General features: G+C 42.8%; 3 protein-coding genes across 21 annotated transcripts; 1 reads left to right on the top strand and 2 right to left on the bottom strand.

The window, feature by feature from the left end:
- Window positions 1–25,454: 25,454 nt before the first annotated feature.
- Window positions 25,455–47,808, bottom strand: LOC130362096 (uncharacterized). 3 transcript variants are annotated; one of them, XM_056566070.1, is made up of 10 exons: window positions 46,317–47,808; window positions 39,401–39,506; window positions 38,651–38,719; window positions 37,250–37,336; window positions 36,573–36,658; window positions 34,151–34,672; window positions 29,126–29,180; window positions 28,899–29,051; window positions 27,055–27,156; window positions 25,455–26,018 (listed from the first exon to the last, which is right to left on the bottom strand). In XM_056566070.1, the coding sequence occupies exons 3-10, from the start codon at window positions 38,711–38,713 to the stop codon at window positions 25,866–25,868; spliced, it is 1,221 nt and encodes a 406-aa protein (XP_056422045.1). In that variant the 5' UTR covers window positions 38,714–38,719; window positions 39,401–39,506; window positions 46,317–47,808; the 3' UTR covers window positions 25,455–25,865. The 3 variants fall into 3 exon arrangements, with proteins under 3 accessions (XP_056422045.1, XP_056422044.1, XP_056422046.1); XM_056566069.1 differs by lacking the exon at window positions 46,317–47,808 and having other exon boundaries at window positions 39,401–40,174; XM_056566071.1 differs by lacking the exons at window positions 28,899–29,051; window positions 46,317–47,808 and having other exon boundaries at window positions 39,401–40,169.
- A 10,502-nt stretch (window positions 47,809–58,310) lies between these two features.
- On the bottom strand, window positions 58,311–62,720 carry SMIM8 (small integral membrane protein 8). Of its 4 annotated transcripts, none has more exons than XM_056566062.1 (4): window positions 62,611–62,720; window positions 61,525–61,570; window positions 59,397–59,590; window positions 58,311–58,636 (listed from the first exon to the last, which is right to left on the bottom strand). In XM_056566062.1, exons 3-4 carry the CDS (start codon window positions 59,553–59,555, stop codon window positions 58,478–58,480), a joined length of 318 nt encoding a protein of 105 aa, XP_056422037.1. In that variant the 5' UTR covers window positions 59,556–59,590; window positions 61,525–61,570; window positions 62,611–62,720; the 3' UTR covers window positions 58,311–58,477. The 4 variants fall into 4 exon arrangements, with proteins under 4 accessions (XP_056422037.1, XP_056422038.1, XP_056422039.1 ...); XM_056566063.1 differs by having other exon boundaries at window positions 62,537–62,628; XM_056566064.1 differs by lacking the exon at window positions 62,611–62,720 and adding an exon at window positions 62,422–62,513.
- GJB7 (gap junction protein beta 7) lies at window positions 62,685–129,371 on the top strand. 14 transcript variants are annotated; one of them, XM_056566047.1, is made up of 7 exons: window positions 62,726–62,855; window positions 65,666–65,795; window positions 78,678–78,781; window positions 89,327–89,363; window positions 91,963–92,079; window positions 100,898–101,065; window positions 128,014–129,371. In XM_056566047.1, the coding sequence occupies exon 7, from the start codon at window positions 128,034–128,036 to the stop codon at window positions 128,790–128,792; it is 759 nt and encodes a 252-aa protein (XP_056422022.1). In that variant the 5' UTR covers window positions 62,726–62,855; window positions 65,666–65,795; window positions 78,678–78,781; window positions 89,327–89,363; window positions 91,963–92,079; window positions 100,898–101,065; window positions 128,014–128,033; the 3' UTR covers window positions 128,793–129,371. The 14 variants fall into 14 exon arrangements, with proteins under 14 accessions (XP_056422026.1, XP_056422024.1, XP_056422022.1 ...); XM_056566046.1 differs by lacking the exon at window positions 91,963–92,079; XM_056566056.1 differs by lacking the exon at window positions 100,898–101,065.
- The last annotated feature ends 14,808 nt before the right edge of the window (window positions 129,372–144,179 follow it).

Below are 144,179 nucleotides of genomic sequence, written 5' to 3'. Positions count from 1 at the left end.
CCCTTCTTATTCCTGGTTACATGCATGGCTCACATCTCATTCCTAGTCACATGAATGGCTTACCTTCTTATTCCTGGTTACATGCATGGCTCACATCTCATTCCTAGTCACATGAATGGCTTCCCTTCTTATTCCTGGTTACATGCATGGCTCTCTATGTCATTCCTAGTTACATGAATGGCTTCCCTTCTTATTCCTGGTTACATGCATGACTCTCTATGTCATTCCTAGTCACATGAATGGCTTCCCTTCTTATTCCTGGTTACATGCATGGCTCACATCTCATTCCTAGTCACATGAATGGCTTCCCTTCTTATTCCTGGTTACATGCATGGCTCTCTATGTCATTCCTAGTCACATGAATGGCTTCCCTTCTTATTCCTGGTTACATGCATGGCTCACATCTCATTCCTAGTCACATGAATGGCTTCCCTTCTTATTCCTGGTTACATGCGTGGCTCACATCTCATTCCTAGTCACATGAATGGCTTCCCTTCTTATTCCTGGTTACATGCATGGCTCACATCTCATTCCTAGTGACATGAATGGCTTCCCTTCTTATTCCTGGCTACATGCATGGCTCACATCTCATTCCTAGTCACATGAATGGCTTCCCTTCTTATTCCTGGTTACATGCATGGCTCTCTATGTCATTCCTAGTCACATGAATGGCTTCCCTTCTTATTCCTGGTTACATGCATGGCTCACATCTCATTCCTAGTGACATGAATGGATTCCCTTCTTATTCCTGGTTACATGCATGGCTCTCTATCTCATTCCTAATCACATGAATGGCTTCCCTTCTTATTCCTGGTTACAAGCATGGCTCACATCTCATTCCTAGTCACATGAATGGCTTCCCTTCTTATTCCTGGTTACATGCATGGCTCACATCTCATTGCTAGTCACATGAATGGCTTCCCTTCTTATTCCTGATTACATGCATGGCTCTCTATCTCATTCCTAGTCACATGAATGGCTTACCTTCTTATTCCTGGTTACATGCATGGCTCACATCTCATTCCTAGTCACATGAATGGCTTCCCTTCTTATTCCTGGTTACATGCATGGCTCTCTATCTCATTCCTAGTCACATGAATGGCTTCCCTTCTTATTCCTGGTTACATGCATGGCTCTCTATGTCATTCCTAGTCACATGAATGGCTTCCCTTCTTATTCCTGGTTACATGCATGGCTCTCTATCTCATTCCTAGTCACATGAATGGCTTCCCTTCTTATTCCTGATTACATGCATGGCTCACATCTCATTCCTAGTCACATGAATGGCTTCCCTTCTTATTCCTGGTTACATGCATGGCTCTCTATGTCATTCCTAGTCACATGAATGGCTTCCCTTCTTATTCCTGGTTACATGCATGGCTCTCTATGTCATTCCTAGTAACATGAATGGCTTCCCTTCTTATTCCTGGTTACATGCATGGCTCACATCTCATTCCTAGTCACATTAATGGCTTCCCTTCTTATTCCTGGTTACATGCATGGCTCTCTATCTCATTGCTAGTCACATGAATGGCTTCCCTTCTTATTCCTGGTTACATGCATGGCTCTCTGTCATTCCTAGTCACATGAATGGCTTCCCTTCTTATTCCTGGTTACATGCATGGCTCTCTATCTCATTCCTTGTCACATGAATGGCTTCCCTTCTTATTCCTGGTTACATGCATGGCTCACATCTCATTCCTAGTCACATGAATGGCTTACCTTCTTATTCCTGGTTACATGCATGGCTCACATCTCATTCCTAGTCACATGAATGGCTTCCCTTCTTATTCCTGGTTACATGCATGGCTCACATCTCATTCCTAGTCACATGAATGGCTTCCCTTCTTATTCCTGGTTACATGCATGGCTCTCTATTTCATTCCTAGTCACATGAATGGCTTACCTTCTTATTCCTGGTTACATGCATGGCTCACATCTCATTCCTAGTCACATGAATGGCTTCCCTTCTTATTCCTGGTTACATGCATGGCTCACATCTCATTCCTAGTCACATGAATGGCTTCCCTTCTTATTCCTGGTTACATGCATGGCTCTCTATGTCATTCCTAGTCACATGAATGGCTTCCCTTCTTATTCCTGGTTACATGCATGGCTCTCTATGTCATTCCTAGTCACATGAATGGCTTCCCTTCTTATTCCTGGTTACATGCATGGCTCTCTATCTCATTCCTAGTCACATGAATGGCTTCCCTTCTTATTCCTGATTACATGCATGGCTCACATCTCATTCCTAGTCACATGAATGGCTTCCCTTCTTATTCCTGGTTACATGCATGGCTCTCTATGTCATTCCTAGTCACATGAATGGCTTCCCTTCTTATTCCTGGTTACATGCATGGCTCTCTATGTCATTCCTAGTAACATGAATGGCTTCCCTTCTTATTCCTGGTTACATGCATGGCTCACATCTCATTCCTAGTCACATTAATGGCTTCCCTTCTTATTCCTGGTTACATGCATGGCTCTCTATCTCATTGCTAGTCACATGAATGGCTTCCCTTCTTATTCCTGGTTACATGCATGGCTCTCTGTCATTCCTAGTCACATGAATGGCTTCCCTTCTTATTCCTGGTTACATGCATGGCTCTCTATCTCATTCCTTGTCACATGAATGGCTTCCCTTCTTATTCCTGGTTACATGCATGGCTCACATCTCATTCCTAGTCACATGAATGGCTTACCTTCTTATTCCTGGTTACATGCATGGCTCACATCTCATTCCTAGTCACATGAATGGCTTCCCTTCTTATTCCTGGTTACATGCATGGCTCACATCTCATTCCTAGTCACATGAATGGCTTCCCTTCTTATTCCTGGTTACATGCATGGCTCTCTATTTCATTCCTAGTCACATGAATGGCTTACCTTCTTATTCCTGGTTACATGCATGGCTCACATCTCATTCCTAGTCACATGAATGGCTTCCCTTCTTATTCCTGGTTACATGCATGGCTCACATCTCATTCCTAGTCACATGAATGGCTTCCCTTCTTATTCCTGGTTACATGCATGGCTCTCTATGTCATTCCTAGTCACATGAATGGCTTCCCTTCTTATTCCTGGTTACATGCATGGCTCACATCTCATTCCTAGTCACATGAATGGCTTCCCTTCTTATTCCTGGTTACATGCATGGCTCTCTATGTCATTCCTAGTTACATGAATGGCTTCCCTTCTTATTCCTGGTTACATGCATGGCTCTCTATGTCATTCCTAGTCACATGAATGGCTTCCCTTCTTATTCCTGGTTACATGCATGGCTCACATCTCATTCCTAGTCACATGAATGGCTTCCCTTCTTATTCCTGGTTACATGCATGGCTCACATCTCATTCCTAGTCACATGAATGGCTTCCCTTCTTATTCCTGGTTACATGCATGGCTCACATCTCATTCCTAGTCACATGAATGGCTTCCCTTCTTATTCCTGGTTACATGCGTGGCTCACATCTCATTCCTAGTCACATGAATGGCTTCCCTTCTTATTCCTGGTTACATGCATGGCTCACATCTCATTCCTAGTGACATGAATGGCTTCCCTTCTTATTCCTGGCTACATGCATGGCTCACATCTCATTCCTAGTCACATGAATGGCTTACCTTCTTATTCCTGGTTACATGCATGGCTCACATCTCATTCCTAGTCACATGAATGGCTTCCCTTCTTATTCCTGGTTACATGCATGGCTCACATCTCATTCCTAGTCACGTTAATGGCTTCCCTTCTTATTCCTGGTTACATGCATGGCTCTCTATCTCATTCCTAGTCACATGAATGGCTTACCTTCTTATTCCTGGTTACATGCATGGCTCACATCTCATTCCTAGTCACATGAATGGCTTCCCTTCTTATTCCTGGTTACATGCATGGCTCACATCTCATTCCTAGTCACATGAATGGCTTCCCTTCTTATTCCTGGTTACATGCATGGCTCTCTATGTCATTCCTAGTCACATGAATGGCTTCCCTTCTTATTCCTGGTTACATGCATGGCTCACATCTCATTCCTAGTCACATGAATGGCTTCCCTTCTTATTCCTGGTTACATGCATGGCTCTCTATGTCATTCCTAGTCACATGAATGGCTTCCCTTCTTATTCCTGGTTACATGCATGGCTCTCTATCTCATTCCTAGTCACATGAATGGCTTCCCTTCTTATTCCTGGTTACATGCATGGCTCTCTATGTCATTCCTAGTCACATGAATGGCTTCCCTTCTTATTCCTGGTTACATGCATGGCTCTCTATCTCATTCCTAGTCACATGAATGGCTTCCCTGCTTATTCCTGGTTACATGCATGGCTCACATCTCATTCCTAGTCACATGAATGGCTTCCCTTCTTATTCCTGGTTACATGCATGGCTCTCTATGTCATTCCTAGTCACATGAATGGCTTCCCTTCTTATTCCTGGTTACATGCATGGCTCTCTATGTCATTCCTAGTCACATGAATGGCTTCCCTTCTTATTCCTGGTTACATGCATGGCTCACATCTCATTCCTAGTCACATTAATGGCTTCCCTTCTTATTCCTGGTTACATGCATGGCTCTCTATCTCATTCCTAGTCACATTAATGGCTTCCCTTCTTATTCCTGGTTACATGCATGGCTCTCTATCTCATTGCTAGTCACATGAATGGCTTCCCTTCTTATTCCTGGTTACATGCATGGCTCTCTATGTCATTCCTAGTCACATGAATGGCTTCCCTTCTTATTCCTGGTTACATGCATGGCTCTCTATCTCATTCCTAGTCACATGAATGGCTTCCCTTCTTATTCCTGGTTACATGCATGGCTCACATCTCATTCCTAGTCACATGAATGGCTTCCCTTCTTATTCCTGGTTACATGCATGGCACTCTATGTCATTCCTAGTCACATGAATGGCTTCCCTTCTTATTCCTGGTTACATGCATGGCTCATATCTCATTCCTAGTCACATGAATGGCTTCCCTTCTTATTCCTGGTTACATGCATGGCTCTCTATCTCATTCCTAGTCACATGAATGGCTTCCCTTCTTATTCCTGGTTACATGCATGGCTCTCTATCTCATTCCTAGTCACATGAATGGCTTCCCTTCTTATTCCTGGTTACATGCATGGCTCACATCTCATTCCTAGTCACATGAATGGCTTCCCTTCTTATTCCTGGTTACATGCATGGCTCACATCTCATTCCTAGTCACATGAATGGCTTCCCTTCTTATTCCTGGTTACATGCATGGCTCTCTATGTCATTCCTAGTTACATGAATGGCTTCCCTTCTTATTCCTGGTTACATGCATGACTCTCTATGTCATTCCTAGTCACATGAATGGCTTCCCTTCTTATTCCTGGTTACATGCATGGCTCACATCTCATTCCTAGTCACATGAATGGCTTCCCTTCTTATTCCTGGTTACATGCATGGCTCTCTATGTCATTCCTAGTCACATGAATGGCTTCCCTTCTTATTCCTGGTTACATGCATGGCTCACATCTCATTCCTAGTCACATGAATGGCTTCCCTTCTTATTCCTGGTTACATGCGTGGCTCACATCTCATTCCTAGTCACATGAATGGCTTCCCTTCTTATTCCTGGTTACATGCATGGCTCACATCTCATTCCTAGTGACATGAATGGCTTCCCTTCTTATTCCTGGCTACATGCATGGCTCACATCTCATTCCTAGTCACATGAATGGCTTACCTTCTTATTCCTGGTTACATGCATGGCTCACATCTCATTCCTAGTCACATGAATGGCTTCCCTTCTTATTCCTGGTTACATGCATGGCTCACATCTCATTCCTAGTCACGTTAATGGCTTCCCTTCTTATTCCTGGTTACATGCATGGCTCTCTATCTCATTCCTAGTCACATGAATGGCTTACCTTCTTATTCCTGGTTACATGCATGGCTCACATCTCATTCCTAGTCACATGAATGGCTTCCCTTCTTATTCCTGGTTACATGCATGGCTCACATCTCATTCCTAGTCACATGAATGGCTTCCCTTCTTATTCCTGGTTACATGCATGGCTCTCTATGTCATTCCTAGTCACATGAATGGCTTCCCTTCTTATTCCTGGTTACATGCATGGCTCACATCTCATTCCTAGTCACATGAATGGCTTCCCTTCTTATTCCTGGTTACATGCATGGCTCTCTATGTCATTCCTAGTCACATGAATGGCTTCCCTTCTTATTCCTGGTTACATGCATGGCTCTCTATCTCATTCCTAGTCACATGAATGGCTTCCCTTCTTATTCCTGGTTACATGCATGGCTCTCTATGTCATTCCTAGTCACATGAATGGCTTCCCTTCTTATTCCTGGTTACATGCATGGCTCTCTATCTCATTCCTAGTCACATGAATGGCTTCCCTGCTTATTCCTGGTTACATGCATGGCTCACATCTCATTCCTAGTCACATGAATGGCTTCCCTTCTTATTCCTGGTTACATGCATGGCTCTCTATGTCATTCCTAGTCACATGAATGGCTTCCCTTCTTATTCCTGGTTACATGCATGGCTCTCTATGTCATTCCTAGTCACATGAATGGCTTCCCTTCTTATTCCTGGTTACATGCATGGCTCACATCTCATTCCTAGTCACATTAATGGCTTCCCTTCTTATTCCTGGTTACATGCATGGCTCTCTATCTCATTCCTAGTCACATTAATGGCTTCCCTTCTTATTCCTGGTTACATGCATGGCTCTCTATCTCATTGCTAGTCACATGAATGGCTTCCCTTCTTATTCCTGGTTACATGCATGGCTCTCTATGTCATTCCTAGTCACATGAATGGCTTCCCTTCTTATTCCTGGTTACATGCATGGCTCTCTATCTCATTCCTAGTCACATGAATGGCTTCCCTTCTTATTCCTGGTTACATGCATGGCTCACATCTCATTCCTAGTCACATGAATGGCTTCCCTTCTTATTCCTGGTTACATGCATGGCTCTCTATGTCATTCCTAGTCACATGAATGGCTTCCCTTCTTATTCCTGGTTACATGCATGGCTCTCTATCTCATTCCTAGTCACATGAATGGCTTCCCTTCTTATTCCTGGTTACATGCATGGCTCACATCTCATTCCTAGTCACATGAATGGCTTACCTTCTTATTCCTGGTTACATGCATGGCTCACATCTCATTCCTAGTCACATGAATGGCTTCCCTTCTTATTCCTGGTTACATGCATGGCTCACATCTCATTCCTAGTCACATGAATGGCTTCCCTTCTTATTCCTGGTTACATGCATGGCTCTCTATCTCATTCCTAGTCACATGAATGGCTTCCCTTCTTATTCCTGGTTACATGCATGGCTCACATCTCATTCCTAGTCACATGAATGGCTTCCCTTCTTATTCCTGGTTACATGCATGTCTCACATCTCATTCCTAGTCACATGAATGGATTCCCTTCTTATTCCTGGTTACATGCATGGCTCTCTATCTCATTCCTAGTCACATGAATGGCTTCCCTTCTTATTCCTGGTTACATGCATGGCTCACATCTCATTCCTAGTGACATGAATGGCTTCCCTTCTTATTCCTGGCTACATGCATGGCTCACATCTCATTCCTAGTCACATGAATGGCTTACCTTCTTATTCCTGGTTACATGCATGGCTCACATCTCATTCCTAGTCACATGAATGGCTTCCCTTCTTATTCCTGGTTACATGCATGGCTCACATCTTATTCCTAGTCACGTTAATGGCTTCCCTTCTTATTCCTGGTTACATGCATGGCTCTCTATCTCATTCCTAGTCACATGAATGGCTTACCTTCTTATTCCTGGTTGCATGCATGGCTCACATCTCATTCCTAGTCACATGAATGGCTTCCCTTCTTATTCCTGGTTACATGCATGGCTCACATCTCATTCCTAGTCACATGAATGGCTTCCCTTCTTATTCCTGGTTACATGCATGGCTCTCTATGTCATTCCTAGTCACATGAATGGCTTCCCTTCTTATTCCTGGTTACATGCATGGCTCACATCTCATTCCTAGTCACATGAATGGCTTCCCTTCTTATTCCTGGTTACATGCATGGCTCTCTATGTCATTCCTAGTCACATGAATTGTCACGATCCCGGCTGGTAGGAGGTGGATCCTCTGTGCCAGAGAGGGATTGGCGAGGACCGCGCTAGTGGACCGGTTCTAAGTCACTACTGGTTTTCACCAGAGCCCGCCGCAAAGCGGGATGGTCTTGCTGCGGCGGTAGTGACCAGGTCGTATCCACTAGCGGCTCAACCTCTCTGACTGCTGAAGATAGGCGAGGTACAAGGGAGTAGACAAAGGCAAGGTCGGACGTAGCAGAAGGTCGGGGCAGGCAGCAAGGATCGTAGTCAGGGGCAACGGCAGGAGGTCTGGAACACGGGCTAGGAACAAACAAGGGAACGCTTTCACTAGGCACAAGGGCAACAAGATCCGGCAAGGGAGTGCAGGGGAAGTGAGGTATAAGTAGGGAGTGCACAGGTGGAAACTAATTAAGCTAATTGGGAAGATTGGGCCAGGCACCATCATTGGTGCACTGGCCCTTTAAATCGCAGAGACCCGGTGCGCGCGCGCCCTAGGGAGCGGGGCCGCGCGCGCCGGGACAGGACCGACGGAGAGCGAGTCAGGTACGGGGACCGGGGTGCGCATCGCGAGCGGGCGCCACCCGCATCGCGAATCGCATCCCGGCTGGAGGCGGGACCGCAGCGCACCCGGTCAGTGGATCTGACCGGGGCGCTGCAACAACGAGGATGAGGCGAGCGCTCCGGGGAGGAACGGGGACCCGGAGCGCTCGGCGTAACAGTACCCCCCCCCCCCTTGGGTCTCCCCCTCTTCTTGGGGCCAAAGAACCTGAGGAAAAAAAACTCAATTTTTTCGTGATGAGGTCCGATGCACATTAGGAGGGGTTCCGTGCGGTAACGCACGAGACAGTCCAATTTTTCATTGTAAACACAATTGATGTAGAGGGGTCTGGCGAGACTGGTCACAGGGACGTTGAACCTGTTGATAAGAGAGGCCAAAAAAAAATTTCCTGCAGATCCGGAATCCAAGAAGGCCATAGTAGAGAAGGTAGAGGCAGATATCCGCACAGGCACAGTAAGGCGTGGAGAAGCAGAGTTGACATCAAGAACTGTGTCACCTTTGTGCGGAGTCAGCGTACGTCTTTCCAGGCGGGGAGAACGGATAGGACAATCCTTCAGGAAGTGTTCGGTACCGGCATAGTACAGGCAAAGATTCTCCATGCGGCGTCGTGTCCTCTCTTGAGGTGTCAAGCGAGACCGGTCAACTTGCATAGCCTCCACGGCGGGAGGCACAGGAACGGTTTGCAGAGGACCAGAGGAGAGAGGAGCCGGGGAGAAAAAACGCCTCGTGCGAACAAAGTCCATATCCAGGCGGAGCTCCAGACGCCATCCGGAAAAACGCATGTCAATGCGAGTGGCAAGATGAATGAGTTCATGTAGGTTAGCAGGAGTCTCTCGTGCGGCCAGAACATCTTTAATGTTGCTGGATAGGCCTTTTTTAAAGGTCGCGCAGAGAGCCTCACTATTCCAGGACAACTCGGAAGCAAGAGCACGGAACTGAATGGCGTACTCGCCAACGGAAGAAACACCCTGGGCCAGGTTCAGCAGGGCAGTCTCGGCAGAAGAAGCTCGGGCAGGCTCCTCGAAGACACCACGGACCTCAGCGAAGAAGGACTGGACTGTGGCTGTGGCAGGATCATTGCGGTCCCAGAGTGGTGTGGCCCCAGACAAGGCCTTTCCAGAAAGGAGACCACGGCAGAGTCTAGAGTCCTCATCAAATTTGTCCGGCAGGGACAAGCAGGGGTTAGGAGCGGCCGGTTGCTGCGGAGGAGTTGCAGGAGCCGGCGGAGGAAATGGTTGTTGCAGTTGCAGCTGCTGTAACTGTGACTTCAGTTGCTGTGTCACGGTGGACAAGTATGCCAGCTGGTGATTTTGTTGGGTGATCATCGTGGAAATGTCGGCAAGACTTGACAGCGGCACCTCAGCGGAATCCATGGCCGGACGCTGCGGAGGAGTTGCAGGAGACGGCGGAGGAGATGGTTGTTGCAGTTGCAGCTGCTGTGTCAGTGGCAGCAGCTGCTGTAACTGTGACTTCAGTTGCTGTTTCACGGAGGACAAGTATGCCAGCTGGTGATTTTGTTGGGTGATCATCGTGAAAATGTCGGCAAGACTTGACAGCGGCACCTCAGCGGAATCCATGGCCGGATCTACTGTCACGATCCCGGCTGGTAGGAGGTGGATCCTCTGTGCCAGAGAGGGATTGGCGAGGACCGCGCTAGTGGACCGGTTCTAAGTCACTACTGGTTTTCACCAGAGCCCGCCGCAAAGCGGGATGGTCTTGCTGCGGCGGTAGTGACCAGGTCGTATCCACTAGCAACGGCTCAACCTCTCTGACTGCTGAAGATAGGCGAGGTACAAGGGAGTAGACAAAGGCAAGGTCGGACGTAGCAGAAGGTCGGGGCAGGCAGCAAGGATCGTAGTCAGGGGCAACGGCAGGAGGTCTGGAACACGGGCTAGGAACAAACAAGGGAACGCTTTCACTAGGCACAAGGGCAACAAGATCCGGCAAGGGAGTGCAGGGGAAGTGAGGTATAAGTAGGGAGTGCACAGGTGGAAACTAATTAAGCTAATTGGGAAGATTGGGCCAGGCACCATCATTGGTGCACTGGCCCTTTAAATCGCAGAGACCCGGCGCGCGCGCGCCCTAGGGAGCGGGGCCGCGCGCGCCGGGACAGGACCGACGGAGAGCGAGTCAGGTACGGGGACCGGGGTGCGCATCGCGAGCGGGCGCCACCCGCATCGCGAATCGCATCCCGGCTGGAGGCGGGACCGCAGCGCACCCGGTCAGTGGATCTGACCGGGGCGCTGCAACAACGAGGATGAGGCGAGCGCTCCGGGGAGGAACGGGGACCCGGAGCGCTCGGCGTAACATGAATGGCTTCCCTTCTTATTCCTGGTTACATGCATGGCTCTCTATCTCATTCATAGTCACATGAATGGCTTCCCTTCTTATTCCTGGTTACATGCATGGCTCTCTATGTCATTCCTAGTCACATGAATGGCTTCCCTTCTTATTCCTGGTTACATGCATGGCTCTCTATCTCATTCCTAGTCACATGAATGGCTTCCCTTCTTATTCCTGGTTACATGCATGGCTCACATCTCATTCCTAGTCACATGAATGGCTTCCCTTCTTATTCCTGGTTACATGCATGGCTCTCTATGTCATTCCTAGTCACATGAATGGCTTCCCTTCTTATTCCTGGTTACATGCATGGCTCTCTATGTCATTCCTAGTCACATGAATGGCTTCCCTTCTTATTCCTGGTTACATGCATGGCTCACATCTCATTCCTAGTCACATTAATGGCTTCCCTTCTTATTCCTGGTTACATGCATGGCTCTCTATCTCATTCCTAGTCACATTAATGGCTTCCCTTCTTATTCCTGGTTACATGCATGGCTCTCTATCTCATTGCTAGTCACATGAATGGCTTCCCTTCTTATTCCTGGTTACATGCATGGCTCTCTATGTCATTCCTAGTCACATGAATGGCTTCCCTTCTTATTCCTGGTTACATGCATGGCTCTCTATCTCATTCCTAGTCACATGAATGGCTTCCCTTCTTATTCCTGGTTACATGCATGGCTCACATCCCATTCCTAGTCACATGAATGGCTTCCCTTCTTATTCCTGGTTACATGCATGGCACTCTATGTCATTCCTAGTCACATGAATGGCTTCCCTTCTTATTCCTGGTTACATGCATGGCTCATATCTCATTCCTAGTCACATGAATGGCTTCCCTTCTTATTCCTGGTTACATGCATGGCTCTCTATCTCATTCCTAGTCACATGAATGGCTTCCCTTCTTATTCCTGGTTACATGCATGGCTCTCTATCTCATTCCTAGTCACATGAATGGCTTCCCTTCTTATTCCTGGTTACATGCATGGCTCACATCTCATTCCTAGTCACATGAATGGCTTACCTTCTTATTCCTGGTTACATGCATGGCTCACATCTCATTCCTAGTCACATGAATGGCTTCCCTTCTTATTCCTGGTTACATGCATGGCTCACATCTCATTCCTAGTCACATGAATGGCTTCCCTTTTTATTCCTGGTTACATGCATGGCTCTCTATCTCATTCCTAGTCACATGAATGGCTTACCTTCTTATTCCTGGTTACATGCATGGCTCTCTATCTCATTCCTAGTCACATGAATGGCTTCCCTTCTTATTCCTGGTTACATGCATGGCTCACATCTCATTCCTAGACCCCAGCATGGTTTCCGATCCCAATCCTGGTCTCCCCACTTCTTCCTGGTTTCCAACATTTATAGCTTCCCCCCTCCCAGTGCATAATGATGAAGGCTGCTATCTCCGTGTCTCTGACAGTCTCCCTTAGTTTAGGTTCACACGTCAGAATTTCCGTGCAGAATTCTGCAGAAGAATCCTGCACAAATCTGAAACTATTGCGGACGTTCTGTGGACCAATTTAAATCAATGGTAGCGTAACTCGCAGCAGGATTCCCGCAGCGGGAAACCCGCTGCTAGTAATAGCATGTGAACGCACCCTTAGGCTGGAATTCCACTTGTTTTTTTGGGGAAAAAAGCCAAGAAAAATGCCAATTCTGCCGCATGGCGTTTTTTCAGGCAGTTTTTATTCTCTTTTGGACTTTAGTGATCTAAAAAAGTTAGGGAGATACCTTTTTTAATAAAATTTCGTAGGGTACCATTAAAATAAAATGTAAAAAAATTGTATTTAACAAAATTTTTCTTTTTTATAACAACATTTTTGTTAATTTTTAAACAGGGATCAATTTACGTGGGCAGGCAGAGCAATAAAAATGTAGCCGACAATAATAAAAATGTAGTGTGCGTGTTATTTTCCCTTTGTTTTTTTCCTTCTTTTTTTTTTAGGTGGTACTACTACTCCCAGCATGGAACACACTGTTCCATGATGGGAGTAGTAGTTCCTGTATTAATTGACAGATCGCCCAGATTCCGTTGCGATCCTTCTGTATAATTTATAGATGCAGCTGGCCGCTGTTCTATGGTCCCCTGCACTGCCGTATATATACACCCATTCATATTTCCTGCAAAGATCTGTGATTGGCCAGATGGTTCCAGCCAAAGAAGAGCGGCCGGTCGCATCTATACATTATACAGGAGGATCACAGCGGGTGTCAGGAGTGACACTCACTGCGATTTGTCTATTAATGCTGGTACTACAGCTCCCAACATGGAGCAGAGTGTGCTCCATGATGGGAGTAGTAGTACCTGCAGTTAAGGACAGATCACAGCAGGTGTCACTCCTGACATCTGATGCGATTGTCCATAATATAGCAGAGATGCGAAGTGGCTCTATACAGCGCTCACATCTCTGCACTATACTCCGGCTAGTGATGCAACCATCCAGCCAATCACCACTCTGGGCGGAAAATATGAATGAGTGATGTTTTATTCACATCACTGGCCGGAGTACAGAGCAGAGATGTGAGCGCTGTATAGAGCCACTTCACATCTCTGCTGTATTATGGACGATCGCATTGGGTGTCACGACTGACACTCAGGACTATATCTCTATTAGTACAGGTACTACTACTCCCATCATGGAACAGTCTGTTCCTTGCTGGGAGTAGTAGTACTACAAAAAAAAATGAGAAAAAAAAAAGTGAAACACACATACACACTTTATTCAAAATGAATTAAAAGTTCATTATAAAAAATAAAAATTTCTATAAATAAATTTTTTCCCATCCCCATTGCATCCTTCTTTTTTTTTTTTTGGTACCCAACACATTATGAAAAAAACGCCAAAGGGGCCAAAATGCAATTTCAACTCAAATGCAAAAACGCCAGAAAATAACGTCAGACGCAGGAAATTGCACTGGCATTGTTTCTGGCGTTTTTTTCAGTGAAAAATGTTTTTCAGGTTTTTTTGGGGGAAAAACACTATAAAATGGCATGGATGCCACATGGCTTTTTTGTGTGAAATAGATGCTGTGGCCAGATGTTAGCTGGGTGTCAGTATGGAAATATAAAACTCCATACCTACATGTTTTTTATGGTGTTTTTCTCTGTTCATTGGTGTTTTTTGGGTCAGTGACAGTTTTTCTGAAACTTTGCAGAGGAGATTTATGAAACCTTGTGTAAAGGATCAGCGAAGCAGTTGCCCATATGCAACCAATTAGATTTCAGTTTTTGTTCAAAGGCCTTTTAAAAATGAAATCTGGAATGTGATTGGTTGCTATGGACAACTGCTCCACTGTTTCTTTGCACAAGTTTTGATAAATCTACCCCGTATGCCCCAGCTGTGGCATTTTTCCTCCCATTGACCACTACAGGTAAAAATAAAACAGGTAACAATTTGTAATTTATGATCAAAGAATCACATGGCTTGTAATGAAAAAATGCGTGTGAAAAATGATCACAAAAACACATATACACTATTTGGGGTGTGGAATACCACAAATGCATCATGGAGGAAGAAAGTGACATTTTTGCATTTGTTTCAGGCCAAATAAATGCACTTTAGATATACTTTTAAATACAATAAAAAGTATATCTAAAAGGAAGCCTATGCCTCAGATATGATACCCACTCCCTACCTCTTCAAAAAAAATTCATGTTACAGTTTGGTTTTTACATTATGGGTCTATTAACATCTTCATTATGCTGTGATTATTAAATGCAGCATATTTAAAGCTGCAGATTTCAATGGTAACTGCAGCTTGTAATATGCAGCATCAAATATGCGTAGGAGACTGTACATGTGAAGATACCCTAAAGCAGCTGATATTTCAATAGCACATATTTTCCAGAAAATTTATGTTAGCCCTAATTGTCATTTCTAGCATTAAATATTATAGATCCTGATCAGTTTATACAATTAGCGCAGATGCCTGCGGTGTAAATTTATAGGAGGCCTTAGACCAGATTCATGTTTGCTATGTGGCTTCTCCTTAGGTCTCTTCTTTAAAGGGGTACTCCGGTGAAAACCTTTTTTTCTTTTAAATCAACTGGTGGCAGAAAGTTAAACATATTTGTAAATTACTTCTATTAAAAAATCTTAATCCTTCCAGTACTTATTAGCTGCTGAATGCTACAGAGGAAATCCCTTTGTTTTTGGAACACTGATGACATCACGAGCACAGTGCTCTCTGCTGACATCTCTGTCCATTTTAGCAACCATGCATAGCAGATGTAAGGAAGGGCAGCATGGTGGCTCAGTGGTTGGCACTGCTGCCTTGCAGTGCTGTGGATTTGGGTTCAAATCCCACTAAGGACAACAATAAATAAAGCATTATTATTATAATAACGTCAGCAGAGAGAACTGTGTTCGTGATGTAATCAGAGAGCATTCCAAAAAGAAAATAATTTCCTCTGTAGTATTCAGCAGCTAATAAGTACAGGGAGGATTAAGATTTTTTAATAGAAGTAATTTACAAATATGTTTAACTTTCTGCCACCAGTTGATTTAAAAGAAAAAAGGTTTTCACCGGAGTACCCCTTTAATGGAAATATTTCTGCTCATCAAAGCAAAGACAGAAAAGGTAAAGAGTATATAACACCCGCAGTGCATGAGCCTGGCCATAGAGGGGGCACTGCAGTTGTCATGCTCCAACTAAGCCCCGCCCACTGTAGGGAAGATGGGAAAGTGACCATTGGAAATATGAGGTATTTATAGACCCTCCTGTACAGATCTCACCCCCAATTACTACTGGTCTCTATAGGGAGAGGTGGATCACCAATGTAATATCATGTGACCAGAAGGGAGGGGGGAGAGTTTATACAGTTACACATACATCAGTGGTACAGTTCACAATCTACACAGACCACCCATGTCATATCATATCTGCTATTGGCTCCTATACAAGTAAAGTGCATGCTGGAGATTACCTGGTTTATATTATGTGCACTAAAAATTGTGCTAATTCCATATTGGATACCTAATTCTAACTCAGGGGAAAAACTGATTAGTCCATGTCTTCTGGGGGCTGGTTCATAGCCAGCTTGCTCCTCCTCTTGATCCTCCCTCCAAAACTCGCTACTTGATCCCACACTTTAAAAGGTAGGTAAAATAATTTTCCATGACCAATAATACTAATATACAATGAGAAAATTTATACCACTACACAATAACTGGATAATACCACTATAGTGTGCTGAATAAAAACACTATACACAGACCAGTATACTATATGTGATTATATACAGGACCATATAACTGTAGATACCAGCTGTACAGAGATCTGTATCCAATATAAGTGATTATATACAGGAGCACATGGTGGTAGATATCAGCTGTACACAGGATCTGTATACCATATAAGTGATTACAGTAACATCTAGGGACTCACAATTACGTCCTTTTACTGATCGGTGGTGTCCGCTTTATTCTCCGTCTGAATCAGACCACCATGTCGATCTCTTAACATCTGCATGTTATACTCTGCATTTTTCCAGTGCCCTCCCCTCCTTTTCACAAGCTACCCATCTATAGGCCCACAAATTGTAATAATTCCCTCCTTGGTGTTGTGTACAGTAAAAAGACAAGTAGGTAGGTAACCAGGTAAATAGGTAACTAGGTAGGTAGATCAGGAAGCCAGATATGTAGGTACACAACTAGCCAGCCAGGTAGGTAGGTGGATAGCTAGGTAGTTAGGCAGCCATCTATGAAGGCCAGGTATATACATAGTTAGTTAGCAAGATATGTAGGAAGGTAGGTTGATAGTGTGATAGCCCAAGGGGTGTAGGGTATGGGGAGTGTAGCTGTGCGGGTATTAAAGGGTGCTTGTTAACCCTTGCTGTTTGTGACACCAGGATGAGGGCTCCTCTATAAAGCTTTTCCTACCGCCGCCCTTCCCAGGAACGATAGGGAGGTAGATGATGATAGGTTTGAGGTAGATAATAATAATGGATTTTGTCCACAACCGGAAAGCTTCTTTAAACTGCGTTAACTTTACTGAAGATTTTCTGTACACTTCATTAACATAACAGTCTCTTATCAAAACAACAGCTTCCTTTGGAGATTGACAATGGTTGGGACTTTAGCTTTAGAAGTCTTTTAGTCTATTGCGCTGTTCCACTGGATTTAGGGGAATTAGTTGCGGTCCAGTAGTCACGCTAGCATTAGCAGGAATTAGAGTAAAACTCATGATTTTTGGTTCTGCTGCGTCCGTAGGTTTTGAGGCCTAGCTTGTCTTTGAAAGTTGCGTAGCACACAGTCCTGTTAGTCCAGCATCCACGAGAGCAGCAACCCAAGAGAGCGATAATTGGACGCAGCTCCCTTATATGGGCAGGGGCTGGACTAATGCTAATTGGTCCAAACGGATGTCAATCACCATTACAGAGATTTGTGGGTAACACGTGACCCAAGGACCTCCTAAAGGTCCTGCAACATACCATAGAGGTTACTAGCATGGTCACATGACCGAAGGTCCTGCGACGCTGAACAAGGTAAGTACTATACATTTCTATAAAATATAGATATAATTATTAATATATACATTTATTAAAATTACAGTTAGACTTAAGGAGTGGCGACTAGGGGCTGTCCCACCTGAGGAACCCTACCTGAACTTAGTTACTCTGACTATGGGGACCTCTGCACTAGGTACTGGATGCAATACGGTACCGGGACACCACAATAGCCAGGTATGTAAGTAGTTAGGCATTCAGGTATAAAAAGTTACGTAGCCAGGTAGTTAGCCAGCAGCCCCCTCCACCCAGTAGCCGATCCAGAGTCTAGTCTCGGGAGGGGCACTATCAGTATTTTCTGTTAGCGGACAGAAAATAAAGGTGTCGATTACGGAAGTTACAGTTAGGTAGTGCCCCCCAGGTAGGTAGTCATGCCCACTGTAGGTAAATCCCCCAGATAGCTGCCCCCTGTATGAAAACCCCATATGTAGGTAGCCCTCCTATTAGTTTGGTAGTTTGTTCCCATATTAGCTAGGCAGGAACATAGTAAATAGTCTCCCCGAACCACAGTAGGTGTAGGCAGCAGAGCTTCCATTGGGTATAGGCAGCAGAGTGATGCACATCACCCACATTATTCTCTAAATTCCATACTGTCTGTACAATACTATTGTGGGAAAGGTGAGATTAATATAACTGATGCTGTGATCAAACCTGCTGTAGACTAATGGTCTCCAATCTGCGGCTTCCCAGCTGCTGTGAAACTACAACTCCAAGAATAGCAAGTTGGAGACCACTGCTCCAGACTACAGTCAGGATATAGAGGTGGAATCACACAGGCTTTATACTGCCACACCTGTAAACTATCGCTGACTATTCTATATTTTCCACAAGCGCCATCACCAGGAAGGACTCCAGCATCTTTATCCTTTCTTCATGTCAGATTTTTTTTTAAATCATTTAGGGAATCTTTGTAGCATTAAAATAAAAATTAATTTCTAATATACAAAGATGACAAAGAAATGTGTCAGTTTTTAATGAACGTTCAAGAGAATAGATAAAATTGGGAGAATGGCGATCACAGGTCCACATTGGAATCAGCCTTAGAAGAAATGTGCCATCCTGTCAGGTTCTACAGAAGACATAGGGGGAGATTTATCATTGCTTTTAGAGCATTTTATTTTTATCTATGTTTTGGCGCAGTTCAGGTGCAAGCAGCATATTGACAGTTTTACTCTTTTTGCCCATGCAAAAGTCGCTATTTTGTGCGCAAAGATACTTTAGGCGCAAGGCTACGCCACCTATCAGTAGGCGTGAGAATCCCTTCTACCTTCCACAATTCAACCTTTAACCTCTTGTGGGTGACAGCGTCCCACTCTTCTATGACACACGCTCAGGAGCTGAGTGTGGGTCATAGCTGGGCGGTCCTGACGGCTATCTGCTAACAGAACCCATCTCTAATGCCTGACATCACCGATCATGGTGATGCCCAGCTTTAACCCCTTAAACACTGCAATCAAATCTGATTGTAGCTTCTAAGATGCAAGTAAAAAATGTTCCGGCAGCTCTGTAACAGTAAGTAAAAACACCTAACGTGCCAAATTCAGGAACCAGGAAAGTGTCTTTCCTATCTAACAGACATCTACAGAAAGTGTATGTGGTAGAGCTTTTCCCACCACAGCAGAGCTGCGCAAAATTCATTATCCTGCTGCACCTTCTTGATAAATAAGATGCACGCTAGTCAAGCCCACCACCCAAATAAACATGGCAAAATAGCTCTACCATAGACATTCTTTGATAAATCTGGGCCATAAAACTAAAAAGGGAAACAGCAGGTTAGGGCATCCTAAACTGCTGATAGAAGCTAATAGGTCAGTTATGGTCATTATAGTACCTTTATTATGACACTATGGTGCATTGTTTATCCGTTATACAGTCATGGCCATAAATGTTGGCACCCTGAAATTTTTCTAGAAAATGAAGTATTTCTCACCGAAAAAGGATTGCCTTAACACATGTTTTGTTATACACATTTATTCCCTGTGTGTGTATTGGAACTAAGCCAAAAGAGCGAGTAAAAAAATAAAAATTGGACATAATGTCACACCAAACTCCAAAAAAAGAGCTGGACAAAATTGGTACCCTTTCAAAATTGTGGATAAGATTGTTTCAAGTATGTGATGCTACTTTAAAAACTCACCTGGGTCAAGTAAAAAAGGTAAGGGCAATATAAAAAAAATCACACCTGAAAAGATAAAAAGGAGAGAAGTTCACTTATTGTGTGTCTGTGTGTGCACCACACTAAGCATGGACAACAGAAAGAAGAGTACTGTCTGAGGACTTGAGAACCAAAATTGTGGGAAAAAATATATAACAATCTCAAGGTTACAAGTCCATCTCCAGAGATCTAGATTTGTCTTTGTCCACAGTGCACAACATTAATCAACAAGTTTGCAACCCATGGCACTGTAGCTAATCTCCCTGGGTGTGGACGGAAGAGAAAAATTGATGAAGTGTCACAGGATAGTCCGGATGGTGGATAAGCAGCCCCAAACAAGTTCCAAAGATATTCAAGCTCTCCTGCAGGCTCAGGGAGCATCAGTGTCAGCGCAAACTATCCGTCGATATTTTAATGAAATATGCTGACTGACATAAAAAAAAGAAAGACTACATTTTGCCAAAATGAACTTGAGTAAGCCAAAATCCTTCTGGGAAAACATCTTGTGGACAGATGAGACCGAGATAGAGCTTTTTGGTGAAGCACATCATTCTACTGTTTACCGAAAACAGAACAAGGCCTACAAAGAAAAGAACACAGTACCTACAGTGAAATATGGTGGAGGTTCAATAATTTTTTGGGGTTGTTTTGCTGCCTCTGGCACTGGGTGCCTTGAATGTGTGCAAGGCATCATGAAATCTGGGCAGGGTCGGATCCAGAGTCGAGTCTCGGGAGGGGCACTATTAGAGTATTTTATGTTGGCGGACAGAAAATAAGATTACGGAACTTACAATATTATTAAATGTATCATACAGTCCTAACCTTGTTTAAGACTCTTAGGCCGTGCTCAAATGTCAGAATAATAATCAAATATACCAATTGCCACAGAATGGAAAAGTGCTAAAGAAATTTTTACCATTTAAAACTACAGCTCCCAGTATGACCTAAGCAGTGGTAAGGGGATGCTGGGAGTTGTTGTTTCACCCATCATAACTGCAGAACTTACAAGTAACTCCAGCTCTGATGGGACATAGTGAGGAGAATACAGAATGACATCAGTGATTACAGATGACCTCTTCTCTATAGTGAGAATACACAATGATATCAGTGACTACAGGTGACGTCTCCTCTATAGTGAGGAGAATACACAATGATATCAGTGATTACAGGTCACGTCTCCTCTATAGTGAGGAGAATACACAGTGATATCAGTGACTACAGGTGACGTCTTTGTGTATTCTCCTCACTATAGAGAAGACGTCACCTGTAATCACTGATATCATTGTGTATTCTCCTCACTATAGAGATCAGTGATTACAGGTGACGTCTTCTCTATAGTGAGGAGAATACACAAATGATATCAGTGATTACAGGTGACGTCTTCTCTATAGTGAGGAGAATACACGATATCAGTGATTACAGGTAACGTCTTCTCTATAGTCTTTCCTTATCTAATTCAGCTGGTACATACCGCCAGGATTTGTTCCAGCTAAATCATCTCTCTGCAGAACTTGATGCCCAGACGTCTCCTCACTATGTCAGCGCATTCTGATCCTCTATATGAAAACAATAATTATTATAATACTGCCAAACACTGTATTCTTTGAATATAATACTGGCACACACCCTCTGAATAGGAGCATTATATGTGAGGGGCACAGCACAGAGGGCATTATATGTGAGGGGCGCATGATGGGGGCATTATATATGAGGGGCGCATGATGGGGAATTATATATGAGGGGTGCATGATGGGGAATTATGTATGAGGGGCACAGCACGGGGCAATATATGTGAGGGGCACAGGGGGCATTATAAGTGGGGCACAGAACAGGGGGCATCATATAATGCCCCCCTGTGCTGTGCCCAACACATATAAGTTATATGTGCGGCACAGCACAGGGGGCATTATATGTGAGGGGCACAGGACAGGGGGGCATCATATCATATAATGCCCCCCCTGTGCTGTGCCCCATACATATAATGCCCCCTGTGCTGTGCCCAACACAATTTATATGTGTGGCACAGCACAGGGGGCATTATGTGAGGGGCACAGCACAGGGGACATTATATGTGAAGGGCACAGGACAGGGGGCCCCCCTGTCATGTGCTCTTCACATATAATGCCCCCTGTGCTTTGCCCTGCAGACCCTCATTAAATATTGACTTTTCTCTGACCCCCCCCCCTCCTAACAGTGGCTCATATCCTGTTTCCCTAATCCCCTGGACCCTGAGCATACCCTTATTTACAGTATGCAGGCCGCAGGGGCGGGGACGGGTCCTCCAGGTGCCGGCACGATGATGTGACGTCATCGTGCCGGCCTTTAGTGGATCTCGTCCCCGCAGCTCGCACACTGTGTACTCACAGCGTGTGTGTAAGGTTAATGAATGGTGGAGCCGGAGCTTACAGCATCAGCTCCACCATGCTAGGGAGCGGGGGGCAGCAATCTGGATCCGCCACTGAATCTGGGAGGATTACCAAATTGATTTTGGGTTGCACTCTACAGCCCAATTTCAGAAAGCTGGGTTTGCTTCCGAGATCTTGGGTCTTCCAGCAACACAGACAATGACCCCAAACCAGTCATAAATCCCATTGAACACCTGTGGAGAGATCTTAAATTTGCTGGTTGGAAAAGGCACCCTTCCAATAAGAGACCTGGAGCAGTTTGCAAAGGAAGAGTGGTCAACAACAAAAAAGAAAAACACCTTACTCTAAAGAGTAAGTGGAAGTGCACTTTCTGCGCTATAGCACCGATAATGTATACAAATCAGTGCACACAAATAAAAATGAATATTAATCAATCAATAAACTTTATTGGTCTCACAAAGTAGAAACATACATAGAAAAATACAGAATGCATAAAATGGAAGGCACTGGATCACTATAGACAGGTAGGAATAGGTCTGTAAATGGTATAAATGTATCAAAAAGAAATACAAGAATTATCGCATGCCTCTCATGGGCATCAGACACCAAGGTCACAAATACGGATAAGCAGTTATCCGAAATTATCAGAATAAAAGGAACGGAACCACATGCCCAAAAAACTATCAAGAATGCCAGACCTTACCTACCAACCCCAACGATGGTTTCGCTTCAAAGAATGCTTCCTCAGGGGATGTGACACCCCGAGGAAGCATTCTTTGAAGCGAAACGATTGTTGCGGTTGGTAAGGTCTGGCATTCTTGATAGCTTTTCGGGCATGTGGTTCCGTTCCTTTTATTCTGAGTTTCAGATAACGGCTTATCCATATTTGTGACCTTTGTGTCTGATGCCCATGAGAGACATGCGATAATTCTTGTATTTCTTTTTGATACATTTATATCATTTACAGACCTATTCCTACCTATAGTGATCCAGTGCCTTCCATTTTATGTATTCTGTATTTTTCTATGTATGTTTATTTTGTGAGACCTAATAAAGTTTAATGATTTATGAATATTCATTTGTTTGTGTGCACTGATTTGTATACATTATCGGTGTTATAAAGGAAGAGTGGTCCAACATTCCGGCTGAGAGGTGTAAGAAGCTTATTGATGGTTATAGGAAGTAACTGATTTTAGTTATTTTTCCCAAAGGGTGGCCAACCAAATATTAAGGTAAGTGTGCAAATAATTTTGTCCAGACCATTTATGGAGTTCGGTGGGACATTATATCTAATTTCTGTGAGAAAAACTGTTTTCTAGAAAAATTTCAGGGGTGTCAAGTTACGGCCATGACTCTTTGATATCCAAATTAGGCTGTTTGGTGCACAAAGGGCATTCCTTAACCCCTTGATGGAGGCAGGCACCTGCCTTCTCATGGATACTGAGCCACTCCTTGGTAGTGGCCTCATTTTAGGTCACTGCAAGTATTCATGTTGAAGGGTAAGGCAAAGCCCGAGAGCTATAATAGAGCTGGAATGTAGAGAATTGTGAACCCACATCAGTCCAGTCAGTGGCAACCCTCATTTTTAATCTTCAAGCTGACATTTTCAGGGCTTTAGAAGGAAATGTGAACTTGTGTGATCTTTTATATGATGCATGCCATCTGCTTACATCTGACGAGGCCTCTGCAAAATGTCCCATTTCAATTGCATATCATTTTACCAAAGGTGCAATTTAGACACTGCCTTGACACATTATGCTGAAGACCATTCCCTTTCTCTGATCTGAAAAGTCAGAAGATAATCTGTTTTCATCTATGGAATTGTAAACAGGGTTGTCCAACCATTAGAATAGATAAATATGCAATTTATATAGTTTCTCATTGTACTACTTTAAAATGTTTAAAAAATTTTTACAAATCTAGTATGACTAAAATTGTCCTTTTGACCCACTATAAAAAGTAAAAAATTCCCCCAACATGTACGGAGCTGTATGACTGCTAATTTTTTCCACTGAACTGTAGTTTTTACAAGTACCATTTTTCGCTATTGATAAAAATTTCTTTTTAAATATGTGGGGGGGAAAAAAAAAAAAAAAAAAAAATTATTTTTACTGTGAGGGATGAAAACATTTTGTTTGGTAAATTTTTTTTATATGCAATCATTCTATTGCACTCACTGTATAATGCTATGCCTATTGCATAGCATTATACAGAGAGATTGGTAGTCCACTGATACAGCCTGCATCAGTAATCAAGGATTCAGAGGCAGGTAAGGAGACCCTCCACCATTTTAGCTCATCAGAGCCCCCCCACTACTATGTTGCTGGCGTCCAATGCTTCCCCTGCGTTAGCCAGCGTTTATGATTTAATTCTTTAGATGCCGCAATCAAATTTGAGTAGTGCTCATTTGCTTAAAGTAGCTGCCCACTTAAAATTCCCTTTTCACATAGTTGTCGGTTCCCAAGAGCCTATTGTGTGAATACTAGAGGTGCACCGAAATGGAAATTTCAGAACCGAAAAAAAAAAAAAAAAAAAAAAAAAAAAATTATAAAAATAAAAATGTCCGGTCCGGGACCGGGGGAGCGGTGACCGGAACACTGAACAAGATGAGGCGGTCACTTACCAGGCCCCGGCCGGCGTGCGTTCTCCTGCGACGATCCTGCGTCTGTATGGTTGTACGCACGGGACGTCAGTGACGTCCCGTGCGTATGACCATAGAGGCGGAGAAGCGAAGGACCGAAGGAGGATCGCAGGAGGACGCCGGGGAATGGTGAGTGACTGGCGGACATCCTTATGTCCTGAAAAGATTTTTCGGGACACAGGGATGTCCGGGATAGGAATACTTCTTATGTGCCCGGGCCGGCTCCCGTGTGTGGCTGCCGGCGGGGGCCGACCAGAGCATATAAAACCCAATACTGTATACTAAAAACCAGGGGGCCCCCAGCTGTTGTGAAACTACAACTCCCAGCATGCCCGGACAGACTTTGCCGGTCCGGGCATGCTGGGAGTTGTAGTTTCACAACAGCTGGAGGCCCCCTGGTTTTTAGTATACAGTATTGGGTTTTATATGCTCTGGTCGGCCCCCGCCTGCAGCCACACACGGGAGCCGGCCCGGGCACATAAAAAGAAGTATTCCTATCCCGGAGAGCGCGCCCCCCCCCCCCTGCACCCCCCACGAGTGCCTCTGCCACTGGCAGCGTTTGCAACTGGTGCTGTGGGCGGGCAGGGGAGGTGGTCATTATCGGCACATTTTTTTTGTTGTTTCGGCATTTCCCCGAAACAGCTATTTTCGGCTGCCGATATTACGGTGCATCCCTAGTGAATACCCTTATTGGAGAAAAGATAAGTCTCCAGTACATAAAACATTTGATAAGTTTATTAAAAACTATAGCATCAAGATACAGACTGTACATAAATATGTTTAAATTGTGAAACGTGATCATGCATTATAAAGAAATATTCAAATTGTGACAAGTTATATCATAGTGAAGAGTAAATATTCACAGTAAGTGCAGAAAATCGTGATAATTGTGGCAATTCAACTTCTATATTACAAACCTAGTGCATGTAAAAATTGGAGAAAAAAAATATATATAAAACAGTGAAAAAAGACAAACAGGTGATGTGATACCTTTCTGTATCTCTCGCTGGCTTACAGATATAGATTTAAGTTAAAATCCTAAAAAGTACATTACATTCACAATCAGAGCAGTGACAATACAGTGCCATGTTGAAGGGGTGGCAGTTTGTAGCATTTAAGCGGCAGAATCTCTGATGGTGGCGTCACCAATAGTCTTTGCAGGGGTCCAGTCAGCTGGAGTCATTCGCAAATAGGACAGAAGGCAAAAAAGAATCAGGTACATCATCAGGTGCTGCTACACCACCCCTCTGGATAGAGGCTCGGGTTTTCTGTACATATGGGGTAGAGGACACGGGATGCTCTCCGAGAAGCTTTGTTGTATGCTATCGAATGACAAGAGGTGGGACCAAAATAAATGCTTCATTTTACTTGAAATTGCAATAAAAATAAAATAAAATAAAAAGTGTATTAACTAGCATTAGGCAACACATAAATTAAGCAAGTTATACATTAGTCACTACGATAGACAGTTTTCTGTGATGGCTGCACCATGTAATATTTTAAAATATCAACTATGTAGTGCTAGTTGTATCCCAAGACTGCATGCAGTTTGTCGCACTTCATAGTCTCCATGTAGTCCACGCCTAATGCAATACTAAAAAGGGGTTGTTTTTGAAATGGGGCAGATGACTTACAAATTCAGAAAGGCAAGTTTTTCTCTAAAGACCAGTCACATGACTCAGTGGTGCAGGATCCAGGCACATCAGATCCAGTGTATTTAAAGATGAGCAAACTTATAGTAAATTAGATTCGTCACAAACTTCTCGGCTCGGCAGTTGACTTATTCTGCATAAATTAGTTCAGCTTTCAGGTGCTCCGGTGGGCTGGAAAAGGTGGATACAGTCCTAGGAAAGAGTCTCCCAGGAATGTATCCACCTTTTCCAGCCCACGGGAGCACCTGAAAGCTGAACTAATTTATGCAGGAAAAGTCATCAACTGCCGAGCCGAGAAGTTTGTGACGAATCTAATTTACTGCAAGTTCACTCATCTCTAATAGAAATCTTAGTATAAGAAGAATAAAAAGGTACAGTCCATTTTTACATCTAAACAGCTTGATAAATCAGACAATCCCTTTAATTATAACAGGATCTATCCGGCAGGGCTACTGATCAGATAGCAGTATGCCAGTCTTTTTCTCCATCATGTAGTGCTACAGAAAGTCTCATTGTAACTATTGAGTGCCACCATTGTCGACCCCCAAGTTCAAGAATTGTAGTCTGCTATAAATGGGATACACCTGGTAGTTTCTAGATTAGAGGCACCATGTAGCACTTGAAATACATCTAGGTAGTACGGCATGGCAGAGGTTTATATGCAGGTGAAAACTTGTATTTGCCACTAAAAGTATACAACATTTACCTTGGGAGAATAAGTGTCTTCAGCAACATCACATAGAGGATAGAAGTCAGCGCCTAGAAGGGCCTCCACATCTTCCTGAGCCAGAAGCACCAGTTCTTCCTCCTGTGTAAAAAGGTTTCATAAAACAGGATTTGTCAGCGGGAAAAGTTGATTACAACAAGTCAACACGGTAGTACAATGTTTAATAAAGACACTTTTTTTTACTTACAAAGTACTATTAACACATGCCATGCCTCTATCATTTGGTAATTATTCTTTATAAAAGGAATTAGAAAATAGAGCTGAGATTCTCTTTTAACCTTTTAAGAGTTGCAGATGGTAAAAAAAGCAAATTGTATCTTCCTGGAGCAGATTGTGGTTTCCAAAATGTATAAGATCTCCTTTATTAGCCAAGTGTCCTATTAAAAATCTGTCTGGAAACTCCATGTTGTTGCTTTGAATTATAGACTCTGCTCCTGACCATCTGCAGCAGTAGTGACTGCTCCATCTACAGTGCTTACAGGGGAGGGGGACTGTGTCACATCTCATTTCATAGCTGTATGATTTTTTACTTTCTTGGAGAGAAAAAAAAAAAAAAAAAAAAAAAAAAAAAAAGGGGGGGGGGGGAGCTATGCATAAGCACCCTTTCATTGCATCATGGGGCTCTGATTTGGTATAGGGAAGATTCTTCTCAGTCAACCACTTAGTCACATTAGTCCTTATTGACCGTGGCATTTAGTGGCAAAGGGGTTAGTAATCTCTTCTATTGCAACAGGAGCCTGGCTATACACGACAAAGCTACAAATAGCACAAGGACAGCTACCATGCCCACAATGACTTATATTAAAAAATCTTTACCCTTCCAGTACTTTTTAGCAGCTGTATTCTACAGAGGAAATTTTCTTTAATTTCTTTTTGGTGTTGTCCACAGTGCTCTCTGCTGACACATGATGTCTGTATCAGGAACTGTCCAGAGCAGGAGAAAATCCCCATAGCAAACCTATGCTGCTCTGGATGGTTCATGACACGGGCATCAGGTGTCAGCAGAGAGCCCTGTGGACAAGAAAAGAAATTCAGAAAGAATTTCCTCTGTAGCATACAGCTGCTAAAAAAAGTACTGGAAGGGTAAAGATTTTTTTTTTATAGAAGTCATTTAAAAATCTGTTTAACTTTCTGGCACCAGCTCATTTAAAATAAGTAGTTTTCCACCGGAGTACCCCTTTAATGTCTAGCACATCTGAATTTTACAGATATCACTTTCTGCCTTTTTCACAGGGGGTCCAGGAGCCACACCATTTACCACCAAGAGTTATGCAGCCATTGACCACCACATTGTGCTGGCAACCTAGAATTCATTAAGTCTGATCAAATTCAAGTTGGTCATCAGATAAAGACTGTCAGCACAGAAGCAGGAACAGTCTCCTAATGGTAATATTCAGTGTACAGGACTAGTGACTTCACCCAAGATAAATACCAGAAGTTTCAGAACAATTCCAATGTCTTTTTATTTTAAAAATTACTTAATCTCTGATAAATCTGGGCCACTGTCTTGATTTTTATTTTATTTTGTATCTGCCCTATAACAACGAACAGCAGCAACCATTGGTTGTTATGGACAAAACCAGACTGTTAGTCTCAGATTAACAAACCTGGGCCTTTTTTTTTTTTTTTTTTTTTTTTTTAGCCCTCAACACTAGTGAGGCTACTGCTACATACCTTGTAGTGCCACAGCTGTAGACTATTGGAACATACATGTCAGATTTTAGTTAGATTGACAGGCAAGACAAATTAGGCTACTTTCACACTATGAAAGTGGTTCCATTACAAACGGACCTTGACCGCCCGTTATTGTAATGTAGCCTTACTGGAGTCAACTGGTAAAGGAGGATCCCATTCACTTGAATGCGATTTCTCTGAAGTCCGTTATAACTCCAGTTATTGCAGCCGAAGATAGCAGGAGAAGGAGGCTGCGCGTGCACAAATTTTTCTCCCACTATCTTCCTAATGGCGGACGTCACCTAAAGGGCACAAACTGTAGTGTGAAAGGAGCCTTACTATAAGAGATACTTTAGAAATAAACTTGCTACTGTACCACAAGTGTAAATAAGTCTTCGATGTTTGGAAAGTCTTGCTCTTTAGTTTCCCACCTAGATATCAAATTACAAAAAAAAAAAAAAAAAAAAAAAAAAAAAAAAAAAAAAAAGGTATTAGTTAAAAAAAAACAATAAATTAATATTTCATGCATTTGTAGAGAAACAAAATAAAATGTGTAGGTGAGCAGCCTTACAATTCACCTAATTTTGGGAGGGGTACCATCCTCTGCTTAGTAATATTTGCTGTACTGCAGAGTTTGCCTGGTGCTGCTGTATCAGGAGAATACACTTGCCAGCAGTAGTAATATTACATTTTTTCCCAGTGCTGGTTAACATACAGTACAGCTTAATTTGCTCATGTTGCTGATTGAGTACTATTTAGTCTGTGTTGCATACAGCTTAGGCTGCTTTCACACTATAGAATTGTCCGTTTTAAAAATCCGTTTTAGTGACCTGTTAGCAAAACCATTAAAAACGGACGTTAAACAGCCGTTACAAAACCCTTCATAATCTATGGTATGTTTACATTACCCAATGACAAAATTATTAGCCAATACCTACCATTGAATCCCCCTATTGTTTACACAAAGGCGGCTAATTTGGGGATACAAATAGCCCCCACAATAACCCCCCCCCCTCCCGAATAAAGGGTCGTCTAACTGGCTGCAATCGAACGGCTTCCACAGATGTGGCACATGTGTAGGTTGCAGAACCGCCAAATTTCCAGGAAAGACTTTGGAAGTAACCTCTACATCTAATGGCTATATCCATAAAATAAAAGAATGTCTAACTTGTAACAGTAAAAGTGTCATATATATCTCATAGAATGCAATTGTGGTAAGCAATACATAGGTCGGACTAAACGTCAATTGAAAATCAGAATATCTGAACACATTTATAATATCAAAAAAGGCAATAAATCCCATCCATTATCACTTCATTTTTCTGAATCACACAATAATAACCCCTCTGAATTGTCTTTTGTGGCATTACAGTTAGTTAGAAAATGTTGGAGAGGTAGTGATCTCATTTCTCGTCTATCTAGGGCAGAAGCAAGGAAGATCTTCGAATTCGACTCTCTAGTCCCTAAAGGACTCAATGCAGAGATGGAACTTTTTGGATTTCTTTGACACGCCCGCTGGGTCCTTTTCCATGACCCGTCATTGTCTGGTCGTTTATTGACACAATGACGCGCCCTGGTGGGAACCCCGCGTGCGATCTACATATATACTATTATCCTTGACTGTGTCTTTTATTGTCAAAACTGTGAGATTGTTACATTCTGCCTGAGTACCATGTCATATTTTAGTATATATTTTAATATAGTTTTTTCACCATGTCCTATCACACATCTGTTTGTCTGTTTTCTTCTTTCTATCTTTTTCTCTTTTTCACTTTTTATATATTAATTTTACTTCTTCACAGTTTAGTGTTTTATTACTCATCCATCTATTTATTACTCATCCATCTATTGATTGATCAAATTTAGTGTAATTTATACCTGTGATGCTTTATACACAATTTTCTCGATATGATTTTATAATTAATATATATATATATATATATATATATATATATATATATATATATATATATATATATATATATATATACACATACACACATCTATGTATATTTATGTATATGCACCCATGTGTGCACATTCACCTATCAATTTAACATCTTTATATTCTTATTTTTGTCTATATTAAATATATATATATTTTTTTTTTTTTATATATTTATATTTATTTATTTGTACACAACTACACTAGATGAGTGATATAACTTATGCACATTTTATATCTCTGTATTATCCATATATCATCTGCCAGATCCGATTCCATGTTTTCCATATGTTCTTCTATTTATTGGTTAGTGACATCATCGCTTTTTTCTTATATAAGCCTGCCTCATATGTACTGGCCTTCTTAACCTAATCAGGCTACTGAGGAATGCGATATTAAGTCGTGAAACGCGTTTAGCCTTGTCTTACATCCATTTGCCATCCCTATCTCAAATTTGGCTTGACACCTGTGTCAGCCGATACTACCTGGACAGCGCTGTAGGACCCGGACTAGTGGACCACTGTGAATTAACGCGCCATTCACACGCCACGAGGACGCCGGGCAGCGGCTGCCGTTTTCTCCATAGACCGGCCACTAAGCTGTGCGAAGCACGATACTCCCACCTGGCTACGATCTATTACCCAGCGGCTTACATTATCGTAATCGGGATCACCACATCGTCCCAACCACGGCACGATAAGTACCTCTTTACCCATACCAGGGCAGTGATCGATCCGGTCCGTGCAGGCACTGGGCTCCCACAGTCCCCGGAGACTGCAACTTTGGAGATATACAGCCACCGATCATCACGGTGAACATAAGCATAAGGTACTGTGCCTGATCTCACATAAGCAACTGTATCTTGCTATCAATATTGTTATTTCTACAAACATTTGTTGTGGGACACAAGTAGATAACAGCGAGCAATTACAATGAAACATTGAAACATTTATCACAGCTCAAGGTGACTGTATTTTATATAGGAGTATCATTGGAGCACACAGTCTCTCCGATCACCGGATTTTTCATTTAATATTGTTGCTATTCACATCATTTTTTCGGCTACAAAGGACTATTTTTGTAATTTGAGATAGTTGGCATTTTTTTATTATTTTATTGGTATATTTTTATCGCATACCTGAGCAAGGGCCCTGCCCAGGCATCAGTTTTATTTTTAATAAATGCATATGATTGTTTAAGTATTATCATTTTCTGCAGGCTTATTCATTATTTTTTTGTTTTTTAACAAATTATTAATATTCACATTTTTTTCTATTTATCACTTTGATTTCATTCTTTTTTCTTCGATACTGTGCACTTTTATTTATTTTTTATTTTTCCTCATTTATCTATCATTTTCTTCTCCCCTTTCTCTTTTTCATTTTTTTTATTTTTTATTTTTTTATTTTTTTTATTTTTTATTTTTTACTGTTGTCTTTATTTTTATTTCACATATCATTGTACATTTTTTATTCGTAACCACTAATTTTCCCCTTTTTTATTCTTTCCCCTTTTTTCACTACTTCTTGAGGACTGGTTATATAATTCTCTCTTATTATATTTCTTTTTGATGTTTACATTACCCGTTTTAACCTGTCCCAGCCCGTTACTAATGGACGTTATTTTATGACAGCAAAAATAGTGCATGCACCATTTCTCCCATCACAAAAGAACGTCATTAATAACAGGCCATGACTGGTTAAAACGGATAATGTAAAAATCCCATAGACTATAATGGGATTTTGTAACGGACGATTTTAAGGGTTTTCATAACGGAACATGACAACGGGTCTTTAAAAACGGATGAATCTATATAGTGTGAAAGGCCCCTTTCACACTACAGGTATCATGCTGTAAAAAAAAAAAAAAAAAAAAAAAAAAAAAAAAAAAAAAAAAAAATTACTACTCCTGGCAAGTCCTGAAAACGGCAGTCAAGAAATCCCATTCATGTCAATGGGATTTTTTGACCATCCTTTTGCATCAGGTATGTCTGTTCATACTTATGTCTTGCACAAGAGATGGTGCATGCACTAATTTTCGGTCCAGCAAAAATGGGGGGGGGAAATATAAAAAATGGCCGTTAAAATTTATCAGTTAAGTCTATGGGAAACTTTAAAGAAAAAAAAAAAAAAGAAAAAAAGAAAAAAAATTAAAAGTATGCATCTGGTAACAAACATCATCAGTAACACCAGTACTTTTTAGGGGCTGTATACTAAAGAGAAATCAAAAAAAGAAATGCATTTCCTCTGATGTCATGACCACAGTGTTCTCTGCTGACCATTTTAGGAACTGTCCAGAGCAGGAGAAAATCCCCATAACATATGCTGCTCTGGACAGTTCCTAAAATGGACAGCAGAGCACTGTGGTCATGACATCAGAGAAAATGCATTTCTTTTCTGGATTTCTCTTTAGTATACAGCCCCTAAAAAGTACTGGAAGGATTCCATATTATTTTTTTTTTTTAAATAGAAGTTATATACAAGTCTGTTTAACTTTCTGGCACCAGTTGATTTAAACAAAAAAAAAAATAATTTTCATGGGAGTACCCCTTTAACCTCTTAAGGACCAAGGACGTACCGGTACGTCCCGAGTCCTTTCCCTTTCTAGAACGTTGGGCCACAGCATGGCCGGGACCCGTAGCTAATAGCGCGGTGCCGTGCGCTATTAACCCTTTAGATGCGGCGTTCAAAGTTGAATGCCGCGTCTAAAGTGAAAGTAAAAACAATGCCGGTTAGCTCAGGTAGCTGTTCGGGATCGCCACGGCAAAATTGCAGCATCCCGAACAGCTTACAAGACAGCCGGAGGATCCCTACCTGCCTCCATGCATGAGCAGTCAAGAGGCAGAATCATGGATTACTGGTTTCCTACGAGAAACCATTGATCAATGTAAAAGATCAGTGTGTACAGTGTTACAGCCCCCTATGGGAGCTATCACATTGCAAAAAAAATAAAAATAAAAAAAAAATTCCATCAGGAGTACCCCCTTTAAGGGCTGGTTCACATCATGTTTTCCACAATACGGGACTGCATACGGCAGGGGAGAGCTAAAAACTAGCGCTCCCGTATGCAATTCATTTCAATGATCCAACCGGAGTGAAATGTTCGGTCGGCTCATTTTCCCCCCGTATGCGCTTTTACAATCGTACCTAAAACAGTGGTTGACCAGTTTTAGGTACAGCCATCACGCTCCCTCCCATAGACTTTACATTGAGTGGATGGGGCGAGACGTCACGGACTTCCGTTCTGGTGGTCAGGACCCAGACCCTCCAGAGCAGTAACAGGTGGGTGCCGCATGCTATATTGCGGGGGTCACCCGCGATCAGACATCTTATCCCCTATCCTTTGGATAGGGGATAAGATGTCTAGGGGTGGAGTACCCCTTTAAAGCTACAGTGCAGTTTCAGTAACATTTAATTTAACAGCTATTCATTAATACCTCGAGTAGGGCATACTCACGATTTTGTATGTGCACACTCCATAGGGCTTCTGGATAAATGTAGATCATAGCTGTCCCAAATAATACTCTCTTTAGCTTCCGCTTCATGATGAAGTAAACTATAGAGGAAGTCCCTCTCAGAGTTGTCCACAGTGTGTAGTAGGTCTTCAGTGGTCTGGACAGCACATGTATTTAGATTACTCTCTTGTCTTTTTGTCTCTCTGCTTACCCCAGGGCTGGTGTTTAGGAAGGAAAGTTCTTTACCACCACAGAAGGTTAAGTAATCTTGGGTAGACCATGTAGCAGCACATGGTGGAGCTTGCATATCCATAGTCAAGGGAAATTCCAACCAAAGGTTATCAGGGCCAACCAGATAGTAGAAAGACTCAGCTTTGCCCCATTTCTTTATGGAATTAGAATCTGATGTACCACACAAATGTTCTGGTATGGGCAAATACATAGTTTCCAACTCATTCAGTGTAGCGATGCAGGCTGTGTCCTCCATCGATGGCTCTTGGTTTGGCACAGCTTGATCAGTGATCCTGAAGTAACAAAGCCACAATATAAATATATAGGGGGGAGATTTATCAAAACCTGTCCAGAGGTAGTTGCCAAGTTGCCCATAGCAACCAATCAGATCACTTTTCATTTTGCAGAGGCCTTGTTAAAAAAGGAAAAGGAGCGATCCGATTGGTTGCTATGGGAAACTCAGCAACTTTTCTTCTGGACAGGTTTTGATAAATCTCACCCATAACAATTCCAAAGGATTTGGATGCACAACAGAGTTTTTACTGCCAGTTTAGGTACACAGTGGAAGCAGATTAGGCTGTGATCATAAGGGGCACTACGGTTTTAGGTCCGGTCAGGAAACCACATACGGGTCAAAACTGAGCCGACCGGAGTCACTGTTTGACTCCGGTCGGATCATTAAAGTAAATGGAGTCACTGGCTGATCGGGCCGGGGTACGGGAGCACCCGGTTTGCCCCTCCCCCCTGCCGGATCGGCACCCGTATGTACAAAACGTGGTGTGACTGCACCCTAAGAAACAATTTTCAAACATGTCACACAGACATCTTAAGAGTCTTGGTTGGTTGATTTCCAACTCTTCACTACCCAGCTCTACCTAGTGATCAATTGGGTCCAAATATCCAGAACAATCAATGTCAATATGAGTATTTAACCATATACTTTAGTATAAGCAGAGTTTTTCAGCACAATTTTTCGTCCTGAAAACACCCCCTTGGCTTCTACTCAAGTGAACTCTCCACCTGTCATTCCCTTCTCAATGGTCTTCAACCTGCAGACCTCCAGATGTTTCAAAACTACAACTCCCAGCAGGCCCGGACATCATCGGCTGTTCGGGCATGCTGGGAGTTGTAGTTTTGAAACATATGGAGGTCAGCAGGTTTAAGACCACTGCGGCCTTAGTCATCATCCAGAACCCCCCCCCCCCCTTTTTAGTTTTCTGCTCACCTCCCCTCGGTGGGAAGGATGAGCTGGCCATCTATGCTGCAGGGACCGTCCGGTGGGGAGGGTTAGTCGTTCTGGGCCTTCCATCTTCACCGGGAGGCCCTCTTCTCCACTCCAGGCCAGCCCCGGCCTAATGACGTTGCCTTGACGACGCACAGGGATGTCCGTGTGCAGCAGACATACCTCCCCATGAATGTCCCTGTGAGTCATTGTCAAGGCAATGTCACTAGTCCGGGGCCGGCCCGGGGAAGAGGTCCTACCAGTGAAGATTGAAAGCCCAGAACGACTAACCCTCCCCACCGGATGGTCCCTGCAGCATAGATGGCCCGGACCAGATCACCCTTCCTTCCCACCAAGGGGAGTAGAAAACTAAAAAAGGGGGGGGGGGGGGGTCTGGATGATGGCGAAGGCAGCAGTGGACTTCAACCTTTGGACCTCCAGATGTTTCAAAACTACAACATCTGGGAGGTCCGCAGGTTGATTGACAGGCGGTGATGAAGAAGGGGGTCTGGATGATGACAACAGGGGGTGAGAATGACAGTGTGATGATGACAGGGGTCTGGATGATGTATTTCCCACCCTAGGCTTTTAGTCGAGTCAATAACTTTTCCTGGGTTTTTTGGGGTGAAATTAGGGACTTTGGCTTATACCGTATAGTATATACGGTAGGTCAGATACCACAAGATATGTGAGAACATATCCCTAGACAAAGTTAGTAGATCCCTCCCAGTGTTTCTTCAGTTTTCATTAGGGTGGGGAAGTTAGCAAAACCTGTGCATAGCAACTGAACGACAATGAAAGTCAAGGTTTTGATAAGTCTCCCCCAGGACGTTACAGTTCAGTTTTAGTTTCTTTTAATACCCATCAATTCTTGTGATCCTAGTTTATGATACACAGTTAAGGCCCAAGTGTTCACTGTTCTGTCTATATCAGCCTAGAGATTTTCAGATACATAATTTGATTAGACATACCGATCTGGGAGCCAACTATCAGCATTCTCTACAGTTTGTCCTGTGTCAGGAGAAGCATTATAGAAGTAGTCAAAGTCATCCATACTCTAAAAGACAAAATGCAAGAGTGAAACCACACCACCTCCAACTTCACCAAACATTTCCTCTGTAGTGTGCATTCATTCAGCAACTGCATAACTACACCCCCTTTATTTTTTGGGTTGGGAGAGGTCCCAGAAGTAGGAGCCTCACTGATCATAATGCGATAGAATACTGTAGGGATAGGTGGCTTTCCATCTTATAGGACAGTGCTCTCCAACCTGCGGACCTCCAGATGTTGCAATGCTACAACTCCGAGCATGCACGGACAGCCGTTGGCTGTCAGTGCATGCTGGGAGTTGTAGTTTTGCAACATCTGGAGGTCCACAGGTTGGAGACCACTGTTATAGGACGATGACCTATCAGGTAGTATAGGTGTCCCACAGCAGGATTCATTTTGCCATGGTATTCTTGTTTCTACTAAGCACACAGGTTTCTTTTCTGAGCTTGTGTCCCTATTGGGAGTCGGAGTCCAGGATGCTGGATTACTGCAGTTTGTATCTCTCTGCAGGAAAAGTCACGTTTCAGAATACTGTACTAGATTTTTTTTTTTTAGCTAAGCAAATATACAATTCTATTTTTTTTTTCTGCAATCTTACCCAATCCTGGTAAAGATAACCTGAAGAGGAATAAGGTGGAGCATCAATGTAACTGAAGAGCTCAATTGCAGTGTTCAGTAGGACACACTATATTTAGAAGTGGGGGGAAAAAAAGAAAGTTTTAAAAGCGCAAAATACAAGATAAAAGTACTCACAACTTACTAGTTATGGATAAAGACAGTGTTTCCACACATCACATTTAGAGATGGGTGAATTTACAGTAAATTCGATTTGTCATGAACTGCTCGGCAGTTGACGACTTTTCCTGCATAAATTAGTTCAGCCTTCAGGTGCTCCGGTGGGCTGGAAAAGGTGGATACAGTCCTAGGAAAGAGTCTCCTAGGACTGTATCCACCTTTTCCAGCCCACGGGAGCACCTGAAAGCTGAACTCATTTATGCAGGAAAAGTCATCAACTGCCGAGCCGAGAAGTTCATGACGAATCGAATTTACTGTAAATTCGCTCATCTCTAATCACAATACTTCACTGGTTCTGGCATGATCATTGCATATTGAAGTTTCTCATTTATGAATTTTTTTAATGTTAATGATTTTTTATTGATCCTGTCTGAGCCAGAAGTGTGCGCAATGTTCTCTCCCACGTTACCAGAATGGACTCATTATGTAAGTCTATGGAACGCTCCTGCTAAGGCTGGGTTCACATCACGTTTTCCGCATACGGCAGGGGAGAGCTAAAACCTCGCGCTCCCGTATGTAATTAATTTCAATGAGCCGACTGCAGTGAAACGTTCGGTCGGCTCATTTTTTGCGCCGTATGCACTTTTTCCCCGGACCTAAAAAACTGGTCAACCATGGTTTTAGGTCTGGTTGTAAAAGCGCATACGGCGCAAAAATGAGCCGACCGAACATTTCACTGCAGTCGGCTCATTGAAATGAAATGCATACGGAGCGCATAGAAAGGCAAATGGGAGCGCAAGTTTTTAGCTCCCCCCTGCCGTATGCGCTCCTCTATGGGAGAAAACATGATGTGAACCCAGCCTTAACACACAGGACACAGAGCTTGTTATACTCCAGGGACATGTTAAAAAGGTTTTTCTAATGACAGGTATTTTTTTTTTTTTTTGGATTAAATAAATGCAGCAGAGAACTGATGTAGTTAGATTTTACATGCTCCATTCCTATGTTAAGACAGGCACAGCATGCTGCCATTTTCAAAAGTTGCCAAAGAGCCAAAACTAAGTGCAGTGTTGGCACATTTTATTTTATATATATTACACACACACAATAATTTTATTTATATATATATATATATATATATATATATATATATATATATATATATATATATATATATATATGTATATAAAAAAAAATTTTTTTTTTTTTTTTTTTTTTTTTTTAAAGACAGATTTCCCACCAATAGTACATAGAACTACATTACCTTTAAGAGCTGGTTTGATGAAAGACCAATCTTCTTTGCTAAATATTCTATGATGCACCCCATTGTTACCTAAACAGATTGTACAAGTTCCAATATATTAAACTGCATCTCTAGTAGGATTACTACAATATGTCTAATACAACAAAACCAGTTAACCTCAACATCCCAGTCACTTTCGCTATATCCAAAAAAGGACAACCTATGGAAATAAACATACAGGAGAGTTACGTGTCCCCTTGTCACAGAGGGAACCTTTAGTACCAGGTAGCTTTTCTAACAAAATCGAAAACAAGGCCTAGCACTTGGATTGCAATGCAACCTCCATGTCTCATCCACACACACACACACACACACACACACACACACACACACACACCACAACACAACAGGTGCAACCTTTTCACTCACTGCACAAAAATTGTAACAATTTACCACAAAAATATATGTTAAAACCAATGATAAATTCCCCTAAGATGTGAATTAAGCCTGGGCTTCATTGAGAACCACAACCACAGCTCATTCAGGCAAAATACATTTTCCGGTTCACACATACAGGATCCTGTGCAGATTTGATGCGCAGGATTTGTAACTGCAGATTAGAAGCTGTGCTCAGTCATTTAGGTTACATTGAAATCTGCAGCAGAAAATCCTGCGCATCAAATCTGTGTATGTGTAAACATACCCTTACAGTGCATTTACCTGCATTATTGCGGTCTATTTAACATATATGAACAGCATAAACCGCTTTACCTTCTAAGGCCACAACCTGTGCCCCTTGTTTCCCAGGAGCTGTGCAATGAGAATTCGTACGTGCTAAGCACCTTTCAATCCCAGATAAGGATCACGAGCCAGGTGTCTGCAGTTAGAAAACAAGTGTGAGCCTGGGGCTATACATAGGAATCTTGTGAGCGTTTCTGATTTTAACTATTCAGTGACAGCATGGAGCTTACTTTATGGGCGGTAGTTATCAATTTTCGATGTGGAAAGCGTTATTTTTTTTTTTTGTGGCGTTTTTGGTATCTTTGACCAAAGTTATCATTTTAGAGCACATCCTTTATTAACGTTGACGCAAAAAAAAAAAAAAAAATCTTCTAGTCACAGCTTTTTTTTCTAAATGTGGTCTGGGCTTACTTTGGTTTGCGACTTTTGAAAGCCTTTTGCGACTTTTAGTAAAGTTGCATACAGTTAATTTGTTATCACTGCACTTTGCTGATTAAATAATTAACTAAAACAGATGACTTTGGATATTGATCTATCTTGTTTGTCACACAAAAAAAGTGGAAAAAGTTAATGCGCAAAAGCAACAAAAGTAAAAAAAAAAAAAAAAAAAACCTAGTCCAAACAGCTTGATAAATTCCCCCCTATATGGCTAGGACTCCACTGAGATTTTTGCCCTGCAATTTTTTTTACATAAAAATGCCAGAAAAACTGCCACAGTTTTTCCCTGCGTTTTGACGTTTTTTTCTGGCATTTTTGTTGCGTTTTTACCTTTGTGTGGAATTTGCCTTTTTTGGACCCTTTGGCGTTTTTTTTTTTACAAAATAGTTGGGTACCAAGAAAAGTAAATAAAAAAAAAAAAAAAAAAAAAGGATGCAGTAGGGATGTAAAAATGTATTTAACTAAATGTTTATTTTTTATAAATACATTTATTAAAATAGTGTGTGTGTGTTTAACTTTTTTTTCTCTTTTTTTTTTACATGTTTTATGTAGTACTACTACTCCCAGCATGGAACACACTGTTCCATGCTGGGAGTAGTAGTACCTGTACTATAGACCTTTCGCTCCGGGTGTCAGTCCTGACACCTGATGCGATCGTCCATAATATAGCAGAGATGCGAGCGGCTCTATACAGCCCTCACATCTCTGCACTATACTCCGGCCAGTGATGTGAATAAACATCATTCATATTTTCCGCCCAGAGCTGTGATTGGCCGGATGGTTGCAGCCAATCACAACTCTGAGGAAAAGATGAATGAATGAGTGGCCGAAGTACAGAGCAGAGATGTGAGCGCTGTATACAGCCGGTCTGCATCTCTGCTCTAGACAGGACGTTCGCAGCGGGTGTCAGTAGTGATACCCGCTGTGATCTGTTCTTTAACTGCAGGTACTACTACTCCTAACACTCTGCTCCATGCTGGGAGCTGTAGTATCTGCATTAATAGACAGATCGCAGTGAGTGTAATTTCTGACACATGATGCAGCCTGTCTATTAATGCAGGTACTACAGCTCCCAGCATTGAGCAGAGTGGGCTCCATGTTGGGAGTAGTAGTACTTGTAGTTAAGGAAAGATCACAGCGGGTATCACTACTGACATCCGCTGTGATCCTCCTGTATAATGCTCTTCTATGGTCCCCTGCACTTACGTATATACACATATTCCTATTTCCCACCGAGAACTGTGATTGGCTGGAACCATCTGGCCAATCACAGCTCTCTGCGGGAAATATGAATAGGTGTCTATATACGTCAGTGCAGGGGACCATAGAAGAGCGGGCAGCCGCATCTATAAATTATACAGGAGGATCGCAATGGGCGATCTGTCAATTAGTACAGGTACTACTACTCCCATCATGGAACAGTGTGTTCCATGCTGGGAGTAGTAGTACTACCTTAAAAAATGTAAAACACACACACTACATTTTTATTATTGTCGGCTACATTTTTAGTGTTTACCCACCCACATAAATTGATCCCTGTTTAAAAATTATTAAACATTTCGTAATAAAAAAGATACATTTTGTTAGATAAATTTTTTCCATCACTACTGCATCTTTTTTATTATTATTTTTTAATGGTACCCTATGCAATTTTAATAAAAAAGGTATCTCCATCACTTTTTTGGATCGCTAAAGTCCAAAAAAGAATAAAAAACACCTGCAAAAAAGCAAAATTTAAAACCAACATGGCGTTTTTATTGGCGTTTTTGCTCTCCCATAGACTTCTATGGGAGGAAAACGCCACGATTTCAGGGGAAAAAACGCCAAACTAGGTTTTGAAAATCCAGCCTCTGAGCCCGAAATTGATGAGAAACGCCAAAAGGATAAAAAAAAGTGGATCTAGCATTTTGCAGTTTACTATTGACTTGCAGCTAACATCTGGATGCTGTGTGCGGGAAAATTGGCGTTTTTTACGCCGTTTTTGAAAAAAAAAAAACTCTGTGGAATTCCAGCCTATCTCTGGACTGCAGCTGTCACTTAGGCTAGGTACACACTGTGGGGGACATGTATTATTGCCTTTAGACTAGTTTTCACGTCTAAAAATTTTGCGCAATTGCGCTTTTTTTGCATTTGTACTGTGTTTTTTTGGGTGGAGGATTTTCTAAAGTTGTCACCTGCTTTGTGTACCATACACCACTTTATCCAGTGGACTCGTATGTATAACTTGCACCAAAAAAATGTGGCAGTTTTTTTTTTTTTTTGCACAGTTGTGCTTTTTTTTTGCAAAAAATCAGTGGTAGCAAAGACACCTAGAAAAGTGTCGGACGCTGGACGATGCAGAAGCCAGCCCTCAGCACTGCAATACTACAATTACGCCCATCATGGGACAGAATCTGTCCCATGATGGGAGTAGTTGTAGTACCGCAGTGCTGAGGGACGGCTCTTTCACATCCCCCGGCTGCGAGACTCTATTGGGACTGTTAGGACTACTATTCCCATCATGGACAGACTCCGTCCATGATGGGAGTTATAGTCCAGGGGCTGAGGTTCAGATCGCATCAGGTCATTCTCCAGAGATTTGCTGCGATCCGCATTTACTAACTTAAAGAGCCAGCGGCACATGCGGCTTCACTGCGCTGCCGCCGGCTCCTGTATACACTGTCATAATTCATAATCCCCGCCGCCAGAACACGGGAGCTCTGATAAGTGAATAGCTATACACCAATCAGAGCTCCCATGTTCTGGCGGCGGGGATTATGAATTATGACAGCTGTATACAGGAGCCGGCGGTAGCGCAGTGAAGCCGCATGTGCCGCCGGCTTTTTAAGTTAATAAATGCGGATCCCAACGGGTCTCTGGAGAATGACCTGCTGTGATCTGCACCTCAGCCCCTGGACTATAACTCCCATCATGGACGGAATCTGTTAATACATTTTTGGAAAACTTGCTTTTATCGCTTTCCAGTCAAAATGTCGCACGAAAAATCGCGTAGTCGCAGTTGCGACAATTCTGCGACAATTATAGTAAAGAAAACCTGACTAAACCCGTTGATAAATGTCCATATATAAGGCTGCATTCACACCATGCAGGTATTTATTAACTGAGACAGTCGCAACAGGGTTAAAAATTGACTAAATTTACTCCAGCTCAAACATGGAGCAGAAAAAGCTACTACCAAAGTAAAAAAGGAAAAATTGCTTCTTTATTGGGGATATCATATGTAGCGACTAATGTAGAGAAGGGAACAACACCACCCTCGCCTAATACATTCTGCACATGTGTAAGCCCCTTCCTGGTCCAAGTGTGAAAGTCAATGTCAGCTAAGTAGGTCCCTATAGCGTCTAGAGGGATATCATTACACCTAGGCGGGATCAGGGACAAGCAAAGATCAGTTTTGCTCCACAGTCTAACCGCTGCTGCCACAGTAGAGTAAGTAGAGGAGGGAGCGAAGGTAGGGTTAAATCGTAAAGACCATAGAAAGTGAGACAAGGAAGGGGAGGTTAGGAGCTCTGCTTCAATGTCAACCCAGTGAGGTGGGTCCAATTGCCACCACCACTTCTTAAGCTGGTCTAAAATCACGGCCTGGTAATAGGCTCGCAAGTTGGGGACCCCCATGCCACCCCGGTCAATGGGCTGGTACATAAGAGCAGCCCCAACCCTAGAACGCTTGTTTGCCCAAATGAAACCTAATAGTAACTTTTGGAGTTGGGTTATATATGTTGCAGGAATGATTACTGGGAGATTCCTAAAAAAATAGAGTATCTTGGGCAACAGCATCATTTTAGCCGCAGCTATTCGCCCTGCCCACAAGATAGGCAACTTAGAATAATTTTCCACTTCCTTGCAGAGCTGAGTTCTAAGCGTGGTAAAATTTACCCCTACCAAACGGTCAGGTTGTGAGGTCAGGACAACGCCAAGGTACGGGATCTGTCCCTCTGCCCACGTAAAGGGAAATCTATGCTTGAGGGCGCATTCCATTGCCTTGGGGACATTCAGGGCCAAAACGCTAGATTTAGAGGTATTAATCTTGTAGTAGCTCACTGCACTGAATTCCTTTATTATAGCCATTACTTCTGGAAGGGATGTCTGAGGGCGGGAGAGACATATAATGACGTCGTCGGCAAACAACCCAATACGGTGTTCAACACCACCTATTCGTATACCTTCTACCACCGACGACGTCCTTATAGGCTGAGCAAAGGGTTCCATCACCAAGGTAAATATGACAGGGGAAAGGGGGCAGCCCTGTCTGGTCCCATTACTCAAAAGGAAGGCCTTTGAAAGGGCTCCAGAGATAAATACTCTGGCTGAGGGATCAGAGTATAGGGCCATAATAGCATCTCTAAAGTGAGAGGGGATTTGAAATTTGCAGAGTACCGCTCTGAGATACTCCCAATGAACCCGATCGAACGCCTTCTCTGCATCCAATGATAGGAGCAGAGAAGGCGTCCGGTCGGAGTGGGCTCTGGCAATCAGATCCAGGAGGCGTCTAGTGCCGTCCAGGGCCTGGCGACCCCGTACAAAGCCCACTTGGTCCTTCGCAACTAGTGTTGGTAAAAAGAGATTAAGCCGTGAGGCCAATAGCATAGCATACAATTTAATGTCACTATTTAACAAAGAAATAGGCCGATAGCTGGTGGTATCATCGATAGGTTTGCCAGCCTTGGGTATAGTAACCACCAGCGCCTACAACATCTCTCTAGGGGGCTGGCCAAGGTCCGCTATAGAGTTAAAAGTCCGCACTAGGAATGGAGCAACTAAGGGTCCAAATTTTTTATAAAAATCGTTGGAAATACCGTCGGGCCCCGGAGATTTGTGTAATTTAAGGGCACGGATACAGGTAAGCACCTCCTCCACAGTAAAAGCCCTATCTAGCTCCTTCGCCTGTTCTAGAGTTAAAGAAGGAAGAGACATAGAAGAAAGAAAGGAAGAGATAGCGGCAGCAGACGGCTGATGTGTAGCAGTATCCGTATTCAGATTATAAAGGTGCTCGTAATATCTAGCAAAACAGTTGGCTATACCCTGGGGGTCTGACACCTTCGCACCAGAGCTATCAGTCATGTATGATATCCTAGCCTTCGCAGTCCGTCTCTTAAGTTGTTTAGCAAGGAGAGCACTAGACTTATTGCCCTGCCAATAGTAGGACATTTTTAATCTGCGAAGGGCAAGTTCATAGGTATGGAGTGAAAGGGAGTGAAGCTGAGCATTCAACTGCGAAAGCTCCTCTGCACGATCCCGAGAGTATGAAGCTTTGTTTAGACGATGGAGCTCAGCTATCCTCTGTCGTAAATCTAGCGTCTGAGACAACCGTTGTTTCCTCTCGTGAGCTGTCTGGCTGATGAAATGTCCCCTGATCGTGGCCTTAAAGGCACACCACAACATTGGGTCACTGAAAGTACGCCGAGACCATGGAAGACGTGGCATCCGCATACTCCGGGTGGTTCAGGATCATGGCATTGAGCCTCCACACAGATATTGGGTGTTGAAGGTATCTCTCCCTAATAGTAATGCTTAAGGGTGAATGGTCAGACCATTCAATTGGTAGAATTTTGGCGTGATCTATCAGGGGCAGAAGAGACCTGGAGGTGAGGGCATAATCGATGCGGGAGTATGTGTGATGGGCTTTAGAGTAAAAGGTAAAATCCCTTTCAGTGGGGTGAAGCACCCTCCACGCATCATGTAGATCATACTGAGATGCAAGAGAGAAGAAGCCTGTGGGCTCCCGTCTCAGAATGGGGGAGGTAGAGTCAACATGAGGCCACATAGCTAGATTAAAATCCCCCATGAAAATTATGTGTCCCAAAGCTAGTCCCTCTACCTTCCTAAACAGTGATGAAGAAACACACATTGTCGACTATTGGGAGCGTACAGAGCCACTAACGTGTATTGGACGTTATTAAGCAGACACACCAGAATAAGGTACTATCCACCCCTGTCTACCTCCACTCTTTGTACAGAGAACGCAACCGTATCCCTGATGGCTACAGAAACCCCCTTTTTCTTATGTAAAGCATGGGAGTGAAATATGTGGGGATAGTTCTTGTTCTTCAGTCTCCCCGCATCACTCTCATTTAAATGTGTCTCCTGCACACACATCCCGTCTGCATGCAGACGCCTAGCCTCTATCCAGAGAAGTGATCGCTTGAAGGGGGAATTAAGACCATTAGCATTTAGGGACACTATATTAATAACCATAATAAGATAACAGTATATGCATTAGACCACCCCTCGCAAAGGCACGTTACACAAAGGAAGGCTGCAATAGTGCACATATTAACAGGTGTAAACACGCAATGTATACCAGACCAGACAGGACAACAAAAACAATAACACACATTAAACAAGACAAACCAGAAACAACAAATAGTTAAGAGCAGAAAGGCCATGTGGTAAGCCTAAGATGGGGACAAATAGGTGGAGAAAGTCCGCAGCCAGGCCTATACAGTTAGTTACCAAACATAGTACCCTAGTAGTGAAAGAAAAACATAATGGGCACAAGTAGGACTACCGTCTCGGTCCAGCAAAACCAGTTGAAGCTCTAATGACTTTTTCGCTTCCTGTTGGTGACCAAGTGCCATTCCTCTGTAACTCCCGGGAGAGGAGATGCTCCGGTGGAACGGGGAGAGGAGGTCAGTGTAAGTAAATTCCATTCCGCGCATAAGCGGTTAAGTTCCTCCGGCGAAGAGACCACCATCTTACCCCCGTTGCGTGTGACGATCATTTTAACAGGATATCCCCATTTGTAGGGGATGCCATTATCACGTAGAACTTTAGCTCCTGCACCAAGCTCACGTCTTCTGGCTAAGGTAGCCGCTGACAAATCAGTATACAGTTGCGACTCCGCAAATCGGTCAGGCAGGGAGGAGGCCACCCGAGCGAGCCTCATGCAGCAATTTCTCTTTAATGTGAAAGAAATGCATTCTGAGGATCACATCTCTAGGGACCGTAGCCGGGAGCGCCTTGGGCTTGGGCAGTCTATGAACCCTATCCATCAGCAAATCCATAGAGGAAGCTTGGGGCAGAAGAAGCGCAAAGAAGTCTGTAAGGTAAGCATTGAGATCCTCAGTTTTAACTGATTCGGGTACGCCGTGCACCCGCAAATTATTGCGGCGAGACCGGTCCTCCATATCCGCAATCTTGAGTTTCAACGCCGCGACCTCATCTTCTAGAGAGTTAGCCACATCCACCACCTCATTGTGGGACGAGGTGAGCTCAGCCATCTTGTTCTCTATATGTGAAGTGCGAGTTCCCAGCGAGGAGATCTCAGACTGAATACTAGAGACCGCACTTTGGATATCTGCGTGCAGAGAACTTCGCAGCTCAGCTAGCAGTCCCCTCATTATTGACTCAGTGAGTGGTGATTGGGAGGAGAGCCCAGTCTCCGTCTCATGGCGGGCTCCAGAGCACTGAGGCGCAGGGGTAGCTGGAGGATAGCGTACCTGAGAGGGCCCAGATGTAACTGAGGGTCCGCCAGAGCCGGTCAGTAGCTTCTGAGTCGTCGAGCCGCTCTTCTCACTGTCTGCTCTGGGTGAGGAGGATGCCGGAGAAGCGCTGCCTGTAGCCGGGGATGCAGAGCCGTTGGAGGAAGGCGCCCCGGACAGCTGCACAGGAGATGCAGCTGCGCCATCTTGAGCGGCCTCCGCCGCCGGAAAGAACGCGGTGAGCTTCATAGGGCTTTTATTCTTTCCTCTGTTGCGGGTCATCACCATGTAGGCAGTATGCTCCCCGATCGGAACCAGGGGTTTCTAGGGCAAGAACCAGGGTACCAACGCTGCGTAGCCGCTATCAGGCCCAGTGGTTAGCGGAGCACACGAACTATGCGACCGCCACCATGCGCTGCTAGACACGCCCCCCTGAGCAGAAAGTTTTATAAGAAAGCGCCAGTCCTTCTGGCCCTGAGGCCTTCTCTGTTTGTATATCTTGACAGCGCTTCATAGTTCTAGTGCTAAGATTGGTTCTTTCAGGGTAGAAATAAAGAGGGAGATATATAAAAACCTGTCCAGAGGAAAAGTAGCTGAGTTGCCAATAGCAACCAATCAGATCGCTTCTTTCATTTTCCAGAGGCCTTTTCAGAAATGAAAGTAGCAATCTGATTCGTTGCTATGGGCAACTCAGTAACTTTTCCTCTGGACAGATTTTGATAAATTTCCCTCAAAGTCTGGAGAGAGGAGACTCTTGAGTGTTGAAGATAAACATCCATAAAGAAGTAGTATGCTGCAATGTCTTCTGGAGTGTCAGGCTGGAGGAAGTGATAGAGATTCTAAAGGGGTACTCCGGCTCTCCCCATAAATAGAGCGTGTTGACCCCCACATGAAGCGTGAGAGCCAAAGATAGCCAAACGTCTCTCCTATAGAGACATATGGAGTAGGAGTGACGGCCGCCGCTTTGTGTGGGGGTCGACACATCCCAATCCTGGAGAGAGCCGGGGCCCAGTACAGGAGATCACAGAGGGGGAGGTCCCAGCAGTCAGATCCCCCACCATCTAAAACTAAGTTTTTGTGCATGACATATCTCCTTTAAAAGGGTACTCCGGTAGAAAACAATTATTTTAAAATCAATCGGCTCCAGAATGTTAAACAGATTTGTAAATTACTTTTATTAAAAAATCTTAATCCTTCCGGTACTTATCAGCTGCTGTATACTACAGAGGAAGTTGAGTTGTTCTTTTCTGTCTGACAACAGTGCTCTCTGCTGACACCTGTCCAGAGTAGGAGAAAATCCCCATAGCAAACATATCCTGCTCTGGACAGTTCCTGACATGGACAGAGGTGTCAGCAGAGAGCACTGTGGTCAGACAGAAAAGACCAACTCAACTTCCTCTGTAGTATAAAGCAGTTGATAAGTACTGGAAGGATTGGGATTTCCAATCTATTTAACTTTCTGGAGCCCTATATATATGAAAAGCTAACCTTAGGGCCTGTATTATAGATGGGGTGAAAGACCAGGCCTTCTGGAGTCTAAGGCTCCATTCACACGGCAAAATGTCCGATTGGAATCCAGAAAAAATGAGTCTGTTGCAGTAGACTCCGACTGTCTTCAATCGGATTCTGTTGCACCACCCACACAGCAAGATTTTCACGGCAGAAAATTCCAATTCCGAACTCTGCAGAAAGAATTGACAAGTCAATTCTTTCTGTGGAATCTGCTTGTTAATGCATTGCCCTTCATAGACAATGTCATGATCTTGAATAATTCTCTCAGGCAGCACAGCTCCTTTTTAGCTGACTGGGCCAATAACAATGTATGGGCCTTGTCATTATTTATTATAGTAATAATAGAGACCAATTGATGCTCCATTACTTCTTCAGTCTAGAGCCAATTTCAATGAAAGGACCCCTGGTGTAGCATTTATGTGGTTTATAAATGGTAAGGGGCTAGAACTGGAGTTAGGGTAGGTCCACACTGCATTTAGACTCTTTCAAGAAAACAACTGGAATATACAGTAGTGTGTCATGGTAAGGTCTTGCAGTGGTCATGGATTTATCAACTGCAACTTAGGCTGGAATTCCACTTGTTTTTTTTTGGGGGGGGGGGGGGGGGAAACGCCAAGAAAAAGCCAATTCTGCCGCATGCCATTTTTTCGGCCAAAAAACGCTGCAGCCAGATGTTAGCTGTAAATCAATGAGAAATAGCAATATTCTTATTCCCCTTGCTGTTTTTCACTTTGGCTGGCTTTTTTTTTTTGATCCTTTTGGCGTTTTTTCACTCTTTTTTGGCGTTTTTCAGATTGTTGGTGTTTGCCACTGGCGATTTTTTTAGTCAAAATCGCCAGTGGCAAACACCAACAATCTGAAAAACGCCAAAAAAGAGTGAAAAAACACCAAAAGGTGTTTTTCATTTTTTTTTTTGGACTTTAGCGATCCAAAAAAGTGATGGAGATACCTTTTTTTAATAACATTTCGTAGGGTACCATAAAAAATAAAAATAAAAAAGATACAGTAGTGAAGGAAAAAATTGTATCTAACGAAATGCATCTTTTTTATAACAAAATTTTTAGTTCTTTTTAATAAAAATGTAGTGTGTGTGTGTGTGTGTGTGTGTGTGCACTTTTTTTCTTAATTTTTTTAGGTAGTACTACTACTCCCAGCATGGAACACACTGTTCCATGATGGGTGTAGTAGTACCTGTACTAATTGACAGATCGCTTTTGCGATCCTCCTGTATAATGTATAGATGCAGTCGCTCTTCTATGGTCCCCTGCACTGCCGTATATATACACATATTCATATTTCCCGCAGAGAGTTGTGATTGGTCAAATCGTTCCAGCCAATCACAGCTCTCTGTGAGAAATAGGCAATGGGTGTATATACGGCCGTGCAGGGGACCATAGAAGAGCGGCCGCCGCATCTATAAATTATACAGGAGGATCACAGCAGGTGTCAGTAGTGACATCCGCTGTGATCTTTCCTTAACTGCATGTACTACTACTCCCAACATGGAGTACACTCTGCTTCATGCTGGGAGCTGTAGTACCTGCATTAATAGACAGATCACAGCGGGTGTCAGAAGTTACACTCGCTGCGATGGGTCTATTAATGCAAGTACTACAGCTTCCAGCATGGAGCAGAGTGTGCTCCATGTTGGGAGTAGTAGTACTTGCAGGTAAGAACAGATCACAGCGGGTATCCCTACTGACATCTGCTGTGATCTTCCTGTCTATTGCAGAGATGCAGAGCGGCTGTATACAGCGCCCGCATCTCTGCTCTGTATTGCGGCCACTCATTCATATTTCCAGCTGAGAGCTGTGATTGGCTGCAACCATCCAGCCAATCCCCACCCTGGGTGGAGAATATGAATGAGTGATGTTCTATTCACATCACTGGCTCTATTCACATCATCAATACAGAGCAGAGATGCGCACGCTGTATAGAGCCGCTCTGCATCTCTGCTATATTATGGACGATCGCATCGGGTGTCAGGACTGACACCCGGAGCGATTTCTCTATAGTACAGGTACTACTACTCCAATCATGGAACAGTGTGGGAGTAGTAGTACTACCTAAAAAAAAATAAAAAATAGAGAAAAAAAGTTAAACACACACTTTATTAAAAAATATTAAAAATGTTGTTATAAAATATATACATTTTGTTTAATAAAAAAATTTCCATCACTGCTGCATCCTTTTTTAATTGTTTGGTACCCAACAAATTTTGGGTACCAAAAAAAAAAAAAAAACTGCCAAGGTGCAATTTCCACACAAATGAAAAAACGCCAGACGCAGGAAATTGCACTGGTGTGTTTTCAGGCGTTTTTTCATTCATTTTTTTCTACCCAAAAAACGCAGCACAAAAAACCAAATGGAATCCTAGCCTTATGGTGTAGAAAAGTCTCAAATTTTTGGTGCAGTGGGATAAAAAGTCACAACATTTTGCACAATAAGTAAACCATAGAAAATAGTGTATGAAAGTGAAATTTCAGGAAATGTGTAACTGCACAAAATGTTTCAAATTCTCTGTGACCACTGAATAAATTTGCCACACCTACACATTAGCAGCACACAAAATAAAAGGTGTACAAAAATGGTTTACCTACTCCAACAATGATAAATACCCCCCGTAACCCTCTCCAAAAAGTCCACATCTCGGAACCCACATTCCAGGATGGCAGGCTGGTTAAAGTCAGGGAGACACGCTTAAAGAAGATGTCCAGCAGTAAGAAATTTATAAATGTCTAATTGCGGGGGGTTCAACTGCTGGGACCCCCGCGATCTTCGTACGGGGCCCTGGCTCTGCTCCTGTATGTGAGGTTGCACACCCAGCATGTCAGCTGGTCGAAAAACGCCCCCCCCTCTATTCATTTCTATAGGAGAGATGCGAACACACGAATGCTGTCTCCGCCTCTCCCATAGAGATAAATGGAGGGGGCGTAATTCAACCAGCTGACATGCTGGCTACGAAGCTCACTCTAGCAGAGCAGAGCCGGGGCCCCATATGGGAGATTGCAGGGGGTCCCAGCAGTCGTTCCTCCCACGATCAGATATTCATCCCCTATGCGCAGGTCATCTTCTTTAACCCCATAAAGGACAAACCCCATTTTGGCCTTAAGGACAAAGCCAGTTGAATTTTTGCATTTTTGTTTTTTCCTCCTTGCCTTCTCGAATTCATAACTTTTTATTTTTTCATCCACAGACCCATACGAAGGCTTGTTTTTTTGTGTGACCAATTGTACTTTGTAATGACACTTTATTTTACCTTAAAATATATGGTGTAACCAAAAAAGATATTTTGTGAGAAAATTGAAAAGAAAAACGCTATTTTTAAAATTTTGGAGGGTTTTGTTTTTACGCAGTGCACTTTACAGTAAAAAATGGCATGTTATTTATTCTGTGGGCCAGTATGATTAAAATGGTACCCACGTGTACATGCTTTACTATTATTGTACTACTTTAACCCCTTAAGGACCAAGCCCATTTTCACCTTAAGGACCAGGCCAATTTTATTTTTGCGTTTTCGTTTTTTCCTCCTCGCCTTCTAAAATCCATAATTTTTATATTTCCTTCTACAGACCCATATAAGGGCTTGTTTTTTGCGTGTCCAATTGTACTTTGTAATGAAACCTCTCATTTTACCATAAAATGTACAGCAAACCCCCAAAAATATTGTTAACATTTTGGAGGGTATCGTTTTCACACTGTAGACTTTACGGTAAAAATGACATGTGTTCATTATTCTGTGGGTGAATATGATTAAAATGATACCCATGGCTAGATACTTCTATATTTTTGTACCGCTTAAAAAAAAATCTAAAACATTTTGTACAAAATCAGTAATCTAAAATCCCCCTATTTTGACCACCTATACCTTTTTCATATATAGGGCGGTATGAGTGCTAATTTTTTTGTGCCGTCATCTGTTCTTTTTATGGATACCGCATTTGAATATATAAAACGTTTATATAATTTTTTTTGGAATAAAATGTGACAAAAAAGCTGCATTTTTGGACTTATTTTTTTTTTCATGCTTACGCCGTTCACCGTACAGGATCATTAACATAATATTTTGATAGTTCGGACATTTACACATGCGGCAATAGCAAATATGTTTACAAAAAATTTTTTTATGCTTTTTGGAGGTAAAATGGGAATAACGGACAATTTTCATTTTTATTGGGAGGAGGGGATTTTCCACTTTTTTTTACTTTTTATTTTTACACTTTTTATGTCCCCATAGGGCACTATCTATAGCAATAATTTGATTGCTAATACTGATCAGTGCTCTGCATAGGACACAGCACTGATCAGTATTATCGGTCATCTTCTGCTCTGGTCTGCTCGATCTCAGACCAGAGCAGGAGATGCAGGGAGACAGACTGAGGCAGGTGAGGGGACCTTCGTGCGCCATTACAGATGATCGGATGGCCGCGGCAGCGCTGCGGGCGATCCGATCATCTATTTTAACATGCGCATTGCCACTGATCACAGCATCTGAGGGGTTAATAGCGGACATCCACATGATCGCAGATGTCGGCCATTACCGGCGGGTCCCCAGCTGCTGATAGCAGCCGGAACCTGTGGTGTATGACGTGAGCACCACTCCGATGATCGCGGTCATACACCGGACGTAAATGTACGTCCTGGTGTGCGAAGTACCGCTAAACCCGGACGTACATTTACGTCCGTGGTCGTTAAAGGGTTAAAAAAAATCTACCTTTTTAACAAAATTTTTATGTTTTAAATCAAATTATTCTGACCTAACTCTCAAATGTTTCCATATACCAGGATGTAAGAGGGCTAATTTTTTGTGCTGTGATCTGTAGTTTTATCAGTACCACTTTTGCGTATGTGTGAATTTTTGATCATTTTTTATTTCATTTTTCTGTGATGTGGCCAAAAAGAAGCAATTTCTGATTTTTATTTCTTTTAACGCCATTCACCGTACGGGACAATTAACATGATATTTTATAGTTCAGACATTAACGCATGGGGCAATAACAAACATGTTTATTAATATTTTTTACACTTTTTAGTAAAATGGGGAAAAGGATCTATTAAAATTTTTTTGGGGGAGGGGCTTTTTCAAATAAAAATAAAAAATTCACATTTATTTTACACTTTTTATTGATTTATATCAATCATTAGATTGCCAATATTGTTCAGTGCTATGCATAGGCACTGATCAGTATTATTGTATTTTTATCTACTTTTCTGGTCTGCTGGAAGGCAGACCAGAAAAGAAGACGCCAGATCAAGGGCTCAGGGAGCAGCCGCAATGTCTGGAGAGCTGCGCATCCGCATGACTCTTGCTCCCTCTGTGTCGGCTTGTAGCAGCGGATTGTTGCTGGCACACGGGCACAGCTGGAGGCATACTTTAGGGACAGGAAGTAACGTATCTGCAGAGTCAAATACGCAGGCGATGCGCTTCCCTTAAGGTCCAGTGTTCAGAGGCTTTTCAGTATATACTGAGTGCTGGTGCCATTTATGTGAATGTTTGTTGTGATCTTATATCCTATTTATGACAATAAAGATCATTCTGTTTTATCCAATTTTGTTGTAAGTGTACATCTTTCTCTGGTCAAAAAGGAAAATTTATAGTATTGTGTTTACATAAGTATCCAGGCCCTTTAGGCTATGTTTATTTCTGCACAGAATTCTGCTTGAAAACTCTGCAGTAAATTCCGCAGAAATGAATTGGCCATTAACTTTAATGAAATTCCTGCAGCAGAAATTCTGCTATGTGAATGGGACAGCGGAATCCCATTGAAGTGTATTAGCTATGAATTCATGCAGAATTTTCATGTGGAATTCCATGCAGAAATTCTGCCATGTGAACATAATTGAAGCAACTTTGGCAATTACATCCTCCTTTTTTCTGCACTCTTCTCTCCAGATTCTTCTAAAGGGAATGTGCCATCAGAAAATTACCTATTGTTTAAGTCACATTTTTATATTAACCATATTTTTAAAGAATTTTTGGTGAGGTTTATAACTTTACATGTTGCTATCTATATTTTATAATAATCCTGAAATCTTGCAGTTCCCATTCTGGCCACTAGGTCTAAAACTAAGCTGAGACTACCTGTTCCCTACAGATCATTTTCCCGTAATGCCTTTCTTCTCAAGAGCACAGTGAAAGGTGACCGAGAACACTGAATCCACCACAATTTAAAGCAGAGCTCTGTATCCTAAAGGGAAACTGTCATCAGTGTCACCTGCCTTAACCTTTAGCATGGGTGACACTGATGATAATGATATGACCATAAAGAGAAGATGCACTCACCACATCTTGTTGAAGGTTTTCTGTTTATTGCAGTGCAAAAACACATAAGACCGTTGCAGCCCGTGATGGGAGTTAGTGCAGGACGCTGTGGACGTCTAAAGGTGTAACAGCTGTTTCACCCGCACATGCAGGCTTTGTCAGACCATCGTGGACTGATGAAGCCCGCACGCGTGGGTGAAACAGCTGTCACACCTTTAGATGTCTGCAGCGTCCTGCACTAACTCCCATCACTGGCTGCAATGGTCCAGTATGGACATATTCTTACATTGCGTTAAGTCTGGAATTGTGTACGAGGCCCGGTCAGAGTACAGCGCAAGAGGGGGCTATTTTATTTGCTACACCAGCTGTACTAAGCATAGCTATATCCACCTTGCATCACTGATGATAATGATACTTTACCTACCCCTGATCTATGGTCCCATTCGTCTGTTATTTTCTTTAATCTGGCGGAAGGCTTGGTGCAAGGCAGGAGCACTGTGACGTCAGCGCGCTCCTACCTTGCACCAAGCCTGCCACCAGATTAAAGACGATAACAAACAAGACCATAGTTTAGGGATACAGGAGTAGGTAAGTATGGTTTTTATCAGTGTCACCCGCACTAACTGTCTGTACCAACAGGTTAATGTGGGTGACCGTGATGACAGATTCCCTTTAAGCTGTCAGGAAGGATGGAGACCATCAGTGAATAGCCATTTTCAGGTTTCTTCAGAAAAATTTAGTTCAGGTTGGGCCACCATTTAATAAATTTGGCACAACTACACATTACCACCACACAAATGAAAGGTGTAGTAAAATCATTTGCCTACACAACCCTTGATAAATTCTAATTGGTTGCTCCGGGCAACTGCTTGACTTTTCCTCTGCACCGATTTTGATAAATCTTCCCATGATCTCTATAGCTCAGCCACAGTGACCATCAGGTTCTTAATCACCTCTCTTACCATGTCCCTTCTCCCCTGATTACGAAGTTTAGTGGGGCAGCCAGCTCTAGGGAGCATCCTGGTTGTTCCAAACTTTTTCCACTTAAGAATTATAGAGGCTGATATGCTCTTAGGAATTTTTTTTGTACCCCTCTCAAGATCTGTGGCTTCACACAATGCTATTGGCCCGATGCCGCAATAACAGAGGCTGTGGAGGAGTGAGGAAGGTAAGTAGAGGATTTTCAGACTGCCTAGACATGTCTTAAAAGAGTAGTCTAGTGAAAAATAACTTATCCAAGGATAGAGGATAAGTTATAAATCGCGGGGGATCTGAGCGCTGGGACCCCCCGCGATCTACTGCACAGGGTTCCGTCAGTTTACGGAAGCTGATGTCCGACCCCAGCAGGAAGCCCCTCCATGTATCTCTATGGGGTACACAGAGGGGCATGTCGGCCGGCGCTCCGTGCGGAGGTCGGCACGCCCCTTCCAGCCGACTGCCGGGACCCCGTAAAAGGAGATTGGAGATGAAAAAAAAGTCGCACATGATAAATTCGTGACCACTGCAGGATATCAACTGAAATCATGACTTGGTATGTTCCTTTTAAAAATAACCTTCTATAGCAAAAGTCACAATGAAAAGTCTCAAAACAGCATCTAAAAGACTGTGCGACAAATGTACACCACAAAACCAAACTTAACTTCCCCCCATTGTTCCAATATGATCGGGGGGGTCAATTATATCCCCCATATTCTAGTCAAGTCTACTAAATGAAGGGCTGAGTCCAGAAAAGTAATTTACTTACTTAAAGGTGGTTGTCCAGAATAAGAAAAATACAGCTGCTTTATCCCACAAACATGTTTTTTGTTTTTTATAATTATTATTAGTAGTAGCATATGTGCTCAAGGCGAAGTTGAATAAGACCAAATTTTCCCAGCCTCCTTTCTCAAACTGGTTCTGAAAGCAGCATTGTATAATCATACATTACAAACACTAGAGCCAAATGGATTAAATGCAGAAACATTATGAAATATCACATTTTTCTGTACAATTATTTCTTATAAATATATACCAATTTTATAACATTTTGATCTGTTATTTTATTTTCCTGAACAAAGTACAGGTCACACGGTCCTAAAATGCTGCAAATGTTCCAGTGGTAGTCTGCAGCATCAAATTACTGTGGATTTTCACTAATCCATTTTGAATAAAAAAAATAAAAATAAAAAATAAAAAGTAATAATTTTTATACTTAGTATAAAGCTCCCACTGACCTCATTATTCCCTAGGACTTCCCATTTTCAATAGGGGAACCATTTTATGCCTTTCATGAAAAATAACAGCTCACTGCATTTCCAGGGTACGTCTTTTAATGCTCCCAACAGCAGAATATGTCCAAAATTATCGGGCTACTCCTGATCCCATGACTTGCTGGCAGACTATCACGATCATGAGAAAGAGTTGCTGGAAGTCCCATAGACTTGTATGAGTCTCCAACTGAGTCTCCAGATCACGACAGCCTGCCAGCAAGTCACAGAAGAGGCCCAACATAGTGGGGATAATTAGAAGGTAACATATTGCTCAAGTATGTATCAATACTAGAGATGAGCGAACTTCCAGTAAATTCGATTCGTCACGAACTTCTCAGCTCGGCAGTTGATGCCTTATCCTGCATAAATTAGTTCAGCTTTCCGGTGCTCCAGTGGGCTGGAAAAGGTGGATACAGTCCTAGGAAAGAGTCTCCTAGGACTGTATCCACCTTTTCCAGCTCACGGGAGCACCTGAAAGCTGAACTAATTTATGCAGGAAAAGTCACAACTGCCGAGCTGAGAAGTTCGTGACGAATCAAATTTACTGGAAGTTCGCTCATCTCTAATCAATACCTATAAGTCCATTTACACATATATAACCTCAATTAGCCCTCTATTTCTGAGGTATACAATAAAGAAACCTGCAGAGGTGTAAACTGGTTATACTGTGGCACAGACTGGCATATTGAGGTTATACCAACTCTACAATTGTTAAATGTCTGACCTCCACCGATCCTGATAATAAAGGGATTACAGCACTGGTAAAGTACCGTCTGTCTCCCTTCTAAGTTTTACGCACGAACTACCAAGTGTCGCTAGACCAATTCAAAAGAATAAGGCCATAATACAGTTTCATGCACAGTATGGGGCCAGGGCACTGATGTACACAGAAAAAATAGAACAAAGATCACTGCTACAGTAGCAATGCATCCCCTCCATTCTCAGTAGACATTTGCGAGGTCAGAGCCCCACCAACCATATCCAAGCCACGGGCTGTCACTTTGTATTACAGGAAGTCCTAATCAGAATCCACAGTAGGGAATACAGAGCCCAAAGCCTTCACTGGGTATTATTTTATCTTTTTCATGCACGTCACACATTCCCTGTATCACAGATCTGGAATTTGTTTATAAATATTGTTTCTCTTATTTTACAGCCTCATTTTTTGCTATTGATGGCCAACTCTAAAGTTTGTCCAGAGGGAGCACAATGGACTCTTAGTAAGTCAGTCCCACTTTGATGTTTTTCTTCTAGTGTATCTGTTTCCTTCACTGTCAACTGCTTCATAGACATCTCTCTTATTTTCCTCTGTTGCATGTAAATAGGCAATATAGGCAACACACATTGTAATGGAGAAGAGTCCAAATGCCATAACAGGCTTGTTCTGAAAAAAAAAAAAAAACAATAAAAAACAGACAGGTTAGTATTTTCCTGTAATAGCATATACAGATTATTGTTGCTTGTACTATTGATTCATGGAAAGCTGTTTATTTTGTAACGGCTGTGCATAGTACTACACCTCAGTCCATTCACTTTCATAGCAACAATGAACTGCTAAACCAGGCACAGCCACTATAAAATAAAAGGGGAGGTGTTAGTCCAGCCCCCATCATTCCACTAATTTGCCAAATGTCAGATCCCCACCAATGTGATACTGATATTTACCAAGTAATGAAGCAATTTGCTTGTCATAACTAATTTACACAGTGAACAGTTTACATTTCATGACATGCTATAATGGTGAGTGGCAGCTGCAGGCACAGACTGGCCAAGGCAATTATATACCATACTTACTGGCCAGTGATCTAACAGGCATTTCCTTATACCGGCTACTTGTATTTTTTTTTAAAGGTGTACTCCGCCCCTAGACATCTTATCCCCTATCCAAAGGATAGGGGATAAGATGTCTGATCGCGGGGATCTCGCCTCTGGGGACCCCCGCGTCACCCCTGTACAGGAGCGATCAGCAGCCTGGAGCTCTGTTTGTGATGAGACATATTATCCCCTATCCTTTGGAGAGGGGATAAGATGTCTAGAAGCGGAGTACCCCTTTAAGGGGTATTCCTGGCAAAACTTTCTAATTAAATTAAGGACAGGGGTTTTAAGTAGGGGGAAAAAAAATTATATATATATATATTTCTTACAGGTTTGATAAACAACTCAGGGTTAACAGCTCGAAATAGGCTGGTTGTCTGCACCCCTCTAAATCCAGGTGTCCGATATTCCTTCTCTTTTGGGGCGTTACTTTTTATACCAGAAGGCTCAGAAGATGGTGGTGGTGGTGATGATGAGGACGACGACATCTTCACGGTTACGTGGAATATGCTTAACTTGCCGTCTGATACACACACCAAGAAAACATGGAAATAAACCAATAGATCAGACAAAGAACTAAAGAATTTAGTAATACAATATGGACAAAAGTCTTATAAAGCCGAATAAGCCATTTCTTTTGCTCAGCACCAAAAATCTCAAATAATGGGGCTTTGGCTACGAAACAATGTGGATAAATATAAATAAAATATAAAAAAAATGCCCGTCCCCGTATTACATTGTAAAATATGAAAATTGTCAGAGCTGGGTCCTGTCCCATCGCCTTCCCCAGCAGGCAGCTAAAACTGGGAGTACAGGTTATACACATGAGTACACATTACTTATTCTACTGCTCAACCAGAATGACCATGGAGTTTCCCTCGCTATTGTTAGAAGACGCTATAGAGTACACACCTAAGGGTATGGTAACAGCAAGAGAAAAACTGGAGTGATTTTCCCACAGCAACCAATCACAGCTCAGCTTTCACTTTACCAGAGCTCGTTAGCTGAGCTGTGATTGGTTGCTGTGGGAAAATAACTACAGTTTTTCTCTCACACAGTTTGATAAATCTGGGCCGATGTGTCATTTTGTGCGCATGGTCTGACATGACAGGCTGAATCCTCTTCCCTTTAACCTCTGCAGCAATGTCTTTGTCATGAAGTGCCTAGCTGGACTTCCAGTGACCAAATAGTGTGAGAGAAATACATTTAAGTAGGGATGCCCAATACCATTTTTTTTAAGACCAAGTATAAGTACCGATACTTCAATTCTAGTACTCACCAATACCAAGTATGAGTACTTATATTTTAAAGGGAATCTAAAAGCAGGATGACGCGGTTTCTGGCGCTGCTTACTGTGCTGATATGTGGGTCCTTGTTGTGTACAATGGAGGCGGCTGCTGTAATATGAGCCAAGATTTCTCTCTTCTCCATTGGGCAGAACAGGGAATTTGCATTGGCGGCGAGAACGATGACTGATGATCACATGGTGAGCAGCGGCAGAAACCGGGTCACCTGCACTATCTACCCATAAATTCAAGTTAATGTAAGTGACTCTGCTGTAAGATTGCCTTTAATAGTAGGTAGTATCCCCTTGCAGACATTTGCAGCCCCCCCCTGTAGAACGCGGCCCCCCCTTGTAGACAGCCCCCCCCTGTAGAAATTAGTAGCAGCCCCCTTGCAGACAACAGCCCCCCCCCCCCCTTTACACCACAGGGCCCCCCTGTAGACGTTAGTAGCAGCCCTCCTGTAGACCGCAGCCCCCCCCCCCCCCCCCTTGTAGACAGCTCACCTGCGACTTTCCTCTGACGGGTGCTACCGCTCCGCTGCCCCGTTCTCCCGTCCTCATCATGGCGTCCTATGGAGGAGCATGTGACATACACGTCACTCTGCTTCCTCTGTAGCGTTACGCTGGGCACAGTGGAGGAGGTGAAGTGACGTGTGTGTCACATGCTCCTCCATGGAACGTCATGATGCGGATGGGGATGGAAGAACGGGACAGCAGGTATCGGATTTGATATTGATAAGTCCCCAATACCATGGAAATGGCTAGTATCGGCCCGGATACCGATACTAGTATCAGTACATCCCTAAATTTAAGACATCTGCTCCTCATTCACACGAGAGACCTTGTAACACTAACGGGTCACAACATCGAGGAGGGATGACTAATTAGGCCCAATTTGGACATTTCCACTTAGGGTGCGTTCACACTGCAGAATCTCCGCGAGCAGAGATTCCGTCTGGCGGCCGCCACCAAAAATACTTCAGCGCTAGGGCCACTGAGCCGTCACCATTGACTGTTGTGCAGTGCTCGTGGAATCCGCGCAAAGAATGAACATGTTCTTTCTTTGCACTTAACAATTTGTGCGCCACTGAAATTCTGGAGACCCATTCACACTAATGTTAAGTTCACAGTGGAATTCCGTAGCGTGAACGCACACTTAGGGGTGTACTCACTTTTGTTGCCAAGGATTAGACATTCATTGTTGTGTGTTGAGTTATTCTGAAAGGACACAACATTAAACACTGTTATACAGAATGTGCACTGACTACATTGTAGCAGAGTGTCATTTCTTCAGTGTTGTCACATGAAAAGATAGAATAAAATATTTACAACTCTGCCCTATACAAAAACAAGAGAGCCATAATATGGGCCCTAAGGCTAAGGTCATGTTAATACACTGCATAAAAGTTAGGTGGTGAAACCAGCCCGAAAACCTTGATACTCTAGGTGCAGATTCTGTAACAAGTACTCAATGTCTCCCTAAGGGTGGGAGTAGATGTAAAACTAGCACAGAGGTTATCCAGGATTAGAAAAACAGAGCTGATTTCTTCACAAAACAGCACCACACCTGTCCTCAGGTTGTGTGTGGTATTGCAGTTCAGTTGAAGTGAAAGGAGCCAAGTTGTTATTTCACACACAACCTGAGGACAGGTATGGTGCTGTTTTTGAAACAGCTCTGATTTCTATTCACACGTGATGTATCCTACGAAGAATGTGAAGCTGCAATCAGTGTTCCCCAACCGATGTGCCTCCAGCTGTTGTAGAAAGCGGCAGTGACGCATTGTGCTGGGTTTGTACACACCAGTCCTATGGACTACCCCCACTAAACTGGAGGCCACAATGGGGTCACCTCCCCTCACACCTTATTACTATCTCCATCAGTGGTCTTCAACCTGCGGACCTCCAGATGTTGCAAAACTACAACTCCCAGCATGCCCGGACAGCCGTTGGCTGTCCGGGCATGCTGGGAGTTGTAGTTTTGCAACATCTGGAGGTCCGCAGGTTGAAGACCACTGATCTAAATTATACAGCAATAATAATAAACCACGTGTTCATAGAACTTCACAGACAAGTCACTTCTCCTATTCCACAAGCAGCCCATATAGCTGCTACCCCGTCGCTCTTCCCCAACCCGCAGCTGTCACACAACTACAACTCCCATAACACCCCGAGAGCCGCAGCAACCGAGTAAGTTGTAGTCTGGCTACAGCGCCGCAGGTCGGGTGCACTGCCATATATGTGCGCGCCAACACATACACCTTATAGCCAGGTCTCCCGGAGGTCACCCGTCACGTGCCCACACTGCCACTCAGCCCTCCTGTACACGCCGAGGTCATGCTGCGCGACACCGGAAGTTAGGGAACCGAGAAAACGTCCAAAAGTATGCAGCGACATCTAGTGGCTGGAGCATAAACAGCTCCTCACTCTGGATTCGTCAGAGCAGGATAGGGAAAGGAAGGGCATCAGGTCAGAGGTCAAAAAGTAGAAAAACATCACATGGCCAGTAGGTGGCACTGAAGCTCCGCCATAAAATTAGTTTAATCCCTTCAGGACGCATCCCATTCTAATTTTTGCGCCTCCTTTTTTTTTCCTCCTTGCCTTCTAAGAGCCATAACTCCCCCCCCCCCCACCTGCATTTTTGACACTTAGTTTTATCATATTTTATTTTGGCAGGGGGCATTTGTACAGTAAAACTGACATCTGCACTTTCTATCTGTACCACTTTTTAGATGGAACTTTTTGGTCACTTTTTATTTTTTTCTGACCTATAATATGGCCAATAATGAGCAATTTTCACTTTCTCTGTGCGGGAATATGAACTCCTATTTTAATTGTTTGGACAATTTCGCACAGTGCAATACCAAATATGTTTATGTTTTCAACTTTTTAATTTGTAAAATAGAAAATGGTGATTTCAAGGGGAACTCTGGTACATAAGTTCTTACCACTTATCCACAGGAGTGATCTCCCGCCCAGCAACCTGGCTCTCATGCACTGAGCGACCTCTGCTCTATGCACGGATTACTGTTGACCAGCACACGGAGCATTGGCCGACTCTCCTCCTCCATGTATCTGTATGGGAGAGATACAGTGCTAGTGTATCTTCCGCTTTCCCATAGAGATACATGGAGGGAGCAGGTCGTCCATTGCTTTGCGCGGTGGTCAACAGTAATCCGTGCATCCGTGGTTCCAGGCAAGAGTTCCCCTTAAAATTTTCATTAGGGGAGAACATACACTTACATGCTGTTATAAATGATGAAAATGAAAGACCTTTTTTTAATATGGTTGAATATTTAAAGGGGTTATCCAGGAAAAATGTGTATATATATATATATATATATATATATATATATATATATCAACTGGCTCCAGAAGGTTAAACAGATTTGTAAATTACTTCTATTAAAAAATCGTAATCCTTTCAGTACTTATGAGCTTCTGAAGTTAAGGTTGCTCTTTTCTGTCTAAGTGCTCTCTGATGACACGTGTCTCGGGAACCGCCCAGTTTAGAAGGGTTTGCTATGGGGATTTGCTTCTAAACTGGGCAGTTCCCGAGACACGTGTCATCAGAGAGCACTTAGACAGAAAAGAACAAGCTTAACTTCAGAAGCTCATAAGTACTGAAAGGATTAAGATTTTTTAATAGAAGTAATTTACAAGTCTGTTTAACTTTCTGGAGCCAGTTGATATATAAAAAAAAGTTTTTTCCTGGATAACCCCTTTAATAAAGAAACCGGCTCCTGAAAATCCCACCACTAGGGGTTGCCATACCTACTGGGACACTAACCAGTCCTACAGAAGCAGGCTTGTAAATGAGTTATAGACGACTCATGGACAAGGCGTAGATAAAAGATGACTCGTGGACAAGGCTGAGTTAAGAGATGACTCATGGACAAGGCGTAGATAAGAGATGACTCATGGACAAGGCTGAGTTAAGAGATGACTCGTGGACAAGGCTGAGTTAAGAGATGACTCATGGACAAGGCGTAGATAAGAGATGACTCATGGACAAGGCTGAGTTAAGAGATGACTCATGGACAAGGCGTAGATAAAAGATGACTCGTGGACAAGGCTGAGTTAAGAGATGACTCATGGACAAGGCGTAGATAAGAGATGACTCATGGACAAGGCTGAGTTAAGAGATGACTCATGGACAAGGCGTAGATAAAAGATGACTCGTGGACAAGGCTGAGTTAAGAGATGACTCATGGACAAGGCGTAGATAAGAGATGACTCGTGGACAAGGCTGAGTTAAGAGATGACTCATGGACAAGGCGTAGATAAGAGATGACTCATGGACAAGGCTGAGTTAAGAGATGACTCATGGACAAGGCGTAGATAAGAGATGACTCATGGACAAGGCTGAGTTAAGAGATGACTCATGGACAAGGCGTAGATAAGAGATGACTCATGGACAAGGCTGAGTTAAGAGATGACTCATGGACAAGGCGTAGATAAAAGATGACTCGTGGACAAGGCTGAGTTAAGAGATGACTCATGGACAAGGCGTACATAAAAGATGACTCGTGGACAAGGCTGAGTTAAGAGATGACTCATGGACGAGGCGTAGATAAGAGATGACTCATGGACAAGGCTGAGTTAAGAGATGACTCATGGACAAGGCGTAGATAAAAGATGACTCGTGGACAAGGCTGAGTTAAGAGATGACTCATGGACAAGGCGTAGATAAGAGATGACTCATGGACAAGGCTGAGTTAAGAGATGACTCATGGACAAGGCGTAGATAAAAGATGACTCGTGGACAAGGCTGAGTTAAGAGATGACTCATGGACGAGGCGTAGATAAGAGATGACTCGTGGACAAGGCTGAGTTAAGAGATGACTCATGGACAAGGCTGCATGAGCAGACGCACCAATCACTTCCCACCACAAGGTAGGGATATGTCCCCTTCCCCTAAGAGGATTTCTAAGGCTAGGTTCACAGGTTCTCCCGGCTCACTATTCTCCCGCTGCTAAATGGACCATACTAACAAAGGGATGCCATTTTTTAATCCGTTTGCCTCCTTGATTGGTTGCTCAGACATCTTTTGAGCATGCTCAGAAATAATAACGGATCAAAAACAGATTGAAAAAAAAAACCGCATACAAAGGGATGACATTACAGACTCATCCGTTGGCCATAGACTTCACTGTTAAATTTCATTTATCCTTTTCTAATCTTTTATTTTTAACAGAGAAAAAAAATACTGCATGCAACGTCTTTTCTCCTCTAAAAATAACGGAATAGGGACCAAACAAGTGCAAACGGGTGACAAATTATTTATTTATTTATTTATTTATTTATTTCTGACAGGTACACTCTATAGGGACAGCAGAATGGAAAGTTTGTGTAGAAAGTGGGGAATAGGGAAAGGGTGTGCTGGAAGAAAATCTGTGCGCCCTGCAGCTTTGTGAAGAGACGTGCTGTGCAGCTGGAAATTGTGGTACTTTTTCACTGGATGTAATTTGTTTTATATAGATCAGGATCCTGAAGCTGTGACACCTGTCTTTATAAATATTAATATATCACATTAAGGTTTTCCGTAAAGACAGAGGGGGTCTGTTTTTAGTAAATATATACCATGTGCTGTCTACCGCCTCCCTTATTTATGGTGAAACAGAAGTAAGGAGGAGCACATTTTTGCAGCATGAAAGCACATGAGTAGCGTTACGAATAAACATTAACTTTGCCTTAACCTTAAAGGGGTACTCCGGGGGAAAAATTTTTTTTTATTTAAATCAACTGGTGCCAGAAAGTTAAACAGATTTTTACATGACTTCTATTAAAAAAATCTTTACCCTTGCAGTACTTTTTAGCAGCTGTATGCTACAGAGGAAATTCTTTTCTTTTGACCCGGATAGAGGTGTCAGCAGAGAGCACTGTGGACAAGACAAAAAAGAAATTCAAAAAGAAAAGAATTTCCTCTGTCACATACAGCTGCTTAAAAGTACTGGAAGGGTAAAGATTTTTTAATAGAAGTCATTTACAAATCTATTTAACTTTCTGGCACCAGTTGATTTAAAAATAAGTTTTCCACTGGAGTACCCCTTTAACTAACAACATCTAGGACAGAACTATGTTTCTGTAAGCAAATGACATCTAGCACTTATCCGTACCAAAAATGTTACCATAACCAGAGATAATTTCAACTGACAGACAGTGTATGCTGGGAGTTGTAGTTTTGCAACAGCTGGAGGCACACTGCTGCAGAAACACTGAGTTATTCTGTTACCTAACTCAGTGTTTCCCCACCAGTGTGCCTCCAGCTGTTGCAAAACTACAAATCCCAGCATGCACGGTCTGTCAGTGCATGCTGGGGGTTGTAGTTTTGCAACAGATGGAGGTTTGTGACTCCCCATGTGAATGTACAAGGTGCATTCACACGGGCAGGTTTACAGTGAGTTTCTCAATGCAAGTTTGAGTTGCGGCAAATTTTCCGCCGCAGCTCAAACTCCCAGCAGGTAACTCGCTGTAAACCCAACTGTGTGAATGTACCCCAAATACACTACACTACACAAAATAAAGAGTAAAACACTATATACACACACCGTTACACCTTTACAAATTAAAAATGTCTCATATGGCACTGTTTCCAAAGCGGAGCCTCCAGCTGTTGAAAAACAACAACTCCCAGCATTGCCGGACAGCCGTTGGAAAACACTGCCGTAGGGTATTTTTGGAGGCAAACGCCACGCCTGCATCCGGGTCCGCTTCCATGCAAATCCCTAATTTAGGCCTCAAATGCGCATGGCGCTCTCTCACTCTGGAGCCCTGTCATATTTCAAGGCAACTGTTTAGTGTCACATATGGGGTATTTCTGTACTTGGGAGAAAATGCGTTAAAATTTTTTTCCATTTGCCCCTATGAAAAGAAAAAGTTGGGCTCTACACCAGCATGCTAGTGTAAAAAAAAAAATTTTTTATACTAACAAGCTGGTGTTGCCCCAAACTTTTCATTTTCACAATAGGTAAAAGGAATAAAAGACCCCCAAAATTTGTAACAATTTCTCCTGAATACAGAAATACCCCAAAGTGCTCTGCGGGCGCACAACAGGGCTCAGTAGTGAGCGCACACCATGTACATTTGAGGCCTATGTGGCTGATAGTTGCTGCGGTTCTGAAATAAGCGCAAAAAAAAAAGTGACACCATTTTGGAAACTACACCCCTCAAGGAACGTAACAAGGGGTGCAGTAAACCTTAACATTCCACAGGTGTTTGACGAATTTTTGTTAAAGTTGGATGTGAAAATGAAAAATTAAATTTTTTCACTAAAATGCTGATGCTACCCCAAATTTTTCATTTTCACAAGGTGTAATAGGAAAAAAAGCCCCCCAAAATTTGTATGTGGACATAAAGTGCTCTGCGGGCGCACTACAGGGCTCAGAAGGGAAGGAGCAAAATATGTTTTTTTGAACAGAGAATTTGGCTGGAATTGAAGGCCTTGGACGCTTTTGGAGAGAGAATATGGTTGGAATGGAAGTGGGGGGCCATGTGCATTTACAAAGTCCCCACGCTGCCAAAACAGTGGACCCCATTTTGGAAACTACATCCCTCACGGAATGTAACAAGGTGTGTAGTGAGCATTTACACCCCACAGGTGTCTGACAGATTTTTTGAACAGTGGTCCGTGAAAATGAAAAAATACATTTTTCATTTGCACAGCCCACTGTTCCAAAGATCTGTCAAACACCAGTGCGGTGTAAATGCTCCATGCACCCCTTATTACATTCTGTGAGGGGTGTTGTTTCTGAAATGGCATCACAGGTGTGGGGTCCACTGTTCTGGCAGCACGGGGGCTTTGTAAACGCACATGGCCCCCGATTTCCATTCCAACCAAATTCTCTCTCCAAAAGCCCAAAAGCGCTCCTTCTCTTCTGAGCCCTGTAGTGCGCCCGCAGAGCACTTTATATCCACGTATTTCCATACGCAGAAGAAATGGTGTTACAAAATTCGCTCTCCAAAAGCCATTGTCGCTCCTTCCCTTCTGAGGGATTTTTCTCCTATTACCCCTTGTGAAAATGAAAAATTTGGGGTAACACCAGCATTATAGTGAAAAAAATCTAATTTTTATTTTTAAGTCTAACTTAAGCGAAAATTTGTCAAACACCCATGGGGTGTAAATGCTCACTGTACCTATAGTTTCCCAAATAGTGTGCCATGTGTTTTTTTTTTTGCTGTTCTGGCACCATGGGGGATTCCTAAATGCGACATGCCCCCCAAAAACCATTTCAGCAAAATTCGCTCTCCAAAAGCCCATTGTCGCTCCTTCCCTTCTGAGCCCTCTACTGCGCCCGCCGAACACTTGACATACACATATGTTGTATTCCCTTACTCAAGAGAAATTGGGTTACAAATTTTGGGGGTATTTTTTTCCTTTTACCCCATATAAAAATGAAAACTTGTAAAACATGGGGCTACAAGAACATGTTTGTGTAAAACATTTTAATTTAGAATTTCCTGTAAAACACCTAAAGGTTTACCAAACTTTCTGAATGTCATTTTGAATACTTTGAGGGATACAGTTTTCATAATGGGGTCAGTTATGGGGGATTTCAAACATTCAAACACTTTAAAACTGAACTGGTCCCTGAAAAATTCAGATATTGAAATTTTCGTGAAAAATTTGGAAAGTACTGCAAAACTTTAAAGCCCTCTAATGTCTTCAAGAAGTAAAAACATGCCAACTTTATGATGCAAGCTCCATTTTCCTTACAAGCATGTCCATTTTCCTTACAAGAAGAGTGTTTCAAAGTTAGAAAAATGCAAAAAATTTAAATTTTTCATGAAATGTGGGAATTTTTCACCAAGAAATTATGCAAGTATCGACAAAAATTTACCACTAACGTAAAGTAGAATATGTCACGAAAAACTGTCTTGGAATCAAATTCATAAGTAAAAGCATCCTAGAGTTATTAATGCATAAAGTGACAGTGGTCAGATGTGCAAAAATTGCGCTAGTCCTTTATGGGGTACTCCGGCCTCACGGAGCAAAGATCAGTCCATGTCTGAAGACTCACGATCACAGGGCCGGAGTATCGTGATAACCAATCAATTACTCCTAAGTGTCTCAGGGCAAAACAATGAAAATTACAATTTTAGGGACAAGTCCCCAAGGACTGCCCTAAACTAGAGACTACTTAACTAAATTATTAAAACTTAACTTTTATTACAACCACTTAATTATAAATTGTGCTTTTGGTACCATAGTGAAAAAATGTTAAAAAGTCCGGTCATCCACTGTGTGACTACAAAATAGGTCAATATTGCCCATATGCCTTGTGATCAGTGTCACAGTGGGAAAGTCTAGCTCGCCCAGACAGTGTCGCCACCGCTGACTAGAGAAATTCCCACCCTATTCAAGTATTACTTTTGTGTCACTAGGATGCCGTTTTATAAAAACATTATAGCCCCTCCTGCTAACGTTTCGCCAGCGTACCCTGGCTTTTTCGCTCCCTCAATGCAAGTCTGTGGGAGGGGCGTGGTGGCTGTCACGATCAGGCATCTTATCCTCTATCCTTTGAATAGGGGATAAGATGTCTTAGGGCTGGAGTACCCCTTTAAGGTGAAATTCAGCTTTGTTCTTTAGGGGCAAAGTGTCCATGATAATGATTTTATATTTATATGTTAATCTATAGACTTTGATGACTTATAATCTTTATGATTTATTATGTTTTTCCATATTGTCTGCCAAAAACATTGGCTGTCCATAAATTATTGAAACGTTGTCCAGGAAAAAGAGAGAAATTCCAGTTGCCAACCCTGCTTAACCCCTTAAGGACCCTTGACGTTCGCCTACGTCATGACACCCTGGTACTTAAGGACCTATGATGTAGGCGTACATCATGGAGAATTCCGGCCCCCGCCGCGTGCCGGGCGGGGATCGGACCGGGATGCCTGCTGAAATCATTCAGCAGGCACTCCGTGCAAACACCCAGGGGGGTCATCAGACCCCCCCCACCCCCCATGTCGGTGATCGCGGCAAATCGCAAGTGAATTCACACTTGCGATTTGCGCGATTACGGGTCTATGGTGACCCGGAATATTTGGGGGATCGCGGTTGTCTAAGACACCTATGATCCCCCTGAAGGGATAGGAGTGAGGTTGCAGGGGTGCCACCCCTCCTATCCCTGCTATTGGTCGCAAGAAGCGATGACCAATAGCAGATCGGGGGCGGGGGGGGTTAACTTTTGTTTTCCCCTTCCTGCCCACCCACAATAGGCGGGGCAGGACGGAGAAACGACGAGGACCGGTGCCGAAGATCCACTTACCCATCCGGGCGGGCGTCGGAGGCAGCGGGCGACGAAGATCGGCGGGCGGCGATGTCGTGCGGCTGGATCGTACGGAAGCCGGTGAGTTGCCTTGCAACATCTGGAGGGTACAGTTTGAGACCACTATACAGTGGTCTCTAACTGTAGCCCTCCAGATCTTGCAAAACTACAACTCCTAGCATGCCCAAACAGCTGTTTGCTGTCTGGGCATGCTGGGATTTGTAGTTTTGCAACAGCTGGAGGACCACAGTTTGGAGATCACTTTGCATTGTTCTCTAAAACTGTAGCCCTCCAGATGTTGCAAAACTGCAAATCCCAGCATGCCCAAACAGCAAACAGCTGTCTCGGCATGCTGGGAGTTGTAGTTGCGTACCTCCAGCTATTGCATAACTACATCTCCCAGCATGCCCTTCGGCGATCAGTACATGCTGGGAGTTGTAGTTTTGCAACAGCTGGTGGCACACTGGTTGGAAAATACTGAGTTAGGTAACAGAACCTAACTGAAGGTTTTCCAACCAGTGTGCCTTCAGCTGTTGCAAAAGTACAACTCCCAGCATGCACGGTCTGTCAGTACATGCTGGGAGTTGTAGTTTTGAAACAGCTGGAGGTTTGCCCCCCCATGTGAACTTACAGGGTACATTCACACGGCCAGGTTTAAAGTAAGTTTCCTGCTTCAAGTTTGGGCTACGGCAAATTTTTCGCCGCACCGCAAACTCCTTCGGGAAACTCACCGTAACACGCCAGTGCGAATGTACCCTAAAAAAACTACACTACACTACACTAACACAAAATAAAGGGTAAAACACTACATATACACCCCCTTACACTGTCCCCCAATAAAAATTAAAAACGTATTGTATGGCAGTGTTTCCAAAACGGAGCCTCCAGCTGTTGCAAAACAACAACTCCCAGCATTTCCGGACAGCCACTGACTGTCCAGGCATGCTTCTGAGCATTGTAGTTCGCCCGCAAAGCATTTTACGTCCTAACATGGGGTATTTCCATACTCAGAAGAGATGGGGTTACACATTTTTGGGGGCATTTTGTCCTATTATCCCTTGTAAAAAAAAAAATTTGTAGGGACCCCTTGTTACGTGCCTTGAGGGGTCTAGTTTCCAAAATAGTATGCCATGTGTTTTTTTTTTTGCTGTTCTGGCACCATAGGGGCTTCCTAAATGTGACATGCTCCCCAAAAACCATTTCAGAAAAACTCACTCTCCAAAATCCCACTGTCGCTCCTTCCCTTCTGAGCCCTCTACTGCGCCCGCCGAACACTTGACATACACATATGAGGTATTTTCTTACTCAAGAGAAATTGGGTTACACATTTTAGGAAGATTTCTCTCCTTTCACCCCTTGTAAAAATTCAATAACTGGGTCTACAAGAACATGCCAGTGTAAAAAATGAAGATTTTGAATTTTGTCCTTCAATTTGCTGATATTCCTGTGAAACACCTAAAGGGTTAACAAACCTTTTGAATGTCATTTTTTAATACTTTGAAGGGTGCAGTTTTTATAATGGTGTCATTTGTGGGGTATGTCTAATATGAAGGCCCTTCAAATCCACTTCAAACAGAACTGGTCCCTGAAAAATTTAGATTTTGAAAATTTTGTGAAACGTTGGAAAATTGCTGCTGAACTTTGAAGCCCTCTGATGTCTTCCAAAAGTAAAAACATGTCAACTTTATGATGAAAATATAAAGTAGACATATTGTATATGTGAATCAATATATAATTTATTTGGAATATTTTCCTTTTAAGCAGAGAGCTTCAAAGTAAAAAAAAAAATGCAACATTTTCAATTTTTTCATAAAATTTTGGAATTTTTCACCAAGAAATGATGCAAGTATCAACAAAATTTTACCAGTAACATAAAGTAGAATATGTCACGAAAAAATTATCTCGGAATCAGAATGAAAGGTAAAAGCATTCCAGAGTTATTAATGCTTAAAGTGAAAGTAGTCAGATGTGCAAAAAATGGCCGGGTCCTACAGTGAAAATTGGCTGGGTCCTTAAAGGGTTAAAGGGGTTATCCAGGAAAAACTTATATATATATATATATATATATATATATATATATATATATATATATCAACTGGCTCCAGAAAGTTAAACAGATTTGTAAATTACTTTTATAAAAAAAATCTTAATCCTTTCAGTACTTATGAGCTGATGAAGTTGAGTTGTTCTTTTCTGCCTAAGTGCTCTCTGATGACACGTGTCTCGGGAACTGCCCAGTTTAGAAGCAAATCCCCATAGCAAACCTCTTCTACTCTGTACAGTTCCCGAGACAAGCAGAGATGTCAACAGAGAGCACTGTTGCCAGACAGAAAACAACAACTCAACTTCAGCAGCTGATAATTATTGAAAGGATTAAGATTTTTTATAGAAGTCATTTACAAATCTGTTTAACTTTCTGGAGCCAGTTGATATATAAAAAAAGTTTTTTCCTGGATAACCCCTTTAATATACATCTCAATGTTAACTACAATGTGATTGAATATCTATAATCTGTCAATGATTGGCTGAGCAGGCAGTCAATGCAGAGACAAGTCCATCTGAGAAGTAAAAGGCAGAGTGACGGGCATGGAACCTGAAGACATCACAAGGGACGGCCTGAAAGAGCAAAGTTGTTTTTAAAAGATGTCCTAATGGTTTTATTTTTTAATTTTTTACTTTTAATAGCTTCTCCAGCATAATATAAAAATGCATGTATCCGGAATACCCTTTGAGTAATAGTCTACGCTACACTATATAGGGAAAAAACAACAACAACAACAACAACACACTGGAGTGTTTTTTTCCCCCTTTGGATCTGTTTGCACATTACAGGGTGGTTTAGTTGCCATAGTAACCTGTACAAACCCGTCAGATCTTTTATACATGTTGTATGCCTGTTTAAACAGCTGTCTATGTTTACCCCTAAGGGCATGCTTTTTAATGCTTTTTGTTCTGTCGCTGTTCCATGATGTCAAGCAGCAACCTTTCCTAAATGCTCTTTAGTTTGCAGTACTGTAAAATCATCACTGATGTGCAACCTTCTATACGGAACACGCACAGCGCAACTACTGCACTCAAAGAAAATAGTACTCCAATAATATAATGGATATTTCTTTTTTATCATATGTTAGAATAACATAGACTGAGCAGAGACAGCCCAACAAAAAGGAAAAAGACATTTGACCTCTTTATGGTCTATTCACACGTACAGTATTCTGCGCAGATTTGATGCACAGGATTATCTGCTGCAGATTTCAATGTAAAAACGTCGGCGACTAACCAAATCTTTCTTGAGCTTTATTTTACATACTCACAAATAACAAACATGTAATAGGATGGACGGGTCCAGGGGTACAGTAGGCGACAGCAGCCATTGTTTCGCACTGGTGTTGTGCTTCGTCGGGCCTCCAGGCCCGACGAAGCACAACACCAGTGCGAAACAACGGCCGCTGTCGCCTACTGTACCCCCCCTGGACCCGTCCATCCTGTTACATGTTTGCAATTTGTGAGTATGTAAAATAAAGCTCAAGAAAGAAGATTTGGTGAGTCGCCGATGTTTTTCCTTTGGTCTTTGAGATTAGAATTGTTAACTGCTGCATGACGTCTGAGCACCACTGAACTGCAATAGACAGTTATCCTTCTACACCTAGCTTAAAGGGGTATTCCAGGCAAAAACTTTTTTTTATATATCAACTGGCTCCGGAAAGTTTAACAGATTTGCAAATTACTTCTATTAAAAAATCTTAATCCTTCCAATAGTTATTAGCTTCTGAAGTTGAGTTGCTGTTTTCTGTCTAACTGCTTTCTGATGACTCACGTCCCGGGAGCTGTCCAGCTCCTATAGGGATATTTTCCCATCATGCAAGGGATATTCTCCCATCATGCACAGCTCCCGGGACGTGACATCATCATTGAGCAGTTAGACAGAAAACTTCAGAAGCTAATAACTATTGGAAGGATTAAGATTTTTGAATAGAAGTAATTTACAAATCTGTTTAACTTTCCGGAGCCAGTTGATATATAAAAAAAAGTTTTTGCCTGGAATACCCCTTTAACCCCTTCACGACGAGCGACGTACATGTACGGCGCCGCGAAGTGTCACTTGGCGCGCGGCGACGTACATGTACGTCGCGGGGTTCCGGGAGAGCCGCGTCACCGGTAGCGGTGATCGGACCGGGATGACTGCTGTTATCTAACAGCAGGCATCCCGGCACATCGCCGAGGGGGGTCCTGAGACCCCCCCATGACCGCGATGCGCGCAAATCGCAGGTCAATTCAGACCTGCGATCTGCGCGATTCCGGGTCATACGGGTCACTGGTGACCCGGTGACCCGGAAAATAAGAGGGATCGTAGGTGTCCGAGACACCCTCGATCCCCCTAAAGGGATAGGAGTTTGGTGGCAGGGTTGCCACCCCTCCTATCCCTGCTATTGGTCGGCCGAGCGACCGACCGATAGCAGAGCGGGGTAGGGGGGGTTAAAGTTCGGTTCCCCCGCTTTGCCCACCTATCGGTGTCCGGGCAGAACGGGGGAACCGTCCAGGGAGGGTCGGCGCCGAAGGTCCCTACCTGGATCCCAGATCGCGATCCTCCATGCGGGGATCCCCCACGTGCGGCGGCGGCGGCTTCGGGTCCTGCTAGGTGAGTTGTTGCCTAGCAACATCCGGAGGGCCACAGTTTACAGTGGTCTCTAAACCGTGGCCCTCCAGATGTTGCAAAACTACAACTCCCAGCATGCCCAGACAGCTGTTTGCTGTGTGGGCATGCTGGGACTTGTAGTTTTGCAATATTTAGAGGAGTTCAGGTTGTAGATCACTAAGTGGTCTCAAACTGTAGCCCTCCAGATGTTGCAAAACTACAACTGTCAGCATGCCCAGACAGCAGTTTGCTGGCTGGGCATGCTGAGAGTTGTAGTTTTGCAACAGCTGGAGGGCCACAGTTTTGAGACCACTGGACAGTGATTTACAACTTGAACCCCTCTAAATCTTGCAAAACTACAACTCCCAGCATTCAGGAACAGCATAAGGCTGTCTTGGCATGCTGGGAGTTGTACTTGCGTGCCTCCAGCCATTGCATAACTACATCTCCCAGCATGCCCTTCCGCAATCAGTACATGCTGGGAGTTGCAGTTTTGCAACAGCTGGAGGCACACTGGTTGGAAAATACTGAGTTAGGTCATAGAACCTAACTCAAGGTTTTCCAGCCAGTGTGCCTCCAGCTGTTGCAAAACTACAACTCCCAGCATGCATGGTCTGTCAGTGCATGCTGGGAGTTGTAGTTTTGACCCCCCTCCCGTGTGAATGTACAGGCTACATTCACACTGGCGGCAGATTACAGTGAGTTCCCCGCTGCAAATTTGAGATGCAGCAAATTTTCCGCCGCAGCTCAAACTCCTAGCGGGAGACTCAGTGTAATCTGCCGCCAGTGTGAATGTAACCTAAAAACACTACACTAACATAAAATAAAGAGTAAAACACTACATATACACACGTACACTGCCCCCCCCCCCCCCACCCCCCTTCTCCAATAAAAATTAAAAACGTATTGTACGGCAGTGTTTCTAAGATGGAGCCTCCAGCTGTTGCAAAACAAAAACTCCCAGCATTTCTGGACAGCAATTGACTGTCCAGGCATGCTGGGAGTTTAGCAACAGCTGGAGGCGCCCTGTTTAGGAAACACTGGCGTAGAATACCCCTATGTCCACCCCTATGCAAGTCCCTAATTCAGGCCTCAAATGCACATGGCGCTCTCACTTTGGAGCCCTGTCGTATTTCAAGGCAACAGTTTAGGGTCACATATGGGGTATCGCCGTACTCGGGAGAAATTGCCTAACAAATTTTGGGGGGCTTTTTCTCCTTTTACCCCTTATGAAAAGGAACAGTTGGGGTCTACACCAGCATGTTAGTGTAAAAAAATAAAAAATTTTACACTAACATGCTGGTGTTGCCCTATACTTTTCATTTTCACAAGAGGTAAAAGGGAAAAACGCCCCCCAAAATTTGTAACACAATTTCTCCCGAGTATGGAGATACCCCATATGTGGGCGCAAAGTGCTCTGGGGGCGCACAACAAGGCCCAGAAGGGAGAGTGCGCCATGTACATTTGAGGTGATTTGCACAGGGGTGGCTGATTGTTACAGCGGTTCTGACAAACGCAAAAACACACCCACATGTGACCCCATTTCGGAAACTACACCCCTCACGGAATGTAATGAGGAGTGCAGTGAGAATTTACACCCCACTGGTGTCTGACGGATCTTTGGAACAGTGGTCCGTGAAAATGAAAAATTTTGCACAGCCCACTGTTCCAAAGATCTGTCAGACACCAGTGGGGGGTAAATGCTCACTGTACCCCTCATTACATTCTGTGAGGGGTCTAGTTTCCAAAATGGTATGCCATGTGGGGGTTATTTTGCTGTTCTGGCACCATAGGGGCTTCCTAAATGCGACATGCCCCCCGAGCAAAATTTGCTCTCAAAAAGCCAAATATGACGCCTTCCCTTCTGAGCATTGTAGTTCGCCCGTAGTGCACTTCAGGTCCACTTATGGGGTACCTCCATACTCAGAAGAGATGGGGTTACAAATTTTGGGGGGTCTTTTCTGCTATTAACCCTTGCAAAAATGTGAAATTTGGGGGGAAACCCACATTTTAGTGAAATTTTTTTTTTTTTTTTTTACATATGCAAAAGTCGTGAAACACCTGTGGGGTATTAAGGCTCACTTTATTCCTTGTTACGTTCCTCAAGGGGTCTAGTTTCCAAAATGGTATGCCATGTGTTTTTTTTTGCTGTTCTGGCACCATAGGGGCTTCCTAAAGGTGACATGCCCCCCAAAAATCATTTCAGAAAAACGTACTCTCTAAAATCCCCTTGTCGCTCCTTCGCTTCTGAGCCATCTACTGCGCCCGCCGAACACTTTACATAGACATATGAGGTATGTGCTTACTCGAGAGAAATTGGGCTACAAATATAAGTATACATTTTCTCCTTTTACCCCTTGTAAAAATTCAAAAATTGGGTCTACAAGAACATGCGAGTGTAAAAAATGAAGATTTTGAATTTTCTCCTTGACTTTGCTGCTTTTCCTGTGAAACACCTAAAGGGTTAAAACATTTACTGAATGTCATTTTGAATACTTTGGGGGGTGCAGTTTTTATATTGGGGTCATTTATGGGGTATTTCTAATATGAAAACCCTTCAAATCCACTTCAAACCTGAACTGGTCCCTGAAAAATTGCGAGTTTGAAAATTTTGTGAAAAATTGGAAAATTGCTGCTGAACTTTGAACCCTCTGGTGTCTTCCAAAAGTAAAAACTCGTCAATTTTATGATGGAAATATATAGTAGACATATTGTATATGTGAATCAAAAAAAAAAATATTTGGAATATCCATTTTCCTTACAAGCAGAGAGCTTCAAAGTTAGAAAAATGAAAATTTTTTAATTTTTTCATCAAATTTTGGGATTTTTCACCAAGAAAGGATGCAAGTTACCACAAAATTTTACCACTAAGTTAAAGTAGAATATGTCTCGAAAAAACAATCTCAGAATCAGATTGATAACAGAAAGCATTCCAGAGTTATTAATGTTTAAAGTGACAGTGGTCAGATTTGCAAAAAAAGGGCTTCGTCCTAGAGGTGAAAATGGGCTCCGTCCTTAAGGGGTTAATACTCCTCAAGGTATGTAGAAGTAAGCGGTGCCGAACTATTCTACTTGTTCTAGATTTCAATGTAAACTGATTGACTGAGCACAGCTTGAAATCCAGCACATCAAATCTGTGCAGAATACTGTACGTGTGAATAGACCCTTACTGCCACATACATTTCCAGTAAAAACTATATATCAGAGCTTTCATGGGGGAACCCCAGAGGGAGATGAAGCGATTTATGGTCACAGGTTACCATAATAACCCTATAACTGCATCACCTGGATTCTGGGTAAAATACACAAACCAGATCACAGTGAGCTATAGGTTATGATTATGAGTTTGATTATGTGACTCATATTTGATGATCTGTATTAGAAACAATGGACAAATATTCACAAATCATGTAATTCACAGGTACGAAGCCAGTCATTGTAGGATAACATGTTATGACTGATAAACCCCAAGACTTCTTTTGTATAATGACCACACGGTAACCATGACCCACCGTATTGATTAAGGTAATTTCAAAGTTCTTATTATCTCTGTTATACCTAGTTATGTCGCATTCTTCAATCTACCCTTATTGGTGTTGATGTATCCCAAAGTATATTGGATATACCTGGTTGTCTTCTTTATCATGCTTAGTCGAATATACCTGGACTGCATGCAGCGAGCACATAATAATAGATAGGTATGTATTCACATGGAATTACTCACAACCACTATGTTCAGGTATTCTCGCAAATTTCTTTCTTTCTTTGCATGATATTCTTTTCATTCACATATGTTGGGTACATAGTATCTGTAAATGGGGTACGGTGGTATACATCCCAGATAGGTAAGATGACAAATACCTCAACTCCAGCCTGCAGGCTATCTATTATTATGTGCTCGCTGCATGCAGTCCAAGTATATTCTACTAAGCTTGACCGTATGGTGAACGATAGCACCATTTACCTGTGATGTTCTATCTTTGAATAACACATTGGATATGTGAGAGTAAATAATTGTGAATTATTCACACGATCCTGATCCGATAGGCTAACATATCTGTGGCTGCGTAGAGCCAATATTTTTTCACGCTTACTTCATATGTGAGAGTAACCAATTGCTATTGAATGTCTTCTTTATCATATCTGGCCACATTTTGGATTTGTGATTAATTGTATCTTATCTGCCAATTATTGATCAACTTCATCTCCATTGTGACATACACATCCTTAGGCTATAGTCACACATCTCATCTCCCTGTTAATTTATGGAGGAAAAAAAAAACACTTTAAATAAGTGGCAGAAATACCTGTTTGACCTATCATGAAAATGTCACACATTTGATTTGGACAGTATGCCTCACCCATCTCACTTAGGCTGGGTTCACATATATCAGTCGTCCGGCACAGATTCCCTCTGGCGTGCACCGGAGGGAAACTGATGCTAGAACTGATCCCATTCATTTGAATGGGACAGTTCACAATCATCCAGCGTCTCAATTTTTTCGCCGGATGGTTGGACATGCTGGAGGGCACTGGACAGGGGAACGCAGCTTGCTGCGTTCCCCTGTCTGTTGCCCAGAAACACTGGACGCCGCATGCCATACAACTGATGACAATTTGTCATCAGTTGTGGCATCAGTTGCGTCGAGATTTAAGCTGAGTTCACCTGTGCCGGACATATGTAAACCCAGCCTTACACATCTTACCCTCAGTGCTTGAAAAAGACTTCCTTGTGAAGTTGAAACGTTGCATCTTTTTGTACTGGATGGGTGAATAAACACTTTTGTTTTCACTATCTACACCTTGGAGTGCCGTCTTCCAACTTTCTTTTTATCTACCCTCAGTAGGTGTTCCTTCTTAAACTAAATGTGTACTCTGTTACTGATAACCGATCATGCACTAGATTAGGTTGGTGATAAGAGCCTGTTTTTGTGTAAGTAGCACTTCATTTTACTATTATAGGTGTTACTTTTTTAAAGCTGATTTCCACCATTCCTGTTTCAATACTTCCAGGTCTTGATAAAGGGGTATTCCGGGCAAAAACATTTTATCGCCCCCTCCATTCATGTCTATGGGAGGGGGCGTGACGGACGTCACGCCCCCTCCCATAGACATGAATGGAGGGGGCGTGACATCACGTCCCCAGTCCCGGAAACCCGGAGGTTTCTGAAACTGGAGATTCAGCACCCGCATAGAATGCAGGTGCTGCAGGGAGATCGCAGGGGTCTCAGCAGCGGGCCCCCCGCGATCAGACATCTTATCCCCTATCCTTTGGATAGGGGATAAAATGTTTTTGCCCGGAATACCTCTTTAATCTTTTCACTTTCTGGGCCCTCTTGACATGGACATCCCTGGAATCCACTGCAACCAGTGATTATTTTTTCTTTTAGAAGAGGTACACTTTGTTATTTTTTATGCATTATAGGGGAGATTTATCATAACCTGTGTAGAGGAAGAGTGGTTCAGTTACCAATAGCAACCCACCAGATCACTTCTTTCGTTTTTCAGAGGCCTTTATAAAAAAAGAAAGAAGCAATCTGATTGGTTGCTATGGGCAACTGCACCACTCTTTCTCTACACAGGTTTTGATTAATTTGCCCCCTGAACATTGTCATAAAAGATGCATTTACTTTATCAATGTGATGCTTTTCACCATTTTGCTAGCTGTATTTTGTACATTTTAACAATATTGTTTTAGTAAACATTAGATCAAAGGACTACTATGCTCCTTCATTTCTGATTTTCTCTCCTTGAATGTTGTTTACCATTTAAATGTCATAGCAATGTGAACAATAATTATTGCTTGTGTAGTAGTAATGTTCTAGAATCATAAACATTCTTCTATTTTGTCATTATAAGGCTAGGTTTCCACACTGTTTTTCTTCTGGCTTTTTTTTTTTTTTTAAACCGCCACTGCAGTGTTTGAGCCAAAGTCAGAAATGGATCCAGTAGGAAGGAGAAGTGTAAGTTCTTCCTTTATATTTCCCATACTTTTGAATACACTTCTGGCTTTGGCTCAAAAACTGCAGTGGCAGTATTCAAAAAAACACCAGAAGAAATTCTTTCAGGCAGACCAAAATACAGCAAACTATAGAACAATATTTCCCAATCTAGTCCTCAACCTGAACAGGCCAAATACTGAGGATTTCCTTAAAGGGGTACTCCCGTGGAAAACTAATTTCCTCTGATGTCATGACCACAGTGCTCTCTGCTGACCTCTGCTGTCCATTTTAGGAACTGTCCAGAGCAGTATATGATTGCTAAGGGGATTCTCTCCTGCTCTGGACAGTTCCTAAAACACTATGGTCATGACATCAGAGGAAATGCATTTCTTTTTTGGATATCTCTTTAGTATACAGCCCCTAAAATGAACTGGAGGGATTAAGATTTTTTAATAGAAATGATTTACAAATCTGTTTAACATTCTGGCACCAAGAACCACTGCCAAGAACCACATGACAAAACTCTACACAGCGATTGCAGCGATGTAGCCATATGCTTCACCTGTGCAAACTGCATCACAATACAATGGTAATTTGCTGTAAATAGCATGTGTGGTGTCCCACTACAGGTATATAGAACTGTACTACCTGTAGGCCCTGTCAGGTAGAGTTCCTCAGTGACCTGGGGGCTCCCCTGCAGGGACTCCCTGTGATATCGTGCTAGTTTATTAAATGTGGTATGTGTATATTTAAGACCATAGAATTCTAATGTATAGATAGAATATAGGACCTTTGGAGGACTCCAAGGACCTGTGTGAGTAAGCCTGATCACATGTTATGTTATGCAGTTATATGATTGGTTACAACATGTACTCCCAGAAAGCACCAGCTTTAACTTATGACCCACAGCTTGACCAATGGGCTTTAATCCAGCCCCCCCCCCCATCCCACTATATAAAGGGGTGTCCATCTTTAATTCACTCTCTTTGAGCCAAGTGCTCATAGCAGTAACATCTAAGTCTTTGCTGAAACAGCTACCAGAGAATCTTAGGGACAAGTGTTCAGCATCTGGAGTACCACAAAGCTACAACTCTCCAGTAAGTCTACAAGTCTGTGTCTGCTGTCACTGAAGTTAGTCAAGTCCTGCACATAGTACAAGTCAAGTCTAATTACAATTCAAGTCTAATTACAAGTCAAGTTTATTACAAGTATTGGTCCAGCAAGTCCTCTGGGTACTGCTCGCCTGCCTGGGAATTCTGGCCATAGCTGTGAAGATTATTACACCTGTCTTCTATTCAGTAAAGCCTCCGTTTGCCCCCAACTGGTTGTGGACTCTTTATTCACTACTAGCCCGTGGGATATCGGAGAATCCGGGCGTGTGGTGTTCCGGAACCCGAAAACCACACTGGCGTCACAAACACATAGGGGTTAATACCATCAGACTCCCGGGGTTAATAACATCTGATCCCACCATTCATCACTGCAACACCCGTGGCCCTGCCACTCACCACAGTGATTTTACTATATGCTTCTCAGTCATGTGGTATGCTAGGGCATATATTAAAGGGGTTATCCAGGAAAAAACTTGTTTTTTTATATATCAACTGGCTCCAGAAAGTTAAACAGATTTGTAAATTAGTAAAGAGCGGAGAGGCTCCTGCGGAAAGTTTCACTACAATGACCCGGGCAACTCAAACTAACACCTGTACCTAAGGTGTCTGAAAAAGGAGTACTAAACAAAAAAAAAGATATTTGAGGCTCAAGGTCTTTGGATAAGGAACACACCTGTTAGTTAAGATATATCAAATATTTATTAATTATTTTCCATCAACTGATAATCCGGGATCACAGGGCCATTGTAAATCCATGGAGTCAGAAGATTTATAAAAAATATAAAATCATAAAATTCATATATATATTCATAAATATAGAAATAAAAAAATATATATCTATAGATGTATAAGACCACTGGAAATGATAGCAGCTATTTCAAATCGGCACTCTGGATAGTATTTGTTTATAGATAATGTCCATAAAAGTGCCAATGCAGTCCTAAAAGTATATCACAGTCTTTCACACTTATAAATGTCCTTTTATAACAATTGAGTGGCAGTTGAATAATATTCAGGTGTCTGTGACCTCAGACTTAGATGCCGCTCTGTGTGTCATATAGAGCAATTCTAGGATGCTGTATTCCACAGCACTGGTTATTCGAATGCCGGCAGTAAATTCAAACTATGCGCATAGTATTTAAGGAAGGTTTAGCTCACCGGTCCTGATGCAATTTTTCGAAGGTATATTTACCGCTCCTTGCTTGTCCTCAGCGATATCAAGCAGCCGTCTGTCCCCGCTCTCTGGCCTGAGAGCGCACCGCTGGAGTCTCTGCCGACTCCTATTCGCGCCGTGTTAGCGGATGGTGGGCGATGTATACAGGGGCTGCAGCGCTTGCAAGGCAGGTATTCCAGGTGGCGTCCTCGTGCATACAGCGCGCGCTCCGGGTCTCTGACTGCGCGCTCAAGAAATGTCCGTGTGATAGCTGGTAATTACTGTGGACTGCAAATGATAATAGGTCAGTGGTCTCATATGTCTCTTGGGGGGGTCGCCGGACACATTTCAGCACCCACTAGGTGCTTTCTTCAGCGGCTTAACTATATTTAAGCCGCTGAAGAAAGCACCTAGTGGGTGCTGAAACGCGTCCGGCGACCCCCCCAAGAGACATATGAGACCACTGAACTATTATCATTTGCAGTCCACAGTAATTACCAGCTATCACACGGACATTTCTTGAGCGCGCGGTCAGAGACCGGGAGCGCGCACTATCTGCACGAGGACGCCACCTGGAATACCTGCCTTGCAAGCGCTGCAGCCCCTGTATACATCGCCCACCCTCCGCTAACACCGCGCGAATAGGAGTCGGCAGAGACTCCAGCGGTGCGCTCTCAGGCCAGAGAGCGGGGACAGACGGCTGCTTGATATCGCTGAGGACAAGCAAGGAGCGGTAAATATACCTCCGAAAAATTGCATCAGGACCGGTGAGCTAAACCTTCCTTAAATACTATGCGCATAGTTTGAATTTACTGCCGGCATTCGAATAACCAGTGCTGTGGAATACAGCATCCTAGAATTGCTCTATATGACACACAGAGCGGCATCTAAGTCTGAGGTCACAGACACCTGAATATTATTCAACTGCCACTCAATTGTTATAAAAGGACATTTATAAGTGTGAAAGACTGTGATATACTTTTAGGACTGCATTGGCACTTTTATGGACATTATCTATAAACAAATACTATCCAGAGTGCCAATTTGAAATAGCTGCTATCATTTCCAGTGGTCTTATACATCAATAGATATATATTTTTTTATTTCTATATTTATGAATATATATATGAATTTTATGATTTTATATTTTTTATAAATCTTCTGACTCCGTGGATTTACAATGGCCCTGTGATCCCGGATTATCAGTTGATGGAAAATAATTAATAAATATTTGATATATCTTAACTAACAGGTGTGTTCCTTATCCAAAGACCTTGAGCCTCAAATATCTTTTTTTTAGATTTGTAAATTACTTCTATTAAAAAATCTTAATCCTTTCAGTACTTATCAGCTTCTGAAGTTAAGCTTGTTCTTTTCTGTCTAAGTGCTCTCGGATGACACGTTTCTCGGGAAACGCCCAGTTTAGAAGCAAATCCCCATAGCAAACCTCTTCTAAACTGGGCATTTCCCGAGACACGTGTCATCAGAGAGGACTTAGACAGAAAAGGACAACCTTAACTTCAGAAGCTCATAAGTACTGAAAGGATTAAGATTTTTTCATAGAAGTAATTTACAAATCTATAAAGAGAAATATATAACCAATCCTTCTAGGATTTTACCCCGAAGGATTGGTTTTATATTTCTCTTTATATATTATTTATTCCCGGCCGTTGGGGTTTCGGCATATAACCAACCATATCCTCGGATTTTTGATTTGTGAGCTGCACACATTTTCTTTTTTTCACATAATTTACAAATCTGTTTAACTTTCTGGAGCCAGTTGATATGTAAAAAAAAGTTTTTTCCTGGAATACCCCTTTAATATATTTTTATTTATTTGTCATCTATTATATCTATAGTTCTATTATATCTATATATCTATTATATCTATAGTATTACATCTATAGTTCCCGAATCGTACAATATGTCAGGATACAGGATGTGAAGTCAAGTTCATAACTGTCATATGTTAAAAAATAAGTAAGGGTTACTCCGCCCCTAGACATTTTATCCCCTATCCAAAGGATATGGGATAAGGTGTCTGATTGCCCGGGTCCCGCCACTTGGGACCCCCGCAATCTCTGTGCTCCACCCAGCGTTAAGGTCGGGTGCAGCACCGGAGGCTCGTGATGTCACGACTACACCCTCCCAATGCAAGTCTATGGGAGGGGGCGTGATGGCTGTCACACCCCCTCCCATAGACTTGCATTGAGGGGGCGTGGTCATGACATCACGAGTGTGGCGTGGCCGTGACATAACGAGCTTCCGCCCCACATTGCCAGTCATCCACCATGGTGCGAGGTTCGCTCCGTGCTCCAGATGTCTGGGGGACAGAGCTGGGATCGCGAGGGTTCTCATCGGCAGGACCCCGTAATCAGACATCTTATCCGCTATCCTTTGTGCATAGTGCTAAATGTGACAAGATAAATTTTATTTTTAAGATAAAGTTGGCACATTACATATGATGTCTCATTTTCTACATTTTGCCTTAGTGACTGATAATTTATTAAGTTGTTTTGCTTTGCGTGTGACCATAGTTGGTATTCTTTTATGAAATCGGTTTTAGAACTCGGGAAAAGGGAAATAGATTTTCATGTGTCTACCATTCAGTGTATCTAAAAAGTCTAACTAGTTTATCTATCTCTGTCTTGGCTGTACCCTTTTGGCTGTCTGTGTGTCTTTCTGTGTGTCTGTCTGTATCTAGAAGTTTTATATTGTGAAATAATTTATCTTAATACCTGGTGAATCCAACTGAAGAAAAGTCATCTAAGGTTAGGTTTAGCCAAGCTTCATTTGCGTCAGGGCACTGTTCGCACCTGCGTTGCAGACTTCTGGGCCAGAAAATGAAGCCGAAAAGTCTGTTACACAATGAACATCGATGGATCCCAAGAGATTTGATTGACTTAAATATGTTCCCTCCGGTTTCCATCTGGTATTTATTTACAAGGATTTGACTGGACAAAAATGACTGCTTGCATTATTTTTTATCTGGTCAGATCCTGCAAAATAAATGCAATCGGTGACAGAGCCCCCTGAACGAAGCGCAGACAGGAATGTAAACACAGCCTAAGTGCTACTACTAATACAACCGCGGTGGTCACGATCAGCCCAATTGATCTGCCGGGATGTATTTTTTTACATTTTAGATGCGGCGATCAACTTTGATGTGTTTCTAAAAAAAATGTTACCACTTTTTTGCCCCTAAATGTACTAAGCCATCTTTTTTTCTTCTCATTTCTGATCTGTGTATCCTATGGACTACTTCGGATTCGGTGGGAACGATAACCCGCGTTTTTTGGTTTACTATTAATAAAATGGTTAACAAGGGCTTGTGAGGAAGTGTTTTTTTTTTTTTAAACAAAAGTTTTATAAATGTGTTTTTTTATTTTTATTTTATTTACTTTACAGGCTTAGTAGTTGAAGCCATCTTATAGACAGAATCCATTACTATGCTGGGGCTTAGCGCTAGCCACAAAAACAGCTAGCGCTAACCCCCAATTATTACCCCGGTACCCACCACTACAGGAGCCGGTACCAACAGGCCCGGAGCATCAAAAATGGTGCTCCTGGGCTCAGGTGGTAACAGGCTGGCATTATTTAGGCTGAAGAGGGCCAGTAAGTAATAATGGTCCTGGCCCATCTTTGTAACATCAGGCTGTTGCTGCTTGGTTGGTATCTGGCTGAGAAGGAAAATATGGAGAACCCTCCCATGTTTGTTTGTATAAATAATTAATCCTTTAAGGACTGAGCGTTTTTCCATTTTAGTTTTTTCCTCCTTACCTTTTATAAATCATAACCCTTTTAATTTTGCACCTACAGACCCATAGGATGGCTTGTTTTTTGCGCCACCAATTGTACTTTGTAATGACATCAGTCATTTTACAAAAAAATATATATTTGTGGGACAAAATTGCATAAACTGATCAATGCTATGCAATAGCATAGCATTGATCAGTGTTATCGACGGTTGATTGCTCCAGCCTAGATCTCAGGCATGGAGCAATCAATTGATGACCGGATGCTGAGGACCCTCCTTGTGTGTTCCCAGCTGATCAGGACACCACGGTTTCACCACGGTGGTCCTGATCAGCCCAACTGATCTGCCGGGAAGTATTTTTACATTTTAGATGCAGCGATAAACTTTGATCGCTGTGTCTAAGGGGTAATACCAGACATCACTGCGATCTGTGATGTCTGGTATTAGCCACGGGTTCTGGCCATTGATAGCCGCATGAAGCACGAAGCAGGATCGACACATGCCTTCCATGAGTTTCTATGGGAGAACTGGAGATACATGAGTGCAGCACTTCGGCTCTCCTATAGAGATGCATGGAGGGTGAGTGCCAACCCCCGCTCCATGCACCAGAAGAGCCAAGTGCTGTGCAGGAGATCTGACACGTATCCCCCTATCCTTTGAATGAGGGGTACATTTCTCTAAATTGCACAACCCCTTTAATCAAAACATGTGCAAAGGAACCTTCACAGGTTCTGACAAAGCTCCTCTTAAGTGTGGGAACTTCTCTATGTCAAAATACAGCATTTGAAGCATTTGGGATAATCCTGTGTAATATTTAGACAGTATAGACTAGGCAATCTGAAAATGCCCAAAAAAAGTGCTAAACTAACAATGACTCTTGCAGTATGATAGACACTTTTGTCCAAATTTAACACCACCCATTGTTTGGCTTAATTTAAGCCAACATTTTGCACAATTTCAAGTACTGCCCTATTTCCCTAAAGCAATGTCCTATTTATATAGGCCATGCCCACTTATTGAGGTGAGAAACTAAAACAGGTGACGTAATGGCAGGCTATTATAAATGTTGGCGTATTTGCATCTTAAATGTGTCTAAAATGTGATGCCACCTTTAGCACTAGGTGCATACAATTAAATGTTTGTTACGCACACACAGGGGCTCATCTAACTTTGGTGCTTGAGATGACTTGCAAATCATACCAACATGCTGTTTCATATGGTATTAAAGGCGTATTCCAGGCAAAAACTTTTTATATATATGAACTGGCTCCAGAAAGTTAAACAGATTTGTAAAGTATTTCTATTAAAAAAATCTTAGACAGAAAAGAACAACCTTAACTTCAGAAGCTCATAAGTACTGAAAGGATTAAGATTTTTTAATAGAAGTAATTTACAAATCTGTTTAACTTTCTGGAGCCAGTTGATATATATAACTGCTACAACACTGTTCTCCTGACCTGTCAGGTCCTAGGGACAGTGTGTGAGGCCACCTGTAATAGCCATCCATGCATGTTAAAGTGGAAAACTTTTTTTTCTTTTAAACTAACTGGTGCCAGAAAGTTAAACAGATTTGTAAATTACTTCTATTAAAAAATCGTAATCCTTCCAGTACTTATTAGCTAAAGAGGAAATTCTTTTCTTTTTGGAACACAGTGCTCTCTGCTGAATCACGAGCACAGTGCTCTCTGATGACATCTCTGTCCGTTTTAGGAACTGTCCAGAGCAGCATATGTTTGCTATGGGGATTTTCTCCTACTCTGGACAGTTCCTAAAATGAACAGAGATGTCAGCAGAGAGCTCTGTGTTCCAAAAAGAAAATAATTTCTTCTGTAGTATTTAGCAACTAATAAGTACTGGAAGGATTAAGATTTTTTAATAGAAGTAATTTACAAATCTGTTTAACTTTCTGGCACTAGTTGATAAAAAAAAAAAAAAAAAAAAGTTTTCCACCTGAGTACCCCTTTAAGTAGGGGTCAGATTTTAAAATGCACCAATGTTTGTTCAAAATCTTCCTAATGGCTCGATGGCCACCTGAATACGTTGTGATGAAGTATTTTTGCCTCATATTTTTTAATGATTTTTTGTTTTCACTCTGTTTTGCTCCAGATCGCCTGATGAAAATGATGGTAAACAATCTTCCTGGGTGAGTAACTTGGTTTTTAAGAAAGCATCTTCAATTCATTTCTTCGGGTAGCCTTTTTTAGCAAACCTAGCTTGTTCTACGAAGGTGGACTCCTGGGTACAGTTTTTTCTAACCCTTCGGAATTGGCCATACGGCATATTCTCCTACAATTTTTATTAATGGCCACTTAGGATGCCATGACTAAGCACCATGTCCTCTTCCCATTCCACATCTTTTAGTTGGGAGATGAGCTGGTCCAAGTTTTTTTTTTTAGATATGGACAGAATTCCTGTCCATATTTTCTGAGGACCTTGGGCAGATAATAGTAAAATGGAGTAGTGGGATTAGAAATATATAAAAATCTCTTTTCTTTTTTTGGAATGAGATTGTTTGCCAGACCTTCATTTAGAAGTAAAAGAATGTTCTGCTGTAGTTGTGGAAAAGGGTCATGTGTGATCTGCCAGTAATATTGATCATCTCCTAGGATTTTGCAAGCCTCCCCATCATAATCTTAATAGTCCTGGATGACGATTCGGCCCCCCTTGTCGGCAGGGAGTATAACGATGTTTTCATTTTTCTTTATTCCATTAAGGGCAATTTTTCACTCCTTGAAAGATGTCCCTCTCTTGAGGATTTGGGGAAATTTTTTGTGAGATTTTTCAACTCTTCTGCCACAATGTCGTGAAAAACTCTTATACATTTCCTCTGTATATGGGGTAAAATTTTGATTTTGGTTTCACATTTGGATGTATACCTCGTAGTGAGACTTCTTCTTCTGGTACTTTACCAATTACGTTAGAACTAGGTAGTAAAAAGTGGCGATGAAGTGTTAAACGTCTGGTAAAATGGGGAAGATCAAGAAATAGTTCAAACCCTTTGGGATTATAATGTGGCCAATACGTTAAACCTTTCTGTAATAAGCAGAGCTCCCCCTCATTTATAATATGCTGGGACAAGTGGTGGATTCCGCCCTTTTACGTAAGAGGGGATTTGTTAGTATTTTTTCATTTGTTTTTCGATTTTTTTTCTGTGTAATCCACCCCTTCTTCCTCTTCTAATTTTCTTTTTAAGGATTTCCTTCGAAGGAAGTAGTCTAGGATGGTTTTGAGTTTGATAGATGATGATGGACGCACCTCTAAAAAAAGCCAAAAGAGAGGACAAGGGGAGGGGAGAGGTGATCGGTGATGCTGGAATGATCATGTCACCCTCGTGGATAGGAGACCGTATTGGTCCTGCATTAGATTGTGTGGGTTCTGATGTGTTGACAGTAATGATATCAGCGCCTCCCAGCATGTCAAAATTTATTGTTATTGCACTGATGTATTGTTGCTATAGTGGTAATTGTATGGGAGCGTGCTGGTAGTAGTGGTTGTAAAAACAGTACAGAAGCACTAGCCCCTGCTTGGGTGTTATGCCCTACCGTGGATGACAAATCCAGTATAGGTGGAGGGCTCTAGTTATGGTCATGGGTTGTCAACAAAGGATTATCCAGGGTTGCATCAAATTTTTTAGAAGGTGAGGGAGAGAGATATAAGGTTGTAGGGGTTATATCTTCGACATCAAACAGGATGTTTTTTTTCCAATATTTCTTTAAGGCGTTTGAATGTATTCCTGAGATTCACAAAGGAGGTAGTGCGGCACTGCGTGAGTGTGCTGGATTAGGAATGGCAGGTGGGAGTTGGTGTAGCTGTAATGCCTCTGGTGGTGCTCAGATACTATAATAAGCAAAGTTCATGATATCCGTGAAGAGAAATGAAAATATCGGCACTCACCAGTGTGGCTGCAGGGTCTTCTTTATTGAGACATACTCACATGCGGGGTACAGAAGAGAGGGGAGTGGGGGGACAAGTGGTGGCGACCGAGCTATAGTTTCGCACACTTGGTGTGCTTCGTCCGGCCATGACCCATACTGCCTGTGACTGCCTTATATACAAGTGAACCTAGTGCTTCACCTATCACGCACCTGAACAGCTCTCACATGATCAGGTGACGTGGTAGGGGGGAGGTGTGTTAAAAGCAAAGATAGTTAGAAGCATGCTGAGAGCTCCGTTTTGTCGTTTAACTCTATGTTGCCTGTGGCATTAGTTTTAATGATCCATAGTGTCTCCACTCGTAATAATTTCGATTCTATTTGTTCATACTTATTACATGACACTTTTTCTAAGCCTACAAAGCGTAGTACATCAGGGTTATTATGGGCTTCTCTTACGTGGGCCTGCAGACGGGACGCTCCTGGCTTTCCAGCGCGTATGGTATAAAAATGTTCCCTAATGCGCATCTGGAGCTGGCGTTTCGTCTGGCCTATGTAGAAGAAGCCACAGGGACATATTATAGCATAGACAACATTTTTCGTGCGACAGGTAATTAACTCTTTAATAGTATGAAAGATTGCTCCTAGCCTAACGTGTTTAGTTTCCCAGCAATATCTGCATTGATTGCAGTTTTTACACTGGTGGGTACCTTTAGGTGTGATGTCACTAAGCCAGGTTTCTTTTTTCGCTGATGTATTGCTACTCTTAGATTTATTTCTCAATTTATCTCCTATGGTAAGGTTCTTTCTGTATGTTATGCGTGGTTTGTTTTCTGCTCTTTTTTTCAAATCCTCATCGGCTTCCAATAGAAACCAGTTTCTACGTATAGCTCGCTCTATCACTGGATTCATAGGAGTATTTTGGAATACAAAGGTGAATCTTTCTTTAGGATTCCTGAGATTGCCTAAAGGATCCACAATATTCAGGTAAGTGTCTTTGAGGTAATTGTTCGCAGATAGTTGATGGAATGTTGGGATAGTTTGAAAGATTTTGCTTCTCGTCTTTGGAAGGCGGCGTCCTGTTAGGACCGAAGGTGGAGTTCCGCCAAGTGGTGCTGTTATGATACTTACCTTATTATACCTGTTAGTATTATAATTATTATTTCCACTTCAGTAGAATGGTTTGTTGGTGTAAGTATTAGTGGGCCGAGGCCCTGCGATGCTGTATGTTCTAGGCGTATGGGTGGAGAGTACAAGATTGTGTTCCTCATTTCCTCCACATTTCTCATGTCCACCACTGGTTTCTGCACACCGTCCCTGCAACATGTAAAAAGTTTTTTTTAATAACGATAGTAATGCATTTAAGTTTGTTTTGTGCTGCCATTTCCCTGGCTCATGGGAGAAAGACTGAGACTGTGATTAAAGACTTTGCCACCCAGAACAACAAGCATTTGCAAATGTTATTATAGTACATGTTTCTAAGTGAGAATTGCCAAGCAGTGTGAATTTTTATATACTGTACATTTATTGATACCACAAAGCTTGATGTGCCTTTTCTGGAGTAAAGTGTTCCATTGTGTGCAAGTAAAATGACTATGACTGTCAAGTTGTTGCTAAGCAATTACACCAGTGAAATGGTAATATTGGACCCCTTGCTACACTACCAATACCCAGCAAATATCCTCATCACTCTGAGAGGGTTAAACATCAAGGCCACCATTCATATTTTGGACAGGAGGAGGAAATGCTTTGATTTTATAGTGTCACACTATAAAAAGGTTATATCTCTGTAGAATTTTTCCTCTCCGTCTATGTTTATAACCATACTATTCTAAAGCGTCTTGGGTTCCAGAAGCTGTTATATGACACATTGTTGCTGGTTGTCATGTGTTCGGTTGCTTATTCATTCAGTTGCTATGAGGAATGACACACCTAGTATTTAATTAATTAAGCAGAACCAGGAATCCAATTTAGTCCATGTAAGCAGTTGTGGTCATTACATGAAAAAATTTGGCACAGAAGAAACTACTGCACATAGGATACCATTGTCACACAATAGTGTGTAGTTGGGAAATATGCATGCAATTGAAAAGGTCTCCTTTGTAGTGTGGTAGGGAATGTTTATGTATATTTAGCAGAAACCTGTCTGTCCAGTATACAGCAACACAATATACAAATCAGAACCTTGCCATTGTAAACTATATTACACTCTCCACCGCAATATGTGAACAATGAAATGCTTATTATAGTAGGTGTCAGGATACACAGTGCATCTTAGCTTGCTGCACATGAAGCTGGTCACTGGCCCTTCACCACCAATAGTGCCTACTATCAGCACATGGCCATACCATCTACACTATAGAGCAACGGAAAAAGCTAGCCTGGTCCCATGAGTAAAATTCTGTTCCATCATATGGACAGTTAGGTTTGTGTGCATCATTTACCTGGGGAAGAGATGGCACCAGGATACATTGTACTGTAACTTGACACTGACATGTTTCACTTACCCCTTCATTCCCTAATATTACCTAATGGCCTCTTTTAGCACACTAAAAATCAATGAGGCCCATACTGGAATTAAAGGGGTTTTCCAGAGCCCAAAAAAACACTTCACTCAGTGACTGGTTGAATGGGCTGTCACTGCAGTGATGTGCTTGTCTCGGGAGTGGAAAGTAACCAGAGCTGTGGTGTATTGGATGACATTGCAACAGGTGCCCCGGGGGACCGAGGTAGAAAGTGTATGTTTGTTTTTTTAGTTTCCAGCCATCCCTAGAAACATATCAAGTTTTTTTAAGTTTCTGGAAAACACCTTTAACCCCTTAAGGACCAAGCCCATTTTCACCTTAAGGACCAGGCCAATTTTATTTTTGCGTTTTCGTTTTTTCCTCCTCACCTTCTAAAATCCATAACTCTTTTATATTTCCATCTGCAGACCCATATAAGGGCTTGTTTTTCGCGTGACCAATTGTACTTTGTCTCATTTTACCATAAAATGTACGGCAAACCCCAAAAAATATTTTTTTAGGGAGGAAATTTAAATGAAAACCACAATTTTGCACATTTTGGGGGGTTTCGTTTTCACACTGTACAATTTATGGTAAAAATGACATGTATTCTTTATTCTGTGGGTCAATACGATTAAAATGATACCCATGGCTAGATACTTTAGATTTTTTTAAGCGGTACAAAAATATAAAGCTTTTTGTACAAAATCAGTAATCTAAAATCGCCCTGATAGCTACCGGACCCTGCCGTGTATGACACGAGCACCGCTCCGATGCTCGCGGTCATACACAGGACGTAAATGTACGTCCTGGTGTGCGAAGTACCGCCAAACCAGGACGTACATTTACGTTCGTGGTCGTTAAGGGGTTAAGGCTGATCTATGTGTATTGTATTATGTACACCATATCAAAATACAGAGATATGTTATTAGTGACACACTGGGGGAAGATTTACTAAATGTAATGTGCGAGAAAAGGACAAAAAATAATTTATTAAACTGGGCCAAATGTATTAGGTATTTTAGATGACTGGAAAAGGGAAGATGTGAATGCCAGACAGACCACAGTACAGTATAATGTAAAAGCCACCTGTCACTCCACATTGATCTAGTTTAAAGCCACCCACAGTCTAGTGTGAATTGCTACTGCTGGTCAGTCTTTAATGTAGTGTAAATGCTTCAGCCATTCAGGAAAAGAAACTCAAACAGAAGTTTGGATATATCTGAGGGACAATAGCACTCCTACCTTCCTGGTTCATTACCTGGATAACCATGTTCTCTACCTTTATGCCAGTTTGTGGACACCCTTGGTGTCTTTCAGTTTGCTACGGCTGAGCTGGGTGGTGCCACCTTACACTTGTCGCTGATTGCCCACTGGTGCCAAATGAGATGTCACTATGTTCTCTCTGTAGAGAGCTGGGAGGAGCTGCACAGGGATAGACATTGGAATGTTGCAGTGTTTGTGGCTTCACTTACAAAAATGTGTAAAGTCCATTTTGCCCCACAACTGGTGGAGGCCCTACTTGCTCTTCAGTAGTGGAGGCTTTGAGTCAAAAACACCCTTTGACGATCTTCTACTAATTTGGCACCCTTTACCAATTAACATTCTGATTTGGCTTATTAACTTTTTTCATTCTAAGCAGCTGAGGGTGAAGGTCATAAACTGGCCAAGCATGGCTCCAGACCTAAACAGTATTGAGCATTTGTGAGGCATTCTCAAATAGAAGGTGAAGGAGCGCAACTTCTGTACTATCCACCGACTCTGTAATATCGTCATGGAGAAGTGGAAGAGGACTCCAGTGCTGTGGCGTACCAAGGGGGGGGGGGGGGCCCGCCCCGGGTGCCACTCTCAACGGGGGTGCCAGGGGCGGACTGACCCGCCGCCGCAACTACTGAGGGTCTTGGACACTCGTCCCAGATCCCCAGCAGACAGTGGTGCCTTCTCCTGTATGCGCGATACACGCACATACAGGAGAAGGCATCCCATCTGTGTGAGCCGCATCTGAAGCTCACACAGAGGAGACGTGACCTCCACCCCCAAGCAGCACGCAGTAAAGATGAGTGACATCATCAGCGCCTGTACTGTGGAGGGGAGAAAACGCGGGCTGAGGAGATCGCTGCGCGGGATATCAGGTGAGCATCCTTTTTTTTTTTTCTTAACCCTGCCTATACCTATAGGGAAGGGGGGGGGTGCTCTGCATATACCTATGGGAAAAGGAGGGAGAGGGGGGGTGCTCTGCATATACCTATGGGAAAGGGAGGGGGGTTCTCTGCATATACCTATGGGAAAGGGAGGGAGAGGGGGGGTGCTCTGCATATACCAATGTGAAAGGGAGGGAGAGGGGGGGTGCTCTGCATATACCTATGGGAAAGGGAGGGATAGGGGGGTGCTCTGCATATACCTATGGGAAAGGGAGGGATAGGGGGGGTGCTCTACATATACCTATGGGAAAGGGAGTGAGAGGGGGGTGCTCTTCATATACCTATGGGAAAGGGAGGGAGAGGGGGGGTGCTCTGTATATACCTATGGGAAAGGGAAGGAGAGGGGGGGTGCTCTGCATATACCTATGGGAAAGGGAGGGAGAGGGGGGTGCTCTGCATATACCTATGGGAAAGGGAGGGAGAGGGGGGTGTAGCTCTGCATATACCTATGGGGAAGAGGGGGGGGGTGTAGCTCTGCATATACCTATGGGGAAGAGGGGGTAGGGTGTAGCTCTGCATATACCTATGGGAAAGGGGGGGTGTAGCTCCGCATATACATATGGGAAAGAGGGGGTAGCTCTGCATATACCTATGGGAAAGATGGGGATTGTAGCTCTGCATATACCTATTGGAAAGAGGGGGGAGTGTAACTGCATATACCTATGGGAAAGAGGGGGGGTTAGCTCTGCATATACCTATGGGAAAGAGGGGGTGGGGGTGTAGCTCTGCATATACCTCTGGGAAAGAGGGGGGTGTCACTCTGCATATACCTATGGGAAAGAGGGGGTTACCTGGCTACCTACCTACCTGCCCTTTTACTGTGCAGGACACCAAGGAGGGCATTATTACAGTTTGTGGGTCTATAGATGGAAAGATTGTAGAGGAGGGGAGGGCACTGAAAAAGTGCTGAGTCTGACATGTTTTTCCTGCAGATGTTAAGAGATCCACATGGCGGTCTTATCCGAACAGAGAAGAAAAGAGGACGCTGCTGATCAGAAAATATGTAATTGTGAGTCCCAAAATGTAACTGCAATCACTTCTATGGTATACACATCTTGTGTACAGCTGATATCTACCGCCATATGGTCCTGTATATAATCACTTATATTGTATACAGATTCTTTATAGTATGCTGGTCTGTGTATAGTGGTTTTATACAGTATGGTGGTATTATCCAGTTATTGTGTGGTGGTATATATTTGCTCCTTGTATATCAGTATTATTGGTCATGGAAATTTACCTATGTTAAAGTGTTTCTTACATATATAAATTATTTAATTTATTGTGTGTGGGATTTGGGTGGAATAGGAACGTGGCAGAAGATTGACGAGGTGCAGAGCCTAGCAGGGGCCCTTGCCTTTTTTTAGGTCCAGGGGCCCCGAGTTTTGTCAGCCCGCCCATGGGGGGAGGGGAGGGAGGGGGTGTAATTAAGGGGGGTGCGTGTGTGTGTGTGGGGGGGGGGGGGTGCCAAACAAAGGGTCCGCCCCGGGTGCCAAATGCTCTAGGTACACCCCTGCTCCAGTGGCAATCTATAAAGCTCTGGTGAACTTCATCCCCAAAAGGCTTAAATGGGCACTCTCATTACAACTATTTTTTGCTATTGCACTCCTTATGGTAAATAAATAATATTTCTAATATAGTGAGCCGGAAGAAGCCAATCGGTGAAACGTTGCTCTTTGTGTACCTGCTGTACCCTGTGTCTTGAGAATAAAGCCGCACAATTTTCCAGTGAGTTGCCGTCTTTTCTATCTTCTTTGTGATATTACTGCCTGTTGGTCTGTTGGACGGAGCACCGCTGGAGGCGGGATTCAAGACAGTGCATTTATCGTCCCTAAGACGTGGATCAGCATCTGTATGACAGTTGTTCCGCTCATTAGCGGTATTAGTGCCAGCTGTATTCTCTATTGCCTGAATATTTCTAATATCATTTTTCTTTTAAACAAACTATGTTTTATTTGTGCTTAAAAAAGCTCAAGAGCACATTTTGCCCCATCTCATCCATAGACTTTGGACCGAAGCCCAAACACAGGAAGTGCAGCCTGGAGTGCTGAGGGGGGGGGGGGGGGGGGTCCAGCCAACAGCATATGGCAGTAAAGTGTGAGAGGAGCTAAGATTGGATGAGGCTGGCACCCCCCCTCAGCACTCCAGGCTGCACTTCCTGTGTTTGGGCTTTGGTCCAAAGTCTGTGGATAAGATGGGGGAAAATGTGCAAGCTTTTTTTAAGCACAAATAAAACATAGAAAACTTCATTTTTTTAAACAAAGTATATTAGAAATATTTTTTATTTACCATAAGGAGTGCAATAGCAAAAATTAGTTTTAATGAGAGTTACCCTTTAAAGAAGTGCTGAAAAATAATGGTGGCCAAACAAAATATTGACACTTTGGGCTCAATTTGGACATTTCCACTTAGGGTTGTACTCACTTTTGTTGCCAAGTTTTAGACATTAATGGCTGTGTGTCGAGTTATTTTGAGGGACACAACATTAAACACTAAACAACATTAAACAAATACAGACTGTGCACTCTCTACTTTACATTGTAGCAGAGCGTCATTTCTTCAGTGTTGTCGCATGAAAATATAGAATAAAATATTTACAAAAATGTGAGAGGTGGACTCACTTATGTGAGATAGTATAACAAGGGAGGTTGAAGACCACTGCGGCCTTCATCATCATCCAGACCCCCCTTTTGTTTTCTACTCACCTCCCCTCGGTGGGAAGGAAGGGTGAGCTGGTCCAGGCCATCCATATTCGACCACCAATGCAGCAGGGACCGTCCGGTGGGGAGGGTTAGTCATTCCAGGCTGTGCATCTTCACCGGGAGGCCCTCTTCTCCGCTCCGGGCCAGCCCCGAACTAGTGACGTTGCATTGACGCCACCGCGCAGGGACATTCATGCGCAGGGACATCACAGACGTCCCTGCGCGTCGTCGTCAAGGCAAGGTCACTAGTCCGGGGCCGTCCGGAGTGGAGAAGAGGGCCTCCCGGTGAAGATGGACAGCCCGGAATGACTAACCCTCCCCACCGGACAGTCCCTGCAGCATAGGTGGTCGAATATGGACGGCCCTGACCAGCTCACCCTTCCTTCCCACCGAGGGTAGGTGAGTAGAAAACAAAAGGGGGGTCTGGATGATGACGAAGGCCGCAGTGGTCTTCAACCTGCGGACCTCCAGATGTTTCAAAACTACAACTCCCAGCATGCCCGGACAGCCGATGGCAGGGGGGGATGATGACATGGGGGGTTGATGTATTTCCCACCCTAGGCTTATAGTCGAGTCAATAACTTTTCCTGGGTTTTTGGGGAGAAATTAGGGGCCTCGGCTAATATTCGGGACGGCTTATACTCGAGTATATATGGTACCTTCCTTGTTTCAATGCTGGTCCCCTCTGCACTTTTTGTGCTAATGTGTAAAATACAAAAAAAAAACTTTGCGTGCAGACATACCAGTGTGATAGCCTGGGGGAGTAGGGTATATGGGAGTATAGCTGTGCGGTTACTAAGGGTGCTTGCTTAACCTTTTCTATTCGTGATGCCAGGGTGAGGGCTATTCTCTGTATGCTTGTCCTACCGCCACCCTTCCCAAAAGCGATAGGGAGATAGGAAGTAATTGATTGTCCACAACCGGAGATTTGCAGAAACTTGTCTGAACTTTTACTGAAGATTTTAGGCAATAATGAACAGGAACAGTCCATATCACAGAGTCTATTAGAGCTTGACAAGTGGTTGGGACCTCGGGAGTCTATTGAGCTTAGGAGGACAATTGTTGCGGTGATCCATTGGATTTTGCGGTTTAGATTCGGCCCAGTAATCACGCTAGCTTTAGCGGAAGGCTTCTGGCCTAGCTTGTCTTTGAAATTTGAGCAGATCCGTCCTGCTAGTCCGGCATTCACGAGAGCAGCAACCCAAGAGAGCGATAATTGGCTACAGCTCCCTTATATGGGCAGGGGCTGGACTTAAGCTCACTGGTCCATACAACTGTCAATCTTCTGTACAGAGCGTTATGGGTAAACATGTGACCCAGGGACCTCCAAAGGTTCTCCAACATACCATAGAGGAATTAACATGGTCACATGACCGAAGGTCCTGCGACGCCAACAAGGTAAGTAGACTAATATACACTATATTAAGTATACACATTTTTAAATATATACATAATAGCATTATGAAATTAGAGAAGGAGGAGGCAACTAGGGGCTGTCCCACCTGGGGGACCCTACCTGAACATAGTAACTCTGACTTTGCGGACCACCATACAAGGTACAGTATGCAATACGGTAGCAGGACACCACACATGAAAAAAATGTATCTTTCAACCAATGGATTATAAGTGTCTATCTTTAAAGGGGTACTCCGGCGCTAAGACATCTTATCCCTATCCAAAGGATAGGGGATAAGATGCCTGATCACGGAGGACCCGCAGCTGGGGACCCCCGTGATCTTCCACGCTGCACCCTGTTAGAATCAGCCCCCGGAGCGTGTTCGCACCGGGTCCGATTACTGGCAATCACGGGGACGGAGCATAGTGATGTCACGGCTCCGCCCCCTCAATGCAAGGCTATGGAGGGGGCATGACAGCTGTCACGCCCCCTCCCATAGGCTTGCATTGAGGGGGTGGAGCGTGATGGCGCACGGGGGCGGAGCTGTGATGTCACTATGCTCCGTCCCCATGATCGCCAGTAATCAGACGTGGAGCGAGCATGCTCTGGAGGCTGATTCTAACGGGGTGTGGCATGGAAGATCATGGGGGTCCCCAGCAGCGGGACCCCCGTGATCAGGCATCTTATCCCTTATCCTTTGGATAGGGGATAGGATGTCTTAGCGCCGGAAGTACCCCTTTATTAATCCAAACAGATGGGGGGGAGGAGGTAATGCCTTCAGATGCTGTTGGGAAACATTTCTTACAGCTGAATATATGCAAAAACTAGAGCTAATGTAAAAATAACACATAGGAATGAGTGTTCTGTGTATCTATGCACATTTCTTAATGTATGTCCAAGTTTGCATTGGGTCAGAGGGAAAGCTTATGGCGTGCTTATTTGTATAGTAAATAGACATTGCTTATAAAAACCTCCTCTGGCTCTTATGCTCTTTCGCAACAGGTGAGGTGTTCTCCTAACTAAGATACACAACAGATGATCAGGTTACTCTTGTTCGCCATCCCTTGGTGACAGTATTGTTGCTTTGTAACAGACAGAGGAAATGGCATTGGTATGAATATTTGATGTGTTAAGCAGGCTGTAGGCTCCCTGTCTTCCCTCACACGTCAGGTGGGTCTATTACATTTTCTCTGTGTTATTATTTTATCATTCCTGTTTGTCTGTGGCGCAAGCTAGATATTCCATAGAACACACACCAGGACAAGTGGCGGTGCTCTGTATTTAGTGTATGACCATCAAAGGCACGTATTCTTCTGCTTATACATATGCTTTCATTACTTTCTATTGGATATGATATTTCAGTAAGTCTTTCAAGAGGATAATGTGTTTCTCTATGACGTTTTGTATTGTTACAGCTTGAAATATATGAGCGTAGCTTTCTGCAAATGTCTATAGAGTTTTATTGCATAACTCACAGCAGTACAATGACTGAAGATGTGCAGGTTCCATTTCTTTGTGTTTAGTACCATAGAAAGGTATATGAAGAAGTATCAGGGTGCATTCACACCACGTTTTTGCAATACAGTTTCCGAATCAGGTTTTTGATGAAAAACGGATTCCTCAAAACCTGACTAAACTGTGTCAAAACGTGTGTACAAATTTCACCCGTATACAGTTAAAAACCATATACGGTTTGAAAAATGATGTCCGGTTGCATCTGTTTTTTTTAAGAAAAAAACCTATACGTTTTTAACTTTTCACTCCATTTTGAATAAAGTTTCACTAATTTGATTGAAATTCCAAGAAAAAAAACTGTGCAAAGTCAAAAAACTTATGGTGAAAATCGGATGGAACCATATGCACATACGGTTCTGTACGGTTTCCATTGACTCCCATGTTAAAAAAAAAGGAAAAGTTTTAATACAGTTTTTCACCCGTACCAAAAAACGTGTTAGACTACAGTTTTGGGTACAGGAAAAAAAACTGACAAAACCGTACAGGATGTAAAACGGACACAACCTGATGCATTTTTTGGCATACGGTTTTCAATGGAGAGTCAATGTATACGGTTTTCAATACGGTTCTGTACAGTTTTCACATTGAAAACGTATACGGGAACTGTATTGCAAAAACATTGTGTGAATGCACCCTCAGATTTATTGCTACATATCTTTGTATTTAGTACCATAGAAATGTGTATGAAGAGGTATAAGATTTATACAATCCATGTAGAGTGAAGCTGAGAGCACTATAGGTGATCCAGATGTCAGCTTTTCAAGTGAGCCGGGAACTTCAGCAAACACAGTGACCGAAGCTATAGATATTTTTATTACAGCTGGGGTGCTAAGCTTTACATATAATTGTATACATGAATACTCATATAGAAAGAAAAATAAGCTTGCACTCACTGTCACTGTAGTTTTCCTTTTAAATCATCCGGGATAGCAGGGAGGTTATTAGGATTTTACAGGGGTGCTTAGAGCGCTCCCTGCTATCCCGGATGATTTAAAAAGAAAACTACAGTGACAGTGAGTGCAAGCTTATTCTTCTTTCTATATGAGTATTCAGGGATCAGATTTATTGCTACATATTTTTGCAATATACTATTCTAGAAGGAGAAGGAAAAATGTTGATGATTTTTCTCTGTTGATACAGTGCCCATATGATTTACACACCATTCCTTTTCAACAGGTTTGCTGTAGGCTAGTCTCTTTCTATTGTGGTGAGGGTGTGATGAGGGCAGATGTTATTACCCTAGGGGCAGATGGCATTAACCCCTTGTATTCGTGACGCCAGGGCGTGGTTAACCTCTGCACCACCCGAGGTATGGCCGCTGGATCCTGGGCTAGACACAGGGCAAATAATGACTCCGACGCCAAGTTACAGAACAACGGCAGCTTTACTGAGGCAGACAGATGGAATAGTCTTTACAGCCCAGTTAGACCCAAGGAGATGACCAGTGACTTTAGAGACTTGTGGGCTTGCTGGAACTTGTAGTGGACTTGGAAAGAATGCTGTAGACCAACACTGAATGTAGACAGATTTGACTGACTTGACTAGGACTGACTAGGCTTCACCCCTTGTGTAGCTTAACCGGCTTTGACATTCACCTGTGGGGCCCTTGGTGATGAAAGCATGGCTGCGTGACTAGGCCTTGGGTCTTCTGAGGACACCAGACACTCTCAGGTCTTGACTGTTCCTCAGCATGCCTAGAACTGACTAGCTAGCTCCTCCCTGGGTTTATAAGGGAGCAATTTGGAGGGGTCCTATAGGTCGCCACACAAGTCACCTGGTCACTGACAACTTCCCTAGTTACATGACTTGGTAACAACATTTAAAGGCATATGAACATTATAAAGACAATCTCATGCATAACATAAGGCACTTATTAACCATTTGAGGTATATACATTAAGGATGGACTCAGGGGACACTGAAATAGAGTCCGCCACACAGGACAGAAAGGGTACAGGAGTGCAACTCCTGTACTGGGCCACCACACTATTAAGTCATGTATACATTTCATAAATGTACAATCCAATACAATTACACCGCTCAAAATAAATAAAGGGAACACTTAAACAACACACTCCAAGTCAATCACACTTCTGTGAAATCACACTGTCCACTCAGGAAGCAACACTGATTGACAATCAATTTCACATGCTGTTGTGCAAATGGAACAGACAACAGGTGGAAATTATAGGCAATTAGCAAGACACCCCCAATAAAGAAGTGGTTCTGCAGGTGGTGACCTCAGACTTATCAGTTCCTTTGCTTCCTGGCTGATGTTTTGGTCACTTTTGAATGCTGGCGCTGCTTTCACTCTAGTGGTAGCATAAGACGGAGTCTGAAACCCACACAAGTGGCTCAGGTAGTGCAGCTCATCCAGGATGGCACATCATTGCGAGCTGTGGCAGAAAGGTTTGCTGTGTCTGTCTAGTATCCAGAGCATGGAGGCGCTACCAGGAGACAGGCCAGATCAGGAGACGTGGAGGAGGCCGTAGGAGGGCAACAACCCAGCAAAATGACCACCAGCAGGCCACAAACGTGCATGTGTCTGCTCAGATGGTCAAAAACAGACTCCATGAGGGTGGTATGAGGGCTCGACGTCCACAGGTGGGGGTTGTGCTTACAGCCCAACACCGTGCAGGACATTTGGCATTTGCTAGAGAACACCAAGATTGGCAAATTCGCCACTGGCGCCCTGTGCTCTTCACAGATCAAAGCAGGTTCACACTAAGCACATGTGACAGACGTGACAGAGTCTGGAGATGCCGTGGAGAAGGTTCCGCTGCCTGCAACATCCTCCAGCATGACCGGTTTGGCGGTGGGTCAGTAATGGTGTGGGGTGGCATTTCTTTGGGGAGCCACACAGCCCTCCATGTGCTTGCCAGGGATAGCCTTACTGCCATTAGGTACCGAGATGAGATCCTCAGACCCCTTATGAGACCATATGCTGGTGCGGTTGGTCTGGGTTCCTCCTAATGCAAGACAATGCTAGTCCTCATGTGGCTGGAGTGTGTCAGCAGTTCCTGCAAGAGGAAGGCATTGATGCTATGGACTGGCCCGCCCCTTCCCCACACCTGAATCCGATTGAGCACATCTGGGACATCATGTCTTGCTCCATCCACTGTCATGTTGCACTACAGACTGTCCAGGAGTTGGCAGATGTTTTAGTCCAGGTCTGGGAGGACATCCCTCAGGAAACCATCTGCCAACTCATCAGGAGAATGTTCATGCGTTGAAGGGAGGTTATACGGGAATGTGGAGGCCACACACACTACTGAGCCTCATTTTGACTTGTTTTAAGGACATTACATCAAAGTTGGATCAGCCTGTAGTGTGGTTTTGGTTTTCCACTTTGATTTTGAGTGCGACTCCATATCCAGACATCCATGAGTTGATAAATTTAATTTTCATTGATAATTTTTGTTTGATTTTGTTGTCAGCACATTCAACTATGTAAAGACGAAAGTATTTCATAACTTAACTGCTGCCAGAAATGTAAACAGATTTGTAAATGACTTCTATTAAAAATTCTTAATCCTTTCAGTACTTATTAGCAGCTGTATACTACAGAGGAAATTCTTTTCTTTTTGGATTTATTTTCTGTGTGACCACAGTGCTCTCTTCTGACACCTCTGTCCATTTTAGGAACTGTCCAGAGCAGGAGAAAATTCCCCATAGCAAACATATGCTGCTCTGGACATTTCATGAAATGGACAGAAGTGTCAGCAGAGAGCACTGTGGTCATCACAGAAAAGAAATCCAAATAGTATACAGCCGCTAATAAATACTGGAAGGATTAAGAATTTTTAATAGAAGTAATTTACAAATCAGTTTAACTTTCTGGCACCAGTTGATTTTAAAAAAAAGTTTTCCACCGGAGTACCCCTTTAAGGTGAGTGGAGGCTGGAGCCAAGTTGGACTGGGTATCACAGACAGAGATCCCAAGTTGGCATAAAAAGGAGGAGGATAGTTCAGTGTTTTTAATTGCTTGGTGTAGTTAAGGTGATTGGCATTGCCATCCCTCAAAGTACCCCATAGCCTCAAGCGCACTGCACCCCCTATTCCTTTTTATGGTAAATATTCATATACATACTGGGTGGGAATAGGGACGGGGCAGAGGTGGGGCCAGGGGTGGAGTCTTGCTGGGGGCCCTTGCTTTATTTGGTCCGGGGGCATTTGCTTTATTTGGTCCGGGGGTCCTGAGTGGTGTCAGTCCACCCCTGAATGTGTCCGCCCCAGAAAGCAGACATGTTCTGTTTAGGATGACTGTTAGCTGCAAACGCTTCAAAAGTGGCCGATATACTTGTAACTTATGCACCTTTGGTTAAAATATGTGACCCAAATCCAGCTGTTTCCCTTTTCTCTTCTCATTTTAACCTGATCAATAGATTTTCAACAAAGGGTTGTCTCAAAGAAAAACCTTAACCTAAATGTGAGATTAGGGAACATGGACATCATAGAGAAGATCCCTGAAAAAACATCTGTTCAGTAAGAGCGGCTGCCGCTCTGCTATAGCTAACTAGTCCAGACATTACATAGTTAGTAGAAGTATTAAGGACCTTTTTTTCCCCAGATTATATTAGGCTCTTTGTAATGTTAAATGACTAAAGCTGACACCTATTTTTTAAATGTTTTTTTTTCTTGTCATTCATTGCCCCTTTTATATCAGTTGTCAGCCTTAGGGATACATTTAGCAGTATAGTTAGTCTGTGTCGATTTAAAGATCTTCTATTTATCATCTGTATCAGAATTTGACAGCAGTCCCTGCCAGTCTATGTCTTGAAATGCAGATATTAACCTGGGAAAATTAGCATTTTTTAAATGAAATGCTTTTGCCCTCCCAACATGTCTTTGTTTTCCACATGTTAAAGGGGTATTCCGGCCTTATACATCTTATCCCCTATCCAAAGGACGTCCGTCACGCCCCCTCCCATAGACATGAATGGAGGGGGCGTGGCATGACATCAAGTCCCGGTCTCAGAGACAGCACCTGGCACAGAATGCCAGGGGCTGCACAGAGATTGCGGGGTCTCTGTGACGGGACACCTGTGATCATGCATCTTATCCCCTTAGCCAAAGGATGTAGAAGGCCGGAATATCCCTTTAAGCTGAAAATAACCATATTGTGGTCCCTATTACCAAGGTTTTCACAGACAGTTACATTCCCAATCCTCTCTGCATTGTTAGAAATTGCCAAATCCAACAGAAGTGACAAAAGGGAGAAAAACAAGGGTCTGATACAAGCGCTGCTGCTGCATTCACAGAAAAAGTTTCCTGTCACCACAGTAGCACAGGACATTTATCAGCACAGCACAGCACAGGACACTTTGTCAGGACACCAGCACTTGTATATTGTTGGACCTGAGGAAGGCGCAAGTAAAGCACCGAAACGCGTAGTCTCTTGTCTCTGAATAAACCTTTATGTCCTGTACTACTGTAATGACATGAAACTTATTGTGCCAACTCAGCAGCAGCACTCGTATCAGACCCTTGTTTTTCTCCCTTTTGTCACTTCCATTAATTATCGGCACCCTAGAGTATATGGATAGGGCCCTCAAGCTGCATACTGTAATTATATTGCAACACTTGGGTTTAGAAGAAATAAAGGAATATTCAGAGCAGCAGCTGGAATGCAGGAATATTTATTTCAATGCAGCAACACACATGGACCAGGACAGCAGTGACGTGTTTCGATCGTCTAAAAGCGATCTTAATCATACTGGCACCACAACACTTGTAGGTTTGTACCTACACAACTAGTCCAACCGGCCAAGGTCAGTATAGCACCAGTGGTGTGGTGGCAGGTTAAGTAAACTTGGCAGTATTACACCAGAGAGCCCCCCGGCCCTTTTTTTTCTCTCTCTCCTCTCTCTCAAATCCAGCAGAGCATCACTTATGGTAAAGTCCACCACAAACAGGCCCATAACATTATCCTGCAATAAATTACCTATTCAGTAATTCATCTGACTGATCCGTATGTAACGTAACTAGTTGTAGTTTCATTGCCAGCTATAACATTTCATCAATCTGTGCTACATTACCTCTTCTGTGGTATTATACCAGATGGGCTAATGTTCCCTCCCTACGCACATCATTAACCTCTTAAGGACGCAGGCAGTGGCGTTGCTAGGGTTGGTGTCACCCGTTGCGGTAGAAAATGGTGTCACCCCCATACCTCCCCCCTCCCCCCAGTAAGTTTTTAGCCTGTTGTGACAGACACCACTGTTGTAGTGCATTGTGAGAAATTCCAGTATAATAATCAGATATACCAGTTGCCACAGAATAGGAAAGTGTTAAAGAAGTTTTCACCATTTAAATATACAGCTCCCAGAATTACTTAAAGGGGTACTCCACTGGAAAACATTTACTTTTATATCAACTGGTGCCAGAAAGTTAAACAGATTTTTAAATTACTTCTATTTAAAATCTTAATACTTACAGTACTTATAAGCTGGTGTATGCTCCACAGGAAGTTGCGTAGTTCTTTCCAATCTGACCACAGTGCTATTTGCTGACACCTCTGTCCATGTCAGGAACTGTCCAGAGCAGGATAGGTTTGCTATGGGGATTTGCTCCTACTATGGACAGTTCTTGACATGGACAGAGGTGTCAGCACAGAGCACTGTGGTCAGACAGAAAAGAAATTAAAAAAGAAAATAACTTCCTGTGAATCGCTTATACAGCAGCTAATAAGTACTGGAAGGATTAAGATTTTTAAATAGAAGTAATTTACAAATCTGTTTAACTTTGTAGCACCAGTTGATTAAAAAAATTTTTTTTCCAGTAGAGTACCCCTTTATGCAGTGGTGAGGTTATGCTGGGAGTTGTAGTTTCACTGACCATAACTGTAGAACTGACAAGCGACTACAGCTCTGATAGGACACAGAGAGGAGAATGTACAATGATATCAGTGACGTCTTCTCTATAGTCTTCCCTTATCTAATTCAGATGGTACATACCGCCTGGTCCAGCTAAAACTTCTGTCTGTAGAATGTGACGCCCAGACGTCTCCTCACTATGTCAGCGCATTCTCATCCTCTATATGAAAACAATTATTATTATAAACCTGCCAGACACTGTATCCTCTAAATATAATACTACTATACACTATACTCTTTGATTATAAACCTTCCATACACCATACCCACTGAATATAATAATACCACACACTGTACATTCTGAATATAATACCAACACATACTGTACACTCTGAATATAAATCTGCCACATACTGTACCCCTGAATATAATACTATCACATACTGTACCCTCTGAATATAATACTACCATATACTGTACCCTCTGAATATTAATCTGCCACATACTGTACTCCTGAATATAATACTATCACATACTGTACCCCTGAATATAATACCAACACATACTGTACACTCTGAATATATTACTACCACCCACTGCGCCCTCTGAATATAATACTTAGAGATGAGCAAACTACAGTAAATTCAACTCGTCACAAACTTCTTGGCTCGGCAGTTGATGGCTTTTCCTGCATAAATTAGTTCAGCTTTCAGGTGCTCCCGTGGGCTGGAAAAGGTGGATATTGTCCTAGGAGACTCTTTCCTAGGAATGTATCCACCTTTTCCAGCCCACCGGAGCACCTGAAGGCTGAACTAATTTACGCAGGATAAGTCATCAACTGCTGAGCCGACAAGTTCGTGACGAATCAAATTTACTGTAAGTTCGCTCATCTCTAATAATACTACCACAAACTGCGCCCTCTGAATATAATACTACCACCCACTGCACCCTCTGAATATAATACTACCACAAACTGCGCCCTCTGAATATAATACTACCACAAACTGCGCCCTCTGAATATAATACTACCACCCACTGTGCCCTATGAATATAACACTACCACAAACTGCGCCCTCTGAACATAACGTTGCCATACAGTGCACCCTCTGAATATAACCGCAGTAACACCCCTCAACATCCGTTAGCTGATGCTATTACCACGGGAGGGGGGTATTGGTGGTGTTGCTAGTGGATGATCGGGGTGCTACTACTGGGGGGGGGTGTTGCTAAAGGATGATGAGGGTGCTACTGGCCATCCCCCCTGGCAGTATCACCCCCATCATCCATCGGCAGGATCATCCTCCTGGCAGGAGCACCGCCATCATCCACCATCAGGATCTGCTGATGGAGGTGCGCCTGGGGGGGGGGGGGGGGGTAGTTGCTGGCGGATGATGAGGGTGCTACTGCCAGGGGGGGGGAGCATTAGGTAGGCAGCAGTTCCCCCACATTAGGTAGGTAGCAGTTTCCCCACATTAGGTAGCATCTTTTCCCCACATTAGGCAGCATAGATTCCCCACATTTGGTACCAGTTTCCCCACATTAGGTAGGTACCAGTTACCCCATATTAGGTATCAATTTCCCCATATTAGGTAGCACAGATTCCCCACATTAGGTAGCAGTTTCCCAACATTCGGTAGCACAGATTCCCCACATTAGCTAGCATAGACTCCCCACATTAGGTAGCATAGACTCCGCACATTAGGTATCATAGACTCCGCATATTAGGTAGCATATACTCCGCACATTAGGTAGCATAGACTCCCCACATTAGGTAGCATAGACTCCCCACATTAGGCCGCAGGTTCCCCACAATGCGTCAAAGTCTCCCCACACACACACACACAAAAAAAAACACATACAACACAGAGAGACACACACACACAAACACACACAGAGTCACACACACACACAGAGTCACACACAGAGTCACACACACACACAGAGTCACACAAACACACAGTCACACACAGAGTCACACAAATACACAGAGTCACACACACACTCAGAGAGTCACACAAACACACACACACACACACAGAGTCACACACACAAACATAGATAGCGACAGACAGAGAGACAGACACACACACTCACCCATCCAGCGCAGCGATCCTTCTCACCGGGCGCAATGCGAGTGACGTAACTGACGCCCCCCTGCGCGGCCATGCGGTGTGACGTCAGGCCAGCGCAGACGTGGGAGCGGAGGCCGGGCACAGTACTGGTGAAGGTGAGGGGGGGGCGTGATGACGGACGGGCGCACTGAAAGGGGGGGGGGTTGCTAACGGACGGGCGCACCGCACACACAGCACAGGGGGGGGGTGCTGACGGATGGGAGGCCGGTTGGGCACAGTAGGGGGGTGTCAGTGTAGCTGGGGAGGGGGTGTGGGTGCTGCGGAGCGTCTTGGTGTCACCCCATTAGGTTGGTGTCACCCGGTGCGGGCCGCACCCCCCGCACCCGGGTCGCAACGCCACTGGACGCAGGGTGTACCTGTACGCCCTGCACCAGGTCCCGGTATATAACGCAGGGCCACGCCGTGATCCAGCGTCATGCCGCGTCGGTCCCAGCGGCTAATGACAGCCGGGACCCTGGGCTAATAGCGTGCGGCACCGATTGTTGTGCCGTGTGCTATTAAACCTTTAGACATGGCGTTCAAAGTTGATCGCCGTGTCTAAAAGGAAAGTAAAAGCTTAGCACAGTTGGGCTGATCGGTAGTGTTGCTCGCGAATATTCACAATGCGAATTTTATTTGCAAATATCGCATATTCGCGAATTCGCGAATATTCGCGAATATAGCACTATATATTCGTAATTACGAATATTGTTTTTTTTTTTTTTTTTCACACAGTACACATCACAGTGATCATCCCTCTCTGCTTCCAGCTTGTGTGGTGTAAGGAAGGCTCTAATACTACTGTGTGAGACTGGCGGGCGAATTTTCACATATGCGAAAATTTGCATATGCTAATTTTAGCATATGCAAATTTGCGCTTATGCAAATTTTTGTATATGCTAATTTTCGCATATGTTGATTTTCGCATATGTGAAAATAAAACGAGAATATTATGAATATGCTAATATTGGCGAATTCGAATATGGCATATGCCGCTCAACACTACTAATCGGGACCATCTCAGTGAAATCGCGATGTCCCGATCAGCTAGAAAGCGAGCGGAGGTCCCCTTACCTACCTCCGTCAGATCCAATCGGCGATTGATTGCTCCAAGCCTGAAATCCAGGCTTGAGCAATCGACCGCCGATAACACTGATCTTTGCTGTGTCAATGCACGGCAATGATCTGTGTATGAGATCTGTAAGTTTAGAGTAATAGCTACTGGGGGGGGGGGGGGGAGCTATAACACTGCAAAAAAAAAAGTGTGAAAAAAAAGTTAATAAAGATCATATAACCCCTTCAATAATAAAAGTAAGAATAACCCCCCTTTTCCCATTTAAAAAAAACAGTGTAAATAAAAATGTGGTATCGCCGCGTGTGGAAATGTCCAAACTATAAAAATATATAATTAATGAAACCGCACGGTCAATGGCGTACGCACAAAAAAATTCCAAAGTCCAAAATAGAAAAAATTTATAAAAAGCGATCAAAAAGTCAGATCAATATAAAAATGATACCAATAAAAACGTCAGATCACGGCACAAAAAATGAGCCCTCATACTGGCCCGAACGGGGAAAAATAAGGGGTCAGAATTTGACAAATTTAAACATATAAATTTTCCTGCATGTAGTTATGATTTTTTTTTAGAAGTAATACAAAATCAAACCTATATAAGTAGGGTATCATTTTAATTGTATGGACCTACAGAATAAATACAATGTGCTATTTCTACTGAAAAATGTACTGCGTAGAAACGGAAGCCCCCAAAAATTACAAAATGGACTTTTTTCTTCAATTTTGTCACACAATTAATTTTTTTTCCTCTTCGCCGTGGATATTTTGGTAAAATGACAAATGTCACTGCAAAGTAGAATTGGGGGTGCAAAAAATAAGCCATAATATGGATTTTTAGGTGCAAAATGGAAAGCGTTATGATTTTTAGAAGGTGATGAGGAAAAAATGAAAATGCAAAAACTGAAAAACCCTGCGTCCTTAAGGGGTACTCCAGTGGAAAACATTAACTTTCTGGCACCAGTTGATTTAAAAGAAAAACAGATTTGTAAATTAAATTATTGAATTGGCAAGCGCTGTATCAGACACAAATCTATTATGGCTATTATGGCTAGGTGGTGGGGACTAACCTGATGCTGCTGTAAGAGGAGGGAAGGATCCTGATGATATGGATAATACTGTTGATGGTGTGAGGAAGTGCTCACCTGGTGATCGAAAAAATTGGGAATGCAATGACTGAATTACATAAAGATATGCATAATAGTTTAAATGAACTTCTATCTGTAAAACATGGTCTACCTTTAAAAGATCGGTCACGCTGGTGCGAGCGATGGTGGTTGGAATGGCAGATGTGGTAGGCTGAAGGAGTGATATTCCTACAAATGAAACAATCTAGTTGTGGTGAAAAGTATAATGAATACTTTCAGCAGTGTCGTTCTTATTAATACCTGTTCATTAGTTGGATTTCTGATTCTATATGGGTATTGTAGAGGCGGATGCTTGATGCTGTGGGCTCTCCCTGAGGGTACTCCAGAGGTTTAAAAGAAATGCAAATGAAGCCCCTTTGCACCGTTCCGCTCTGTATAATTGATAATAATAATATAGTCACCGCAGAGTATGGTAAGCTGATGGAATGTCCACAGAGTATAGGAATATATATACGAGTAGATGATTACTATTATGACACTTAGTGGCGTACCTGGTAAATCTCCCGCGGGTACCTGTTGCGCGGTCAGCACTGTTGTGGGCCCTCAGTAAAGGTTTTCCTGAATTGGTAAGCAAGTGTGGAGTTGAAGTTCAGTCCGGGAAATAGTTAGTTGTAATCCGGTTAGTTCAAGGGAGCGTTCGACGGCAGTGGGAGTGCGCCCCGGCCGGTGGCGTCTCAACCTACCTGCACGCTCGCTATTAGGTGAATCAGGTGGAGGTGATTTGGATCTGAGTGACGTCACTACGGTATCCTCTATGGTCCACAAACCTATCCATAGAGGATACCGTAGTGACGTCACTCAGATCCAAATCACCTCCACCTGATTCACCTAATAGCGAGAGTGCAGGTAGGTTGGGACGCCACCGGCCGGGGCGCACTCCCACTGCCGTCAAACGCTCCCTTGAACTAACCGGATTACAACTAACTATTTCCCGGACTGAACTTCAACTCCACACTTGCTTACCAATTCAGGAAAACCTTTACTGAGGGCCCGCAACAGTGCTGACCGCGCAACAGGTACCCGCGGGAGATTTACCAGGTACGCCACTAAGTGTCATAATAGTAATCATCTACTCGTATATATATTCCTATACTCTGTGGACATTCCATCAGCTTACCATACTCTGCGGTGACTATATTATTATTATCAATTATACAGAGCGGAACGGTGCAAAGGGGCTTCATTTGCATTTCTTTTAAACCTCTGGAGTACCCTCAGGGAGAGCCCACAGCATCAAGCATCCGCCTCTACAATACCCATATAGAATCAGAAATCCAACTAATGAACAGGTATTAATAAGAACGACACTGCTGAAAGTATCCATCATACTTTTCACCATAACTAGATTGTTTCATTTGTAGGAATATCACTCCTTCAGCCTACCACATCTGCCATTCCAACCACCATCGCTCGGACCAGCGTGACCGATCTTTTAAAGGTAGACCATGTTTTACAGATAGAAGTTCATTTAAACTATTATGCATATCTTTATGTAATTCAGTCATTGCATTCCCAATTTTTTCGATCACCAGGTGAGCACTTCCTCACACCATCAACAGTATTATCCATATCATCAGGATCCTTCCCTCCTCTTACAGCAGCATCAGGTTAGTCCCCACCACCTAGCCATAATAGATTTGTGTCTGATACAGCGCTTGCCAATTCAATAATTTGTTTTGCCATATCCATTATATATCGGTGTGCATTATCAGGAGAGCACATCTATTGGCTAAGCAGCAGTCCAGCCACTGATTACATCCAAACCCATTCAGCGCTAGTGAATCTTTTGAATCAGAGATTTGTAAATTACTTTTATTAAAAAAAAATCCTTCCAGTACTTATCAGCTGCAGTATACTACAAAGAAAGTTCTCTTCTTTTTCAATTTCCTTTCTGTCTGACCACTGATACCTCTGTCCATGTCAGGAACTGTCCGGAGTAGGATAGGTTTGCTATGGGGATTTCCTTCTACTCTGGACAGTTCCTAAAATGAACAGAGGTGTCAGCAGGGAGCACTGTGGTCAGACAGAAAGGAAATTCTAAAAGAAAAGAACTTCCTGTGGAGCATATAGCAGCTGATAAGTACTGAAAGGATTAAGATTATTAAATAGAAGTAATTTACAAATCTGTTTAACTTTCTGGCACCAGTTGATTTAAAGTTTTCCACTGGAGTACCCCTTTAAAGTCTTTGGTGTCCATGACCCACTTTGCCAATTAAATGGTTATTCTTCCATGGACCTTTTTGGAAGTACTAACCACTGCATATTGGGAACACCCTACAAAACCTACTTTAGCCATATTAACCCCTTATGGATGCTGCATGTTTTTACCTTAATGACCGGGCCCAATTTTTCAAATCTGGCATGTGTCTATTGAAGTGGTAATAACTTTGACATGCTTTTACCGAGCAAAAGGATTCTGAGATTACTTTTTCATGACATATTGTTCGTTATATTAGTGATACATTTTTGCTGATAGATGCATAATTTTTTGTGAAAAATTCTAAAATATTGTGAATTTTTTTTAAATGTCTGTCTTTTTTTCAATAGTTTTTTTTATTTATGACAGTCACTGTGTGGTAAAAATGATGTTATCTTTATTCTATGGATCGGTATGATTATGGCCATACCCAATTTATATAGCTTTTTATGCTAATTTTCATTTTCACAACAGAATCCTTTTTTTTCTCTTTTTTGTGTTGCCATATTCCAACAGCCAAAACCTTTTTATTTTTTTGTCTGACCACATTGTGTAAGGGCTTATTTTTTTGCAGGATGGGCTCTTCTTTTTATTAGTACCATTTTTGCGATACATGCTACCTTTCGATTATTGTTATTTCATGTTTTGGACCAAAATGAGTGATTGTCGTGTTGGGGTGTGTGTGTAGGGTATGTGGTTGGGGTGGGGTTAACACTGCAGAGACCAGCGCCATTTTAGCTGTGGCAGGATCCTGGCTGTGATTGACAGCTGGGTTCCACCGGCGATCTCCTGAAACACGTTACATAGAACAGAAGATCTCTAGGACATATGCATACATCCTATAGCAGGAAGGGGTTAATCAAAATTTTATCGCATTCACTCAGATCCTTACACTTGCCAAGTTTTCCTGCTTCCAACATATCTATGTATTTCAAGAACTGCCTAATATATCCCTCCTCTTGAGGTGCCATTGTTAACTAATAATCAGTTAGGTCTTAATATTATGGCTGATCAATGTGTATTCTTAATGCAAACAACAAAAACATTTCTGCCAGCTAGACCAGCCATTTGAAGAACCCTAAACTTTACATATTTTAGCTCCAAGAACTGTTCCATTATGTCAGAGGCATCAACATTTGAATAAAATTTCCATGCTCCAGCATCTCCATAGAAAATGTATACCACATCCACCTGATATGACAGCAAAATCAGTGGAAGCGAGTAGGTCTGTGTTTGTGAGAAAACATTTTGGTCTCCGATAAATCACATTTTAATATTTGGACAGCTGGTCTAAGGCTTTTTATATGTATTTCCATATATATATATATATATATATATATATATATATATATATATATTTATTGTAAGATAGTAACAGGAATGGTGGTTGGGATTACCCCAAGGTGCATAATATATGTAGCTTCCAGGTTTCAGAAAGCACATATCTCATCCACGAAAAGCTAGGTGAGATATGAGAAATTCATGAGTAGTTGAAGTCCCTAGCAGTTCATAGGTGCTAAGAGACTTTGGTCTAGTCTGTTTTCTGGCCTAAATTTTATGGAATGACATGCAGGTTGGTAGTGGGGCTCATCTTTCCCCTCCTGGCCAGCCCAGGTTTCTTGTTTGGCTCAAATCAGCACTGGTGCTGAAGAGCACTTGTTACTGGGTTTTAAAAAAATGTGTAAATCAGTCTGCAAGAAAAGCTGTGAGGAAACTGGAACTCTGATGGGAGTAAGAATCCTGAAGTCTGCTAGTATCTGTGGGACACTGAGTAAGGCTGGGTCCACACTACGTTTTGTCCCATACGGGAGCGCATACGGCAGGAGGGAGCTAAAACCTCGCTCTCCCGTATGTGACCGTATGCGCTCCCGTATGCCATTCACTTCAATGAGCCGACCGGAGTGAAACGTTCGGTCCGGTCGGCTCATTTTTGCGCCGTATGCGCTTTTACAACCGGACCTAAAACCGTGGTTGACCACGGTTTTAGGTCCGGTTGTAAAAGCGCATACGGCGCAAAAATGAGCCGACCGGACCGAACGTTTCACTCCGGTCGGCTCATTGAAGTGAATGACATACGGGAGCGCATACGGTCACATACGGGAGCGCGAGGTTTTAGCTCCCTCCTGCCGTATGCGCTCCCGTATGGGACAAAACGTAGTGTGGACCCAGCCTTACACAGCGTGAGGTTTACTGTTTGGTTGGGTGACTGGTAGCACTGCAGCTGTATAGTTAGGGAACAGATTGTTAGTTAATGTTTATTAACATGATTTATTTTGTATATATATGTGCCTTAAGGTGAAGGCTTTATTTTTGTTTTGTGTGAAAATAAAGACAGGAAAAGTCCTGTTTAACCCCTTAAGGACGGAGCGTTTTTCCGTTTTTGCACTTTTGTTTTTCCTCTTTACCTTTTAAAAATCATAACCCTTTCAATTTTCCACCTAAAAATCCATATGATGGCTTATTTTTTGCGCCACCAATTCTTCTTCGTAATGACAGTCATTTTACCCAAAAATCGACGCCAAAACAAACAAAAAAAAAACCTTATCTTTATTCTGTAGGTCCATACGATTAAAGTGATACCCTCCGTATATAGTTTTGATTTTGTCGTACTTCTGGAAAAAATATAACTACATGCAAGAAAATTAATACATTTAAAAATGTCCTCTTCTGACCCTTATGACTTTTTTATTTTTCCGCATACGAGATGTATAAGGGCTCATTGTTTGCACCGTGATCTGAAGTTTTTATCGGTACCATTTTTGTTTTGATCTGACTTTTTGATCTCTTTTTATAAAAAGTGACCAAAAACACACCATTGACCGTGCGGTTTAATTAATGATATATTTTTAGTTTAGACATTTACGCACGCGGTGGTCCCGATCAGTCTGACTGAGCAGCCGGGAATGTTTTTTTTTAAAACTTTATAAGTCATGGAAATGCTAGGCTAAAAAGAAATTAGCAGGTTTAGATATATTTTAAAGGGGTTCTCCGGTGCTTAGACATCTTATCCCCTATCCAAAGGATAGGGAATAAGATGCCTGATCGCGGGAGTCCCGCCGCTGGGGACCCCCGTGATCTTGCACGCTCCGCCACTCAATGCAAGCCTATGGGAGGGGGCTTGATAGCTGTTTCGCCCCCTCCCATAGGCTTGCATTGAGGGGCGGAGCCTGACGTCACACAGGGGCGGAGGCGTGACATCACACACTGTCGCACTGTGGTCGCTGGTAATCAGACCCGGAGCGAACACGCTCCGGGGACTGATTACAAACGGGGTGCCGCGTGCATGATCCCTGGGGTCCCCAGCGGCGGGACTCCCGCGATCAGGCATCTTATCCCCTATCCTTTGGATAGGGGATAAGATGTCTAAGCACTGGAGAACCCCTTTAAAAAGGAACATTTTGCAGGTTTGTATGCACAGACTACATTATTGACCTATAGGCATTTAGTATGCCACTATATTGTGCCTCAGTGTGGCACTGTATTTTCCTCTAGAAGCTATAAATACCTAAATAATGCAATGTTCAATAACACAATATAGAAATGGAGACACACTGCAGTGTGTCTATGCAGGCTATGGGAAATTCATTATTAATATACAACTTGGATCCATAGTAAGCAAGTCCAAGTTGTGTAAACCAGCTCACCCCCTCGTCCTGCAGCCGCACGGACAGGTGTGGATTCACCATAATTGCACTATGCAAAAAATAAAAAATGTCCAGCGCTGTTAAAGGAGTAGTCCAGTGGTGACCCAGTGGTGAACAACTTATCCCCTATCCTAAGGATAGGGGATGAGTTGCAGATCGCAGGGGGTCCGACCGCTGGGGCCCCCTGCGATCTCCTGTACGGGGCCCCCGACAGCCCGCGGGAAGGGGGCGTGTCAACCTCCGCACGAAGCGGCGGCCGACACGCCCCCTCAATACAACTCTATGGCAGAGCCGAAGCGCTGCCTTCGGCAATCTCCGGCTCTGCCATAGAGATGTATTGAGGGGGCGTGTCAGTCGCCGCTTCGTGCGGGGGTCGACACCCGCTATCTGGCCGGAGAGCCGGGGCCCCGTACAGAGAGATCGTAGGGGGCCCCAGCGGTCGGACCCCCGCGATCTCAAACTTATCCCCTATCCTTAGGAAAAGGGGATACGTTTTTCACCACTGGACTACCCCTTTAACTTCTTTGAGAACGATGCTTATTTATTGTATAAAAACTCACAAGGTACAGAAGATCAAATGGAAGTGACGAGTTTCGGTCCTTCTATCAAACCTTAGTCATATATGTTGTGTGAACATAACCAAATCCTTTTATAAGGAAAGGGAGGGTTGAGCATCACAGCACAGAGCACCACACTCAGTAAGAGGGAGGGCAGGAATACCAAAGCAAAAATCCCATCTCAGAGTGTGAACACTGCCCTAAACAATAGTATAGTATAATACATACAATAGTATAGTATAATACATACAACCCCTCCTAGGGGGTTATGAATTAAGATATTCCCCTCCACTATCTTTTCTGAGCAGTTTCAGAAGGAATGGGGCATTTTGCTGGCTAAGTCCTCCCTTCGTTCTATGCAGTTAGATTATATGAAGAGGAGGCACTATAACAGGTCAATACAAAAATTACTAACCTACAGGCAAATCTTGTGCAATATGAACAGCATCCCTTCTTTCTGGAATATGATAAAAAAATCACTGAGAATCTGGCCAAACTAGAGGAACCTATCACCGAATAAAAACATAATAAATAACTATGAGATCTACAGGACAATAAAATGAACTCTGTGTTTCAGTGGCCAGATAGGGATAATAACATTACACCTAGATCTATATTGAAAAAGAATCGGGGCCGCATCTACAAAAAGAAATCTAAGAAAAATATGAAAGTCAGTTTCCCCTCACTGGAGAGTGAATCAATGGAATCTGTGCCGGAGCTGACGGATCATTCTACTCAACCCGATCCATCTGTCCCCAGTGCCGTTTTTTCACCATTACCAGACAATCCCAGCATGAGGTCTCCTGCCACCCATCCAAAAAAAACGCCGGGCGGGGAGAAGACATCGATCCCGCAACCTGCAATACACAGTGGAATCGGGGGAACTAACTGTTCCTATCTTTGTCTACAAAGACTTTTTCCCCAGGATCAGTTGGACATTTTCTCTTTCTCTCCTTCATGTCATTTTGATTTAGTCCTCACTTTATTGGATGTTTAGGTTCGTCTGCAATATAACTATTAAGAAACATTTTGATATATGTAAAAGTATTAACAATCTTTGTGTACAGTCCAATTTGTCTTTAACTTCACTTGTTTTTTCAATAGGAAGAGGGTCATGTGACACATCAACCTTATTGGGAATTTCACAAGAAAAACAATGATGTGCTTGGTTTTAACGTAAATAACTCATGAAAGAATAAAGTTACAAGTTTCTGACCACTTATAAATGTGTTCAATGTGCTTCCCATTGTGTTGGATTGTCAATGCAACCCTCTTCTCCCACTCTTCACACACTGATAGCAACACCGCGGGAGAAATGCTAGCACAGGCTTCCAGTATCCGTAGTTTCAGGTGCTGCACATCTCGTATCTTCACAGCATAGACCATTGCCTTCAGATGACCCCAAAGATAAAAGTCTAAGGGGGTCAGATTGGGAGACCTTGGGGGCCATTCAACTGGCCCATGACGACCAATCCACTTTCCAGGAAACTGTTCATCTAGGAATGCTCGGACCTGACACCCATAATGTGGTGGTGCACCATCTTGCTGGAAAAACTCAGGGAACGTGCCAGCTTCAGTGCATAAAGAAGGAAACACATCATCATGTAGCAATTTCACATATCCAGTGGCCTTAAGGTTTCCATTGATGAAGAATGGCCCCACTATCTTTGTACACCATATACCACACCATACCATCAATTTTTGTGTTCCAACAGTCTTGGAGGGATCTATCCAAAGTGGGTTAGTGTCAGACCAATAGCGGTGGTTTTGTTTGTTAACTTCACCATTCACATAAAAGTTTGCCTCATCACTGAACAAGATCTTCTGCGTAAACTGAGGGTCCTGTTCCAATTTTTGTTTTGCCCATTCTGTAGCACCTGGAACTACGGATACTGGAAGCCTGTGCTAGCATTTCTCCTGTGGTGTTGCTATCAGTGTGTGAAGAGTGGGAGAAGAGGGTTGCCTTGACAATCCAACACAATGGGCAGCTCATAGAACACATTTTATAAGTGGTCAGAAACTTGTAAATAACTCATGAAAGAATAAAGTTACGTTAAAACCAAGCACATCATTTTTTTCTTGTGAAATTGCCAATAAGGTTGATGTGTCACATGACCCTCTTTCTATTGAAAAAACAAAAGTTGGATTCAAAATGGCCGACTTCAAAATGGCCGCCACAGTCACCACCCATCTTGAAAAGTTTCCCCCCTCACATATACTAATGTGCCACAAACAGGAAGTTAATATCACCAACCATTCCCATTTTATTAAGGTGTATCCATATAAATTGCCCACCCCGTACATCTGGTTTCATGTTTCAGGAATTAATGGCTAGCTCAGAACTTCAGGAGCTTTATAATAGGGAAACTGTTGCCGATATTCATGATTTCATACGCTAGTTTTTACCCTATTGCTTCTCGCACGCCTATCCTGGACCAGTTCTAGGATGTGGTAGAACGAGAACTTGTTATGTTTTCTCATATTTTATCTAATATGAAAAATAACATAACTGTTAAACAGAGGAAAGCTTTAAGGGAACTAGAGGATTTGGATGACATTATAATTCGTCAAGCAGACAAGGGTGGCGCAGTGGTCACTCCCGACAGGGGCCTATATTATAAGCTAAATATGTTATTATTACAGGATACGGACACATATAGACCTTTGCAGAGAGACCCCACCAATATCTACAAACAGGAACTTGTGTACCTTGTGGGGCTTGGAGCAGAGAGTGGATTTATATCTAAACAAAAAACAAGCGGAATATATTATCATTGATGGTCCTATAGTACCTATATTCCACTCTCTGCCCAAAGTCCACAAGGATTCCTTCCCCCCTCCATTAAGGCCTATAGTAGCTGGCATTTCCTCGTTGAATGAGAGAATATGTACATGGGTAGATGCTATGTTACAACCATAGGTTCCCCACATTCCAGGCTACCTAAAGGATACCAAACATGTTCATGTTTTGAATATGATGGACAAAATACAGTGGCGGGAACAATATACATGGGTTACAGCAGATGTCACCTCACTTTATTCAATGATCCCTCATAATTTGGTAATTCAAGCACTGTCTTGGTTTCTTAGTACTTACTCGTGGTATTCTGAGGGATTACGGGAGTACATTCTTATGGTGACGGAATTTCTTCTTAGTCACAATTTTTTTATGGTCAACAATGAATTTGTTTTTTACAGATCGCCTGTGATTCTATGGGGGCGAGGTTCTCCCCCTCTCTCGCTAACATCTATATGTGTTGGTGGGAGAGGAGAACTCTCTTCTCCCCCCTTAATCCTTTTCTGTCTGACATTGTCTGGTATGGCCGCTATATCGATGACCTCCTGTTCATTTGGGGGTCCGATGTAGTAGTCATCCAGAACTTCTCACTATCTCAATCAGAACACACTGAATTTAAAATTTTCAACTACATATTTTTCTGATGAGGTTTCTATTTTGGACTTACGTCTCCGGGGTGACAATATAAAGCAATCTGTGATTACTTCCACATTCAGGAAAAAGACTGCTGTTAATTCTATACTACACACCACCCCGCTCATGTTGTCTGAAACCTCCCATGTGGAGAGATGATTCGAGCCTGCAGAAATTGCTCCTTGGATGGAGATTTTCTGCAAGAAGCCAATGACATCAGCACCCAATTGTCTAATAGGGGCTATTCCCAGTGGAGCATTGTCCATGCCAAAAATATGGCACTTGGCAAGAATCGTTCCTGTCTTATTCAATCACCATCACATAAATAAAAGAGCAGGGTTATTAATACCAACAATTCATCTCCTATCACCTTCTTAACTCAGTACAGCAATGAATATAATCAAGTGTGCAAAATTATACATAAATACGTGCCTTTAATAACCTCAGACCCATTGTACAAAAATGTTTTTAAACATGGTTATCGTTGCATTTCCAGAAGAGCCCAGTCTATTTTCCAATCACAAAAATATAAAACCTTCTCTGCTTAATTATTTTGGTTCATATAAATGTGGACATAAAAAATGCATCTGCTGTGGGGTCATGTTAAATACTACATCTGTTACATCCTGCACTAATCAAGAAGTATTTCAAATCAAACTATTCATAAACTGCAATACATCATATGTAAGATACACAGGTGCACGATTGCACAGGTGCTCTGTGCTGTGATGCTCAACCCTCCCTCTCCCTATAAAAGGATTTGGTTGTGTTCACACAACATGTATGACTAAGGCTTGCTAGACGGGCCAAAAACACGTCACTTCCATTTGATCTGCTGTAAGTTGTGCGTTTTTTATACAATAAAGGAGCATTGTTCTCAAAGAAGTTTGCAGTGCTGGACATCTATGATACAACCATGTGCATAAGGGCGTACACCAATTTAGATTGATAGTGGCTAAAATTTGTGTGCATAATCAAACCATTATTAACCCCTTAACAACAATGGACGTAAATGTACGTCATGGTGACGTGGTACTTAGCGCACCATGACGTACAGTTACGCGCCGACATGATCGTCATGCCCGGCAGGTCATGGCTGATATCAGCAGCCAGGGACCCGCCGGTAATGGAGGACATCCGCGATTGCGCGGATGTCCGCCATTAACCCCTCCGATGCCGTGATCAATACAGATCACGGCATATGCGGCATTGCGGAAGTTTGAATGGATGATCGGATCGCCCGCAGTGCTGCCGCGGGGATCCGATCATCCAGCATGGTGGCCAGAGGTCCCCTCACCTGGCTCCGGCCATCTCCGGGGGTCTTCTGCTCTGGTCTGAGATCGAGCAGACAAGAGCAGAAGATCACCGATAATACTGAGCAGTGCTGTGTCCTATGCATAGCACTGCACAGTATTAGCAATCAAATGATTGCAATGAATAGTCCCCTATGGGGACATAAAAAGTGTAAAAAAAAATGTAAAAAAATTTGAAAAATCCCCTCCCCCAATAAAAAGTAAAACGTCTGTTTTTCCCCATTTTACCCCCCAAAAAGTGTAAAAAAATAATTATACTTTTATGCATGCGGCGATACCAAATATGTGTATTAAACTATTAAAATATATTGTTAATTATCCCATACGGTGAACGGCGTAAACGTAAAAAAATAAAAAAAAGTCCAAAATTGCTGCTTTTTTGTCACATTTTATGCCAAAAAAATGAATAAAAAATGAATCAAAAGTAAAACCTAAGCAAAAGTGGTACTGATAAAAACTACAGATCATGGCGCAAAAAATGAGCCCTCATATCAGCCCATATACGGAAAAATTAGAAAGTTATAGGTGGTCAAACATACTAATTTTGTCAAAATGGTTTGAGATTTTTTTAAGCGGTACAATTATAGAAAAGCATATAATCATGGGTATTATTTTAATCGTATTGACCCACAGAATAAAGAAAACATGTCATTTTTACCGGAAAGTGTACAGCGTGAAAACAAAACTTTCCAAAATTTGCAAAATTGCGGTCTTCTTTTCAATTTTTCCACATAAATAATATTAGTTTGGTTGCGCCGTACATTTTATGGTAAAATAATTGATGTCATTACAAAGTACAATTGGTGACGCAAAAAACAAGCCCTCATATGGGTCTGTGGATGGAAATATAAGAGAGTTATGATTTTTAGAAGGCGAGGAGGAAAAAACGAAAATGCAAAAATAAAATTGGTCTGGTCCTTAAGGCCAAAATGGGCTTGGTCCTTAAGGGGTTAAAGAGGTATTCCATGGTTTTTCTTCTCAGCCTTTGAGTCCATGATGCCAAGGTATAATGCTGTGTAATATGCTTCTATTTCCTTTGTGTGCCACTTTGTACCAAATTTATGCATGGAACCCACACTCTAAAGTGTTATTGTGAACTTTTTTTTTTTTTTACTATTGTCTCTGAACCTTCCAAGCATGTGGCCAGAGACAATATATCATAAGTCAAATTGTCTCCGGGGTAGCTAGGCTATGCTGCAGTACATGGGCAGATATCATTACTATGGTAAATTCTTTCCACCCTAGAGACCATGTATAACATAGTCACATAGTTCATAAGGTTAAAAAAAACACCAGAATCCATCAAATTCAACCTATAACCCCAATGAGTCCCTACTGAGTTGATCCAGAGGAAGGCAAAACACCTCTGGACCTCATCTTAGAGGTAAAACTCCAAATATGGCAGTCAGAATAAATCCCTGGATCAACCTTCTGTCCCTATAAATCTAGAATCCATAACCTGAAATGTTATTATTCTCCAAAAATGCATCAAGGCCCCTTTTGAAGTTTTTTAAAGAGTTCACCATGACCACCTCCTCTGGGAGAGAGTTCCATAGTCTCACTGCTCTTACAGTAAAGAACCCCCTCCTGTGCTGGTGTAGAAACCTTCTTTCCTCTAAACGTAGAGGATGCCCTCTTGTTAAAGATATAGTCCTAGGTATAAATAGATCATGGGAGAGATCTCTGTACGGTCCCCTGATATATTTATACATAGCTATTAGGTCTCCCCTAAGCCTCCTTTTTTCTAAACTAAATAACCCTAATTCAGATAATCTTTCTGGGTACTGTAGTCCTCCTGTTCCCCGTATTACCCAGGTTGCCCGTATTTGAACCCTCTCCAGCTCCACTATATCTTTCTTGTACACTGGTGCCCAGTACTGTACACAGTATTCTAAGTGTGGTCTGACTAGTGATTTGTACAGCGGTAGAATTATTTCCTTGTTGTGGGCATCTATGCTACTATTGATGTACCCCATGATTTTATTTGCCTTGGCAGCAGCTGCCCGACACTGGTCACTACAGTTAAACATACTATTAACCCCTTAAGGACGCAGGACGTAAATGTACGTCCTGGTGAGGTGGTACTTAATGCACCAGGACGTACATTTACGTCCTAAGCATAACCGCGGGCATCGGAGCGATGCCCGTGTCATGTGCGGCTGATCCCGGCTGCTGATCGCAGCCAGGGACCTGCCGGCAATGGCCGACACCCACGATCTCGCGGGCGTCTGCCATTAACCCCTCAGGTGCCGGGATCAATACAGATCCCGGCATCTGCGGCAGTTCGCGATTTAAATGAACGATCGGATCGCCCGCAGCGCTGCTGCGGGGATCCGATCATTCATAACGCCGCACGGAGGTCCCCTCTCCTTCCTCCGTGCGGCTCCCGGCGTCTCCTGCTCTGGTCTGTGATCGAGCAGACCAGAGCAGGAGATGACCGATAATACTGATCTGTTCTATGTCCTATACATAGAACAGATCAGTATTAGCAATCATGGTATTGCTATGAATAGTCCCCTATGGGGACTATTCAAGTGTAAAAAAAAATGTAAAAAAATGTAAAAGTAAAAGTAAAAAAAAAGTGAAAAATCCCCTCCCCCAATAAAAAAGTAAAACGTCCGTTTTTTTCTATTTTACCCCCAAAAAGCGTAAAAAACATTTTTTATAGACATATTTGGTATCGCCGCGTGCGTAAATGTCCGAACTATTAAAATAAAATGTTAATGATCCCGTACGGTGAACGGCGTGAACGAAAAAAAATAAAAAAAAGTCCAAAATTCCTACTTTTTTTAATACATTTTATTAAAAAAAAAATTATAAAAAATGTATTAAAAGTTTTTTATATGCAAATGTGGTATCAAAAAAAAGTACAGATCATGGCGCAAAAAATGAGCCCCCATACTGCCACTTATACGGAAAAATAAAAAAGTTAGAGGTCATCAAAATAAAGGTATTATAAACGTACTAATTTGGTTAAAAAGTTTGTGATTTTTTTTTAAGCGCAACAATAATATAAAAGTATGTAATAATGGGTATCATTTTAATCGTATTGACCCTCAGAATAAAGAACACATGTCATTTTTACCATAAATTGTACGGCCTGAAAACAAAACCTTCCAAAATTAGCAAAATTGCGTTTTACGTTTTAATTTCCCCACAAAAATAGTGTTTTTTGGTTGCGCCATACATTTTATGATATAATGAGTGATGTCATTACAAAGGACAACTGGTCGCGCAAAAAACAAGCCCTCATACTAGTCTGTGGATGAAAATATAAAAGAGTTATGATTTTTAGAAGGCGAGGAGGAAAAAATGAAAACTTAAAAATTAAATTGTCTGAGTCCTTAAGGCCAAAATGGGCTGAGTCCTTAAGGGGTTAACTAAAACCCCTAAGTCCTTTTCCATGTCAGTCGTCCCAAGTGTTCTCCCATTTAATACCGAAATCCAGCCTAGATTTTTCTTCCCCATGTGCATTACCTTACATTTATCAGTGTTGAACCTTATCTGCCACTTCACAGCCCAAACCTCCAACCTATCCAGATCCATTTGTAACAGTGCACTGTCCTCTATAGTGTTTACCGCTTTACAAAGTTTTGTATCATCTGCAAAGATTGCTACTTTATTATTATTAAATAAATTGAATAGAACAGGACCCAAGACTGACCCCTGTGGTACCCCACTAGTAACAGTCACCCAATCAGAATAAGTACCATTGATAACCACCCTCTGTTTCTTATCACTGAGCCAGTTACTTACCCACTTACACACATTATCCCCCAGCCCAATCCTTCTCATTTTATGCACCAATCTTTTATGTGGCAATGTATCAAATGCTTCGGAAAAATCTAAATATACAACATCCAGTGATTCCCCCTGGTCCAGTCTGGAGCTCACCTCCTCATAAAAGCTGATCAGGTTAGTTTGACTGGACCAATCCCTCATGTGACTTATTACATATTGTTTCTGGCCATATGGAATGCTGGAAAAAGGTCAGAAATAACAGTAAAATAAAAGGATTTGTACTGCAGCACATCTGGGTGTGAGTCCTGTGTATAAAAATGGGATAAAGTAGCGTACAGCAGTAAAAGAAGCATATAACACAGTTACATAACTTGGCATCATGGGCTTGAAGAAAAAAAAATCCTGGAATGTCTCCTAAAGCATAGAAAATAGAGAGATAGATAAAGTACAGATAAAATGTGTAACAAAGTTTCTAGTAGCCAGTGCACGCTAAATCCTAAAACTTTTTTCTTTATATAACTATAATGATAAGCATTTATGTATCCAACTATAACTATAAAATATTTTTTTTCACAGACCACTTTCCCTACACAGACATGAGCTGGTCTTTTCTGCGAGACATTTTAAGTGGTGTTAACAAATATTCAACTGGTATTGGAAGAATCTGGTTGTCCGTGGTCTTTATATTTCGGCTCTTAGTATATGTTGTTGCCGCAGAAAATGTTTGGAAAGATGAACAGAAGGAGTTTGAGTGCAACATCAAACAACCAGGGTGTGAAAATGTCTGCTTTGATCACTTCTTCCCTATTTCTCAAGTTCGACTATGGGCTCTACAGCTGATAATGGTGTCAACACCTTCTCTTCTTGTGGTTCTTCATGTGGCCTATCGTGAAAGTCGAGAGAAGCGACACAACAAAAAGCTATACGAAAACACTGGAAGCATGGATGGTGGTCTGTTTTGTACATATGTTATTAGCCTCTTATTTAAAACCGTGTTTGAGTTTGGTTTTCTTATACTCTTTTACAAATTATATGGTGGATTCAGTGTTCCAAGACTAGTAAAGTGTGAAATTGATCCTTGCCCGAACCTTGTAGATTGCTATATCTCTAAGCCTACAGAAAAGAAGATTTTCCTGTGCTTTGTAGTTATTACATCAGCACTTTGTATCATACTCAACCTCTGTGAACTGGTGTACCTAGTCTCCAAATATTTTTCTAGATGTTTTCTAAAACAGTATGCAGGAAAACTGAACTCAGCAGAGTGTGGCTGTAAGAACCAACATCAGAGCCTGGGTCAGGATCTTACATTACAACAATCCAATAGCAATTCTATTGAATACACTGCAAACTCTTAAGGGGACATAACATTTTCTACATGAAGTTTATTTTATTTTATAAATGGCACAAGTACTGTACTATACACCAATAAGCCATAACATTACAACAACCTGCTAATATCGTGTAGGGCTCAATAAAAAAAAAACACTGACCCATCAAGGCATGGACTTCATCGGACTTTTGAAGTTGTGGTGTGGTATTGAACATCAAGACATTAGCTAATCTTTTATGTCCTGTAACTTTCGAGGTGGTGTCCTTCAGGCATAGGACCTGTTTCTCACACATCCTAAAGAAGCTTGATTGGATTACAAGAAAAAACCCATCTTGAACTCTTGAAATAAGTGGCTGAAATAAGAAGTGGCTGAAATAAGCCACTGTTTACAAAGAGTATTAGATAATGAAGGGGTGTAAATAGTGTGCAATGTTGTTTAGGTAGGTGGGGCATGTCAGCATAACTCCACATGAATGTCAGTACTCAAGCTTTAACAGCAAAACATTGCCCAAAGCATTACACTTTCTTTGTGAACTTGCCTGCCTCCCGTATTTCATCACAGGGCCATCTCTTTCCAAGTTAAAACATTGCTTTCTAAATCAACTGGTGCTAAAAAGTTAAACAGATTTGTAAACTACTTCTATTTAAAAATCTTAATCCTTCCAGTACTTATCAGCTGCTGTATGCTCCACAGGAATTTCCTTTCTGTCTGACCACATTGCTCTCTGCTGACACCTCTTCCCATGTCAGGAACTGTCCAGAGCAGGAGAGGTTTGCTATGGGGATTTGCTTCTACTCTGGACAGTTCCTAAAATGGACAGAGGTGTCAGCAGAGAGTATTGTGGTCAGACAGAAAGGAAATTCAAAAAGAAAAGAACTTCCTGTAGAGCCTACAGCAGCTGAGAAGGGCTGGAAGGATTAATATTTTTAAATAGAAGTAATTTACCAATCTGTTTAACTTTCTGGCACCAGTTCATTTAGAAAATAAAAGTTTTCCAGTAGAGTGCCCCTTTAAGAAAAGCATGCACACCTGGCCATCCCATTCTCTGGGATCAGAGTGGACAGGATAGCCTTCACTCTACATTTGCATCATTGGTATCTGTTGAATTCAGTTGAAGCCAATATCCTTTCATAGACCACATTTGGTAGCTCCTGACCACTGCATACACTCCACAAGATATGCAGTTTGATCTGGCCATCATAATTTGGCTCTTGTGAAAGTCATTAGATCCTTATACTTGACCATGCTTTCTGCTTATACCACCAAACTACTAAATCATAAAGTTTCAATGCAGCACTAAACAAAGAAACAAAAACTAATTTATACACAAAACATAAAGTACAATGAAACAATATAATCTTTATCATCTCATGAAAAGAGAGAAAGGCACCAGTACAGATTGTGGAAAGTACACATAGAAAAGACCCAATAAACAATGGCTCCTAGGGTAAATAAATGTAACATGATAAGAAGATGGAAAGCAAACAAGGAGAGGACCAGCTCACAAATACCATCTGGATGACAAAGGTAATAACTGCAGGACACAACACTGCAAACAAGGAAAAAAAGTAGTATCAGAAATGACAGAAAAACTAAAAAACCCAAATGGGAAGGCAAAATGTAATTGCATGCCATATGTAAGGTCAGGGCCATGCATACCTACCCCAACATACGTTTCACTGTAGGGTGCTTCATCAGGGTCTTTTTTCCTGCTTCCAACATTTAAACTTTCAGAACTGCTTACTTGCTGCCTATTAGATTCCACCCATGACACGTAACTTTGTAATGAAAATTTTAGTTATGTCACCTATTATTAGTTTTATTGTTATGGTTTATTCATATATATTATATTGTCTGGATAAAACATAAGTTATATGTTCTTATCCAGGCTGAAGAATTATTACATTTCACATTTTTGTATTATAATAAAAATTTCCATTAGAACTTGTTTACATGGATATTCTCTGTAACAGCACGTGCATAAAACTTTGTTCTAATAGAAAATAATTTGTGTCCGTTAACATAAAAGTTATATTTGTCTTTGTATTACACCAGGAGTGTCATAGCTTCAGTATGTTGTTGCATTAGAGAGTGTTGTCTTCAATATCCAGGTCTTCTGTATTTTTATACTACAATTTATTTTATATATTTAACCCAATAACGACCATGAATGTCTATGCTCGTCCAATGGCCGTTAACGGGGTATGACGCGGGCTCCCGACTCGAGCCCACGTCATAGCGGCCGGCCCCCAGCTGATTCCTGTAGCTGGGGGGCCGACATTAATAGCCGACATGCGGCAATCGCTGCGGGCGGCTATTAACCCTTTAGATCGCCGCTGTCAAAGCTGACAGCGGCGTCCAAAGGTGCCTGTATCCCATCCATGGTGGTCCCGTGGGGTGGATCACTCCCCCTGCAGCACGATTGTGTGTGTGTGTGTGGGGGGGGGGGCGATCCACTGCTGAGGTAGCCTGAGGGCTTACCTCTCCTGCTGCGGCAGCTCCGGTGCTCAGATTCATAGAGCCTGGCAGGACCAGGCTTTATCAATCGAGCACAGAGCACACAGATAAATGGGATTGTATGGAACCCCAGTGATCTGTATGAGGAATCTAATGATTCCTCCTAAAAGTCCCCTAAGGGGACTAAGAGTGTAAAAAAAAAAAAAAAAAAATTAGTTTAAAAAAAGTTTAAAAACACACACATTAACCCCTTCCTTATTAAAAGTTTAAATCACCCCCCTTTTCCCAAATTCCATATAAAAAATATATAACCATAATAAAAATAAACATATGTGGTATCGCCACGTGTGTAAATGTCCGAACTATAAAAATATATTGTAAATTAAACCACACGGTCAATGGCATACACGCAAAAAAATTCCAAAGTCCAAAATAGCGGATTTTTGGTCACTTTTCATACCATAAAAAAAGGAATAAAAAGCGATTAAAAAGTTTGATCAAAACAAAAATGGTGCCGATTAAAACTTCAGATCACGGCGCAAAAAAATAGCCCTCATACCACCCTGTACGCGGAAAAATAAAGTTATAGGGGTCAGAAGATGACAATTTTAAATGTATTAATTTTCGTGCATGTAGTTATGATTTTTTCCAGAAGTACGACAAAATCAAACCTATATAAGTAAGGTATCATTTTAATGGCATGGACCTACAGAATAAAGATAAAGTGTCCTTTTTACCAAAAAATTTATGGCGTAGAAATGGAAGCCCCCAAAATTTACAAAATGGTGTTTTTTTTTCTTTAATTTTGTTGCACAATTATTTTTTTTCCCATTTCGCCATAGATTTTGGGGTAAAATGACTAATGTCATTACAAAGTAGAATTTGTGGCGCAAAAAATAAGCCCTCATATGGATTTTTAGGTGCAAAATTGAAAGAGTTATGATTTTTAAAAGGTAAGGTCAAAATAAATACATTTGTAATATATAGAAGCTAGCTTTTTGGCTCAGCAAAACACTTCACTATGGCACTTTATTTTTATTTTTTTCATAGTATGTAAAACTAAATTAATCCAAAAGAAACAAAAAAACACACAAAAATACAACAGAAACGGTTATAAGATCTAGATAAACACATTTTTGTGTGTGCTTTTAATAGTGTTTTTTGTTGCCATTGAGCCTTACTCACATGGGTGAGACTGAGCTATTTATTCTCTCATTGATGACACACAAGTAGAAAATAAGAAATAAAATGCTGCATGATATGTAACATAACTTTTTAGTACCAAACCTTGATATAATATTGCAGATTTTTTTCTCTCTTTTACATTTTTGGCTGACCAATCGTATAGCCCATTTACCTTATATTAACAATCTAAATAAATGTTATCTCAGACTGTTTTTTTTTTTTTTTTCACATTTTCGCAGGTCACTCTTCCGAAGTGATCTCAAACAACCACCACCAAAAATGTGAGGTCAGGGCAAAGCAGTGTTCAGGTTAGAGAACAAACAGAAAGAGAGGTAGAATCCTGAGCTATCTCCAAAATAGAAGAACTCCACAATCAAGCCAATTTCCATTTTTGGGATTTTATTTTCTCCTCCTGAGCCTTCTAAAAGGCATCCACAGATCCATATGAGGTCTTGTTTTTTGCAGGGACAAGTTGTATTTTTTTTAATGATACCTTTCATTTTACCATATAATATATGATAAAACATGAAAACAAAACATTTGTGGGATGAAATAAAAAAATAAATAAAAAAGGAATTGTGATTTTTTTTTCCTTTTTACACAGTACACTTTATAATAAAACTGACATTTTATCTTTATTCTGTAAATCACTATGATTACAGTGGTTCCCAGTTTATGTATATTTTGTTTTATTGAACTTTTTGTTTTACTGACTTATGACCAAAAATCAGCAATTCTAAATCTTTAATATCCTCCCCACATGCCTCTATTAAAATATTCCTATACTCAGATCATAAACTTTATTCAAAAGCTCCATTCACTTATGGGAATGGATTTGATCACTTCCTGGTTTCCTCACTGAACTGCGACCTTGCTGTTGCCAGGCAACAAAGCACACCCTTTCCCACAATCCCCTTTGCTAGCATGTGCAGTGGAGACCAACTGCCATTATCTTCAGGAGACAGAAGTTGAACTGAGCATGTGTAGCCACCTTAGTGGGTCAGTCATAACCAAGGAAAAGAGTTATCAAAACAATACAGGCACATGGGGGATTAGTAGGCTTATATTTTCAGTAATGCTTGTATAATTTAAAACTAAACATTTCAACCATACATCAGTTTAGACCTATTTTTCTTAATGGGACAACCCCTTTAAACATAATGTAGAAACTAAGGCCAGAACCAAAGTAAACCTTAAAGAGTACCTGTCACTAAATCTTTTTTAAACTAACTCAGGCTATGTTTCCTTACTACTCCTAACACCCCTCCCACCCTTCGAAAAAACTTCAGAGCTTTAAAAAGCCGTGTATCATACCTTTCTTGTTGCTCTCATAGTTAAATTTCCCAGCAGAAGTGGGTGTTTCCCAGCAGGCATGACATCACTGAAGCCTGATGGGGCACCACTTCCACCCTCACATTGTTGCAGCTCTGTGATGAATAGAAGACCTCAAGCTCTGTGCAGCAGCTTTCAGTCTGTGTATCTTTCAGTGAGGCTTTTTGCAGCTTTAGGTCTGTGCAGCTTTTAGTCTGTGCAGCTTTCAGTGAGGCTTGTTGCAGCTGTCAATCAAGCTTAGTGCAGAGAAACAGTTTCTGAGTGTGGTCTCCTGCCATTACAATTAGACATAAGCGAACTTTTGAAAAATTTGATTCGGACGATTTGCCTTATTTTTTCGAAAAAATTAGTTTTGATCCGAATTTATTTGCAGCTAATATATATTAAAAACAGCTATTTCTGGCCTACAGAGAGCCTCAATAGGGGTATAGAACACTTTGCTGTGTTCTAACATGCATATGGAGTGTGCTGGGGGTAGTGAAATAATACTGTTATTCAGAATAACATGCAGATTACCGGCATCGCTTTTAGAATCACTGCCGCAGAGCACAATGACAGAGCCTGGAGGTGGCATCAGTAGGAGTAGACCATATGGTGGCTGAATGACAGAGTCTGGAGGTTTTGGCAGCATGAGGAGACCATATAGTGGCTGAATGACACAGCGTTGAGGTGTTGGCAGCATGAGAAGACCATATAGTGGCTGGATGACACAACTTGGATGAGGCTGAAGCATGAGGAGACCATATAGTGTCTGAATGGCACAGCCTGGAGTTGACATCAGATGAGGAGACAATAGGGCCTCACAATGTCTAATAATAAAAGATTAATTTTGAAATTGCAATTGAAGATGTATGGTACCTTGTGCTACCATAAACATATATAGGTAATGTCCTAGGCTCAGCAGCATCACTAAACCATGTAGTTACTATACAACACATACAGGAGCGGCAGCAGCATGAATACACAAGAGGGATTCACAACCCCTAACATTTAAAGGTGAATGTTGAAATCTCTATTGAAGATGCATGTTAGCTAGTGCTAACATCCAAAAATGTAATGCTCAAGCCCAGAAGCATCAGTAAGCCAAGTAATTCCTGAAAGAAACAGGAGCAGGCAGCAGCAGTACACCCGAGGGTTTCATAACCCCTTACATTGAAAGATCAAAGTTTAAATTTCTATAAAGCAGGTATTTAGCTTGTGCTAAACATCCAAAAATGTAAGGCCCAAGCCCAGAAGCATCAATAAGCCAAGTAGTTTCTGAAACACACAGTCAGGAACAGGCATCAGCAGTACACCAGAGGGTTTCATAACCCCTTACATTGAAAGATCAATGTTGAAATTTCTATTAAGCATGTATTTAGCTCATGCTACACATCCAAAAATGTAAGATCCAAGCCCAGAAGCATGAGTAAGCCAAGTAATTCCTGAAACACACAGTCAGGAGCAGGCATCAGCAGTACACCCAAGGGTTTCATACCCCTTTACATTGAAAGATCAATGTTGAAATCTGAATTAAGCATTTATGTTAGCTAGTGCTGCCATAACATATATTGAGTTAATATCTCAGCCCCAGCAGCATCAGAAAACGATATATTGGCTGAATGACACAGCCTGGAGGTGGGGAAAGCATAAGGAGCCCATATAGTGTCTGAAATGTACAGTCTGAAGGTGGCTGAAGTATGAGGAGACCATATAGTGGCTGAATGGCACAGCCAGGAGTTGGCAGCAGCATGAGTAGACACTTGGCCTTCACAATCCCTAAGATTAAAAGATGAATTCAGAAATTTAAACCGAAGATTTTGGATAGCTAGTGCTACCTACCATAACAAAATTTTTATTCCCAGACCCAGCAGCAGTATCAGTAAACCATATATTGCCTGAATGACACAGCCTGGAGTTGGCTGAAGCATGAGGAGACCCCAGGGCTTCACAATCCCAAAGAAAAAACAGAAGAATTTTAGAAATTTAAAATGAAGATTTTGGATAGCTAGTGCTACCTACCATGACAAAATTTTTATCCCCAGGCCCAGCAGCAGTATTAGTGTAACACCGAGCGCTCCGGGTCCCGCTGCCTCCCCGGAGCGCTCACGGCATCCCTCGGTATGCAGCGCTCCGGTCAGCGCCACTGACCACGAGCGCTGCTCCCCTGTCTCCGGAGGGGACGCGATCCGCGGGTTGGGACGTGCCCGCTCTCGGATCGCGTCCCATGTCACTTACCACACGCCTCCTGCTGTCTCTTCCCGGCGTGCGTGGCCCCGCTTCCTAGAGCGCGTGCGCGCGCCAGCTCACTAAGATTTAAAGGGCCAGTGCACCATTAATTGGTGCCTGGCCCAATCAAGTGTAATCACCTCCTTCTCCATAAAAACCCACTTCCTCTTCCTCTCCTTGCCGGATCTTGTTGCCTTGTGCCCTGAGAAAGCGTTTCTGTGTGTTTCCAAGCCAGTGTTTCCAGACCCCTTGCCGTTGCCCCTGACTACGAACCTTGCCGCCTGCCTTGACCTTCCGCTACGTCTGACCTTGCCTTGCCTACTCCTTGTGTACCGTGCCTGTCTCAGCTGTCAGTGAGGTTGAGTCGCTATCGGGTGGAACGACCTGGGGGTTACCTGCCACAGCAAGTCCATCCCGCTTTGCGGCGGGCTCTGGTGAAAACCAGTAACCCCTTAGATTCCGTTAGACCCCTTAGACTCACTGACACAGAGGATCCACTACCTGTGTCATTCCTGCATACCAGTCCAGCTCCTGACAGTAGATCCGGCCATGGATCCCGCTGCCCAGTGTCGCTGACCTAACCTCCGTGGTTGCCCAGCAATCTCAGCAGATCGTGCTACAAAGACAACAGCTGACCCAGTTGACTGCTATGCTACAACAGCTTCTGCCTCAACAACAGCAACCATCTCCTCCGCCAGCTCCTGCATCACCTCCACAGCAAGTGGCCGCTCCCAGTCTCCGTCTGACCTTACCTGAAAAGTTTGATAGGGACTCTAAACTATGCCGTGGGTTCCTGTCCCAGTGTTCCCTACACCTGGAGATGATGTCAGACCAATTCCCTACAGAACAGTCTAAGGTGGCGTTCGTGGTCAGCCTGCTGTCTGGAAAGGCCTTGTCATGGGCCACACCGCTTTGGGACCGCAATGATCCTGCCACAGCTACTATCCAGTCCTTCTTCTCAGAAGTACGTAGTGTCTTTGAGGAGCCAGCCCGGGCTTCCTCAGCCGAGACTGCTTTACTGAATCTTGTCCAAGGGAGTTCTTCTGTGGGCGAATACGCCATCCAGTTCCGTACCCTCGCCTCTGAGCTATCCTGGAATAATGAGGCCCTCTGCGCGACCTTCAAGAAAGGCTTATCCAGTCACATCAAAGATGTCCTGGCCGCACGAGAAATTCCTGCTAACCTGTCTGAACTCATCCATTTGGCCACCCGCATCGACATGCGTTTCACTGAAAGACGCCAGGAGCTTCGTCAGGAGAAGGATCTTGCTCGCACCAGGCGGTTTCCTCATTTGGCACCTCTCTATCAGTGTCCTTTGCAACCTGTTCCTGTGCCTTCCGCCGAGGAGGATATGCAAGTGGATCGGTCTCGCCTGACCCAACAAGAGGATTCGCCGCAGGAATTTCCTGAAAGACTGTCTTATTCGTCCTCCGCATCAGGGAAAACGCACGCACCTAGCTAACGTGGGAGAGGCATTGCTAGGTGTGAATTCTTCCTCTCCATGATTAACTATACCTGTGCGGATTGCTATACCCGCTAATACTACTGCCTTCTCCGCTGTGGCCTTCTTGGACTCTGGTTCAGCAGGAAGTTTCATTGAAGCCTCCCTAATCAATAGATTCAATATTCCAGTTACCTGTCTTGCCAAACCTCTCTTCATCTCATCCGTCAATGGAGAAAGGCTGGTCTGTACCGTGCATTACCGCACTCAACCTCTGCTCATGAGTGTTGGACTTCACCATCATGAACATATTGAATTTCTTGTGCTACCCAACTGTTCTTCAGAAATTCTTCTGGGCTTGCCCTGACTTCAACGTCACTCGCCTAGCCTCGACTGGCCACCGGGGACATTAAGAGTTGGGGATCCTCTTGCCACAAGCGATGTTTCCACCCAGTTTCTTCCTGCCATGTCTTCCTGGCTGCTCCATCATAGACACTATGACTGCCCCATCGACTTGCTCCCTGGTACCCACTTTCTGCCCCGGAAACAGAAGCCATGACAGAGTACATACAGGAAAACCTCAAAAGAGGTTTTATCCGGAAATCTTCTTCTCCAGCCAAAGCTGGATTCTTTTTCGTGGCCAAGAAGGACGGATCTCTTCGCCCTTGTATAGACTACCGCGGATTCAATAAGATCACAGTGAAAAACCGTTACCCTCTACCACTCATCTCGGAACTATTTGATCGATTGCGTGTAGCTAAGATCTTCACCAAACTTGATCTAAGGGGCGCCTATAATCTCATCCATATACGTGAAGGTGATGAATGGAAAACCGCCTTCAATACCAGAGATGGACAATTTGAATATCTTGTCATGCCCTTTGGTATTTGCAACACCCCAGCGGTCTTCCAGGACTTTGTCAACGAGATTTTCCGGGACATGCTGTATTCCTGTGTGGTGGTCTATCTTGACGACGTTCTCATTTTTTCTTCCATCTTAGAGGAACATCGCCTCCATGTCCGTCAAGTGCTTCAACGCCTACATAAAAATCATCTTTATGCAAAGATTGAGAAATGTCTTTTTGAGCGCAGCAGTCTTCCTTTCTTGGGATACATAATCTCAGGTCAAGGTCTTCAAATGGACCCGGATAAACTATCTTCAGTAATAGATTGGCCACGGCCCACTGGTTTACGAGCCATCCAACGATTTCTCGGATTTGCAAATTACTATCGTCAATTCATTCCTCATTTCTCCACCATAGTTGCGCCTATTGTGGCCTTGACCAAGAAAAATGCTAATCCGAAATCCTGGCCACCGCAGGCAGAGTAGGCCTTTAAACACCTCAAAGCCGCCTTCACTTTTGCTCCAGTCCTGTCAAGGCCAGACCCTCTGAAACCCTTCTTCCTTGAGGTTGATGCCTCCTCAGTTGGTGCCGGAGCTGTTCTTCTCCCAAAAAACGCTACAGGAAAAAATATCACTTGCAGATTTTTCTCCAAGACTTTTTCTCCTCCTGAAAAGAACTATTCCATTGGAGACCATGAACTATTGGCCATTAAGTTGGCACTTGAGGAGTGGAGACATCTTTTAGAAGGATCCATGCATCCCATCACCGTCTTCACTGACCACAAAAATTTGTCTTACCTTCAATCCACCCAGCGGTTAAATCCTCGCCAGGCTATATGGTCATTGTTCTTTGCCCGTTTTGATTTTCAAATTCATTTCCTTCCTGCGGACAAGAATGTCAGGGCTGATGCTCTATCACGTACCACCGATGCCTCCTCCTGAAGTACCTCCTCAACACATCATTCCTCCTGAGTGTCTGTTCGTCTCTGCCCCAGCTTCTTTGTTACCAATTCCTCCCGGAAAGACTTATGTTCCCCCACGTCTTCGCCTCCAGACTCTCAAATGGGGTCATTCCTCCCACCTGGCGGGTCATGCTGGAATCAAAAAGTCCATACAGCTAATTGCCAGACACTATTGGTGGTCTTCCTTGGAGAAAGATGTGACCGATTTTGTACGGGCCTGTACAGTGTGTGCTCGAGACAAGACTCCATGCCAGAAACCGGCTGGTCTTCTCCTTCCTCTGCCTGTGCCTGAACAGCCATGGTCTCATATAGCTATGGACTTTATAACTGACCTTCCTTCATCTCATGGCAACTCTGTCATTTGGGTGCTCGTTGATCGATTTTCCAAAATGGCTCGTTTTGTCCCATTTCCTGGCCTTCCTTCTGCGCCACAGTTTGCGAAGCAATTTTTTCTGCACATTTTTCGTCTTCACGGGCTTCCCACGCATATCGTCTCTGATAGAGGCGTTCAATTTATCTCAAAATTTTGGAGAGCACTCTGCACACAATTGAAGATCAAATTGAATTTCTCGTCCGCCTATCACCCTCAATCCAATGGACAAGTGGAAAGAGTAAACCAGATTCTTGGTGACTACCTGCGACATTTTGTCTCCTCCCGCCAAGATGATTGGGTTGACCTGCTGCACTGGGCCGAATTCTCGTACAATTTCAAGAATTCTGAATCTTCCTCCAAATCTCCATTTTTTGTGGTGTACGGCCATCACCTACTCCCCCCCCCTTCCCATTCCCACTTCATCTGGAGTTCCTGCCGTAGATGAATTGACACAAAATTTCTCCTCCATCTGGAAGGAAGCTCAAAAGTCACTCCTACTGGCCTCATCTCGCATGAAGAGACATGCCGATAAAAAGAGAAGAAATCCTCCTGTTTTTGCCTCCCGGTGACAAAGTGTGGCTTTCCACCAAATACATCCGTTTCCGTGTCCCTAGCTACAAGCTTGGTCCTCGGTACCTCGGGCCTTTTAAAATCAATAATCAAATCAATTCTGTCTCTTACAAGCTTCATCTTCCCTCCTCTCTTCGCATTCACTCTTTCCATGTGTCTCTTCTCAAACCTCTTGTTCTTAACTGCTTTTCTCCCAAGGTCACTGTTCCTGCTCCCATCTCTGGCTCCTCTGATGTCTTCTCTGTTAAAGAAATCCTCGCCTCCAAAGTCGTCCTCGGTAAAAAAATTTTTTTGGGTAGATTGGGAGAATTGTGGTCCTGAGGAGGGATCATGGGAACCCGAGGCCAATATTTTAGACAAAGATCTCATCCACAGATTCCTCGGTTCTAAAAAGAGGGGGAGACCCAAGGGGGGGGGGGTACTGTAACGCCGAGCGCTCCGGGTCCCGCTGCCTCCCCGGAGTGCTCACGGCGTCCCTCGGTATGCAGCGCTCCGGTCAGTGCCACTGACCGCGAGCGCTGCTCCCCTGTCTCTGGAGGGGACGCGATCCGCGGGTCGGGACGTGCCCGCTCTCGGATCGCCTCCCATGTCACTTACCACATGCTTCCTAGGGCGCTCGCGCCGGCTCACTAAGATTTAAAGGGCCAGTGCACCATTAATTGGTGCCTGGCCCAATCAAGTGTAATCACCTCCTTCTCCATAAAAACCCACTTCCTCTTCCTCTCCTTGCCGGATCTTGTTGCCTTGTGCCCTGAGAAAGCGTTTCTGTGTGTTTCCAAGCCAGTGTTTCCAGACCCCTTGCCGTTGCCCCTGACTACGAACCTTGCCACCTGCCTTGACCTTCCGCTACGTCTGACCTTGCCTTGCCTACTCCTTGTGTACCGCGCCTGTCTCAGCTGTCAGTGAGGTTGAGTCGCTATCGGGTGGAACGACCTGGGGGTTACCTGCCGCAGCAAGTCCATCCCGCTTTGCGGCGGGCTCTGGTGAAAACCAGTAACCCCTTAGATTCCGTTCCCCTGGTACGGCCCATGCCATCACCTCACTGACACAGAGGATCCACTACCTGTGTCATCCCTGCATACCAGTCCGGATCCTGACAGTTAGTAAACAATATTTTGCCGGAATTACACAGCCTGGAGTTGGCTGAAGCATGAGGAGACCATTGAAATGTATGATTTTTTTTTATTTAAATTTAAGATTTTAAAATTTAAGTTAATGATTTTGAAATTGAACTTTTAACTCCCAAATTTTTGTTTCCCGGACCCCGGCGTGTGGGTACAAAGGGCCAAATCTAACAAGCCCCCACAGGGTTCATGTGGCCGTGAAATTTAGGCGCATTATCTCCATTGCCCTGACCAGCCATTGTTTCCAACACTTTTTGCTAAGGTCAACCATGTGAAGAACAGCGTGACACCACCATGCCCTGCACACATGGTATGCTGAAGGGCCACTGAGACTTGTCCGGGCAGTGGAGGGTGAGGACACGTTGGAGGATGAGGAGGCGGAGTCGCATACTGTCACAGGACCAACGGGCTGACGGAGTGGAGCAGCAAGCAGCATGAGTACACAAGAGGGGTTCACAACCCCTAAAATTTAAAAGTGAATGTTGAAATCTCTATTGAAGATGCATGTTAGGTAGTGCTACCATCCAAAAATGTAAGGCCCAAGCCCAGAACCATCAATAAGCCAAGTAGTTCCTGAAAGACACAGTCAGGAAAAGCCATCAGCAGTACACAAGAGGACTTCATAACCCCCTAAGATTGAAAGATCAATGTTGAAATCTCAATTAAGCATGTATGTTAGCTAGTGTTAAACATCCAAAAATGTTAAGCCCAAGCCCTGAAGCATCAGTAAGCCAAGTAGTTACTGAAAGACACAGGAGCAGTCAGGAGCAGGCATCAGCAGTACACCAGAGGGTTTCATAATCCCTTACATTGAAAGATCAATCTTGAAATCTCAATTAAGCATTTATGTTAGCTAGTTCTACCAGAACATATTTGGAGTTAATATCCCAGTCCCAGTAGCATCAGAAAACAATATATTGGCTGAATTACACAGTCTGGAAGTGGGGAAAGCATAAGGAGCCCATGTAGTGTCTGAATGGTACAGCCTGAAGGTGGCTGAAGCATGAGGAGACCATTGAAATACAAGAATTTTAAATAGAAATTGAGATATTGAAATTGAGGATTTTGAAATGGAACTTTTAACTCCCAAGTTTCAGTGGCCCGGGCCCCAGCGTGTGGGTACAAAGGATCCAATCTAACAAGGAGTCCCATGTCACATGTCAGCACAATAACAGAGACCATATAGTGTCTGAATGGCACAGCCTGGAGTTGGCTGAAGCATGAGGAGACCCCAGGGCTTCACAAAAATTGTCAGAATACCACATGACATTCAAAATAATAAAATGATACATACATTCTCTGAAGAAAAGGACCCTTCATTAGATGACAATATGAGTATTATGTGTTCCAGTGACATTAGCTCAGGAACAGGAAAACATTATACAACTTAATTCTGCAACTGAAGAACCACAACAAAGAATGAATGACTTAAAGCCTACTGGAACTGAGGAACTTCAAAATGGTAAATCTACCACCTGGGATAGTCAGTCAATTCCAACAGCTGGTGGTCAGTATCCACAGTTCCCTGTTTCTGCTAGTCCTTGGCAATATTCCTTTTATTACTGGTATCAACATGGCCATAATGCTGAGAGTGTATATATTGCCTGAATGACACACCTGGAGTTGGCTGAAGCATGAGGCTTCACAATCCCAAAGAAAAAACAGAAGAATTTTTGAAATTTAAAATGAAGATTTTGGATAGCTAGTGCTACCATAACAAAATTGAATTCCCAGACCCAGGTCCAGCAGCAGTATCAGTAAACCATATATTGTCTTAATGACACAGCCTGGAGTTGGCATAAGCATGAGGAGACCATTGAAATGTATGATTTTTTTTATTTAACTTTTTTTGAAATTTAAATTAAGGATTTTGAAAGTGAACTTTTAACTCCCAAGTTTTAGTGTCCCGGGCCCCGGCATGTGGGTACAAAGGGCCAAATCTAACAAGGAGTCACATGTTACATGGAAGCACAATGACAGAGCCTGGAGGTGGCATCAGTAGGAGGAGACCATATAGTGGCTGAATGGCACAGCCTGGAGTTGGCCCAGTAGCATCACTAAACCATATAGTTGCTAAAACACACAGCCTGGAGCAGGCATCAGCATGAGTTCACAAGAGGGCTTCACAACCCCTAACATTAAAATGTTAATGTTGAAATCTGTATACAAGATGTATGTTAACTAGTGCTAACCTCAAAAAATTTTAGGCACAGGCCCTGCAGCATCACTAAACCATATAGTTGCTGAAACACACAGCCTGGAGCAGGCATCAGCATGAGTTCACAAGAGGGCTTCACAACCCCTAACATTAAAAGATTAATGTTGAAATCTCGATTCAACATTACAAATCATGAATTAAGCATGTATGTTTGCTAGTGGTAACATAAAAATATTGTAATATCCAGCAGCATCAGAAATCAATATATTGGCTGAATGACACAGCCTTGAGATGGGGAAAGCATAAGGAGCCCATATAGTGTCTGAATGGTACAGCCTGGAGTTGACCGAAGCATTAGGAGACCATTTAGTGGCTGAATGGCACAGCCTGGAGTTGGCAGAAGCTTAAGGAGACAAAATAGTGGCTGAATCAAACAACCTGGAGGTGGCAGCAGCAGCATCAGGAGTCCTGAAAGAGACCCGGTGAAAGAGTGGTGCGGTGGGTGGCAATACCAGTACCCGGTGATAAGGGTGGCTGGAATGTTTGTAACTGGGGAGCAGTGCCTTAAATCTGTTTGGCACTATCCATATTTGTGCAGTGTTGGTGTAGCACCATGGTCAATCTACTCTGATGCAGCTGGCATTGGTGGGTGGAAATCCTGGATGATCCATGCCTGATTCATCTTCACAAAGGTAAGTCTCTCCACACCTTTAGTGGACAGATGAGTTCTCCTTGGGGTGACTGTGGCCCCCGCCGCA

This window comes from Hyla sarda, chromosome 3 (genome assembly GCF_029499605.1).
Source record: "Hyla sarda isolate aHylSar1 chromosome 3, aHylSar1.hap1, whole genome shotgun sequence".
Lineage (NCBI taxonomy): Eukaryota > Metazoa > Chordata > Amphibia > Anura > Hylidae > Hyla > Hyla sarda.
Note: the sequence above shows the minus strand (reverse complement) of the source record. Positions and strands in the feature narration are given on the sequence as shown.

Bases quoted from the DNA above. Each gene is read 5' to 3' on its own strand.
- LOC130362096 (XM_056566070.1), bottom strand. From the start codon at position 38,713: ATGGGGTGCATCATAGAATATTTAGCAAAGAAGATTGGTCTTTCATCA. The intron at 37,337-38,650 runs GTAATGTAGTTC...TTCTAAATATAG, and splicing joins CATCAAACCAGCTCTTAAAG to TGTGTCCTACTGAACACTGC. The intron at 29,052-29,125 runs GTACAGTAGCAA...TGTGCCCTTTAG, and splicing joins AAGACTTATTTACACTTGTG to GTGACGTCCGCCATTAGGAA.
- SMIM8 (XM_056566062.1), bottom strand. From the start codon at position 59,555: ATGTCGTCGTCCTCATCATCACCACCACCACCATCTTCTGAGCCTTCT. The intron at 58,637-59,396 runs GTAAGAAATATA...TTTTTTTTTCAG, and splicing joins CTGAGTTGTTTATCAAACCT to AACAAGCCTGTTATGGCATT.
- GJB7 (XM_056566051.1), top strand. From the start codon at position 128,034: ATGAGCTGGTCTTTTCTGCGAGACATTTTAAGTGGTGTTAACAAATAT.